This window comes from Neofelis nebulosa, chromosome 1, assembly GCF_028018385.1.
Source record: "Neofelis nebulosa isolate mNeoNeb1 chromosome 1, mNeoNeb1.pri, whole genome shotgun sequence".
Lineage (NCBI taxonomy): Eukaryota > Metazoa > Chordata > Mammalia > Carnivora > Felidae > Neofelis > Neofelis nebulosa.
In genome coordinates this window covers 225,939,934-226,052,446 of record NC_080782.1, presented here as the reverse complement: position 1 = coordinate 226,052,446, position 112,513 = coordinate 225,939,934, and the positions used below count along the sequence as shown (strand labels likewise).

The 112,513-nt window shown below is 37.7% G+C and overlaps 1 protein-coding gene across 4 annotated transcripts; it reads left to right on the top strand.

Annotated features, from left to right (window-relative positions):
* Positions 1–17,430: 17,430 nt before the first annotated feature.
* Positions 17,431–112,231, top strand: COG6 (component of oligomeric golgi complex 6). 4 transcript variants are annotated; one of them, XM_058686647.1, is made up of 19 exons: positions 17,431–17,673; positions 20,768–20,911; positions 26,028–26,099; positions 30,507–30,565; positions 37,429–37,540; positions 39,224–39,306; positions 39,677–39,747; positions 41,131–41,224; positions 44,823–44,951; positions 45,030–45,121; positions 46,641–46,705; positions 49,431–49,522; positions 55,932–56,049; positions 78,239–78,370; positions 78,695–78,862; positions 81,969–82,076; positions 83,321–83,374; positions 86,412–86,491; positions 111,798–112,231. In XM_058686647.1, exons 1-19 carry the CDS (start codon positions 17,521–17,523, stop codon positions 111,835–111,837), a joined length of 1,866 nt encoding a protein of 621 aa, XP_058542630.1. In that variant the 5' UTR covers positions 17,431–17,520; the 3' UTR covers positions 111,838–112,231. The 4 variants fall into 4 exon arrangements, with proteins under 4 accessions (XP_058542630.1, XP_058542637.1, XP_058542645.1 ...); XM_058686654.1 differs by lacking the exon at positions 111,798–112,231 and adding an exon at positions 86,588–88,186; XM_058686662.1 differs by lacking the exon at positions 111,798–112,231 and adding an exon at positions 86,583–88,186.
* The last annotated feature ends 282 nt before the right edge of the window (positions 112,232–112,513 follow it).

Here is a 112,513-nt window from a genome sequence, read left to right as displayed (position 1 = left end):
GAGAAACCCTGAACTTGGGGAACCTATTATATAGCAAACATTAAGCAAGACTGAACTTTGTCCAGAACATTACCTCATCCCTCAAGGTTGCTCACTGCCAACAGAACCTGGATACACACAAAGGGATAGAGTGTGTATCCATCAAAATGCACCAGAGTTTCTGTGGCGGTATTCCTATTACCCTGACTATCTCAAGATTGTGAGCAACTTAAGTGTCCATCAATAGTAGAGAATATAAGTGAATTACGGTGAGAATATATTCTTTTTTTTTTTTTTTTAACGTTTATTTATTTTTGAGACAGAGAGAGACAGAGCATGAACAGGGGAGGAGCAGAGAGAGAGGTAGACACAGAATCCGAAACAGGCTCCAGGCTCCGAGCTGTCAGCACAGAGCCCGACGCGGGGCTCGAAATCACGGACCGTGAGATCATGACCTGAGCTGAAGTCGGACGCTTAACCGACCGAGCCACCCAGGCGCCCCTAGAGAATATATTCTTATACACAGAATATAAGTGAATGAAAAGGAATAAACCACCATTACGTAAAGCAGCATGGATGAATCTCACAACATAAGGTTAAATGACTGCATCCAGATACAGAAAATATATAGTGTATGGTTTCATTTACACTAGATTGAAAAGCAGACAGAACCAACTTACAGAGATAGATGGCGATCGAAAGAGATAGAGGTCCTGGAGGTTGTGACTGGAAGGTTTGGGGAAGACTTCTGAGATAGCAATAATTTTTTTTCCTTCACGTGTGGCAGTTACATGCTTGTGTTCACTTTGTCATAATCCATTGAGCTGAATACTCAAGCTATGAGCTGTTTTCTGGGTTGTACTTTAACAAAAGATTTACATGTGAAAAAAATTGTTGTGTATGTATGTTGTATAAGTGAAGTAATAGAAAGATGTGTACAGGAAACGTGAATAACTTTCCCATCTTCCTAGTCTCCTGGGGTATTCTTTTTTTTTTAATTAAAAAAATTTTTAATGTTTATTTATCTTTGAAAGAGAGAGAGAGAGAGAGAGAGAGACAAAGTGCAAGCAAGGGAGGGGCAGAGAGAGAGAGAGAGAGAGAGAGACAGAATCCAAAGCAGGCTCCAGGCTCTGAGCTGTCAGCACAGAGCCCTATGTGGGGCTCAAACCCACGAACTGCGAGATCATGACCTGAGCCAAAGTCGGTTGCTCAACCAACTGAGCCACCCAGGCGCACCTATCCGTTTTTAATAGACCAGTAGGTACCCTTTTATATCTCCTCCTAAGTAAACAGGCAAATATGGTCATTTATACACAAATATCTCTGGTTTCTCTTTTTTGTTTCGTTATTTGCATTTACCCATTATGTGATACACTCTATAAACTTTAAAATCTAATTTTTATTTGGTAATTTGTCATGGGATTTTCTATAAGTTGATAGCTAGAGCTGGAACTTTTATCTCTAATTTGTCTACCCACACAGTCATAATTTTATAGAAATAAGAATACATACTGTTGTTTATTTTTAGTGAAGCCTTTTATTTTCTATGCATTTTCCCCTCCCCCCACACAATCTTTCCCACTTTTGGAACAACCTGGTATTTTTCTCCCTTATATAATCATTTATACATATATAATGTATATATACAATCACTTCTGAGGGCCCAAAGAGAGATGGGTCTGGTTTGGGGCCCCTGCCTGGGGTTGCAGGATCTGGACACTTTTTGTTCAATAATTTGTTAATTAGGCTTTGGGATCATCTCGTCTTGATTAAAGAGAAATCTGTTTTCTCTAATCTGCAATTATTAGAGCACACTGTTTTTGCTGTTTCAGAAAGAGTATATGGTTGGGCTCAATAATACATGGCCCATACTTTATCAGGCCCCTCACACCAAGATGCTGGGACTTCACAAAGGTCACCGTTCACCTATTGTCACCTTTTCAATCTCTTCTCTTCTCCAAGTACAAAACGCCAGCTGTTTTGGTGGCTCTGTGCCTTGGTCTCATGATCAAATTTCTCGTTTAGAAGGAACCACTCCATCTCCGACACCAGGCGGTTCTTTAAACAGACTGGCTGTATACTACAGACCAAATAACCCCAGGGGTCAGCTGTTCATTACGAGGGACCTAATCGTTCACAGTCATTTGCCGGTTGCTGGAGAGCACAATTCAAATTTTGCTAACTGGTCACTGTTGACAGCTTTGCTATCATATCTCCTACAATAGAATTTCACCTGACTTATGTCTTGCTGTTTCTGTGTGGTTATTGCTTTAAGCTGACAAAAAATTGCCATTGCATTAGTATTTAAAAGTAAAATCAATGATTACTCTAGCACAGTGACAGAATGCTACTGCTGAATGCTATTGAATTTCTCATTAATATTAATTTGTAGTTTGTAGAGAAATGGCTTAACAACCGAGCTACACACATATATTTCAAATATTGATTAAGTGAACCATAAATCTGTGTTCGTGAAAAAAATTGCTTTTAACCATCTGTGTTTGATTTTATGGTCTGAACATTTTCAAAATCCATATTTCAGTAATAACATGCAATGTACTTTTTCTAGTAGGCTAGTTATTAGTAAATATTTTCCAATTTTCTGACGAGCATAAATTTGTTTTAGATTGCCAAGAATGATATAAAGTTTTCTGATGAATTTTTACTTAAAGGTATGATAACCCTGACATAAATATTATTATTATCATTATCAACCATGATTTACTGAATATGTTTCAAGAACCTAGGTCTGAACGAGGAATCTGATTTTCCTTCATATAGGAAAATTATGCTATCGATTCCAAATTACTAGGAAATTTAATTTGAATTGCTTTTCTTGATTGTGGTAATTAACTTCCATTATGTTTAAGTTATAAATACACAGGGCCATGTGTGCAACATTTGATGAGCATGTGCGCACAGAACAGAAATGAAAGATTTGCCACCTTAACTGGATGCATTTGTAAATTCCAAACAGAAAACTTGCTTTTTATAAGACAATAGGTTATTTGTTCATTAACAAATATTTATGAATGTGTAAGGCATTATACTAATTCTTGCAGTGGGGTATATAGGTGAACAGTGCATGTTCTTTAACCCAAGGTACCTTACTATAAACTAGGAAAATTGATGAGGCATGTATACAATGACCATAATATAAATTCTATTTTTTATATGTTCATTTATTATTTTTACAGTCTCCCTAAGATTGTGAGAACCAGAGAGAGAGGGAGAGAGAGAGAGAGAGAGGGAACAAAATTATTGCAGTGACAAAGTTTCTTTTGGGGGCCTGTCATATGTGGATATGCCTTCACTGAAAAATATGCATGCTTTAGGCCAGAGCAGTAGAACACATGCTTTAGTGTGTGTGTCATAGAATCGCTTGGAAAACTTGTTAAAACACAAATTGCTGAACTCCCACCCCAGAGCTTCCATTACTGTGAGTCTAGGGTGGGGCCTGAGAATTTGAATTTCTAGTAAGTTTCCAGATGATGCTTATGTTCCTGGTAGAGGAATCACACTTTGAAAAACCACTGGATTAGAGATTCCCAAAACTGGTTAGTAGTAAAAATTACATGGGGAGTATTTCCTGTCCTTCCTCCTTTTAAAACCTTTTCTTTTCTTTCTTCCCTCCATTCCTCCTTTCCTTTCTTTCTTCCTTCCCTGTTCTTTTTTCCTTTTAACATGGATATTCCTCCTCCTCACTCTTAAGAGATGCAGTGGGTCTGTGCCAAAGATCAAAACTCAACACTTTCAAAAAGTAATTTGAAAGAGTGTAATTTGCTGAATCCTGGGTTAACTAATTTTCCTTTCTGCTGTACTTGGGTAAATTAAATAGGGGGAGAGGATGGAGTGAACATGGCAGGTAAATATAATATGAAGAGCTTGGGGGGCGCCTGGGTGGCTCAGTTGGTTAAGCGTCCGACTTCGGCTCCGGTCATGATCTCATGGTTCGTGGGTTCAAGCCCCCACGTCAGGCTCTGTGCTGACAGCTCAGGGCCTGGAGCCTGCTTCAGATTCTGTGTCTCCCTTTCTCTCGCTGCCCCTGCCCCACTTGTGTGCTCTCTCTCTCTCAGAAATAAACAAACATTTTTTTAAAAGGGTTTGGTTAAATGAAGTGGAGAATTGTTTGTATTCTTTAATTTGATTCTCTGATAGGTTAATTTTCTGGTGTCCAAAGGTGGCAGGATTTAGAACATTCTAAAAGGCCAGTTCTAATTGCTAATGGGCCATGCACTCTTGGGGCCGGGGCTCATTAGGAGCTAAGGGTGGTCAGGCATAGGTGTAATGGTGATGGACGACTCTGAATTAATGTGACCTGTTCTCCACCTCCTTCACATCATGGGTGTTTTTCTATTTTTAAGCAACTTGAAGGTCCTTTGTCATTTTTCACTCTTACCATTCTTAATCCAGTAACCCGCTGTTTGTGTTTCCCAAGTGGGACTATGAGAACACCACAAATAAGTATGGGGCACATTCAGGGAGTATCACCTTCAGTTAAAAATAAGTGCAGTGCCACATTATCTCCCAGAACAAGACTCTAATGACCAGTGTTTCAAGCACCATAGATGTGTGTGTGTGTGTGTGTGTGTGTGTGTGTGTGTGTGTGTGTATTTTATCCTTTTGTACTGGTAGGTTATTAACAGTCTTAGTCACAAACAACGTTTGCAAGTATTTTTTCCGATTGCTAAATAGTCAAAACTGAGTGTAGAAGACGACAAAACTAACCCTGCAAAATATGATGTAACCTCCATTACCTAAATTGCCTTCGCTGTCTGTGCCTACGGAACATGGCTGGATGAGATCACACTGAACTAACAGATGTAATAATTCTTGTTACCAATAGGACAGCCAGTCCTCCAAAATCAGCTTGTTTACAATCAATGACTGAACTGGTTAATAGGTAAAATGAGTTAGCGACCAAGCCTATCAAAACTTGAAGTCACCTCTTGTTTTTAAAACGGTATCCTATATAAGTGTTAGTCAATACATAGGAATGGAAACGGTCGCTATAATTGAGATGTGGCAGATGACTTTAAAATACAACAGCATTCGCCTTGGAAATGGCTTTTACAGGTTTGGGATTTTTTTTTTTCTCCTCCAAATCACAGAGTCAGAACTTCAGTTTGACGTTTCACCCAATGGAGACGTCTCTTCTCCACCTCTCTGAGGGATTTTCAGTTGGCTCCTGCTTCAATACTTCCAGTGAGAACGAAGGCATAACCATTCTCTGATTGGGCAGCTCTAAATGACAGAAGGTCATTTTCTTTCCAAAATCTTCACAGAAATGTTCATTCTTCTGTGAGACAGGTCTGTGTGATTCCCAACTTTACATTGTTCTATAGTATCACACTGCCTGCTAACACATGCCTGCTGTGTGCCAAGAAATTTGTAGGATAATTGTTAGGAACTGAAAACTTAGTGACACCCAGTGCCTTTTCTTAAGGTGTTTATACTCTGTTGATAGAAAACATAATACATGTACGTAACTATTTCTAATTCATAGTGCCAAAGAAAATCTTCCAGTTCTATAAACTTATGCTCAGACGAGATAAAAAGGAATTATACCCAAATGGACATTTCATGGAGGAGAAACCTGACAGGCAGACATGCCGAGACAACAACGAGGAAAACATTCAAGGCAGAAGGGAGGCCATGTGGCGAGAGGGGAGAAAGACACCGGGCATGTTTAGAAACAAGGAGCATAATGCCTGGAGTGCAGTATAAAATAAATCTGGGGCAGCAGTGTGAGTGACACAGAAGGATTTATTTCTCAGATGGCTTAGGGTCGAATTCTAGAGTACCTGGAAACCAGAGACAGCAGTCTGGATTTGATTCTCTACACTCGCATTCCCCAGAGTGGGGTGTAAACTCTGGGAGGTATGTAAGAGAACGCACTGGGGTGTGAGGAGATGTCAAAACTTCAGTCAGTTTTATTTTATTTTATTTTATTTTATTTTATTTTATTTTATTTTATTTTATTAAGTTTATTTATTTATTTTGATAGAGACAAAGATAGCACTAGCAGGGGAGGGGCAGAGAAAGAGGGAGAGAGAGAATCCCAAGCAGGCTCCACAGTGTCGGCATAGAGCCTGACGTGGGGCTCGAAGCCACGAATGGTGAGATCATGACCTGAGCTGGAACCAAGAGTGGGACGCTTAACCGACTGAGCCACCCAGGCGCCCCAAACTTCAGTTGTTTTAATTTTTAATCTTAAAAACTAAAAAAATAAATAAATAAGCATTACTAAAAATTTGCTGTACTGACTGGTTCCCTCACTGACCGTGTTTCAAGGTCACGTGTCTTAGTTAACGCACAGTGTGGGAGGCATCCCAAAGGAAGAGTGGGTGCTCCGGGATGCTGAGAGGTTGGGAGGGACCCCTCACTCTCTACTAGTTTTCAGTGAGCTGCTCACGGCAACGTGCTCCCTACCTCTCAGTGAGTTTGCAGGTTTGCGGGCCCGGTTAGGTGGGTTTATAGCCTATGCCGCTCTCATTTTAACTAAAGGCATGCCCACGAAATGGCAAATAATTTTAGTGCGTGTGCTGCCAAAGCGAGCACTGGCAAGCAGTTTTACAGGATTTCTTCGGAGAACTCACAGATGGAGATGATGCTAATCATGCCGTCGCAGGTCAATAAAAAATGGCAGAGCTGACATTCCCTTTACACTAAGTACACGGTGTCTGTCGACCACATGACAAAACGAGCACAGGGGTGATTTGATGAGACCTGAAAAGAAATACTGTTCTAAAAAATGATCTTTGAAATACGGACATAGATCCAAAGTTATTTACAATGAACCTTCTCATAAATGGCATGCTATGTGTCATGCCTTTGTGAAATCTTGGGGCTTTTTACGTCTTTTTGCCACGACAGCCCTTAGAGTAGGTATTGAAATAAACCGAACTTGGAACAGGAAGAGCACCCTCAGCTAGTGCCTCACAAAGTATGAACCCACGTTTTTAAACATAATGACCCCTGTACATATGCCATAAATACGAATAAATACACATAAAATCTATTCATACCAAATTACATGCTATGGAAATAAACATATATAACATTAGTGATAAAAAGCTAGAGAGCTAAGAAGTTCTTTGAAACATTAAAAATAAAATCATTCAAATACTTTTATTTTCTATCTCAACTTTTTTACATTTTTATGCCTGTCTAAATTTATTTTTTAATCTTTTTTTTTTTTTAATTTTTTTTCAACGTTTTTAATTTATTTTTGGGACAGAGAGAGACAGAGCATGAACGGGGGAGGGGCAGAGAGAGAGAGGGAGACACAGAATCGGAAACAGGCTCCAGGCTCCGAGCCATCAGCCCAGAGCCTGACGCGGGGCTCGAACTCATGGACCGCGAGATCGTGACCTGGCTGAAGTCGGACGCTTAACCGACTGCGCCACCCAGGCGCCCCTTAATCTTTATTTTTGAGGGACAGAGAGAGAGAGAGAGAGAGAGAGACGGAGTGCAAGTGGGGGAGGGGCAGAGACAGAGGGAGACACAGAATCCAAGGCTCCAGGCTCCCAGGCTGTCAGCACAGAGCCTGATGTGGGGCTCGAACCCACGAACCGTGAGATCATGACCTGAGCCGAAGTCGGACGCTTAGCCGACTGAGCCACCCAGGCGCCCCTTTTTATACCTGCTTAAGAACATATCTAATGTATTAGTACAGTCATAACTTCAGTATACATTTATAAATATGTGTGTGTGTGCACTGTACATTCTCAAAATGTTTTACCTGAGAGGGGGTGATAGGTTTTCAATTTTTGAGGAACTACTGCTTTACGTTTTTGAATTGGGAATCATTAAAGATTTTGATCCAGGAAGGGATACGTGGAGATATACCAAGAACTGTAGGGGAAGAAATGGCACGAGTGTGCTATAAAACCAACTATTCGATGATGAATTGTGAGGCAGAAAGAAGGGAGGTGACTCAGAAATCAAGGCTTCAAGAAAGGAGCGAGTGGTGGAAACAGGAAGGGGAAGCTAGGTAGTAGATATCGTGGGGGTAAGATCTGCAGGGTTTCAATAAATGATTCACTACTAGAGAAAGTGAAGGGAGTAACGGAGGCAAACCAAAGGTAACGAGGAGTTTCTCCCCTGGATAAATGAACCAAAGGCAAGGACATTGATAAAAATACAAATGCTGTCTTCAATTTGGTTTAGAATGGAACAGATGATGTACAATTTGAGTCATGGTTTATTTAAATAAATCAGTCTATTTATTCATATTAATTTTTAATTTACTCAACAAATGCTTAATCAACTCCTACTACATTCCAGAAACCGCGTAAAGTGCCAAGGATTCAAAGATAAATGAGCTTGTGTCTAGCCTCAGGGAGCTCACGGATTAGTGGGAATAATAAAAATGTATTGATGATGATATATAATGTGAGAAGTGCAATTACAGAACCATCTGTAGGGGGATATGCAAACACACGGAGGGACACCTGGCCCGGCTGGGAACATTTTTGGAAGATGAGGCTCTGGAGAAGAGTAAAAGAATGACAAAGTGCGAGCCAAGGCGAGAAGAAAGGGATGTGTTCCAGGCAGAGGGTACAGGACGGCCAAGGCACAGTACAGGTTCGTGGGAAGCTCAAGCAGGAGTTCAACAGAAATCAGATTCTCTGTGACAGGTGGACTGCTTACTTCTGCAAAGAGGCCAGGGGCTCATATATTCTGAAAAGAGAATCAATAGCAATCAATTAAAAGTGGAAGGCTGTCAGGTCTATGCAGAATGGCTACCGGAGGAGGGCAAATAAAAAGAGAGGAAAATTTGTGGTTTAGATCATAGAAGTTGAACAGTGAAAATATTAACTGCGGTGATTTAAATTGGAGACATTACTATCCAGTGATTAAACATGGTAAGTGTTACATGACAGAGGCTGGCTGGCAACCCTGCAGATGAGAACCACAAAAATAGACAAGAAACACAAGCAGAAGCTTGCACAACCAGATACAGGCATCCACAGAAGGAAGGAGGCCACAACCAGAGCTTCAGGAAGCACATGGATGCTTACACCTTACTATGAAAGTGCGCGCGCGTGTGTGTGTGTATGTGCACGCACGCGCCAGATGAAGCCTGCAGCTGAAAGAGGGTAGGGAATGTGAGAAACTCTACGTGCTCTGCCCAAAAATGAGAAACTGTTGCATGAGATGAGCAAAAATGAAAGATTATCGTTTGGTTCCACTGATGGTGGTGGGCAATAGCTCCGACGAATGTGGCAACGACGTGTCACTTTACGGATTATATGCTACATGTTGCACACGTTTGATTCCATCAAATCCTCGTGATTCAACAATCTGGGTGGCATTACTATGTTTTGCAGATAAGACTCAGAATGGCAGGCGAAAGGTGAATGGCCCAGTGTCATACTGTGGCAAAGCTGAGACTCAAACCACAGGACCAGAGCATCGACCACTTCACTAGGGGTTTTCAAATGGGCTCCACAGAGGCCCAAGCACCTTGCAGGGGCAAGCGTGCTGGACATTTGTAAATTCGTTCTCCTTTTCCGCGGTGACGCTACATCAATCCTTCTGGAAAATTATCTTTTGATAATGGAGGTGCTTTTTTCTTAAATGTATATGGATAGCTTTTGTATGCAGAAAGAAATCCTTACATCTGCATTTATTTTCACTGACAGTCAACATATTAAAATTTTAAATATAAGTTGTACATACAACCTATATGTCAAATAAGTCTACTTACTAATCTAGTGATTGTTAATTAATACTCAGCTAGTCTCTGAAGTTAAGATACTAAATTTCCCCAAGCATTTAAGTACAACTCTTAAATTTAACTCGTATGTTAAACATTTCACATTAAAGTCATGCAAAGTGTACGTTCTCCTAAATAATTAAAAGTCTTTGTGAATGCAATTGCTTTGATTATCTGAAACTTTTTAACTTAAAATAGATATTTAATACATCTGGTTTTCTGAAGTACTTCAAACAGATAAGCAAGTGGAATCACAAATCTTACAAAATTTTCTTTAGTACTTAAATGATAGTTATAAACCTAACGATAAAGATTTGATAATTCAGATTTAAACTTATAAATACTGTTAAAAACTTATCAAATAAGATTGCATCTATTAAGCTTAAAATCACAAAAAACACTATAAATGAAAATTATAAATTTAATATGTCATATTTAACATCAAGATTTTTTTTAATGTTTATTTATTTTGATAGAGCGAGAGAGAGAGAGAGAGAGAGAGAGAGAGCCTGCGTGCAAGCGGGGGAGGGTCAGAGAAAGAGAGAGAGGAAGAGAGAGAATCCCAAGCAGGCTCCACACTCAGTGCAGAGCCAGATACGGGGCTCAGTCTTACACCCATGAGATCATGACCTGAGCCAAAATCAAGAGTAGGGTGCTTGGGGCGCCTGGGTGGCGCAGTCGGTTAAGCGTCCGACTTCAGCCAGGTCACGATCTCGCGGTCCGTGAGTTCGAGCCCCGCGTCAGGCTCTGGGCTGATGGCTCGGAGCCTGGAGCCTGTTTCCGATTCTGCGTCTCCCTCTCTCTCTGCCCCTCCCCCGTTCATGCTCTGCCTCTCTCTGTCCCAAAAAAAAAAAAAAAAAAAAAAAAAAAGAGTAGGGTGCTTAACTGACTGAGCACCTAGGCACCCCTTAATATATTAGATTTAAGAACAAGGCAACACACATTTTTCAGATGGTTATATATTGTTCAAATTTCCCATTTTCTTTTTTATTTATTTCCTGCAGCTGTGGTCACCTAGATTTGCCCTTAATGTTCTAAATTTGGTATAGAAATATTGATTCCAAGGATTTGATTTTATCATTATTTTTCCACTGGTTATTTTTGCATTTTCCTGGAGTTGCTGTCATTTGTCCATCTCTTTACTCAAAAAATTTCAAGTGATGATCAGAGATTTTGGACAGGGATTTGGAACCTAGTGGCAATTTCCAGAATAGCAATACCTGAGCTGCCTGTTAACATACCAGACCTTTTTGGGGGCACCTGGGTGGCTCAGTTGGTTAAACATCCAACCTCCACCCAGGTCATGATCTCACAGCTCATGAGTTTGAGCCCCATGTTGGACTCTGTGCTGGCAGCTCAGCACAGAGCCTGGAGCCTGCTTCGGATTCTGTGTCTCCCTGTGTCTCTGTACCTCCTTCAGTTGTGCTCTGTTCTCTCTCTCTCTCTCTCTCTCTCTCTCTCTCTCAAAAAAAAAAGTTAAAAAAATACCAAGCCTTTTCATATAGAAAGGAGGCTTTTCAAATCCTTGCATTTTCTCACAAATGGTTTCACCCTGAGTCATTTTAGCTTTACTATAACTTCTGACACAGCTCTTACCATGCCACCTTCATAAATATAATTGCCGAATTATACCTCCTGCCCCACCTAGCTGCAGTTAACCTCTGCTATCTGCTCAAAGTTAATTGGAATCTTCAGGACAGTCTCCCACCTCTCCCCTGTGCTGGGGTTAAAACTAATCTCTTTCCTACCTAGTTGATTTTGCACCTTTCTTAATAGATTGCTTCCTTATCTGTCTCCCAGACCACAAATTTATAGCTATGAAGTTGACTACAATTACCTTTCTGGTGTTGCATGCTATCAGGTTGGGATTGTAAATCATGATGTCCTGACCAATGGATGGGCATGTGGCCAAAGTGGACTTGCTTCAGGACTTTTAATGTTGAGCAAAGGCAAAAAACCAAAAACCAAAACCAAAACAAAACAAACAAAAAAAAAACAAACAAAAATAAACCTAGCAGGAGTGCCCTAAAACCCAAATAGTGGTTCTAGCCGCTAAGATCTCCCATTGCTATCTGTTCAGTTGAGCCTTCAGTCTTCCCTTCAGCCCTTTGAGCCTTCATACCCTTCCAATAAATTACACTGTCAGTTACTTTGCAGCCTCAAAACTCCAAGTGATACAGGCAACTAGAGGAGGCTGTACGGATGAAGAAAGGGCCGTCCTTAGTGGAGAAAGGGCAAGAGGCTTCAGTCAGATCAGCCACACTGTTACCCGTCCCGCAAATTTCATTTGAAGAAGGTTGGAAATAATTTTATTGCTAAAAAATTTGAGACCATTACATCCACCACTGCTAAGGTTTCAAAGAATTTAAACTGAAGGATGAGAACTACTGCAGAAAATGTCTGAATAAAAAAGAATATGAGAAACTGGAAGGCACTTTCAAAATTCATGAAGTCACAGGGAGATCAGAGAAATCAGTATGTACTTCGATGTGAGAAGCTTCAATGCCTAAAAACTGAGGAGTGAGTGGTAAAGGCAAAAAATAGGAGGTGCGAGAAAAGGGCTAGGAAGTTGTGATTCAACATGCATAGGAAACATGGGATCACTACTCCAAGTCCCTGAGAGAAATATGCAGCAAAGACAGAACGTGCTACCAGGACCTCCACAGACAAACAGCAAGAAGACAGCACCTCATAAGTTTTATGCATGCCATTCTCCAAACCGGAGATCAGTATTTGTCCTGTTTCTCCTGCAGCCAGAATATACGATCTACAGATAAAGGGCGTGGGTGGGAATGGCATCTCCACGGTATTTATTACCCACTTGCAAACATTTTGCTCTTGGTCTCCAAAAGTCTGGCACTGCTGCTGATGTTGACTCTGGAATTCTGTGTTGGTTGCACTTCTACTGTCTTCTAAAAGTATGAGAATAGATGTGTGTTATTGCAGAGCTTAGATCTTGTCATTAAAAGTGTCAGGGCCCTAGGAAAGAGAACTAACATATTCCAGGAGTAATAAGAGTTGTCTGAGTTGAACCAGATGATGAGACTCCTTCCTAGTGGAAGTGGGTGAACAGACGAAAAAGGGGGTTATATGGTTGTGCAGAGTGATGGATCCTGACCATAAAGGGGAAGTTGGGTGTTGCTATATAGTAGACCCAGAAAGAAGTAAGGATAGCCATCTACAGAATTCCCTGAGTACTTCCTAGGACTTCCATGTCCAGGGGCCAAATTAAAAGGAAACCACAGTAACTTCATACAGCCAGACCCATCAGAGGCCCAGCTGCTTTTGGCATGGCAGTTTGGGTCACCTCAGTGGATAAAGAACTTTGGTCAACTAATGTGTTGGCCGAAGACAAAGGGGTCGTGGAAAGAACAGAAATCCTGTGTTCCAATAACAGCTCTGTGAAGTTGTAGAAATAAAAACTCTGACATTACCCCTGTTTTCTGACTTTTCTTTCTCGAATAGCACTTTTTAAAAAACTGGTACTCGGTGGTTACTTTACAGTTTAATCCATAAATTACATGATATTGGGGGGAGCAAAACTAGAGAGAATTCTGACTTTGAGCTTTTGACTTTGGAATAGAAAAACAGATTCGATTTTGGCTTGTTACCTCACAGGATAAAGTAAGTGGGGTTTTGGTTATGTGGTAAATAAATTACATTAAATGAGGCAAAAATATTTTTTAAGGATAAGTATGGGAAGAAGAGTACATGTTGATATTATCCACTTAGAGAGGCAAATTGTGAGGGGCGCCCGGGTGGCTCAGTCAGTTGAGCCTCTGACTTCGGCTCAGGTCATGATCTCATAATTTGTGGGTTCAAGCCCCGTGTCAGGCTCTGTGCTGACAGCTCGGAGCCTGAAGCTTGCTTCGGGTTCTGTGTCTACCTCTCTTTCTGCCTCTGTCCCACTCGCACTCTGTCTCTCTCAAAAATGAATAAACGTTTAAAAAAATTTTGTTCCAAAGGGGTAAATTGTGGTAGACATTTGCAATATACGTATGTGTATGCATGCGTGCATGTGTGGGAGAGGGAGTTGCATAGTATATGAATATTCTTTCTAGTTTTGAGCAATTGTCCACTTTCTCAGCTCCCTGACAATGCGCACAAATCTGTTACCTGAGCTCTGCCGATGGGAAGCACTTGTCCTAGACTTTGAAACAAGAGAAAGTGGCACAAAAAGCAGAGACAGTGGAGAACTCCTCAGGAATGGTAAAATTTTAAGCAACATAGTCTCCAAAGAGCATTGGCAATTGTGCCACGGAGGCATCCTACGTCCAGGGTCAGGAATGTGGCTACAGTGACCCGTGGATCCCAGGCTTCGGCAGTAATGACAATGGGACCAACAGCAAGCTGCTGTGTGGGGTGATTTTGGCAACTGTTCCATGTGGCCCATCTCCTTTTGTTTCTGCCTCTTTTCCGAGCACGGCTCTTCATCCTTCCTGTTGATTCTGAGATTTACCCAATATCCTCTTGTTAAATAAATTTCTCCTTAAGCCATCCACAGTCAGCTCCTATTCATTGCAATTAAGAACTCTAACTTAGGGGCACCCGACTCTTGGTTTTGGCTCAGGTTGTGATCTCACAGTTGGTGGGTTGGAGCCCCACTCGGGCTCTGCGTTGGCAGCATGGAGACTGCTTGGGATTCTCTCTCTCCCTCTCGCTCTGCCCCTCCCCTGCTTGTGCTCTGTCTCTCCATCTCAAAGACACATTAAAAACAATTTTTTTTTTTAAAGAAAAATAATGCTGGTGTCAATGTGAAGGCAGTAAGAATGGTGTCAAGTCAATGCCAGCATAAAATGCATTTGAACGTTTAGTTACAAAATTTTAACTACGTTCCAAGTAAGAAGTGTACACAACTCAAAACCAAAACAAGGAAGCAGTAATAGAATTTGGCAACTAATTACCAACTTAGCTAGAAGTAGCTATGCGATCTAAAGTTAGCCATATAGCCTTGGAAAGATTGTTAGTCTTGGATTACTCATCAGAGTACTATTTACGTGATAACATGGTAATGATCCTTATGCTGCAGGGTAGTTATCAAGATAAGGATAGTATATTAAAAATATCTAGCACTGAGTCAGATTATCAGTACATTTGAACGCTAAGCGATAGGAGCTATTGCTATTAATACAGTGAAAAATACAGAGGGCTGAAAATTCTATGACTCACCAGATATGGCTTTAATAAATGTCATATCATATTTTAATGAAGCCACGCCAGTATAATATGATTCCCACTTATTTCAGAAGCCAAGTGATTTCAACCATCACTTGGAAGGTAAGAATCTCTGCATTTTACTCTACAGCACATTTCCCCTGTAGTTATGTAAGAATGCTTTACTTTTTTTGTTTTAAATTTATTTATTTATTTTTGAGAGGGAGTGAGAGAGAGGGAGGAGGGAGGGAGAGGGAGGAGGGTGAGAGAGAGAGAGAGAGAGAGATAGAGCCAGTGGGGAAGGGACAGAGAACTAGGGAGACAGAGAATCCCAAGCAGGGCTAGGACAAGGGGCTTGGACCCACCAACTGTGAGATCATGACGTGAGCTAAAACCAAGAGTCTGACGCTTAACCGACTGAGCCACCCAGGCACTCCAAGAATGCTTTACCCTTTTATGTGCATGTTTTTATTCTCCCATTAAACGGAAATATTTAAGCCAGAGCCTGTGTTTTAATTCTTTTAGTGCTCTAGTATACTAAAGAGCTCAGTATACAAAATTACCTTTCACATTTTCACGAAAAGAAAACCTTTATGTTCAATTATATACATACACATATATAAATACATGTCTGACAAGGCTCACCAGAACATTTATTTTAACATTTGAAAAATATTGATGTTAAGCATTTAACTTATAATTTATAGTTAGCCTTATAGGACATATGATAATTAAAAAATATACAAATGGCTTTAAGTATGTTTAAATTGTGCAATAATTTGTTTTTATACAACCACATAATATTCTAATTTTCAAATGATTTTGCTTCCTTTTTTTACAACTGCAAATTCAGAGAAGTACAAGTGAGCAAAGAAAAATAGACCATAATTACCCTACCTTAATAATCTCTGTTAATAATTCAGTGGCACATGGGTTAAGATAGGAATTTTCAGTCCATTTAGAAACGTACAAAATGAAAAGTAAAAGCCTCCCTTCCACAGGAATGCCATCCTGAAAAAAAAGAAAAAGCTACAGTTTAAGTGTATCTGTCTCTTTCTTACACACAGGGATCACACTATATGCACTATAATGCATGTTGCTTTTTCCATATATTGTATTTTGGAATTCTTTCTACATGAGCATTTAAATTTCCTTTGTGGTAGATAACAGTTGCATAGTATTGTTTGTTGTTGTTGTTGTTGTTGTTTTAAGTTTCTTTATTTTGAGAGAGAGAGCGAGCAGGGGCAGAGAGAGAAAGAATCCCAAGCAGTCTCCACACTGTCAGTGCGGAGCTCGTCATGGGCTCGAACTCACAAACTGTGAGATCAGGCCTTAGGTGAAATCAGAAGTCAATCGATTGACTTAGCCACCCAGGCACCCGCATTGCATAGTATTGTACTGAGTGAACGAACCATAATATATTTGTTCAGTACTTTATCAGTGGACACTTTGGTTGTTTCTAGTTTCTCTTTCTCTTGCTTCCTCCCTCCTCTTTATTTTCCCCTCAATAACACTTGCAAGTTTTCTTCATCTAAGTCCTATGTATTTCTTATTGGAGTCATAGGGACTTTACAGTCGTTTCTTTTTGCCAGTTGAGCCATTTCTTCACTTGCCGGAACCGGGGTGAGTGTCTTGGTCAGGTATACATATATGTCTATGTCTATGTCTATACATACACACACGACAACGCAAATTAGGACAAAAGCTAAACGGTTAGTGTTTCAGAAAAATACTAAACAAGAAGTTCAGAGATTTTGTTCTGATCCAATTTTTTTTTTAAGTGAGAAAAGAAATGTAAAAAACAACAATACTTGTTATCTAGACCCTCTGGGGAATTTATTTTTCATCGTATTACTCCCTCATCTGTTACTCTGCAGCCGCACCGGCTTTGGCCAATTCATGGACCCCCCCCCCCCCCATGTTTCTTCTTATCTTTGGACCTTTGCATTTATACACTCTGGGGGGGGGGGGAACGATTTCACCCCATGTTTCAGACTGTCCTTCAAATCTCAGTTTAAATGGGAACTCCTTACCAGACCTTCCTGGGTGAAGTAGGACCCTCCCTTCACTATTCTCTTTCAACTCTGCACTTCAACACCTTCAGAACACTCATCACAATCTTAACATTTAACTCCTCTGTCTCAGACATCCCCTAATGCCTACTCGAGTACCTAGCATGTAATACACCTTTAATAAATACTTTACAAAAAAAAAATTCAGGTAGAATTAAATGAATTAGGTAAAAATTAAATGAAAAAAGGTAAATTAAATGAATTTAATTACTGTAGAATTTATACGCCAGGCACGGGTGTCAAGTGTATGTTACTCAAGCTTAGCTTAGATTTTCATTGATTCAGGATTCTGAAATCCTTTTAACCGTAATCCCCAAACTTTAAACACGATTCGATTTTCAGACCGTATACGAAACCTCCCCTCGGTCTCCCCTTCCCTAAGGGGACCCTCAGGATCTGCCCACCTACCCCTCGCTCTAACCCCGCCTCTCCAGCAGCGTGGCTCAGCTGAGCAGGGCTGGCGGAGCCTTCCGGGACCCGGGGCGCATGCGCGGCAGTCCGCGCACATGCGCAGTACTCGCGCGGCCGGCGCGGGTCCTTGCCGAAAGCCTAGGGGGTCCCCTCGGAGCTGGGGGCGGGGTCTGCAACACTATGGCCGAGAGCGGTGGGGAAGTGGTAGCTGTACCCGCGTCCGCGGCTGCCAACGGCCTCAGCAATGGGGCAGGCGGGGGCCCGGCGCAGACCAACAACCCGCTGTCGCGGAAGCTGCATAAGATCCTGGAGACACGGCTGGACAACGACAAGGTAACCGGGGCTGCCGGGGCCCGGGGTCCAGAGTCGTCCGCGGTGTTGACCCTGGCCGGGGGGAGGCGTTTGTCGACACCCACTGCCTCGTGCCTCCAAGCCTCCGGATCGGGCGTGGGGCGGGTAGGAAGAGGGAGGCCAAGGGCCCCTGGAAAAGCGAAAAGGTGTCTTGGGTGTCACCCCTTATTTGAAAAACCTGTCCTGGAAGACTCTGGATCCGGGTAGCCAACCGTGGAATCTCCGTACCCCGGAGGTGTTCGGGGGTCTGAGCAGGGGGAGAGCAGAGCCCCGGGCAGGCTTAGACGCCCCCCCGTGTCGGAGTAACTTACAACGCAAAGGGGGTAGGAGGGACTGGGGAACCCGGATAGGCATAATTGAGCGTTTCCACTTGACGAGTGAGAAAGACTGGAGTGATTTGCAGCGCGAGAGAACTACTGCTTGCTCAGAGCTCAAACGAAATAATTTGTATCAGTTTTTGTTGTTAGCTAAGCACTGTCTGTGATATCTGGGCTCATGCTGTTTTTCTTTGCAAGATAAACTGTCCACATCCTCTTCCGAGTAGCACCTGAAACTCCTCCGTTCAGCCCCTGTCCTAGATGATGATCTCTTCTGTATCTTTGAATCTTTAGGTAAATTCGTCATGCCAGTAGACATAAAGAAAAAGTATATGTAGCAGTGAGAGAGACCTTTATAGATAAATTTGTAGGTAACTGAAAATAAGCCGTCAATAAGAATGTGTATAAAAAATAACATTATAATATAGTAAGAAAGACGGGCTCTGGGGCCACCGCTTATTGGATACAGCCATCAAACCGAAGCACTATGATTTGAGTAAGTGCTTTAATTTCTCTAAGCTTGTTTCTCATCATTTCTAAATTGGGACTTCTGGTAACTTTCTCAGGGTTGTTGTGGAGATTCACCAAGAGAGTCTGTCTGGAGTTCTCAGCACAGTGCCTGGCCCTTACTGTTTCTTATTAAATGTTCATGTTATCATACAGTTTATTAAGTGTTTAATGTGTCTGATACTGGCATGTATGATCTCATTTAATACAGCTACTATGATGTAGATAACATTATCTCTCTTTTTACCCAGGAGAAAAATAAGGTATGGAAAAAGTATAACTAGGTTAAATCATATGATCAAATAACTGAGGAAACAGTAATTTGCACCTGTGTGTGTGGTCTTGTCCATTCATGATTTACTAACCACTTCTTTTTTTTTTTTTAATTTTTTTTCAACGTTTTTTATTTATTTTTGGGACAGAGAGAGACAGAGCATGAACGGGGGAGGGTCAGAGAGAGAGGGAGACACAGAATCGGAAACAGGCTCCAGGCTCCGAGCCATCAGCCCAGAGCCTGACGCGGGGCTCGAACTCACGGACCGCGAGATCGTGACCTGGCTGAAGTCGGACGCTTAACCGACTGCGCCACCCAGGCACCCCATACTAACCACTTCTGAGCCAGGCCTAGGAAATTTCAAGGTTGTAGTCAAAAGAAATGGCTTCATTCTATGGTTTTCCTTTTCTTTCTTTCTTTCTTTCTTTCTTTCTTTCTTTCTTTCTTTCTTTCTTTCTTTCTTTCTTTCTTTCTTTTCTTTCTTTCTATATGAAATGTATTGTCAAATTGGTTTCCATACAACACCCAGTGCTCATCCCAACAGGTGTCCTCCTCCGTGTCTATGGTTTTTCTTCATCTTTTTCTTTTTTGTACAGTAAATCTTTGTAATGGTCTTTTAAATATAGAACTGAATTTAAATAGCTTTACTGTTTTTGTCAATCCAGCCAATATCGCACAATACCATTTTAACAGAAACACAGAAACCTGTTAGGATATATGCTAGTTCAGCTGTAGGAATTTATATCTGGAGTTAGGGTACTATTGGATATCCTGGGCTTGGTCTTCTTTCTCCCTTCTGTCCTCTATGCAGACTGTCTCTGTAGGAGGTCTCTTTCTTTCATGGTTTTAAATAGCGAAAAGGGTGGTGATTCTCAAATTTCGAACCCTGTTCTTGACATCTCTGCTGAACTCCAAATTTGTAACAGTCGGTTGTTCATATGACAGCTCCAATTAGATACCTGATCGACATCATAAAAACTTAACACAGCCAGACCCTTAGTTTTTCCCCAAACTGGTTCTACTTTCCACTGTTAGTAAAGAACATCAGGTACCCACAGAAACAAAAAGTGTATAAATAGTTTTGATTCCTGTCATTGTTTTCACATCGTGCATTCAGTCCATTAACAAATCCTATAGGCGCTACCTTGAAAAAAAATTGTTTTGAATCATCTCCCCTTCGTCTGCAATGCTACTGTCTTCTTCTAAGTCACTGTCAAATCTTGTTGGGATTATTTTAGTTTCTTCTTCTTGCCTGCTTCCTTTCTTGCCACCCCCCCTCCCGCCCCCCATCTGCTCTCCTCACAAAGTTGGAATAAACTTTTGAACATATAAAGCACATTATATTACTCCTTTGCCTAAAACCTCTAGTGGACTGGCTTGGTTCCCATGGATGCCTTTCCTGTCACTCAGGCCTCTGTTCCGAAGTCACCTCAAAGAGGCCTTCCTCTCTGCTGCCAGTTACTGAGTTCTCTGCCTGGAGGCTACAGGTGGTGCTTACTTCTTACATACTATATCCTTCCAGAGGTAGTTTATTCACTGGCAAATATGCATGCACCATAGTCCTTTCTCTTTTGTAACAGTTGGTATTATAACTGTTTCTATACCTTGTTGTCTCACTTACCCGTATCTTGAAGTTTATATTAAGTACATAAAGAATTTTCATCTTTCCTAAAATGGATGTATCATAACTTCTGTAACCAATCCTCTTTAGATGGGCACTGAGGGTATTTCCAGTCTTGACAATCCCAAACTATCCTGCTGTGAATAATCTTGGATATATGCTACAATACACAAGTAAGTAGAGCCTTACTGTGTTCTGGAAGTAAGTTTACTATTCAGTACTGTGAAGGCCATCCAGTATTTTTTGATTGTTTAATGCAAACATAATTTGAAAATGATTTCATTAAAATTTGGCTTGAGATTAGGAAAACATTTGAAAATCAGTCCCAGTGATTGTCTTCTGTTATCACTTGTGTAGGAAATGTTGGAAGCTCTCAAGGCACTTTCAAACTTTTTCGTTGAAAACAGTTTGCGGACTCGAAGGAATTTACGTGGAGATATTGAACGCAGAAGTTTAGCCATCAATGAAGAGTTTGTCAACATTTTCAAGGAGGTGAAGGAAGTATGTAAATTCTTTTTGTTTTACATTTATTGAGAACTTAACTGTATGCCTGACTCTGTGCTAAATATTTTTATGAATTGGGTTGATACGTTTACTATTCATGTACCGTGTTCAAATAGAAGATTTAACTACTTACTCTCGCAGCATCTAGGTCCTTCACTTAGTGTGATTTCTGAATCTGTGACCTCCACTAATGCTGCTTCTTAAGAAGTTGTAACATTTGTTCTAGGATATTCTCTTAGAAATTTTTTTAAATGTTTATTTTTGAGAGAGAGAGAGAGAGAGAGAGAGAGACAGAATGAATGTGAGTAGGAGAGGGGCAAAGAGAGGGGGAGACATAGGATCCGAAGCAGTCTCCAGGCTCTGAGCTGTCAGCACAGAGCCCGATGCGGTGCTCAAACTCACGATCCCTGAATTCATGACCTGATCCAAAGTCGGATGCTTACCTGACTGAGCCACCCAAGTGCCCCGAAATTTTTGCTTTTTTAGCAACAAGAAGAAGAAACATTTCTTTAAATGACTTTCCAGTGAAATTTTTCCTTACTGAATAAACCTCCTTGCATAACCACTTCTCCATTGGAGATTAATTAGGAGTGAGTTATTTTAGTGCATCATAAATTATGAAATTTTCAGATTAAGATCAGTTACTTCAGTGCATAAATAATTTATCGTATTTGAGTGAGCAGTCTACTCACCATGGGGTAAAAATGGATTTTACTTATTATGTTATTATATTTATTATGCAATACTTTGTTAATTTTGTTAGTATCATGTAATTATTCTGTGTGAGGTGTATGTTATATATAATGTTAATGACTAATAAACAGATTATATTTAACAGTTTAGAAAGATTTCACTAAGGCTAAAATCTGGAAGGTTGAAAGGAATGTTTGATTAAGTGTTCATAAAAATAGAGTAGGGATGCTTGGGTGGCTCAGTCGGTTGAGCTTTTGACACTCAATTTCGGCTCAGGTCATGATCTCATGGTTTGTGAGTTCGAGCCCCGCATTGGGCTCCATGCTGACAGTGTGGAGCCTGCTTGGGATTCTCTCTCTCACCCTCTTTCTCTGCCCCTCCCCTGTTCACTTGTTGTCTCTCTCAAAGTAAATAAACATTAAGCAAAAATAGAAAGAGTACTCATGAGCATATCCAGATTGTGGTCTCTAAACACTGTTTCCCACTGCAAGAGACAATGTTGCACATATCAGAAAGCAGGGAAGCTAAGACTATGGGGAAAGTGGCAGAAGAACTTTGGAGCTAAGTTAAATGAGGCTTCCACTGGCCAGAGGTAGGACAGTTAGAGCACCAATAAGAATAACCGAGTGGGCTGAAACCTATCAGACATGTTTAAACCCATGGATTCATACTGATACTAAAACCCAAAAAGAGCCCTCGTTGGTTATATCTGGTGGATATAAGGGAACCAACTTACTTTGAAACCTACTAAATAAAAGGAAAGGGTCCAACATTTATCCTGTCTTTTGTTCCAACTACATAGAGTTGTTGAGGGGAAGCTGCTCTTTATAACTTTATTCTGTTGAAGAAATGAAGAGGGATTGATAGAAGATTTTGGCACTGCTGTTGAATTTATGGATCTAGTTCAAGGTTTCTCAACTTGGCACTGTTTACCTTTTGGGTCACGCAGTTGGGGTCGCACTATTTAGGGTGTTGAACAGCATCCCTGGGCTCTAACCACTCAATTCCAGTTGTACCACTTTTTCCTTAGTTGTTCCACCCAAATATTTCTCCAGACACTGCCATATGCCACGGTGGGGGACCCAGTTGCCCCAGTTGAGCACCATCGATCTAGCCATTGGTCATCACTGGCAGCTAACCTCACAAAGAGAGAAACATCCATATATCTATCACTTCTAGTAAAGGTATACAACACCATCTATGAAAAATTCTTGCCAGAAAAATGAACCAGAATACGATCAAGCTTCTAGACCTAACTGCCCGTTTATAGAAAATACTGAGGTCAGAGGAATATGTTAACACCACAAATATGCAGTCAGAAAATGCAGACTGTTGGGAACTATACAAATGAATTTCTTCAACAAATAAATTGTAAGACAAAGAGAAATAGGGAGCAGTGAGACTCTGTAGATTAAAAAAAGAAATGAGAAGTAGCAACCAGTAGCAATTTGTGAGTCTTTGTTAGTTCCTGACTTGAAATAATTATTTAAAATTGAGACGGTTGCAGAGACTGGAATGCTGACAAGACATTTGATATTAAGAGATTATTGTTAAATATTTGGATGTGAAAGTGGCATTTTTTAAAAAGTTTATTTATTTTGAGAGAAAGAGTGTGAGTGGGAGAAGGGCAGAGAGAGGAAGACAGAGAGAATCCCAAGCAGGCTCTGCACCTGCCAGCACAGAGCCAATGCGGGGTTCAAACTCATGAACCATGAGATCATTACCTGAGCCAAAATCAAGCCCTGGACGTTCATCCGATGAAGCCACCTACGCCTCCCAAAATGGCATTTTTTAAAAAAGTCTTCTTAGAGGGGTGCCGGGGTGGCTCAGTTGGTTAAGCCTCTGACTGCGGCTCAGGTCATGATCTCAGCATTCATGGGTTCACCTCCACATCAGGCTCTGTGCTGACCGCTCAGAGCCTGGAGCCTGCTTTAGATTCTCTATTTCCCTTTCTCTCTCTGCCCCTCCCTGCCTCGCACTCTGTCTCTCTCTGTCTTCTCTCAAAAATAAATCAACATTAAAAAATTTTTTTTTAAATCTTGGAAGTAGATATTGATATATTTATGAATGAAATGATATGACATTATGCATTCAAAATAATTCTGTTTGTGGGGGAGGGAGAAAGGGATGAAAGAAAGATAGAAAGTGGGTAGAGAGGGGGCGCCTGGGTGGCTCAGTCGGTTAAGCACCTGACTGTTGATTTCAGCTCAGGTCTTGATCTCACGGTCTGTGGGTTCTGTGTCAGGCTCTGTACTAAGGCTGTGGAGCCTGCTTGGGATTCTCTCTCTCTCTCTCTCTCTCTCTCTCTCTCTCTCGCCTCTTGTGCATACTCACACACTCTCTGTCTCTCTCTCTCAAAATAAATAAACTTAAAAAAAGAAAAGGAAAAAGAGAAAGTGTGTAGAGAGATAGATGAAACGAGTGGTTATGGGTTGGTAATTGTTGAAGGTAGGTGGTATGACATTGACATTCATATTATCTCAACTTTGAGCTATTTTTGAAAATTTTCCATAATAAAAAGTTTTTTAAAAGCTTATCATACACCAATTATATTTCACAGCCTGTAACTTTATTTAATTGGGGGAGAAAAAGTCGACTCTAAGTTCAAATACTTTATAAGTAATGTAAAGGTCATTCAATTACAGTAATCAAAACTCTGCATTTAGGTCACATATTCAGAGATGTGATTTATATTATTTGACAAATCAGATCCATTTGGTACATTATGGTGGCTAAAGTAAATATTACACGTGGTTGTTCTTGACCTAGCTGGCTGATAATGGCAGTGTTGTTCATATGAGATTACACAGATTTAAGGGAATGGTGAGATGAGTTTACTTAGGTCTCTGCTGTTGCTGATATTAATTGATATTTTGAAATCATGCTTTTTTTTATTTTTTTATTTTTATTTTTTATTTGATTTTTTTATTATTCACTTCAAAGTAGCTTAGGACTTCATTTAATAATTTGATTTATATCCTATTTATAGTGAAATGTAGGAACATTTAAAAACATTGGGTAGTCTGATAGTTATATTTCATTCAAAGCACTTTATGGAGAGAAGGGAGAAAAATCTTACTTCTAGAACTTAGATTTATGCTCATATTCTGATAAGTGATTTTCTAACTGGTTCATCCTCACACTTTGTTGATAGCCTCACCTGGCTGCTTTCTTATTACTTGCCCTCTGACTGGCTTGTCCCTTCATAAAAACTGTCACGTTTCTATTTGAAGGTCTGGGCATGGTGCTGAAAGGGATTGTCTGTGGTCTGCCACTGAAACTTCCTTGTATATCTTCCTGTTAAGTGACACCCAATTGTGAAAAAGAAGATAGGAGTGCAGTATGAAGCTAAATGTGGTTTTGTGATACCATTTTTTCAAATCATATTTTTCATTGACTCAATAAAGACTAGAGAATGGTTTGGTAAAAAGTATAGAGCCTGGGAGACCTGTTGAAAAAAAACGATCAGTTCACCCAAGTGGTACCAATAGACCTGAACCAAAGTAGTAGCTCTTAGAGTAGTAAAAAAGAAACAGAGAAAACATATATATTAAGGATATAAATGACAGGACTTAGTGGCCAGTTAAATTCACATGTATCTGGAGGGGGCTAGAGATGGAAGTACAGAGGGAAAGAATGTTACTGAGAAAATTACCAGGTTTGTGGCATGATCCAATACGTGATGATGAGAGAGAGGAGGCACTATTTTTAGTTTATTGGGTTTTCATATTTGCTTGTTGTTATTAATTAAAAGTTACAAATAATCCATTATAGAAAAGTTAGATAAGGTCAGAAATAGAACAGTTGTTTATGACCCTATCACCCAGAAATAACCTTGGTCATTATTTTATTGCCTGGTTTTCCTATGTTTTTCTATATACATATATGTACTTTTCTTAAAAAATGGGGGATATTATATGCATTGTTTCATAGTACTTTTATTTTTTTTACCTTATATAGACATCCCTCCATGCCAACGAAAACACACACACACACACACACACACATAAACGCACAGATTGTGCATTGTTAATAAATGCACAGATTTCCATTGTGTGTTTGGAAATGTTTCACATTTTCCATTTGTTTTAGGCAATTCTGTTGATCATCTTACATATATTGTTGCACACTTACCTGATTAATTCCTTAGGATAAATCTTAATTTTAAAATTCTGAATGACGAGGTAGTCATATTTTATTTGCTGTTTCCTATTGTCACATCTTTTAAAAAGCTTATACTAATTTCTTTTTATCTTTTCTAACATTAGATGTTATTATTTTAATTATTTCCAGTCTTAAATATGGGATCTTTTGTCATGCTCTGCCAAAAAAAAATTCGTGAGATGAAAATAAGGATTTGGCTAAGAGAATTTCTTTAATAATATATGTAGTGCTTATTGTTACTTTTTTTTCTTTTCAGGAACTTGAAAGCATAAATGAAGATGTTCAAGCAATGAGCAGTTGCTGTCAAGACATGACAAGTCGCCTACAGGTACTGTATAATGGCTGTATTTTAGCATAGTTCCTGGCTCAAAGTAAGCTTTCAGAAATTGTTAGCTAAGTCTGTCAAATATATGGATGTCTAATATATCATGCCCAATAGGAAGTTTGAATATAAATGTTATGCTTATTTTTTTTAACTATAAATGGGTTTCTTTGCATGATAATTTACTGATACTGTTCAGTTAACTCCTGAAGCCTTTATATTTTGATCTAGCCAGCGTAGAGCTAACATAAACCTTTCAATCCTATAATATCCCGTAAGTCCAGCAGAAATGAGTTCATTAGTAGAAAGTCTTAGGAGTAAGTTGACAGTAAAGCTGTGCTCAGCAAAGACCCAGCTTAATTATGATTTATGTTCAGCACCCCCCCCCCCCCCCCAAACACACACACACACACAGAAAACCTCAGGAAAATATCTGTGGCTCTATGTCTGTTTATTAAAGCAGTTTCAGGGGCACCTGGGTGGCTCAGTTGGTTGGGCGTCTGACTTCAGCTCAGGTCATGATCTCACAGTCTGTGAGTTTGAGCCCCGCGTCGGGCTCTGAGCCTGCTTTGGATTCTGTGTCTCCCTCTCTCTCTGCCCCTCCCCTGCTCATGCTCTGTATCTGTCTCAAAAAAAAGAAAAAAAAAAAAAGTTTGAAATGTCTAGTTTGGTTGCATTACCCTCATTTATGTAATTTTGGAATACTGAATAGACTAGGATTTCCCCATGAGAGTCAGTCATGATTGTATTTACCACCTTCACATTTATATTTCAAACTTATACCTTTAAGATTCTCCTAGAACTGTTGAGAGCGACACTGATTCTAGGAAGAATCATTAATCTATGCATATTCCCCAAATTAATCATAAGCTACTTACATGATCTTTCTCTAGAACTAGCCAGTTTCCTGTTTCTCTAAAATTTTAGCTTTCCTAGCCTTATCTAAATTTCAGTACTCTTACTAATATATCAAATATTATTGGCATATCTATTCAATCTTTAGATCTTTATTAATTATATAGCCCTTAAATAGTCATAAAATCTTTGCTAATTGTCATTTCACATTTTTTGCAGTATTCTGTCACTTAGTATTACTTTTGTTGTTTGACGATTCTGTTTCTGTCACTTTCTCTTTATTTCCTTTTCTCATCTTCTAGCTTCCTTGATTTAATGCCTTTTCTCAAATTACACTCTATAAGGTTTTCTATACTATACTCTTGGATTTGCTTTGTAATACTAATTTTATATTTTGTGTTCTACAGGATTACCCAAGTTCCTCTTTTTAGTGGTTGTATCTCATTGCCTAATTCTTATCCTCAATTATATTTTTATTCTTTTTATTATACCTATTTGTAGATGGAAAAGATCAGAGTATTTTTATTCTTCGTGCTGTTTTCAAAACAGATTATAAGTATTTTAAATCACAGAGTATCCTCTTCATTTTGTCCTCGATATTTTCTTTACATCCACCAACCCTATTTTTTTGCCCTATAATGGCATGGGCCCTTCTTCCTTTCTTTCCTTTTTTATATCAGTTTTACTGAGGAAAAATTTATGTGCAGTAATAAACTGCATTCGTCTGATGTGTACAAATCGATGTGTTTGACAATTATATACCTATGAAACAGCTACCATAATCACGGTGCAACATTTTTGTCACTTGCAAAAGATTCTCCTCTAGGCTTTTAAATTGCATTTTTAAAAATATTTTGTACTACTTGTTGTTTACATTCGATTTTGACTCTTGTATTAGCAGGGATTAGATCGGTGACTTTGGAAGTTTTCATCCATTGGCACTGATTTATTTGCATATAATGTTTTTGAAATCTTAATGGTACCCGCTCAGACTGTCAACTCTAGAATAAGGTTTTCAGTTTATCCATAGAGGAAAGTATTACTTTTTCATTTTAGGATGTTATACACAGGACTAATTAAATTAGCTCATATTTTAAAAAGTATTTTGGATTGGGGACATTTTAGAAATTATTATTACAAGATACTGAAAAAATATAACCAGTAATTTTTTATATACTGTGGCTTTTCCCTTTGTGGATTTGCTTGGATAAATTACATTTAGAGGCATATGTTTATTATTTAATGAGAAATAATCATCCTCAACGTTTAAGATAAATTGGAAATTGTTTTAGGATAATGATCTTCACTGGTATTATTGAACATTAGTTTGGGATTGTTACCACAATTTATAAATGAAGAGTCAAGAAATATGCATAATTCTTACTGCATCACATTGTAATCAAGTATCTTACGTCAGTGATTAACAGGTGGTGTTTTTTGTAAGATATGCCTTCAATTTAATAATGACTACAGCGAAAAAAAGAAGCTAGGAAGCACTTTTTGATATTGATTTTGTGTGGCATTCCTTTTTCACAAATATTAAAATGTAAATATATTTTAGAGTTTTTAAAATATTTTAAATATTCTTAAAAATTGTATTAGGCAGGAGTAAGGTGGCAGTGGATCCTGAAGGTAAAATGGGATTAGGAAAGATGAGGAAGAATTGGAAGAAATCAGTAGATTTAAAGAGTAATAATTTTAGAGTAGTACCATGGAAGTCATTGTGTTCGACTCCATTCCTCAAAAGTTATTGATGTGCCGAATTATCTAGGTTCAAATCTATTTTCTGAACAAATACCTACTGTTTGCTAGGCATGCAATCTGGTTGCAAGGAGCACGGACTCAGATGGAGGTGGGGCTGGGGCTCTTATTGATGGGATACCTGTATGAAGCAATAAGGCAGAAACGTTGCTGACAGTCTGAAAGATTGTAGAAGGCTTAGGCCTCTAAGAACCCAGAGCTTGCAGGGGGCTGGGGTTTCCTGTGTAGATCTAATGCAGCTCTAGAAACTTAGCAGCAGAAGCTTGCTCTTTATGATCGTGTTCCAGCATGGAAATGACCCCATATTTGCTCTGGTATCCTATCTTTAAGAGACTGACCTTCTATAATATGTGTTTGTCTGCTTTATACAGTTAACCTTTGAACAATGAGGAGGTTAGGGGAGTTGACCCCCGTGCGCACAGAAATCCATGCCTAATTTTTGACTCCCCAAAACTTAACCATTAATAGCCTACTCTTGACCAGAAGCTGTTAACATACACAGTCAAAACACATTTTGTATGTTATATATAATATATTATATACTGTATTCTTACAATAAAGTAATCTAGAGAAGAAAATGTTATTAAGAAAATCATAAGGAAGAGAAAATAGATTTACAGAACTTTAATGTATTATTTAAAAATTTTTTTTTACATTTATTTATTTTTTATTATTTAAAAAAATTTTTTTTTCCTTTACTTATTTTTGAGAGACAGAGAGAGACAGCATAAGCAGGGGAGGGGCAGAGAGAGAGAGGGAGACACAGAATCAGAAGCAGGCTCCAGGCTCTGAGCTGTCAGCACAGAGCCCGACACGGGGCTCGAACCACGAACCGTGAGATCATGACCTGAGCCGGAGTCGGACGCTTAACTGGCTGAGCCACCCAGGCGCCCGTATAGTGTATTATTTTTAAAAATTCCTTGTGCAAGTGGACACACACAGTTCAAACATGTGGTGTTCAAGGTCAACTGTAATTTCCACTTACTAGTGGCTTTATTTATACATAATTCTAGCCCACTCCATGTCCCTCAAGGGCATGGACCCCCTGTCTCCAGCCGCATACACCCACTTGTTTCTCCTCTCTTTCCTAACCACCTTTATGTTTAGGTCTTTGAGAATCTGATTAGCTACATTTTCTTTTGTTTCAGTCTACTGTAAAATAATTGCCTAATCTTAGGATAGAATAGCTTTTCATCAAGTTTTCATTCCTGATCCTTTCGACTCTGGCTTGGGGAAGGAAGGATTGCTTAATACAAAACTTGTCGGTAACAGCCCTGTGTCCTTTAGATAGGGCTATCTCTGATCTTCCCCAAAACCCTATATGAGGGGTAGTTCATGTATTCCACCTCTCAAATGTTTATCTCCATCTTGGGCATTTCTGTTCAGTTCCACACCAGCGTTTCAGTGACTTAACTTACAACTCTATTTAGAGGTCTCATGGTATCTCAAGTCACATGTTCATAACGGAAGTCATGATTTTTATTCCGACCCTGCTTTTCCAGTAGTTCTGTTTCACTAAAAACATCATGAATTGTTGAATGCCTTAGCGTCCTCACACCATTTTCTTTCTTGTAAGCCTTGGCGTTGTGTCTGTTGAGAACTCTGAGCTTCTCTTAGTAAAGGTAGTATATGAGCCTGGCAACATCTAATTCAGTTATTTGGCCTTTTTAAAACTTTTGAGCTCTGGAGTGTGATCTCACATGCTGTTAAGTTTGAGCTTTAGTAAGTGGTACTATTAGTTTTCTGAAATATAGAAAAATCAAAATGTACTCATGTTGGATATGTTTATAATTTTAGGCGGCAAAAGAACAGACTCAAGATTTGATAGTAAAAACCACTAAGCTTCAAGCTGAAAGGTAAGTTTTTCTTTGTATAGTTTCTTCTTCATTAATTTGCAGATTAAGTGGAAAGAAAATTATAGGTAACTCCAAATCAAAGTTAAAATAATAAAAAATATGATTCAAAATTCATACAGCATATAAGGTTCTAAGCTATTATCCAAGAGGAAAATAAACAAAACAATATTTTAGGAGTATCAAACTTGATTGGGGTTGAAGGATTATTCACTTTTTGGAGATGACAATGTGTTGTTTATTGTTTGCTACGGATTTAAGAAAAAGATTGCTTTTTAAAATGTAGATGATTTTAGATTTTTGGTAGTCTTATTTTTATTTTTTCACATTCATTGTCTCTTATTTTTAGCTATGGTCTGTCCTCTCTAATATAATTAAGAGTTAACTGCATAAGTTCTTCTTGTGGTAGTTTACAAATAGGTATGCTAATATTTGTTGACTGAATAAATGGGTGAATGAAAGTGAGTAGAATATGGATTCATGTATTTTATTGTGTATTACAGTCTTTTGTAATCAGTTGTTGGTTTGACTGTCTCTCTTCTTACTAAACTGTGAGCTCCTTGAGAACATTGACAGTTTTTTAACTCTCTTTGTATCTCCAGTGCCTAATGCATTGTAGATTCAATAAATAATTTCTGAATAAATGAATATGGAATACAGCTAATCTGATGCCAAGAAAGGAACATAAAATAAAAACTGAAAACTAAGCATTGTATTGGAGCTTGTAACATATTTGGGACCCTGATTAATGTTTATAGGAGGCAACATTAGAACATTGTGTTTCTGGGGCGCCTGGGTGGCGCAGTCGGTTAAGCGTCCGACTTCAGCCAGGTCACGATCTCGCGGTCTGTGGGTTCGAGCCCCGCGTCAGGCTCTGGACTGATGGCTCGGAGCCTGGAGCCTGTTTCCGATTCTGTGTCTCCCTCTCTCTCTGCCCCTCCCCCGTTCATGCTCTGTCTCTCTCTGTCCCAAAAATAAATAAATTAAAAAAAAAAAAAAAAAAAAGAACATTGTGTTTCTATCTGTATATTCTCAAAACTAAGCAACGTTGTTCATGTTTATTATTTTAATAAGCCGATGAAAGTGTTTTGGCTGGGTATGCTTTTGGGAGTGAAAATTTCTGACATTCCAGTATCCCAAGAGCTAGGGATATGATGTGCCAAGTGAACATTTGTGGAAAGTATTGTAGGAAAATTACACAGCAGAAATTATAACAGATTCCTGGAAGCTGGCCGAGAGTTGTTTTTCCATTTTTAAGTATTACCTTATCTTTTTAGCAAGAAACTTTGTCAAATAAGCAATTAGCTTTAAAAATAGAAATTCTGTGGGCTTATTTGGATAACATGCCATTCTTATTAAGACAGATGTATAAATGATATGAATATTTTTCCAACTACATTAGAAGTTCAGTCATTGTGATAGCTGACGCTCTAATAGGTAAAGTTTGATGCAGAATTGTCTTCACAGGACTGCGGTTAATATTTCTTTGTAATATTTAGTTGATAGAAGATGGGTTTCATTGATAATCAGGAAGTGATATCCACATAAATATACTTCCATATTTTTTTAAAGTTTATTTATTTATTTTGAGAGAGACAGAGAGAGGGAGAGAGAGAATCCCAAGCAGGTTCTGTGCTGTCAGCATGAAGCCTGACACGGGGCTTGATCTTATGAACTGTGAGATGACCTGAGCCAAAATCCAGAGTCTGACGCTTAACTGACTGAGCCACCCAGGTGCCCCTACTTGCATATTTTTTAATGCTATTGAAGTCACTACTTTATATATATACATATGTATTTTTTAAGTTTTTAGGTTTATTTATTTATTTTGAGAGAGAGGTCAGGGAGCACGAGTGGGGGAGGGGTAGAGAGAGGGAGAAAGAGATTCCCAAGCAAGTATTGCATAGCGTGGAGCGGGACGCAGGGCTCAAACCCTGGAACCTTGAGATTATGACCTGAGCCGAAGTTGGATGCTTAACCAGCTGAGCCACCCAGGCACCCCATATATTTTTTTATCTCTTGTGAAGGCCCACCAGCCAAATTTCTTTCTAGAATTAGAGAAATAATCTCTGGTGAACGTTTATGTTTCTTTTTGAGGTATAGTATGTTAAAGTGGAAAGAATGTAGGCTTTGAAGACAAAAACCTGAATTCTAATCTAAATTTGGCGTAAGAGTTCATTAGATTTTTAATTTTGAGCAAGTTACTTCTTTTTTTTTTTTTTTTTAATTTTTTTTTTTTTTCAACATTTTTTTTTTTATTTATTTTTGGGACAGAGAGAGACAGAGCATGAACGGGGGAGGGGCAGAGAGAGAGGGAGACACAGAATCGGAAACAGGCTCCAGGCTCCGAGCCATCAGCCCAGAGCCTGACGCGGGGCTCGAACTCACGGACCGCCAGATCGTGACCTGGCTGAAGTCGGACGCTTAACCGACTGCGCCACCCAGGCGCCCCGAGCAAGTTACTTCTTAACTTCAGCCTCAGTTTTCACATCTGAAAAGGAATAGCTGATTAGGTGATTTACACAGGAGCTGAACACATTGCCTGGTAATCCGTCAAGGGACACTATCCTTCTCTCCTCCTCCAGAGCTTTCATTAGACAAAGCTATCAGCACATCTTGTGTCTACATTGGCTTTGATGGCTAGGAAGCTTAGGTTATAGTTTTCCTCAGCTATGTTATTTACTTTCTCATCCTTCCTTACTATTTCTTACTATTTTATCTTTTAATAGTTTTAATTGTATTTTAATTGTGCTATTTGTTATAAACTACTTTAATTCAGGTTTTGCAGTTTGTAACAAAAATACAATACTTTATTTTGCATAAATATACATATAAAAATACATTACAGAAACATATTTGTTTGGGCAGGAAAGCTTAGAGACCTCTTTTCTTCTTTCTTACTCTCATTTGTATGTATAAAATTCAGAGGAAAAAAACCCTAAAATCAGCTACAACTTTACTACACAGGCATAACCACTGTTAACGTTTTGGCATATTTCCTCCCAGTGTGATCATATGTGTGTAGTTCTGTTTTACTTTGTTCACTTATATTTTATGTTCACTTTTGGGGTGCCTGGGTGGCTCAGTTGGTTAAGCGTCCAACTCTTGGTTTCAGCTCAGGTCATGATCTCACTGTGAGTTCAAGCTCCCTAGTGGCCTCTGCGCTGACAGCTTGGAGCCTGCTTAGGATTCTCTCTCTCCCCCTCTGTCTGCCCCTGCTTGTGTGTGTGTGTTGTCTCTCTCCTCTCTCTCTCAAAAATAAATATATAAACTTGAAAACAAATTTATGTTCATTTTTCTGTGTCTTTTACTTAGAAAAACCATGCTTTTTAATGGTGAAATTATATTTCATCTTGTGAATGAACCAACACGTATGTTAAACATTCTTATATCACTGAATATTAGTATTGTTTCCAATACTAAAAATAATGGTTTGGCATATGTTTTTAAATCATTATGTGCAGTTCCGGGGCGCCTGGGTGGCGCAGTCGGTTAAGCGTCCGACTTCAGCCAGGTCACGATCTCGCGGTCCGTGAGTTTGAGCCCCGCGTCAGGCTCTGGGCTGATGGCTCGGAGCCTGGAGCCTGTTTCCGATTCTGTGTCTCCCTCTCTCTGCACCTCCCCTGTTCATGCTCTGTCTCTCTCTGTCCCAAAAATAAATAAAAAACGTTGAAAAAAAAAAAAAAAAAAAAAAAATCATTATGTGCAGTTCAGATTATTTCCTTAAGATGTACTAAGGAAATAATGTATATTGCCTAAATTGCTCTCCAAAAGGGTTATACCAATTTACATATTTATCAGCAATAAATGAGAATGTCTCTTTTATTAAACCTTTGCCAGTAGTAGGTATTGTCATGAAAAACTTTGGCAATTTCATAGATGAACAGTAGCATCATACTCCTAATTTATATTTTATTGAATGTTGTTGGTGGGTGAGTCAGCTTTTTTTTTTCATTTTGTCTTGCCATTGATATTTCTTAATCCTTTTTTTCTTTTGTATCTTTTGCCCATTTTTAAAATCTTTTTCTTATTATTTTGAAATTATTTGGTGAAAGTGAATCTAGAAGGTAGAGTTAAAATATGGCAGAGGCAGATTTTCAGGAAAAGAAAAAGAAGGCACCATAAGATTCATACATCATGTTCTGAGAATGCTTGAAGGAATCATTATTAGGATTAATTAGTCCGTTTATTTTAAATATTTAAGTAATTTATGAATACATTACCTGAAAATTCATTTATGGGTGTGTATATATATTTTTTAAAAACTCGATGTTGTTGCTCAACGTATTTTTTGTGGCTTGCTTTTTGTACCTGAGAAATGCTTTATAGATCATTTTGTATTAATAGGTCCAGATCTATCTCATATTTTTTATCTGCTGCACATTATTTCACAGTATGTATTTGCTGTGTTTATTTATGTATTATATAACATATAATACATCTCCAAGTGATTACAGTGATTACATGAACACATCCCAAAGAGGCTGTAATTTATAATAGCCATTTATATGTTTTGTATTAACATTTATTTCATATGATTTTATTTAGATATTAAAAACTCTCCAGAACATACCATATTTCAGTTGTGATGTAAGATGAAGGCAAGGTCTGATATGTATCTTTTGTCACACCAGACCCTGGCTTAGGGCTTTTATATATTTTAGGTCCCTGCTAGTGTTCTTAGATTGCACAGATATTCCCAAACCAAGTGATTGGACTATATGAGAGTAACTTTCTATCAGAAAGGTTGTGCAGTTTTACCTGGGAAGAATATATAGGGTGAAAGCAAAGAGTAATATGATTTTAAAAATATATTACAGTGTATTTCATCATTACTTTAAAAGTTGTCATCTTGAGATACCAAACCCTTGTTTTAGCAATGTGACCATTAAACATATTTTTGGACCAAATCTTTTGTAGAGATAGAGCCTCTGGCTTAAAGTCTTTTTATTTCATGGCTTTTATGTCTGTGTGTGTGTGTGTGTGTGTGTGTGTGTGTGTGTGTGTATACATACATACTAGTCAAAACTACTATCTGGAATGAAATTTAATGATTAAGAAGTGTGATCAAGGGGCACCTGGGTGGCTCAGTCGGTTGGGCGGCCGACTTCGGCTCAGGTCATGATCTCACGGTCCGTGAGTTCGAGCCCCGCGTCGGGCTCTGTGCTGACAGCTCAGAGCCTGGAGCCTGTTTCAGATTCTGTGTCTCCCTCTCTCTCTGACCCTCCCCCGATCATGCTTTGTCTTTCTCTGTCTCAAAAATAAATAAACGTTAAAAAAAAATTAAAAAAAAAAAAAAAGAAGTATGATCAAGATAGGTAATACTAGATTTGGTTAAAGCAAAAGTAAGTTATAAACTAAAGAAATTTGTTTCCTTTGTGCCCAGTAAATTGACTCTAGAGATAGATCTGAAAGAAGCTCTGGAAAGGTTTCAGTAAAAATGATTAATCTAAATAATCTCGAGGAATTTTATGAATTCTTATAATCATTTCAAATCCTGTGTGGTAACGATTGGAGCTTTAACACTATAAAACAAAACCCGATAAAGTAACTTTTTGATATCCATAAGATGATTAAGGGCGTATGCCATTCATCTGTGTAGATTTAATTACACTATTTACATTATCATTTGAGATCATCAGAATGTTACTGCCACCTAGAGGACTTTTCCTTTCTAACTTGCTATATTATTTCAGAGCATTTGACTTTGACTTTAGAACCTCACAGCCCAAGCGTACCAACAAAACAAATACGGCAGATGCATTGTACTGTCTGCACATAGAATGTTGATGTTTATTTTGTCCGCTCTCATTTGAGTATTATTAAGTTGTGGAATATTGCTGCCTTGTGAATACTGCTGGTGAAACCCAATTTTATGTGTATATCTTTAAATCTAAGATGGAAAAGCCAGGAATGGTGAATTTCTGCTCAGGACTTAGCCTTTAGACGGGGATGCGGCCTGGGCCTTCAGGTCACATTCCAAATAAGACTGTGCCTTTCCTTAATTGTCAACCTGGTCTACATAGGTTGCATTCACATAATGTAACTGAAGACTCTTGTATTACCATAGTGTGCAGAAAAAGTGTGAAGGCAAACGTGGAGTGCTCTATGGATTTATGAGGAATTGGTAAATGAGTTCTTCTGTTTCTAATCGAAAGTTAAAAAATAAAAAAACCTGACTTTTGGTTGCTGTGCACTTCATGTGAAAACTTCAGAGGCTTAGGATTTTTTAGTGATTGAAAAGAAATTAGTTGAAAACGGGCATATTTCTCTCCTGTAAGACAACGTTGTTACTACCAGATGAACAATTCAAGTACATGTAAGTGGCTGAGAATTTGTTACGCAGGGACCATTGGTAAACTTATTTCTTCTTTTGCATGATGGTTAACTCGTTTTACTGTGTGTAGGTATCTGAGGTAAAACAATATCAGGTAATTTTGTCACCTACCTGCCGGACGAGCATCTGATGTTTGAGGCAGAAATGAGGCTTTCAAAGATACTGAGACTCTTTCACATGGGTTTTAAGAAGTTATTATGTCAGAGATGTAGCTTGTTTTAATTTTTTTTTTTTTCAACATTTTTTAATTTATTTTTGGGACAGAGAGAGACAGAGCATGAACGGGGGAGGGGCAGAGAGAGAGGGAGACACAGAATCGGAAACAGGCTCCAGGCTCCGAGCCATCAGCCCAGAGCCTGACGCGGGGCTCGAACTCACGGACCGCGAGATCGTGATCTGGCTGAAGTCGGACGCTTAACCGACTGCGCCACCCAGGCGCCCCGAGATGTAGCTTGTTTTAAAGCTACGCAAATTCATAGCATGCTTGATTTTTTTTTTATTGCTTGGTTGTTTTTTATTATTATTATAGTCAAAGACTAGAAATAAGAGCACAAGTCGCAGATGCCTTCTTATCCAAGTTCCAGCTGACTTCTGATGAGATGGGTCTCCTCCGAGGTACCAGAGAAGGACCTATAACTGAGGTATGTTGCTCTCTTATAATCATTTAAAGCATAGCAGATAATGATTTATAGATAAGTCACTCGTTTTAAAGGCTTTATTTTCCCATCACAAAAGTTTTATTTAAAATATTTTTTTAAGTTTAGAAACTAAGATACATATTTTAAATTATCTTAATTTGGTTTTGTGTGTGTGTGTATTTTTTCAAAGCAATATGTATAATTTTTTATTTGAGAAATCGAAGAGTGTCAATTTTTTAAAAAATCTTCATCACCTTTTCCACTCCTTCCCATCAGCCATTGTCCATTGTCAACCATTTTCAACCTTATTAATTGCTTCTTTTCTAAATTCTGTATCCTGGATCCGTAGATTAAAAAAAAAAAAAAAAAAAGGTTTGGTTATCTATGTTTCCTATTTTCTGTTGGTTTCCAGTCATGAAATATGAGATTTTAGCCTCTTAACCGTGCCTTCTCCTGCACACATACATGTTCTCTTTCCTTCCTACCTCACAGTACAGTTTTATGACATTTTCTCTTTTCATTACAGTAGCATTAAAGTGATTACACATTTCTTCCTTTATAACTTTTTGTCTTTCCTGGAATTTGCAATTCCTTATCTTTTCACCAAATTAGCTTCTGAATCGACGCCCTTCTTTCCAAAGTGACACACAACTCTAAAACCTCTCAAAGTGCTAATTAACTGGGTAGACTTTTGTTTCTTTGTTTTTTCCTGAAGACATTCACTGTCTCCAGAAAGGAATCTTTCAGTTTCCTAACTGGGAAACTACTATTTGGCACTTGTCATCCCTTTAGGGTCTGAGGGCAGGAAGAGTTCTCAAAGGGTGGGTGCGACGTACTGGGCTGCTCTCCAGAGATGTCACCGCTTCTTACTGCCAGGCTAGAGTGGACCCAGTCATCTAGGAGTAAGGAGTTAAGTAGGTCGAGAATGGGTTTGTACTTTCCTTGTTGGTGTTTATTGCCCTTGTAGATGGTGGAACTTTGCACATATGAAATATTTGGCATCTTACCTTTTCTCCACTTAGCAGAAATTGTCAACAGTATTGGAGGAGATTTTTTTTTAAATTTCATTCATCAAAGAAAAATAACTCATTCATTATTTTCATGATTGGAACACCATGACTGTATGGAAACGAAGGCTTCAATGCCTCTTTCTAAAAGGCAAAAAAATCTTGGAGTTCAGCATCAGTCAGCTCCTCTATTATCTATGAGCAGCTTTTACGTATCCAGCTTTACATTCTGCTCTTGGATCAGGGGGCAAGAACAGGTATATAAAAGCTAATGTAAAACATCATCTTCAGTGATAACAAAGCTATGCTTACTTATTAAGTCATAAGGTATGTCATATGTAGCATGTTTTCCTTTATGTAGTAATCTTCAGGGGTGCCTTCTCTATTACTAGACTATGCATTTCTTGAGGGACAGCAGTTGTTGTCTTTATAAATTTTGTGTTCCTGGCAACTAACATACTATTTGGCACATAGTCGACGTTGAATTAACATATGTTTTAAATGTAAGTATCTGTTGCACTTCCGATAAAAATTTAGAGAAAATTGTGGTCAGTATAGGAGCACTTCATTAGAGTAAGTGAAAGAATTTGTTTTTCCCTTGTAGTGACATTTCAATTTAGAGTAATGTAATTTCACCAGAAAACCTGGACATTTTAAAGTTGCGTTTTTAATTTTAAAGGATTTTTTCAAGGCACTGGGAAGAGTAAAACAGATTCATAATGATGTTAAAGTTCTCTTACGTACAAACCAACAAACAGCAGGGTGAGTTAACTTTTCACTTCATAATTGCATTCCCTCTTACATTTTGCAAATTTTAAAGACATTCTAGGTTCTTTCTGAAATTATATGACATATTATGAGATAGGAATTTAATTTCTATGTATCTTTGGATAAGGAGGGAGTTATACCCTGATATATTTAGAATAAAACAGTACTTGGATACCTAAGTGATGCTATTAAAATTTGACAACATTTATTTAATTATAAAAAAGTTATCAAAAAATCCTTCCATAAAATGATAAAAAGTTCTATGCTTTAACCAAAATGTGCTGTAATTAAGCAAAATAATTAAGTTTTTAGATGTAACTATTGTTTAAAACTTTAAATTAAAATAAATCTTTAATTTTCTTAGTTTAGAAATTATGGAACAGATGGCCTTGCTTCAAGAAACAGCTTATGAAAGACTTTATCGATGGGCTCAAAGTAAGTGATTTCTTTCATGTGGTCTAGATTTATAAATATTAGTTTTCAATTTAGTTATTTCATCTGACCTTTGAGATCATATTTGGGTCTTAGTAATCAGAAAGTATTTTTAAAAAGAAAAACGTGGGGGTGCCTGTGTGGCTCAGTGGTTAAGTGTCTGACTCTTGATTTCAGCTCAGGTCATGATCTCACAGTTCAGAGTTTGAGCTTCATATCACGCTGCACTCAAAGCCTGCTTGGGATTCTCTTTCTTTCTCTCTGTCTCTTTCAAAAATAAAGAAACTTAAAAAAAAGAGAAAGAAAAATGAGTTTTACTTTTGAACATATTGTGTTTGTGTTTGTATCACGAGTATTGCCATCATTCAAGCTCTATGTATGATTAAGGATGGTAATAAAAAAAAAAAAGGTCATCACTTCTAAAGTCATTAAGTAATTGTTTTATACGTGGTGAATTGCTATTCTATTGTTGCTATAACAAATCATCACAAACTTAATGGCTTAAAACAACACAAATCATTACCCTATAGTTCTGCAGGTCAGAAATCAGACATGTTTCTCACCGCACTAAAAGTGCTTAGCACAGCTGCAGTCATTTCTGGGGCTCTGGGAAGGTTCAGTGTCTGTGCTTATTCAGTTTGTGGGCATAATTTAGTAACTTGAGTCTGTAGGACCAACTGAGGTATGTTTCCTTGCTGGCTGTGACTGAGGCCTTTTCCCAGTTCTAGAGGCTGCCTACAGTCTTTGGTTTGTGGCCTCTTCCTCTGTCTGTATTTTTTGTTTATTTATTTATTATTATGTTTTTAATGTTTATTTTTGAGAGAGAGGAAGACAGATGTGAGTGGGGGCGGGGCAGAGAGAGAGAGTGACACAATCCGAAGCAGGCTCCAGGCTCTGAGCTGTCAGCACAGAGCCCCATGCAGGGCTAGAACTCACGAACCGCAAGATCATGACCTGAGCCAAAGTTGGACGCTTAACCGACTGAGCCACCCAGGTGCCCCTATTTACTTACTTTTCTAGAGTTTATTTATTTTGAGAGAGAAAAAGAGAGCGTAAGTGAGTGAGGGAGGAGCAGAGAGAGGGAGAAGGAAAAAGAGAATCCTAAGCAGGCTCCACTCTGTCAGAGCAGAGCCAGACGCAGGACTCGATCTCACAAACCATGAGATCATGACCTGAGCTGAAACGAAGAGTCAGATGTGTAACCACTGAGCTGCTCTAGTGTCCCATCATAAAATAGTTTTTGATTGGCATATTCTCTAAGTTTTTCCAAGCATTTTTTTAATGTAATATCTGCTGCAGAATTTAGACTGCGGGTACACAATGGATATAATAAAGACCAAATTTTAATTTAACAGGTGCTGTAATTACACGGTAACTCTTTTCCAGGTGAATGCAGAACATTGACGCAGGAATCCTGTGACATATCTCCAGTATTAACTCAGGCAATGGAAGCCCTGCAGGATAGACCTGTCTTATATAAGTTGGTGACTTTTTCCTAATTAAAAAAAATAAATCTACTTTTTCTTGGACGATTTATGCTAGCTTTCAGTATTATCAAATTGATACACGATAGTTTAGTTTCAGTAATAAAATAATTTATTTGAAGTGATGCTTTTACCTGATATGTGTGTTGTTGGGGCATCAGCTCATTTGTGTATTGTGTATTATAGAATGCAGTTTGGAGGGGAAAAGTAAGGTGTCCCTACATCTAGACTGCCCCTTATGTATGTAGAGGTAAGGGCTTTCCCCATCCTGTCATTTCACTGACTACCTTAGAATTATATGAAGCTAAAACTCCTCTGTCAACCTGGCCCTGGAGAGAAGGAGGTCAGAAATATAACTTCCCCCAAATGAAAAAAGAACATTTAAAATCAAGATTCCATTAATAGGGTTCAAGAAAAGAAAGAGTTCACGTCTTTCATTCTGTAAGTTATGCCAGTTAAGAGATCTATGATGATGCTTTGGGTAAGAACCCTAGGCATTATTAATTATTGACATATTTTTTATTACTCTGTATTTTAGTTTTACTCTTTTATCTTTCATATAAAACAGAAGTAAATGTTTTTTTTATTTTTAATTTCTGCAATAATATGAAAATAGGGACACCAAGTGGGGAGTTATGCAGGAAACAAAACCAGGGAACGTGTACAGAGGCATTCAGTCTTGCTCTGAGTCATGCCTTTCAGAGGCTTTTAATAGTTTTAGAGGATTTCCCCATTACTGTGCTTTCTGATTGGAACGTTGCTTAGCCTATAATAAGTTTCCAGAACACAAGTGCTGGGACAGCTGCATGAAATAACATTCCAGTACTACTTACTGAGTACTTACTATATGTTAAGCGCAGTTCTAAGTACTAGAGACACAGCATCAATAAACCTCTACCCTCAAATTGCTTTATTTTATGGGACTAGATATAAACACACCATTTTAATGACTAGATTAATTGCTACTTTAGAGTTCGTGTGTCCGTGTTCTGTGGTAGGGGAAAGGGATGAACGTTAGGGAAAGTTTCTTCTGGGAAATAGGTTTAAAGTGAGTTCTGAAGGTTAAATAGGCATTTTCCAGGAAGAAGAGGGAATTGAAAACATCCTAGGTTGAGGGAGCAGCAGATGCGAAGATGTAGATTGAGAAAGAACATGGAGTTTTGGGAAATTGATTGCAAAATCTTGCACTGGTTGCTGGGTTGGTAGCAAGAGCTGTACTGTAATAGCCCTGAATGTTGTGCATGGACATATGATTAATGTTCACTACTGATCATCAGCTTAGCAGGTTATAGATGTACCTTGAAATTTCTTTCCCAGCCTTGGCACTTTACGATATTGGTGTTTGATTAGGAGAGTCTTTTAGTACTGAAAATATTTGGTATTTGATTTTAATAAAATGTTACATTGTCCACAGATTCATATTTGTTCACAAGGTTAATCTCTGTTTAAAAAAATTCCTTTGTGTGTTTTGGTCAGCCGACTTCTATCACGTAAATATATATTTAGTAAGTTTTGATTCTTTTATTTGTTTCAATATTTATTTTTATTTTGAGAGAGAGAGAGAGCGAGTAGGGAAGGGGCAGAGAAAGAGGGAGAGAGAATCCTAAGCAGGCTCCATGCTGACAGTGTGGAGCCTGATGTGGGGCTTGATCTTCCAACCATGAGATCACGACCTGAGCTGAAATCAAGAGTCGGACATTGAACCGACTGAGCCACCAAGGCGTCCCTAAATTTTGATTCTTGATAAACACTTGGAAACAAGCAGTATTGTATAATAGTTTAGAAGGCAAGCTCCGAGTTAGATTTTTTGACAAGCCCCTGTACCTTTATAAACCTCAATTTCCTTAAATAAAGATAAAAATAGTGCCTATCTTACAGGGTTTTTGTGAAGATTTAAGTTAGATTGTTCACATAAGGTGCTTAGAATAATGCTTTGTTCATCACAGAATTTTAGCTATTATTTTTATTTTGAAAGGAGATAAACTGGAAAGCTGTCAAATACAGAAGGGTATATTTAGAATCCATTGTTCCAGCCAGGAAAAATCTTGAAAGGCAAAGAACAGAACTATAATAGACACGATTTATCTTGAAGAGGCACAAGCCAGGGAATAGGGGGGGCAATAGTGCAGTTTGGAACATGGTGAGAGGCATTTGGAAGTTAACTTAGGAAGAAGGAAGTTTTAAAGACCAGTTGATTCCCGTAAGATGAATGCTAAAAGAGAAAGTTGGCCTTTCATTAAGTTATCATTTATTTTCAAAGTGGTGGTTTCTTTAAATTTAGGAAAAAATTAACAATGTCTCATGTTAACCACCAGGTGGCACTGCGTATGCACTTTATTTAAGTAATGAGTAAAAGCTTTGGTGTCTTGAGCGTGTCTCAAATGTGTAGGTATCATGTGCCAGAAAAATGGTAATTATTGAAGCCCTTGGGAAGCGTTGCCATACCCAGCTTTTATTAGGTACTTGTAACTGGAATGCTAATGCATTATTAGCTTTTAATCAAGTATAGCCATTTTTTCATAAAGAAATTTACTATAAGTAGAAATGAATAAATTGATGTCTTCCTTCCTTTGGTAAACCTTCAGAATATAAGGTGTTAAGGAATGTAGTAATTTGCTGACTTTTATTCATTCTTTATGTATTTTCTCCATTTATTAGAGGCTTTTACACTATTCTTTAAATTTGTTTTGGACCCAGATCTTTCATCTTTTAATTACTTTTTGACCGGAATTTTTCTTTTTTGTTGCTATAGCCCTAGCTAAAAAAATGGGGATTTTAACTTTTAATTTTAACCAGAGGCATTTTAGGATATTTAAATAATTCTAACATTCACCTTATAAAGTTTCATTTTGAATACTTTTTTTTTCCATTTTGAATTTTTGACCTTTGTTGGGAAATAATCTCTTTTAAGTCAAAGAAATGTTCCTGTCTCTCGGGGAAAAGGTGTTTCACGTATATAGATGTCATTTAAGGTTCATTGTAACTCATGCTGGTTTTGCTTCAAGTTATGTCTGTTATTAAAGGGAGATTAACATTAATATTAATGTGTATGTATATTTCATATAATTTATACGGATCAGAGTCTAGTGTTTGTCAGGCTTGATAAGTCCCCTCACCCCTATTTAAATTGCCAGTGAATTCACTGGTTTCTAATATAACTTGTGGTCAGAGTGAATAGCCCTAGAAACAGAAGTTACATTGCTTCTGTTTATTGGGACAGATTGGGTCCTGAGGATGAGGATTAGTTTTATGTATTTGAGAAGTTAAAAGTTTGTGAATTTTGTGCTGTAAGTAGTCATTTAATCAGAAGTCATTTCGTAGAATTCGTGACCATTTAAAGGAATGCATTCTTTACACTAAACATATTTATAATCTAAGAGCATGAGGGGAGAAAAATCAAAGCATTTTGATTCTAATTTGTTTTAAAAAAAATAGAAAGTGATCGCAAGGTAATTGTGCACAACAGTATTTATTGGTTGAGAGCGTTGTGTAAAGAAGCTGAGACAAGTTGCTTATATCAGAAACTGCGTGGATAGTTTGATGTAACCATCAGAAAGAAACACCTCTGGTTCTCCAATAACTTGTTTCTCCCAGGTATACCTTGGATGAATTTGGAACAGCCAGGAGAAGTACCGTTGTTCGTGGATTTATTGATGCTCTTACGAGAGGGGGCCCGGGAGGCACGCCAAGACCCATTGAAATGCACTCCCATGACCCCTTGAGGTATCGTAATCAGACAGTGTTGGGATTTTTGAGGCTTTTCTGAAGGAAATCTTTACTAACATTTAGTTTCGGCATTAGATACGTGGGAGATATGTTGGCTTGGCTCCATCAGGCGACCGCTTCTGAAAAAGAACACCTTGAAGCTCTCTTAAAGCATGTAACTCTACAAGGTGGGTCCTCCAGTTGTTAATTGCTGACATCTAAATAGAGACAATAACACAAGACTTCTCGAAATCTGTCATCTTCACGGAGATAAGCTCTTCACCCCTCAGTGGCACAGTAAACGCCCTGATTAGTTTTCCTCTGGTTTCTCCCCTCTCCTGCTAATAGACTTCTGTCCTCCATCACCTTCCTGTCACACAGCTGTGCACACTTGTGCTCCGGTCCCTGTGACCTTCCCTATCAGGCCTAGACTCCTCTGCCTGACTTTTAAGACCCTTCTGGTGCGTGTAGCACACATGGTCTCAGATGTCCACACCACACTTTAAAGTGGGAGGTGAGAGGAAGTGAGAGGAAGTGAGAGAAAGTGAGAGGTGGTATATCCTCCTTTTATATGTGTGACCAAGTGTCTGGTTTAAGGTCATTAAGCCACTAAGTCTCTCATTTCTTTCTACCACCCAACCCCTTTATTCATTCTCATGTGACTGTTGTAGTTTTTTGAATAATTACCCATGTAGTACTTTATGTACTTAAAATTTTGGTCTTGATTTCAAGGAAGAAACTGCTGATGTGTGGTTGTTACAGGATTTCACGTCTTCTTAATGGCGATTACCTTAAGATGCCTGTTGTTAGAGTTTGAGGGATAAATGGAAAATTCAGGTACTCTGTTTTTGATAAGAAGTGAGGAGGAATATTGTGACTTTGTCGCACTGGTCAGCCCGCGCCGCTCTGGCTCAGATCCTGATCTGCAGGAGAGGCTAGTGTGCAAATCGGGAGGGTACTTACCGGCTTGTTTTTCTCGCTCTTTGAAATTCAAATTAGACTCAGTGGGTATGCTGGATTGGCACAAAGTCTGCACTTTTTAAAGTGGGTTTCTGTTATCCTAATTACCTAGTTTAAAATAATGTATTTCTTAAAAGATGTTTAAAGTGTATCTGAGAGGCAGTGTGAAGAGGTTGGAAGAAAATAGATCGGAGTTGGATGAAACAGGTTATTCTTTGAGAATGACTTAATTCTTCTAAGCCTCAGTTTCTCCATCTGAAAAAAAAAAGTCAGTCACAAGCAGTAAATGTCAAGTACCCAGGAGCTTGGCAAATAGTCACTATTTAGTAAATGTCAGTTTTTCCCTTAGGTTACAAGGTGTGCTTTGCATTTTTACCTCTCAGCTTCTGTGCTCAGCACCCCTGCCCAGAATAAGGTGTTTGTAGAGCAGACACTAATACATCTTCATATCACTTCCTTCAATTAATATGTTTCCCAGTCATTTTTTTCCTGTGACTCATACATTTACTCTTTTTCACAAAGAAGTTGTTCATTTTATTAATCAGCAGTGAAATAAATTAACCAGGTTCTAGACCCAAATATTAACATAATTAATAATGTCCTAAAAGGCATTCAACTTAATAAAATATTGTTACGTTATTTTAAATGTTTGTTATTAGTGTCATTAATCATATACATTATTGTTCGTGTTTTGAACTTATGCGTAATATGGAAAAAACATTTTAGTAATGCTATAATTAATTGTAGGTGTTGAAGAAAATATTCAGGAAGTTGTTGGGCATATTACTGAGGGTGTGTGCAGGCCTCTGAAGGTAAATGTTTTGCTTTTATATATGTTACATGGTATCTGGATAAATTATTGCCTTATTCCTATGAGTTTAAAAAAAACTTCACAGCTGGAAATCAAGCTATAATTTTCTCAAATTAACACATTAGTGTAGGATTGTAAAATACATTTAAAAATAATCATTATCAAGGCACCTGGGTGGCTCAGTCGGTTAAGCGTCCAACTTCAGCTTGATCGTGATCATGGTCATGATCTCATGGTTCACAGGTTCAAGCCCCATGTCGGGCTCTGTGCTGACAGCTCAGAGCCTGGAGCCTGCTTCGGATTCTGTGTCTCCGCCTCTCTCCGCACTTCCCCTGCTTGTGCTCTGTCTCTGTCTCTCTCAAAAATAAACAAAAATTAAAAAAAAAAAAAAAGAATTAATGGATTGAGTCTTTGTTTTCCAAGTCTATGGGTGGTAAGATAATGCTTCTTTTTATATGACTGTTCTGGGTTGCAAAGCGATTACTAGCTAACATTTGAATTTTACCTTTCTTAATAAAAACTTACGATATGCTCAGACCTTCATACATTCTGGTGGGTTCTATGAAAATAAGTTTATATACAAAGATAAATGGCATGGAAAATAGAGCTGAATGCTGTATTGCATGGTACAGAAATAGTGCCCTCAGATTGCTGATGTGTACTGGGGAACAAACGTCTACTCTAAGCAGCCATCTACGATGTTAAGACAAAGGTTTGTTATTATCCCTTTCAGTCCTGCGTCCTCCTTTTGTCCCCTCCCCATAAACACAGATTCTCTCCATCTTTCTCTTGCTTTCTGACTCTTGTTTGCTCCAGCTCTCTCTTTGGCACTGGAATGGAGAGCTGCCATTGGGTCTTTTATCTCCTCCCAAGATTGTTGTCCAACCGCCTGTGGCCCCTTTGGCTACTTTTAATTTCTGCCTTTATCATCTCTGCCACTTCCGATACAGTTACAGTTTCTTGAGTGTTTATTATGTGCCAGGGACAGTTGGAAGCATGTTATGTCTGAGCCATTCTTCCCGTCACTGCTGTTAAGCTTTGCTAATAATGCTTGTTTTTCTCCAGCGCCTTCTACTTTCTAGTTGGTTCCTGCTGCCACCACCTCTGTAGTCTCTTTCAGCCTTTGTACATTTGTGTTTTTCTCTCATCGCCTGTTGTTTTTCCTGGGACTGTTGGCCTTTGCTGAAAATGGTGGTCCTCTTATGTCACCCTCAGAAAACAGTGTGGCAAACAACCTTCGTGTATTGGACATAAATCCCCTGATTTTTCAGCCTTTCTCTGTTCTTTTCATCGTAGCTGAAAGGATGCTGCTTTCCCGCAGAACCTCTGTGTGTGTGTGTGAAAAGAGGCGGAACTGGGTTTGTTTCCTCTTCCTTCCTCTGTGTCTTTCCTCTTTTCCTTCCCTCTTCCCCCTCCCTCTTCCTCCTTTCTCACTTGCTTGACAGAGTTGTCGTAAAGAGTATTTTTTTGATGCCTGAACATTTTTGGAGAGACTTTGCCAGATAGCTAAGATGCTGTTACAAATCTACTAGAGAAGAGCTGTCTATCTACAATTAGCATCTATTATATTTTGTCCTGATAATTACATTAACATTCAGAAAATATCACTTATTGATATATCATTTAAATCACTATTGAGGCAGGCCTTGGACCTAGAAAGAAATTGTAATGTGTAAATCGTGGTTTTTAAATTCACATGCTGTTCACAATTTATAATATTGTGTTAGTTAGCTCATCTACTAATGTCTAATGCCAAAAGATGTATAAATTTCATAAACATATTAATGTAAAGGTCATTTAATTTCTGTAATCTGAGAGGTATTTGTATGCTCACATACATACATTTATAAATCTATTTTAGCAAATCACATATGTTGGCATTATGACATATTCCAAAATCTAAGTACAGAGAAACTTCAGTTTTCAAAAGCATGTATTAAGCATCTGTTGTGTATGTACTGTTCTCCCAGATGCTGTGGAGATGTAAAAGCAGCAGAAAACAAATACAAGGTCTGTGTTTAGAATCTAGTTAGGAAACAGGAAGACACAATGTAAGCAGTGGCTTAAGAACAGATACAATATGTAAGGAAGTACATACCGGTGTAATTTAGCTTGCATTCATTAATTAGGGAATATAAAGTAAGGGATGGAATTTAATTAAAGATTCCTAGTAGTTAACCTTAAGAGAGATCGAGTTAACTTTGAACTAGATCTGATATTGCCCTGGTAGTCGTAATTAGACATATGTGTTGGTGCTAATTTAAAAAAGGAAATTCGGCATAACAGTTTGAAGATGAGAATTCTTTAATTTTTTTTTTTTCTGAATAGTTGATGATAGAGCAGTATTTGCATTGATAATCTGCTCTTAGGGAGGTAACAGCTGATTTGCAAATAGTGCTGAACTGAATTCCATTATATACTGGTAAAGAACCTCACAATGACCTCCTCATGTATTGGTTATTTTTGGTAGCGACTGCCTTCAAGCCAAATTCTGTAGGTAAAGGATTTTTTTTTTTTTTTTTTTTTGGTAGAGTATATCTGTGTTAAAATATTTCTGTTATTCTACTATCCCTTATAATTTAATATTCAGAGATTACTTAGAAGGAATTTTGTGATTTCTACAGAATTAAATTTTGTCTTTTTAAAATGCTGTTTAGACCACATGTGATTGTAGAATGAAAATTACGCCTTTAAGAAATGTTTAATTTTTTTTCACGTTTTCACAGGTTCGAATTGAGCAAGTAATAGTTGCTGAACCTGGGGCAGTTTTGTTATATAAAATTTCTAACCTCCTCAAATTTTACCATCATACAATCAGGTAAGTGGGATGGTTAAATGTGCTTGTTAGACCCTCTGTGATACGTTATTTCAGGTAGAAACACAGTATAAGGTTTTGGTTTTGTTTGCTTTCACCATTTGTTCGACTAAATATAAACCAGCAGAACCTCCACATCTTATGAATCATTATGTATGTGTTGTTTGTGCTGTATTTTAAGGTCCGCTGTTTCTTTTCCCTTTCTTCCCCAAACATAACTGTACGCACACACACACAGCCTATATAACAGTATAAGTTTGTAGTGTGAGTGTTTTTTTAGTTCTTCTGCATTAGTAAAAGAGATCCACGGTACCTACAGTAATTAGACATTACACTCAAAGTAGAGCACAATAAGTGAAGTGTCCTATTCTGGGTATAAATAATGTAAGTTTTTTTTTAACATTTAGTTTTCTATTAATGATAAAACAGAACTATAGCTTTGTCTGCTTTCAATAAAAGCTACTTTATCTGATTAGGAACCACTTATTTTCTCTATAATTTGATCTTTGACTCCAAAAGATTCATTTATCTTCACTTTGCAGTGATGGTATACACTTGAGCTTTATTATAAATGTCACTATAAGACCATATTCTGTGTCTTGTGTTCCATGTAGTTGTGTTAAAACAATGACCTTTCACACTATATTTTGGATAGTTTCCATTATTAGTCCATTAAAAATGATTTAACAATTATTCTTCATCCAGTATGTTAGTATCAGGAACAGAAGTCCAATTGTTAAAATCCAGGGGTTATTATAACTAATAGGAGAGGTGCAGGGATCTCTAGTTAAGGAAGCACCAAAAGACTATGGTGGTGACGTTCCCTACCTTCTAGTAGCTGAGGCTAGGCACCCAGAACTTCACAGTTAAGAGATGAAATTCACATGCTATTAGTAAATTAAAAAAAAAAAATTTTTTTAACACTTATTCATTTTTTGAGAGACAGAGAGAGAGAGCGCAAGTGGGGGAGGGGCAAAGAGAGGGAGACACAGAATCCGAAGCAGGCTCCAGGCTCTGAGTTGTCAGCACAGAGCCCGATGTGGGGCTCGAACTCACGGACCACAAGATCATGACTTGAGCCAAAGTCGGACGCTTAACTGACAGCCACAGAGGCACCCCGGTAAATTTTTAAACAAAACCAACAAGCCACAGGCTATATATAACTAATCAGTGATAGGATTTGGGTTAGTCCTCTAACATTTTAGATATAAATTTATTACCATCATTTGCCATGACTCAGAAGCAATAAATTAGTTTCAATTGTGATGTTGTAAGCTTCCTAAAATAAGAGAATGATACGTACTTAGAAAACACAACAGCAGCTGAAAGCAGCTAACACATAACTAATGCCGTATTAGGCAAAGGTAGTGGTAAATAATTTTTAAATTATTTATGTAGTAATACCCATGATGGTACTGAACAAAATTTATCATTTGAAGGTAAAGATAACTCAGTTTCTAATACAAAGAATGCTAAGAAAAATCATTTGGATTCTGAAGGTAATATATTTATTAGACTCTGAGAATTATAATTTTTCTATCTTTGAAAGTGATGATTTTGAGGATGACAGTTGGATCTTTTGATCATTTTTTTCCATGTACTTTTTTTACTTGTTCACATATTTCCTCATTTAGTCAATTAAAAAATTGATTGCAGACGTCAGTCTACTAGATGCTAAAGATATGGCAGTGAACAAAACCGCTTAAACTTACATTCTAATGGGGAGAAAGACAAACAAGTATAAAATAATAATTTAAAAATTTTTTTTTTCAACGTTTTTTATTTATTTTTGGGACAGAGAGAGACAGAGCATGAACGGGGGAGGGGCAGAGAGAGAGGGAGACACAGAATCGGAAACAGGCTCCAGGCTCTGAGCCATCAGCCCAGAGCCCGACGCGGGGCTCGAACTCACGGACCACGAGATCGTGACCTGGCTGAAGTAGGACGCTTAACCGACTGTGCCACCCAGGCACCCCTAAAATAATAATTTAGATAGTGCTAAGGGCAACGAGGAGAAATAAAGCAGGAGAAAGGAAACGAAGTATAGGGAGTGACCACATATGAGCAAGTGTATGTGCATGGGGCTATTTTAAAGGCCTTTTGGTGGAGGTGATATTTGAACACAGACCTGCACAGCGTGAAGGAGTCGGGCATGTGAAGATCTTGGTAAAGAGCATCCTAGACAGGGTATTCTGGTCCTGAAGCTGGAAAAAGCTTGCATTTTACAGGACCAGAAGGAAGGCCAGTGGTTGGAATAGATTGAATGGAAGGAGTAGGGAGGAATGAAATCAGAGAGGTAAGCAAAGGCCAGATCATGTAGGACTTTGTAGGCTATGGTGAAGATTTTGATTTTATACTGAGAGGGTTGGAGAAGATGTATGTGTGTGGGGGTGGGTGGGGATGTTTCAGTGACTTGAGCTGATTTATGATATATAAGGTGACTCTGGACACTGTGGATAATGTAGTGTACTGGGGTAAAGGGGAACAAGGTATTTAGGAAGCAGTCTGTGTTCTGAGCAGAGATGGTGATGTGTCAGAGTGATAGTCTTGGAGGTCCAGAGACAATAGGAAATATATATGGACTAGGTAGGGTGAAATGTGGGGAGTCTGGGACGAATTCTTGGCTTTTGGTTTGAACAGTTAGATGGGTGGTATTGTCGTTTGCTGAGAGGGAGGATGCTGGAGAGGAACAGGTTTATGGGAGTGGGTGGGTGCTGAAGAGTTCAGCCCAGTTTTGGCCATGTGGGATTCAGCATCCCTGTGAACGTGTGGTGGGATGTGTTGAGTGAGCAGACAACAGAGAAGTCAGGGCTGAACCTATACATCTGGTAGTTTGCAGCATATAGATGGTATTTGAAGCAACAGGACTAGGTAAGATCACTTAGCAAGTAAGTACAGATGAAGAAGAGGCCTAAGACTGAGACCTGGGGAGCTCTCATATTTAGAGGTTAGAAAGAAAAGAAACCCACAAAGAAAATTGGGGAAAAATAGGAGACGCGCAAATTTTCAAAAAAAAAAAAAAAAATGCCCCCTATACATTCAAACTCCCAGAGGATAGATTCCATCAAAAGGCAATAGTAAACGAGGCAAAGGAAGATGCAGAATCCATGAAAACAGGGAATCCAGCATACTTTGATTACATTTCCTTACTTGTAAACCTTTTTCTCTCTGTACTTAGTAATTGCTTTGTTTTTGTATTTGCTTACTTTCCTATGTCCTGATCGCTGTTTTAGACCCAAATTTTTTTTTTTCTTTTACTATATAATTTATCATCAAGTTAACATGCAGTGTATACAGTGTGCTCTTGGCTTTGGGAGTAGATTCCTGTGATACATCACTTACATACAACACCCAGTGCTTATCCCAGCAGGTGCCCTCATCGATGCCCATCATCTATTTTCCCCACCCCCCTCCCCTCCACCCCCATCAAACCTCAGTTTGTTCTCTGTATTTAAGAGTCTCCTATGGCTTGTCTTCCTCTCTGTCTGTAACTATTTTTTTTTTCCTTCCCTTCCTCCATGGTCTTAAGTTTCTTAAATTCCACATATGAGTGAAAACAAGATTTCTGTCTTTCTCGGACTTACTTCACTTAGCATAATACCCTCTAGTTCCATCCACATCGTTGCAAATGGCAAGATTTCATTCTTTTTCATTGCTAAGTAGTATTCCATTGTATAAATATACTACAGCTTCATCTATTCATCAGTTGATGGGCATTGGGCTCTTTCCATATTGTTGAAAGCACTGCTATAAACATTGGGGTACATGTACCCCTGTCCTGTATCCTTTGGATAAATTCCTGGTAGTGCTTTGCTGCAGACCCAAACCCTTAAGTGGACTCCACATTTTCTCACCGTGTAGTCAAGCACATCTACCAATTCTTCCCAACTTCTCTCCCCTCTTCCCTTCCTGCATTCCTCTTGGAACCCTCATTCTCTTCCTCCAGTCTGGACTGGTTACTTTCTGGCCTCCTGCAAGGCTGTGACACTGGGGTTTGTCTTCTTCATCAGCCTGCTCATTCCCTTATGTTGAATTCCCTGATGCCTCAGTTAGCTCTGAATAGTATTTACATGCCTGTAATATTGTAAACGTTGAGTGTTTATTCACCAGAACCCTGTGATATAACTGTGTTAAAGAGCCTGGGAAAGCTGAAGTTTGGGTATATTGTGGTGGGGGATGAGCATTATGTTAAGAGAATTTGACTCTCATCTTCCATAGCAGGGTTTTTGTAAATAATACCTAAAATTGAAAAATCAAGTAATGGCAGGATAAGCATGTTGGGTATAAATATGGAGTGAAATGCAATAACCATCTGTAAGTACTTGGCCCAGTTACTGGTACCTGTTGAGTACTTTGCAACCATTAGTAAATTCTAGATCTGAGTAAGTGCAAAATATGGCCGATAACTCCAATTTTTTTTTTTAAATGAATGTAAACGTATGTTGTTATCTCTCCAAAGTTTTCATTAAAATGTCAGTTTCTGGGCGCCTGGGCGGCTCAGTCCGTTAAGTGTCCAACTCTTGATTTCAGCTCAGGTCATAATTGATCTCATGGTTCGTGAGTTCAAGTTCCGCATCAGGCTCTCTGCTGACAGCACAGAGCCTGCTTGGGATTCTCTCTCCCTCTCTCTCTGCCCCACCCCAACTCACTCTCTCTCTCTCTCAAAATAAATAAATAAACATTAAAGAAATTTTTAAATATCAGTTTCTGTTTGTATCCATTCAGTTTTTTCCCCTGTTGCTTGGTGTATTTTACTATTCAGAAGCATACTTATTTTTATTGTATGTATAGGCATGTGTGGGAATTTCTTTCAGTTTATTTTGGTGTTTAGCTTATACTATTTTTAATTGAAATACTTTCTTTTTTGTAAATATAGGTATCATGGCTACCTGTTTAGGAATTTGCTTTTATTTTGCTGTTTACTTTATATATATGTTTGTTAATTTGGTTTGCCTGCATTAACTATATAAGAATTCATTCCAATTTGTTTTAGTTTCAGAATGTATTGAAGTAAATGGCATCAGTATTTGCTTTTATAACATGTCATGTGTAATATATCAGTTTTCTGTAAATTGGCTTTTTTTGTTTGTTTGTTTACTATCTAATGGTATTTAGTAATGCCATTATATTTATTTTCAGCAATCTAAATTTCTTTTAGGTATAGTAAGATGGTATTGTGCCATTAGAAATTAGGATTTCCTACTGGATTATGGTATATTTTCACATCAACAAAAACCTTTTCTCCTAATATCAAATTTTTAAATGACTTTCAGTACATGAATTAGAATAAAATTGGGAATTGTTTCATATACAGGCTTGTTTTACATTCTAGCAAAAATGAGAAAATTCCTTAGATAGGCCTAAGAAATATCCTTGTAATAGCAAATTGAGGAGTATAGAGTGTGCTAATAATTAGATTTTTTTTTTTTAATTTTTTTTTTTTCAACGTTTTTTATTTATTTTTGGGACAGAGAGAGACAGAGCATGAATGGGGGAGGGGCAGAGAGAGAGAGGGAGACACAGAATCGGAAGCAGGCTCCAGGCTCCGAGCCATCAGCTCAGAGCCTGACCCGGGGCTCGAACTCACGGACCGCGAGATCGTGACCTGGCTGAAGTCGGACGCTTAACCGACTGCGCCACCCAGGCGCCCCTAGATATTTTAAAATATTACAAGATTTTTCATATTCAGTCTAAATTTGCTGCTACTTAGGCAGTTGTATAAAAATTGAGAAACTTTATAATTTATATATGATGTCAGAGTTTTTTGTTTTGTTTTACTCACCTTTTTTTAATGTTTACTTATTTTTGGGGGCGAGAGAGAGAGAGAGAGAGAGAGAGAGAGAGAGAGAACAAGTGGGGGAGGGGCAGAAAGAGAGAAGGACAGAAGATCCAAAGCAGGCTCTGCATTGTCAGCATACAGCCCGATGCGGGGCTCCAACTCACGAACCACAAGATCATGACCCAAGCCGAAGTCAGACACTTAACTGATTAAGCCACCCAGGCGCCCCGGTGTAAGAGTTTTAATGGAAAGAATAAATCAGTGTTAATGAAATTTAAATATTTTATGAATGGAGTTATTATTGATGGAATGGCTTCCTTAAAGTTAAAATTAGGTCTTGGATAATCAAGACATGCGTTTACCGTAATAGAGAAAAATAGATGGATTTGCATCTTATAAGTGTTTTTCTAAAAGAGATTGTGAAACACTGGAAACATTTGTTTGTTACCTAACTCTTAAGTAAAATATCTCTGTCATTTTTATGTGAAACTAAAGTAGTTGTTTTTAATTCACAGCTTATATTCCCCATACATACTTTTATTTTAAATCTAGATCTTTTAAGCGAATTATATTCAGTTAAAGAACTCATTGTGTCAGGCTTGTTTTGCAACCTGAAATATTCTTTGCTTTTAGTGGCATTGTTGGAAATAGTGCAACTACATTATTGACTACCATTGAAGAAATGCATTTGCTAAGCAAAAAAATATTCTTCAATAGCTTGAGTCTTCATGCAAGTAAATTAATGGACAAGGTATGTTTGGAAAATGCAGCTCTTAAACTATGTGAGTGTGAGTTTTGCACATTTAAAAATGTTTTGCTGTTTTTACATTGGTAATTTGTTCCCATTCCATACAGTGTTGTTTTGAGTTCTTCCTGTGAACAATTAAATTTACTTTGAGATGACTTTACTGGATCTGGGCTTATAGGCTGGGTTCCTGGAACAGTATAACACTGAGTCATAATTAGAGGTAGAATCTCAAGCCTTAGTTTCACTACCAGTTTTCTATAACCAAAAAGTTGTAATTAAAGCAAACTTACTATATTTAGGTCAGGGCTAAGATGACATACAGATTGGAAAACTGAAACTCTTACTGAATGTTTTTTTCTAAACAGTTTGCTTATAGTTTTACTCTCTGATGGTCCAGCTTTGTCCTTAAGAAATTTATGCTCCTTTGAGTTATATACTGCAATTAATTATGAAAATAAACAAGATAATAAAAAACTCCCACCGGAAACAAGTAAAGCACCACAACAAAAATCTGGTAACAAAAATCTGAGAGTCTCAAGAGCTAATATTTTCAACTGAGCAGTGTGTTGTGATAAGACCTTAAGGAATGGATTTACAATAAGCAAACCCTTTTTTATTTTTATTTCATTATTAAGGACTCAGGTCTTTTAAGGATGCATCACAATCAACATACTAGCTTTTTTTTTTTTTTTCTTTTAATCATACCACTCTAATAGTCTGGCTATGTTAGACCCAGAATTGTAATATAGAATAGTTGGTAGCATTCCAATCCTGAGTTATCTGGTCAAATTTTACATCCCTAAGTTCAGAGAAGCTTAGGAGTCTGACCTCCTATAGGACTCAAATTCTTTTGGAAAAGCAACATGAATTTATGGACCTGGACCCACTTATGTTTTTTTCTGTTGTATGTATTTTTGTTTATGTAAGTTTACTAGTAGTCTGTTTTTTTTTTTCTTAAGATTTTATTTATTTATTTATTTAGTTTTCTAAACTTTTTTATCGTCAAGTCAGTTAACATACAGTGTAGTCTTGGCTTCAGGAGTAGATTCCCATGATTCATCACTTCCATACAACACCCAGTGCTCATCCCAACAAGTGCCCTCCTCAGTGCCCATCACCCATTTTCCCTACCCCTATCAACCCTGTTCTCTGTTTAAGAGACTCTTATGGTTTGCTTCTCTGTTTGTATCTTACTTTTCCTTCCCTTTCCCTATGGTCATATGTTAAGTTTCTCAGATTCCAACATATGAATGAACTCATATGATATCTGCCTTTCTCTGACTAACAGTTCTGGTTATGTATATGTTTACATGAGTTCTTACTTAAACAAAAATTTTTTAAAATAGTTCATGTGTACTTTGAATATGAACAAACATTTGCTAGCTGATGAGAGTACAGTGGCAAACAAGATTGGTTGGCCTCGGGTTGCTTCTCCTTTGGTGGAAAATAGTCCACTGATTAAATTAATCAGCGGTTGCCATAGAACCACATGTTTTATGAAAGACATGTGCCCAAGGTGCAATGCTAGCACAAAAGGAGAAGGAGCTTTCCAGAGAGGGAGATAGAAGGCTTAAACTTGGAAGGACGTAGAATTTAAATAGGTAGATAAGGGGGTAGACAGAGGCTATCCTAAGTAGGGGAAATAAAAAGAATGTGTAAGAGCACAAGCTGTGAGTCACCAGTAAACAAATATTTCATTTATTAAAAAGTCACCTGGGGGCGCCTGCGTGGTTCAGTTGGTTAAGTGTCCAACTTCGGCTCAGGTCATGATCTCGTAGTTCGTGAGTTCCAACCCTGCATTGGGCTTTCTGCTGTCAGCACAGAGCCCGCTTCAGATCCTCTGTCCCCCTCTCTCTTTGCCTCTTCCCTGCTCCTTCTCTTTCTCTCAAAATAAATAAATTTAAATTAAAAAAAAAAAAATCATTTGGAAAGTGGTGTAGCATGTAGATAGGAGAGAGACCAGGTTGCAGACAGGAAGATTATGGGAGTATCAAGGTAGTTTTTTATGAAAATCATGATCTAAGGTAGAGATTCTAGGAACAGCCATGAAGGAACACATTCTTAAAGGGGTAAAGGTAAACCTTCAGAATTTGGTGACTGATTGAATATGGGTACATGAGAGGGAGGAACCTAAAATAATTCCTGTGTTACCAACCTGGGAATATTGATAGTAATCACAAGTGTCTGTAACCTGGAAAGATGGTAAAATTTACAGGATAAAGATGATATTGCTGACATTAGTTAGACAGGATACCTTGAGATACCCTATTTTGTCTTATCTAGTTGGGAGCTGTACAATGGGTTTAGATAGTTTTACATATAGAAGATAGTTGGATCCATGGATTTGGATGAGGTCACTAGGAATCATGTTTAATAAGAGCAGAGTTCTCAGACACACAGTCTTGGGAAACCCTGACATTAAAGAGAAGAAAAGAAGCCCACCGTGGTGGGATGCTGAGGGAGGATGATGGGAGACTCAGGAGAAAAGCGAGGAAAGGGTTTTCTCAGAAAAGCCAAGAGAATAGAGTTTCAGGAAGCAGGACATGGTTAATGACAGATACCGTATAAAGAGTTCTAGTAAAAAAAGGACAGTAGATTTGTTATCTTGGGCAACATATAGGGATCCGTGACGTACTGAGAACAATTGTAGCTGTGTGCTGAGGACAGGAGCCAGACTGTAGAATGTGGAAAAGCGCACGGATGTGCTTATTACCCAAAGTTTTACCGGTTGGAAAACATGTGGGCTGCAGACTGAAAACATAGTAGGCATTCATATTTTTGAAATTTGAAAGAGAACAACAAAACAAAATGGTAAAAGGAAAGATGGAATTAAATTTCTGTGATAAATTAGGAAACAGGAAAAATAGATTTTTTGAGAAGATCAACAAAATTGACAACCTTCTGGCAATTCTTTAACCAAAAAAAAAGAATTAAAAATTAGAATATCAGAAATTTGAGATATTAACCAGAGATACGAACTAAAATTTATTAGAAAATATCATATTAAAATGTAACAGTCTTATGCTAAAATAATCTGAAAATCTGAATAAAAAGAGTGATTTTAGGACAATATAAGTGGACAAAAGGGTAAAAAAAGAAGTGGAAAACTTGAATACCCCTGGCGAGGGAAGAAAAATTATTGGAGAACATGCTGCTAGGCTTAGTTGAGGCTATACAGATAGTTTCATCCACACCTATGAACAGATAATTATCCAGAACACAGGAAAATATAGAAGAATTCCCAGTTCAATTTAGGTGTTGTAACACTGACATAAAAGCCTTTAGAAGACAGTACAAAAGTGAAAATCACAAATCAGTCACTTTAAATTAAAAAAAAAAAGTTAAAAATACCATTAAGCCAAATCCAGCATTATGTTCAAAACAAGCATGGGTTATTTGCAGAAATACAAGAATGTTTAAGTGTTAGAAAATACATTAAATATCTCAGTGTTAAATAAGAAAATTTTATATTATCATGATAGTTGATCAGGTTGTTGGAGGAAAAATCTTACTAAATAAGAAAGCAAAAATTCTTCTTTAACCATGTAAAGATAAGTAAAACTAACAGCCCACATTATAATGAACACAGAAGCACTACCAATATACTCTATGTAAGTCAAGAAAGAATAAGACAAGAATGCTTGCCAATAACATTTTTAAATAATAGAAAGACCAGATTAAAAAGTGAGAGGTATAAGTATTTCAAAGGAGGAGACATTAGATTATTTATAGATGCTATGATTGTCTACTTCAAAAACCCAAGAAAATTAACTGAAAAGTTTTAGAACTAGTAAATGTATTTAGGAAGTTATTTGGTGACCAGATCAATACACAAAAATAGTTTTCAGGGAACGTGGTGAAGTTGGAGGCACCTGTAATCTGTCCCTGCACCGAGACAAAAATTGCACTGACAGAATCCATCTCCCTCTCAAAATAAATAAATAAAACTTAAAGTGCTCAAAGAAGAAAAAAAATCAAGATGGTCTTTCAAAAGTGAGGGCATTCTTTCACAAAAATGAGACCTTCCCAAATAAAATAAAGCTGAGGGAGCTCATTACTACTAGCCCTGCCCTGTAAGAAATGCTTAAGGGAGCCCTGCAGGGTGAGATGTAAGGACAGTAGACAGTAACTCCAAGCTTTATGAAGAAATAAAGATCTCGGTAAAGGTAAATACACAAGCAACTAAAAGTCAGTATTGTAACAAATGTTTGAACTCCACTTTTTGTTACATAATTTAAGAGCCTAATATCTTCTAAAAATAATATTTGCTGTACAAGCTAGCATTGTTGTGACTTTGGTTTGTAATTCCATTTTTTGTCTACATGATGCATTTAAGAGGCTAATGCATTTAAAATAATTATTGGTTTGTATTTCGTGACATCAGCTACTGACAGGGTGGGGGTGGAGCTGTAAAGGAGCAGAGGTTTTTTGTAGGTTATTGACGTTAGCTGGTATAAAGTCAAATTAGAGTGTTACATAATTTTCAGACCTTAAACGTAATCCCCATGGGAAACACAAAGAAAATAGCTAAATATACACAAAAAGAAATGAGAATTGAAATGTTGCATTCACTATAAAAACCAACTTAAAAAAAGACAATAATGCAGGAAATGAGAGACAAAAAAAGACTATAAGGTATATAGAAAATAATAGCAAAATGGTAGAAGTTTCTTCTTACCAGTATTTACCTTGAATATAAACAGGTTAAATTCTCCAGTAAAAAGATAAGAGATTGGCAGAATGGATAAAACTACAAGATGCAACTATATGCTGTCTACAGGAGACTTATTTTACATCTAAAGACACATAATGAAAGTGAAAGGGAGGAGAAAGATAATCCATGTAAATACTAACCAGAAGAGAGCAAACGTGGTGATAACATCAGACAAAATAAACGTTATTATTTTTTTTAATATATGAAATTTATTGTCAAATTGGTTTCCATACAACACCCAGTGCTCATCCCAAAAGATGCCCTCTTCAATGCCCATCGCCTACCCTACCCTCCCTCCCACCCCCCATCAACCCTCAGTCTGTTCTCAGTTTTTAAGAGTCTTTTATGCTTTGGCTCTCTCCCACTCTAACCTCTTTTTTTTTTTTTTTTTTTTCTTTCCTTCCCCTCCCCCATGGGTTTCTGTTAAGTTTCTCAGGATCCACATAAGAGTGAAAACATATGGTATCTGTCTTTCTCTGTATGGATTATTTCACTTGGCATCACACTCTCCAGTTCCATCCACGTTGCTACAAAGGGCCATATTTCATTCTTTCTTATTGCCACGTAGTACTCCATTGTGTGTATAAACCACAATTTCTTTATCCATTCATCAGTTGATGGACATTTAGGCTTTTTCCACAATTTGGCTATTGTTGAGAGTGCTGCTATAAACACTGGGGTACAAGTGCCCCTATGCATCAGTACTCCTGTATCCCTTGGGTAAATTCCTAGCAGTGCTACTGCTGGGTCATAGGGTAGGTCTATTTTTAATTTTTGAAGAACCTCCGCAGTGTTTCCCAGAGTGGCTGTACCAGTTTGCATTCCCACCAACAGTGCAAGAAGGTTCCCATTTCTCCACATCCTCTCCAGCATCTATAGTCTTCTGATTTGTTCATTTTGGCCACTCTGACTGGCGTGAGGTGATATCTGAGTGTGGTTTTGATCTGTATTTCCCTGATGAGGAGCGACGTTGAGCATCTTTTCATGTGCCTGTTGGCCATCTGGATGTCTTCTTTAGAGAAGTGTCTATTCATGTTTTCTGCCCATTTCTTCACTGGATTATTTGTTTTTCGGGTGCGGAGTTTGGTGAGCTCTTTATAGATTTTGGATACTAGCCCTTTGTCCGATATGTCATTTGCAAATATCTTTTCCCATTCCGTTGGTCGCCTTTTAGTTTTGTTGATTGTTTCCTTTGCTGTGCAGAAGCTTTTTATCTTCATGAGGTCCCAATAGTTCATTTTTGCTTTTAATTCCCTTGCCTTTGGGGATGTGTCAAGTAAGAAATTGCTGCAGCTGAGGTCAGAGAGGTCTTTTCCTGCTTTCTCCTCTAGGGTTTTGATGGTTTCCTGTCTCACATTCAGGTCCTTTATCCATTTTAAGACAAAATAAACTTTAAGTCAAAAATTATTATAGGAGATAAATAAGGGCAATTGGATATTAATCAAAGGTTCAGTACAGCAAGAACATAAAACAATTATTAAACTTTACTTAACTGATGACAAACAGCAAAATATATGAAGCCAAAACTAACAGAATTGAAGGGAGAAATAGATCTGTATTTATAGTTGGAGACTTCAGTAACCTATTTGTATTAATAGAATAATCAGACAGAAGTTGACACAGTCAACTGGTAAGATCTAATGAACGTATACAAAGCACTCTACCCAACAAAAACAACAGTGTACACGTTCTTCTGAAGTACACATTGCTCATTTTCCATGGTAGTTGTATGTTAGGCCACAAATTGATCTTAGTATATTTTAAAAGATAGATATGATACAAATTGTCCTCTCTGACCACAACAGGATAAAGTTACAAATCAGTAACAAAAAGAAAACTGAATTTACTCACAAATCTATAGAAATTTAATCATAAACTACTTAGAGACAAATGAAAATGAAAACACAACATGTCAAAACTTACAGGATGCAGTGAAAGTGGTATCAAGGGGAAACTATAGCTATAAATACTTACATTTAAAAATAAAGAAAGGCCCCTGGGTGGCTCAGTGGGTTGGGCATCCAACTTTTGATTTCAGCTCAGGTCATGATCCCTGGGTTCTGGAGCTCTGTGCTGAGTGTGGAGCCTGCTTAAGATTCTCTCTCTTTCCTTCTACCCCTCTCCCCTGCTTGCAATCTCTCTCTCTCAAAAAACAACATAAAATAAGAAAGATGTCAAATCATCAACTAAATTTACAGCTTCAGGGATGAGAAAAGAATACACTGAACTCAAATCTAACAGAAAGGAAATAATAAAGACTAGAGCAGTCTTTATTCTAATCTAAATGGAGATTAGAAAAACAAAGAGAAAATCAGTCAAACCAAAATATGGTTCTTTGAATATGTCAACGAAATTGACAAACCGTTACCTAGTCTAGACTAAGAAAAAAGAGAAGATTCATATTACTAAAATTAGAAATGAAAGTGAGACATTACTACCAATTATATGGAAATAAAAAGGACTTTAAGAGAGTATTAATGAACAACGATATGCCAACAAATTGGATAATCAGATAAAATGGACAAATTCCTAGAAATACAAAAGCTACCAGGACTCATGAAGAATTAGATTGAATAGACCTATAACTAGTAGAGAGATCGAATCAGTAATCAAAAATCAATTGCACACCCACTCTGCAAACAAAAGCCCTAGATCTCTTGGCTTCACTGGTGAGTTCTACTAAACATTTAAAGAACTAGTATCAGTCCTTCTCAAACTTTTTTTAAAAATTGAAGAGGAGGGGCGCCTGGGTGGCGCAGTCGGTTAAGCGTCCGACTTCAGCCAGGTCACGATCTCGCGGTCCGTGAGTTCGAGCCCCGCGTCAGGCTCTGGGCTGATGGCTCGGAGCCTGGAGCCTGTTTCCGATTCTGTGTCCCCCTCTCTCTCTGCCCCTCCCCCGTTCATGCTCTGTCTCTCTCTGTCCCAAAAATAAATTTAAAAATGTTAAAAAAAAAAAAAAAAAAAAAAATTGAAGAGGAGGGAACACTTCTTAAATCATTCCATGAGGCCAGTCTTACCCTGAAACCAAAGCCAGAAAAAGACACTACAAGAAAAGGAACTAGAGGGGCGCCTGGGTGGCTCAGTCGGTTGAGTGTCCGACTTCGGCTCAGGTCATGATGTCGCTGCTCGCGAGCTCCATGTTGGGCTCTGTGTTGACAACTCAGAGCCTGGAGCCCACTTTGGATTCTGTGTCTCCCTCCCTTTCTGCCCCTCCCCTGCTCATGCTCTGCCTCTCTCTCTCAAAAATAAATAAACATTAAAACAAACAAACAAAATAGTCTTGCAAGTTCTAGCCATAGCGTTAAGAAAGAGAAACAAAAGTTACCCAAATTGGAAAGGCAAAAGTAAAATTGTCTTTGTAGATGATGTGATCTTATATGTAGAAAACCCTAAAGATTCTAGCAAAAAAATGAACAAACAAAAAAAACTAGTGAGTGACTTCAGCAAAGTAGCAGGGTGTAAAATCAATACCAAAAAATCCGTTACATTTCTATACACTAACAATGGAAAGGAAATTATGAAAAAATTCTATTTATAATAGCATTAAAAAGAATAAAATGCTTAGGAATTAACCAAGGAGATGATAGACTTGTACAATGAAAACTATAAATGTTGCTGAAAGAAATTGAGGAGGACATAAATCAATGGAAAGACATCCCATGTTCATAGATTAGAAGACTTTCTATTATTAAGATATCAATTCAAAACAATTATAGATTCAGTATAATTCTTACCAAAATCTCAAGGACATTTTTTTCAAAAATAGAAAAACCCATTCTATAATTCATGTGGAATCTCACAGGATCCTGCATAGCCAAAACAATCTTGAAGAAAGCTAGAGGATTCACATTTCCTAATTTCAGAACTTAATACAAAGCAACAGTAATGAAAACAATGTAGTATTAACATAAAGGCAGATACATAGCGCAATGAAATAGAATAGAGAACCCAGGAATAAACCCTTGCTTTTATGGTCAAAAGATTTTGGCAAGGATGCCAAAACCATCCTATGGGGAAAGGAACATCGTGTTGGGAAAACTGGATAATCACATGCAAAAAATGAAGTTAGACCCTTATCTAACACCATATACAAAAATTAAATAAGATCAAAGACTTAAAGGTAGACCTAAAATTATAAAATTCTTAAAATAGGACAAAAGCCTCACAACATTGTATTTGGAACACATAGAATATATGAGGACTTTCAAAACTCAACAACAACAAAATAGTCTGACACAAAAATAGGCAAAAGATAAATAGCACACATGGAACATTTTCTAGGATAGAAATAAGGTAGGCTACAAAAGAAATCTTAGCAAATTCAGAGACTTAAACTATATCAGCTATCTTCCCTGACCACAATGATATGAAACTGAAATCAGTAACAAGAGGAAAACTGGAAAATTTAACATGGAAATTGAACAACACACTCCTGATCAACCAAGGGATCAAAGAAGAAATTAAAAGGGAAATAAAAAAGTTTCTTGAGACAAATGAAAATGGAAATTCTACATACCAGAAGTAATGGGATACAGCAAAACCAGTTCTAAGAGGGAAGTTCATAGCAATAAACACTTAGGTTAAGAAGCAAGCGAAAGCCCAAGTAACCTTCCTGTACACCTTAGGGAACGATAGAAAGAACAAACTGAGCCCAAAGTTAACAGAAGGAAAGAGATAATAAAGGTTAGAGCAGAAGTAGATGAAATACAGAACAGGAAAACAATAGAAAGGATTAACTAAACTAAGAGTTGGTTCTTTGTAAAGATGAACAAAATTGACAAACTATTAGCTAGACTAACCAAGCAAAATAGAAGACCCAAATCAAAACTATAAACAAAAAAGGAGACATTTCAACTGATTTTTTGGAAGAGTTTGAGAAAGACTGATGTGAATTCTTTAAATGCTTGGTGAAATATAACAGTGAAGCCATCTAGTCCTGGGCTTTCTTTAAAATTTTTTAAACTGATTTCATCTCCTTACTAGCAGTTGGTCTATTCAGATTTTCTGTTTCACCCTAATTCAGTTTTGGCAGGTTGCATTCCTTCTAGGTTGTCCACAGTTTGTTGGTATATAGTTGTACATAGTACCTCTTATGATCCTTTGTTTATTTGTCATATCAGTTGTAGTGAGCACTTAGTGTTGGCCACACACACACATACACTAATGGTTAAAATGGTTACATAATCAGGAAGAAAGGAAAGAGTAATATCCCTATATGCCAGATCTCATGGGACTTATTAGTTCGGTGAATAACTAGTTCCCTTCATTTTGTGCTTATTATCTTTTGCACCCTTTTCATCGTGCCATGCTTACTTTGCAAGAACACCTTGAATTAAGCTTGTCAATTTCTCTTTTGTATACTGACTGCTGAGTACTCCTGAAGAAAATCATGTAGACATGCAGACTGGATTTACCAAAACTCACCATCTCCAACCTCAGCGAAGCCCGCCATAATGGCAGTCGTACAAATGCTTAAGCAGCCATTCCTGTTTACCTGTCACCCATTTTCTCAAATCTATGCTTGCTCCTACTTAGATTGCCAGCCTTTGCTAACATTGGATAATAGGCATTGTAAAATACCTTTGCCATTACACTATATGAGCAAAAAGTGACATCTTTTTGGGGGGGGGGTGTTCAACAATTCTAGTGAGAATGAACATTGAAAATATGTTTATTGGCTGTTTGTGAGTTGCTTGTTCATGCCCTTTGCCATTTTCCTACTGGGTTTTGTCTTATTATTTTCTGATACTCTTTATACATTAGGAATATTAGCTGTCACTTTTATTAGAAATATTTTCTCCAGGTCATTGTTGGCCTTTTCCATTTGCCTATAGTATTTTCTGACACATTACTTCTGGTTTTTACATAGTAAAATCTGAAGTTTTTGTTGTTGTTGGTAGTGGTGGTTTTTTTCTTTGCGGGGTCGGGGTGGGGGTTCCCTTTGGGAGTATGTGATGCTTGAAAACTTCCCCACAACCAGAAAATATAGTTAGAATTTAATATATGATAGCATCTGTCAGTGGGACAATATTAGATTATTTAATAAAGTTATTTAGATGCATGTTCTTAGGTGTTTTTGTGGTTTCATTTTTACATCAATTTTTAATCTACCTGAAGTTTATTTTTGTCCATGCTGAGAAGGAAGGGTTTCCTTATTTTTCCCAAATGGTTATCCATTTATTCTATTTTTACTCAGACTGCTAGGTTCTTATATATTTTATGTCTCTAGTAAAGTTAAAATAGAAGTTGCAAGAAAATAAGAAAATAAAATGGATAAAGAGGATGGCATCTTTCAATTAAAACCTAGAACAATATAGGGTATAAATGGGGGGGGGATTAATTGTAATTTGAATATTTTAAGTGCAAGTTATGTGAGTTTATAGCAGTGGATGGGTTTTGACTATTATTGGTTACTGTTGTCATTATCAGTAATTATGCCCTGAAATGTTTTTCTCAGATACGAATTGGGCTATATTTAGGGATATTTTAACATTAATCAAGATGGGAATATGATGCTGTTTATAGCTTGCATGTTGCTTACATCTGCAACCATGTCAGGGTTCTTTCAAGAATTATCCTCCTTTCATTAAATTTTACTGTTCCATGTTTTATATTAATTATATTTTTTTCTTATTCTGCATCTTGTAAATCATTCACGTCTTTTAAAAAGATTCTACCCTTATAAGGAAAACAACACTTACTCAGAATGGTCTTCATTAGCAAAGCACCCAAGTGGAAATTTTTGTTCATAAAATTTTAAGTAAGTAAAATAAATAAATAAATAAAATAAAATTTTAAGTATATGGTAAAATTATTAGGAAGAGTAGCCTTTAAAATAAAGGTATTGCCAGAAATGAACTCTCTTTATATGATTCCTTCTGTGCTTTTAAAAAGACATTATTTGGAAACTAATTCTTTATTTGCTATAAAAAATACATTCAAGGACATCATTTTATTGACAGTCGTATCTTTTCCCTAACAAAGCAGTTTGCAGCACTTGAGAGTATCCAAGTGTGTGCGCTTCCTCCTTATCACCTCTCTTGAAACGTTCATAACTGCAGAGCCAGCAATGTCTAAAGGGAATTCAGTCTTCCTCGACTTACGACGGGGTTGTGTCCCGAAAATATCCTAAGTTGAGAATGCATTTAATACACCTAACCTACATCATAGCTTAGCCTAACCTAATCTTAAACGTGCTCAGAACACTTACATTAGCCTGCAGTTGGGCACCATCATCTAATACAAAAGCTATTTCATAATTAAAGCATTGAGTATGTCATGTAATCTCTTGAATATCGTACCGAAGGTGAGACAGAAACTGGTTGTGTGCTCACAGAGTGGTCATCAGTTGTTTACTCTTGTGACCCCCTGGCTGACTGGGAGCCGCTGCTTGCTGCTTCTGGCCCGCGTCACAGGAGAGAAGTGCACTGCCTGGTGATAGCCTGGGGAAAAAATCAAAATTCAGAATTTAAAATACAGTTTCTACTGAATGCGTATTGCTTTCACACGGTCGTGAAGTCAAAAAATTCTAAGTTGAACCATCATAAGTCAGGAACCGTTTATATGTATCTATGCTGCAAAATACACGGTGCCCTATCAATTTAAGCTAGACAGGCGTTGGCTAAAATTCTTTTCACTATAGTGGTGTTATAATTCTAATTTAACGTGTCATAAATGAAACCCAAATAAAATTAATAGTAGTCAGGGTTAATTTACTCAGGCCTCTGGAAAAACAAAACAAAACTAACCTAAACTAAATGGTCCTTTAAATAAATTGTGACTTCAATTCTAGTATTTAGTTTGTGTTTGGAATCTTCTTTTACTGTTCGAAATGTAGTAAATGGACCAGAAGCTTAGCCATCACTTCTGAGCTTCTTAGACGTTTAAAAATCTTAGGCTCGCCTAGACCTACTGAATCCGAATATGCATTTGAAGGTTCCCTGATCATCCGTACGCATGTTAAAGTTTGAGAAATGCTGTCCTACATGAAGAGTTTGAGTTTCACATTATTCCTTACAGATTGTTCTGCCAGGAAAAACAGAAACAGTATTCTCAGCTAAAATGCTTTTTAAATTTTAAATAAAATTATGTTAAATAAAAAGTTGTAATTATTTGAAGTTATCTCAAACAAATGTTAGTTTGCATTTTAAGATTTATCTTGGGTATTTTTATCGACTTAAGAACTTTAATTCCATAAGTAAATACGTAGGACAAGAGGGAATTTTTGGAGGTGATGGATATGTTTTATGGCATCGAATTTGGTGATGGTTTCATGGGTGTATGTGTATCTCCAAACTCACCAAATTATATACGTTAAGTAAGTACACCTGTTTGTTATGTCAATCATACCTCTCAATAAAGTGGTTTTAAAAAACACCTTAGTTCTATGTATTGTCAGTTGCTAGAACATATATGCATGCAGATAGAGCAAAAGGAGTCTATATATAAAATGAAGAAGTCAGTTTAAAAATAGGAGGGTTGTTTTTTTTTTTGGTTGGTTTTTTTATTTTTGAAAGTAGATGGGTGAGTTGTCTTCTAAGAAGCTACAGAACAGAAAATTAGAGGACTTTAAATGGAAGATATTTGAAAAAGTAAAACTAAAGTTGACAGTGGAATAAAGGCTTAACAGTTTTTGTAATTTGTATGGTGCAGCCTTTTCATTTTCTTTGAAAAAAATCAGAGGGGCGCCTGGGTGTCTCAGTCGGTTAAATATCTGACTCTTGGTTTTCAGCTCAGGCCATGATTTCACAATTTGTGAGATCAAGCCGGGCGTCATTGGGCTCCACCCTGACAGCATGGGGCCTGCTTGCCATTCTCTCTCTCACTCTCCCTCTGCCCTTCCCCTGCTTGCGCGCGCTCTGTCTCCAAATAAATAAACTTAAAAAAAAAAAAAAAAGGTGCATCTACCTATAAAAGGGATGAAAAATGTCATAGTAAACAGTCACAGGAAGTACAACTCTGTTTAGTTTCTAGCTGTATACATTTTTTTAAAAGAGAGGTTCTAGAAGGGAGGGAGACAAACCATAAGAGGCTCTTAAATATAGAGAACAAACCGAGGGTTGCTGGAGGGGTTGTGGGTGGGGGGATGGCTAAATGGACAAGGGGCATTAAGGAAGACACTTGGGATGAGCACTGGGTGTTATATGTAGGGGATGAATCATTGGATTCCACTACTGAAATCATTATTGCACTATATGCTGAGTAACGGATGTAAATTAAAAAAAAAAAAAGCCAATAAAAAAAGTTAAAAAAAGAGACGTTCTAATATGTGGAATATGAAATTTTCAGTAGACTAAACGTTTTTATTTTATTTTTTATTTATTTATTTATTTATTTAAAATGTTTTATTTATTTTTGAGACAGAAAGAGACAGAGCATGAGCAGGGGAGGGGCAGAGAGAGAGGGAGACACAGAATCCAAAGCAGGCTCCAGGCTCTGAGCTGTCAGCACAGAGCCCGATGCGGGGCTTGAACTCATGGACTGTGAGATCAGGACCTGAGCTGAAGTCGGATGCCTAACCAACTGAGCCACCCAGGGGCCCCTAGACTAAACGTTTTTAAATGTGAGGTTTTTATAGTTCAGCTTTATCAATTGGAAAATGTACATAAAACTTACGTGTCTTTCATAAAGCTCTTTTGTACATTAATTATTAATGGCCATGTTGTTTATGAATTTTGGATACTTTTATAATCCATTGTTGATTCTCAGTGCTTACAAAATATAAACAAAAAGATCAAAAGAACTTTCTTTTTAAGTGGCGATGTAACTGACAGTACACAAATCTTAAGTATATAGTTAGTTGAATTTTTGTATTTCTGTATGCTCATTAATCTCCACCCAGATCAAGACATCAAACATTTCCAGCATCTCAGAAGGCTTCTTTATGCCTTTACTCAGTCCCCCCAAGGCAAACCATTATCTGACTTTTATTTCCTATTTTTGTGTGCTATTCAAATTCACATAAATAGATACATGCTTTTTCCAACTTTTTTGGATCTGACTCCTTTCAATTTAACATGTCTGTAAGATTCACCCATGTTGTCTGCAGTTGTTATTTTTCAGTTATTGTGTAATAATTCAGTTGTAGAAATGCACCACAGTGTATTGATGGACACTGGATTGTTTCCAGTTCTTAGGTACTGTAAATAAGGATCCAGTGAATATTCTTGTACATGTCTTTTGATGGATGTAAGTTTTCATTTCTCTCGTGTGTATACACAAGAATGGAATGTCTGGGTGATGGGACTGATAATGTTAGTAGATACCACCAGGCATCTTTTAAAGCGTGTGTACCAGTTTAGTCCACCAGAAACGTGTGAGAATTTCGTTTGTTCCACATCCTCTCCAGTACTTGATAGTGCTGATCTTTTCAGTTTCAGCCATTGTGGAAATTATGTGGTGGTATTTCATTTGTGATTTGCACTTTCTTGAAGACTATAAAGATGTTGAACAGTTTTTCATATGTTTATTGGTTGCTGGATATACTCTCTGTGAAGTGTCTTTTGAAGTCTGTTACCCAGTTTTCTATTGGGTTATCTGTATTTTTCTTACTGATTTGTAAGATTTTTTTTTTAAATGTGTTCTGGATAAAAGGAAGCATTACAAATATTTTCTCCCAATTTAACGTGTCTTTTCACTCTCTTAGTGGAGTATTTTGATGAACAGAATTTCTTCACTTTAATTTTGTTCTGTATCCTGACTTTTATTTATCTAATCTCTTCCTGTCCTTAGGTTATGAAGTTATTCTTACATGTTTTTTTCTAAGAAGCTTGGTTTCTTTAGCTTCCACATTTAGGTCTTTGATCCATCTCAGATTAATTTTTAACTATGCGATGAGGTAGTGGTCAAGGTTAATTTTTTTCCCATATGAATATCTAGTACATCAGGCACCATTTATTATAAAGGTAATCCTTTCCCACTGAATTGCAGTGGAAACTGTCAGAAATCGCAAGACCATATATGCATGGATTTGTTTTGTGAATGTTTATTCTACTCCCATTGGTTTATTTGTCTGTCCTTGTACCACTGCCACACTGTCCCGTATAACACTTAACCACTAGAAATCCATTTCACTTGGATGAAATTAAGTTGAAGTGATAGGAGGATGTTAATTAGATACTTTTCTACTTTAGAGTTTCTTTCCATTATTTTTACTACATTATTATTAAATTATAGATTTTATTTATCTGACAACCGCCACAGTTTTCATTTGCTTTTGAAGCATAATTCTGACCCAGGGCTAATCTGGTATGTGTAAAAGCACTTCATAGAAGGTCGGTTTGTTAAATGAAGTGAGTTCAAGTAGTACTTGTATCATTTGTCTTTGGCTCTAACTAAGGCATGAGTTTGGTTTGAATTGTGCAGCTTTTACAGACCTTAATTCAAGGGGATCAAAAAAGATTCTCTTCAGCTATCTCCTATTGGTGCGTGAGATTTCTGTCACTAGCCTTCTGTTTGGCGATTGAAAAATGAAATTTTTATTTCCCTGATGAGGAGTGACGTTGAGCATCTTTTCATGTGCTTGTTGGCCATCTGGATGTCTTCTTTAGAGAAGTGTCTATTCATGTTTTCTGCCCATTTCTTCACTGGATTATTTGTTTTTTGGGTGTGGAGCTTGGTGAGTTCTTTATAGATTTTGCATACTAGCCCTTTGTCCGATATGTCATTTGCAAATATCTTTTCCCATTCCGTCGGTTGCCTTTTAGTTTTGTTGATTGTTTCTTTTGAAGTGCAGAAGCTTTTTATCTTCATGAGGTCCCAATAGTTCTTTTTTGCTTTTAATTCCCTTTCCTTTGGAGATGCGCCAAGTAAGAAATTGCTGCGGCTGAGGTCAGAGAGGTTTTTCCCTGCTTTCCTCTCTAGGGTTTTGATGGTTTCCTGTCTCACGTTCAGGTCCTTCATCCATTTTGAGTTTATTTTTGTGAATGGTGTAAGAAAGTGGTCTAGTTTCATTCTTCTGCATGTTGCTTTCCAGTTCTCCCAGCACCATTTGTTAAAGAGACTGTCTTTTTTCCATTGGATATTCTTTGCTGCTTTGTCAAAGATTAGTTGGCCATACTTCTGTGGGTCCAATCCTGGAGTCTCTATTCCATTGGTCTAAGTGTCTGTTTTTGTGCCAATATCATGCTGTCTTGATTATTACAGCTTTGTAGTAGCGGCTAAAGTCTGGGATTGTGAAGCCTCCTGCTTTGGTCTTCTTCAAAATTACTTTGGCTATTCGGGGTCTTTTGTGGTTCCATACAAATTTTAGGATTGCTTGTTCTAGCTTCGAGAAGAATGATGGTGCAACTTTGATTGGGATTGCATTGAATGTGTAGATAGCTTTGGGTAGTATTGACATTTTAACAATATTTATTCTTCCAATCCATGTGCACGGAATGTTTTTCCATTTCTCTATATCTTCTTCAATTTTCTTCATAAGCTTTCTATAGTTTTCAGCATACAGATCTTTTGCATCTTTGGTTAGGTTTATTGCTAGGTATTTTATGATTCTTGGTGCAATTGTGAATGGGATCAATTTCTTTATTTGTCTTTCTGTTGCTTCATTATTAGTGTACAAATCAAAACCACACAGAGATATCACCTCACACCAGTCAGAGTGGCTAAAATGAACAAATCAGGAGACTATAGATGCTGGAGAGGATGCAGAGAAACAGGAACCCTCTTGCACTGTTGGTGGGAATGCAAACTGGTGCAGCTGCTCTGGAAAACAGTGTGGAGGTTCCTCAAAACATTCAAAATAGATCTACTCTATGACCCAGCAATAACACTGCTAGGAATTTACCCAAGGGATACAGGAGTGCTGATGCATAGGGGCACTTGTACCCCAGTGTTTATAGCAGCACTTTCAATAATGGCCAAATTATGGAAAGAGCCTAAATGTCCATCAACTGATGAATGGATAAAGAAATTGTGGTTTATATGCACAATGGAATACTACTTGGCAATGAGAAAGAATGAAATACGGCCTTTTGTAGCAACGTGGATGGAACTGGAGAGTGTTATGTTAAGTGAAATAAATCATACAGAGAAAGGCAGATACCATGTTTTCACTCTTATGTGGATCCTGAGAAACTTAACGGAAGACACTGGGAGAGGGGAAGGAGGAAAAAAAAAGTTAGAGAGGGAGGGAGCCAAACCATAAGAGACTCTTAAAAACTGAAAACAGGGGCGCCTGGGTGGCTCAGTCAGTTGAGCGTCCGTCATGATCTCACGGTTCGTGAGTTTGAGCCCTGTGTCGGGCTCTGTGCTGACAGCTCGGAGCCTGGAGCCTGCTTTGGATTCTGTGTCTCCCTCTCTCTCTGCCCCTCCCCTGATCATGCTGTCTCTCCATCTCTCTCAAAGATAAACATTAAAAAAAATTTTTTTAGAAGAGAGAAATATGGGGAATCCTTCAGACTAAAATACAGAGACACTAGACAGTAACTCGAATTCACATGAAGAAATAACACCACTAAATGTTCTGATATAGGCAAAGAAAGTATTAATGTATTTTCCATTTGTAATTCCCTTTTTCCCCCTGATTCAAAAGACAACGGCATGAAGCAATAATTATAATTCTGTGTTAACGAGTCCACAACATAGATACAATTTGTAACTATAGTAGTGTAAAGGAAGAGGAGACCTGGTCTACATAAGAGTAAAGCTTTTGTGTGCTATTGAAAGTAAGTTGGCATTAACCTGAAGTATACTGTTATAAATTAAGATGTTATAATTATAATTCCCAGGACACCACTAAGAAACTAACAAACACCACACACACACTCACACACACATATATGTAAATAAACAGTAAGGGAATTAAAGGAGCATACTGGAAAATACTAACACAAAAGAAGGCAGTAACAGAGGGACAGAGGAACAAAAACAGTTAAGACATAAGAATAACAAAACAGCAGACACAAATTCTATTTTATCATCAATTAAATGTGAAAGGATTAAACATGCCGTCCAAAAAGCAGAGACTTGGGGCGCCTGGGTGGCTCAGTCGGTTAAGCGTCCGACTTCAGCTCAGGTCACAATCTCGCGGTCCGTGAGTTCAAGTCCCGCGTCGGGCTCTGGGCTGATGGCTCAGAGCCTGGAGCCTGCTTCCGATTCTGTGTCTCCCTCTCTCTCTGTCCCTCCCCCGTTCATACTCTGTCTCTGTCTCAAAAATAAATAAACGTTAAAAAAAATTAAAAACAAAAAAAAAAAAACCCCAAAAAACAAAAAGCAGAGACTGGCAGATGGACCTTTAAAAAAAAAAATGATCCAACTACCCATATGCTACCTTCAAGAAGCAAAAGGTTTAGGGGCACCTGGGTGGCTCAGTCAGTTGAGCATCTGATTCTTGATTTCATCTCAGGTCATGATCTCATGGTCTGTGAATTCCAGCCCCACACTGGGCTCTGCTCTGACAGTGTGGAACCTGTTTGGGATTCTCTCCCCCGCCCCTCCCCCCTGCCCCTCCTCTACTCATGCTGCAGGCGCTTGCTCTCTCTCTCAAAATACATGCACAAACATTAAAAAAACAAAAACAGAAAGGTTTAAATACACAAAGAGGTTGAAAGTGAAAGGATGGGAAATGACAGACTTTGCAAGCAAAAACCAAGAGCTAGAGTAGTTATGCTAATTTCAGATAAAATAAACTTTAGAGACAAACACCACTAGAAACAAACACATTTTATAATCTTTATTATCAAGAAGACCTGACAATTATAAACGTGTGCATCTAACAGTAGAACCCCAAAATACATGAAACCAAGATTGACAAAATTAAATAAAAAGTATCTCTCATGGAAAATATTTATTTCAAGTTTCATACCTCCTTCAGTTTTGCTTCCTTTTTTTCTGTTAAATTCAAACTGAATTAAGAAAAACTCCAGAATATGAAGCCATCTTTATAAAAGTATTTTCTATTCATTCACCCAATTTAAAAAGATATCCAGAATGTTTTTAAACTGATGGTAATGATGGCTAATTAATGTTATTTCTAAATAAAGGAATTTTTATACTTTATTTATACCCCCCCCCCCCCCCCGACGCGGGGCTTCAACTCACAAACCGCAAGATCATGACCTGAGCCGAAGTCGGACACTCGACTGACTGAGCCACACAGGCACCCCGGGATTCCCCACATTTCTTGTGGAACAGGTTTACTGGTGAAGAATCTTTGTTTTCCTTCATTCTTAAGAGTAGTTCTACTGAGTACAGAATTCTGTCTTGACGGTCTTTCTTGCAGCCCTTGAATATGCTATCCAGCGCCTTACGGCCTCCATGTTTTCTGATGAGAAATCAGCTGTTAATCTTATGAGAATCCTTTGTCATAATCACTTACTTCTCTTACTGCTTCCAGATTGTCTCTTTGTCTTTTGACAGTTTGTGTGATGTGTCTTAGTGTGAAACTGTGTAAGTTTATTCCTTGTGGAGTTTGTGAGCTTCTTAGATGCTTAGATTAATGTTTTGTTTTAATCGCATTTGTGAAATCTTTGTCATTAGCTCTTCAAATATTTTTTCTGCACTCCTCTCTCCTTCTAAGAGAACCACATTGTACTTAATGTTGATGGTGTTCCATAGGTCTCTGAGGCTTTGTGAATTTTCTTTCATTTGTTTTTCTTTCTGTCCCTCAAACTGGATAATTTTAATTGACCTATCTTCAAGTTCACTGATTACTTATTCTGCCTACTCAGATGTGCTATCGAATCCCTAGAGTGAATTTTTCATTTTAGTTACTTTCAACTACAAAATTTCTATTCAATTATTTCTTTTTATCATTTTTATTTCTTTGTAAATATTCTCTATTTGATGAGACATTGTTCTCATACTTCCCTTTAGTTCATTAACCTGGTTCCCTTTCTTAAAATCGCCAATTTTGAGGTGCTGAGTGGCTCAGTTGGCTGGGCATCTGACTCTTGATCTCAGCTCGGGTCATGATCTCACGGTTTGTAGGTTTGAGCCCCACAAGCTTGGGATTCTGTCTCTCCTTCTCTCTGCCCCTTACCTGCTGTGCTCTCTGTCTGTCTCTCTCTCTCTCAAAATAAATAAATAAAGTTTAAGATAAAATACAATAGTCAATTCAGAATTTTTGTGTAGTAACTCCAGTGTCCAGGATTCCTCAGGGGAAGTTCCCATTGACTATTTTTTCTGTGCATGGACCATATATTTTTGTTTCTTTGCATGTCTTATAATTTTTTGGTTTTGTTGTTTTATGAAAGAGGGAAGATTTTCAGAGGTCCGTACTTTGATATTCCTGCTGCTGTCACTTGTGTATTAACTTTTCTATATAAAACATTCTTCATATAAATCCAGATACTTAAAAATTCTTATACTTTTCTGTCTGACACAAGGCTATAGTCTCTTACATAGACTTCTATCATATTTTTTAGATAAGATCTGACTATATTATTATAAGTACTCAACAAAAATTCACCAGCATGTCTTCTTGGATATCATGATGCCAGCAAGAAGAGAGAATGAACTTGGCATACCTTCCAGTTTATAGTACCCAATAGTTTATTTTTTTTATTTTTATTTTCTTTTGTTTAAAAATTTTTTTTTAACGTTTATTTTTGAGACAGAGAGAGATAGAGCATGAACGGGGGAGGGTCAGAGAGAGGGAGACACAGCATCCGAAACAAGCTCCAGGCTCTGAGCTGTCATCACAGAGCCCGACGCGGGGCTTGAACTCACGGACCGCGAGATCATGACCTGAGCCGAAGTCAGCCGCCTTACCGACTGAGCCACCCAGGCGCCCCTAGTACCCAATGGTTTATATGCAACAATCCCACTAATCCTTAAAGAATCCCTCTGAAATTCTGAGAAGTTAAAGAACTTACCCAGGACCACACAACTGGTGATTGGTAATCTAAAGTGTGAAACTAATCTTTAACTTCAGTGCTAAAGATTTCAGTGGCGGTGTTACACCGTGTAGAATAGTGGGCACTGTGTTTCTGTGAAGTGTGTAGCCCATAGACTGATCTGGATATCACCTGTGGTGCTTATTGAAAGATGGATTCCTAGTCCCCAAACCTATGCATATTGAGCCACATTTCTGAGATTTGGGCCTGAGGGTGGATGATGATTCTCAACTATATTATCGTTGGGGGAGTGTTGGTTTCTAGATTGCCTTTTTCTAATGACTTGGGCTAAAAAAAAAAAACAAAAAACAAAAACCCAAAACAGTAGGCCATTTCAAATCTGCATAAAAATATAATTCTACATCAAAGACTACTGAGTTTTCTTGTAACTTTCGAATTTTAGAAGTATAAATCCTTTACTTCTAATTGTGAGAAGAATATATTAATTCTGTGATAATAAAACAAAACCGTTTGGTGTCGCTTTATGCTTATTAGTATAAGCTATGGATCAATTCTAGATTTTGTAATGCTGGCCAAATCTTTACATCTTTTACATATATTGTTTTACTGTGAATTGTATTTATTTATACATTAAAATTTAGTGGAAAATGTAAGCAGTGAATGAAGCCACCCTTTATTTTAGGTTGAACTCCCACCACCTGATCTTGGACCAAGTTCTGCATTAAATCAGACACTCGCATTGTTGCGTGAAGTTTTGGCATCTCACGATTCTTCAGTTGTACCGTTAGATGCCCGTCAAGCTGACTTTGTGCAAGTATGTTGTAAATCATTTTTAATGATTATTTATTGCTCCTCTGTTATACATTCTGTTGAAATTCTGGCCTTTTACAACCCATGCATTGTAACAGTCCCTCTCATTGATTTTTTCTTTCACGTATTAGATCAGCTCTCTTTAATTTAAAAAGTACTTTATTCAGTGATGCCCATTGTAAAAAACATTATGATTACCATACCATTTAATCTTATAAGTTGCTCCCCTTCCAATTAGTTTGTCATTCTTTCTGAAGTACTATTAACCCAGGCCTGTGTCACTGATTGGGGAATAAAAAATAGATTTTATTTTATTTTTCACTTACAGGTTTTATCGTGTGTCTTAGATCCTCTCCTCCAGATGTGTACCGTATCTGCCAGCAATTTAGGCACAGCTGACATGGCCACTTTCATGGTCAATTCACTCTATATGATGAAGACGACACTAGCTCTGTTTGAGTTCACTGACAGACGACTAGAAATGCTACAGTTTCAGGTAAATTTTGTCATAAGATGCCCGCTCACTGTGATGGAGCCTTTTTTCATCTGATCTCAGTTACTGGCTTTAGTCCAATTTCGGCGACCTAATTTCAATAAAGTCTAGGGTATGGTCTGATGGAAATACACACACACACACACACACACACTCACTCACACAACGCACACACATACTTGGTGTTTCAGTTTTGTTTTGGGAAGCCAGAATATGTAATGAGTATGATATTTTATTCAAACCATAGTATGTGATGATAGAATGAAGCTTTTCTTATCGATTGGAACAGCAATTCTGCATGCAGATTTCAGCTGCTGAACTGTGAATAATATGCTATATTTTCCAAGCTTGCTAGCTAGTGCAGAAGGTGTTACAGAGGACAGATATATTTTTATCTATGTGTAAACCAGTGTTAGGCAAAACATTACAATTTGTTATACCAATGACTCTAGTCCTTTAAGCCAAATAGTATCATTTAAGAGTTTGTAAAGTGGCTAAGCCGTTTATAAAATTTACCAGATACTTGGCTTCTGATTTTGAAATAGTGACTTTTGGTATATATAATGTTTTGAAGAAAAAATGCTGACTGTTCTGTGTTATTACAAGTATATAAGTAATATGGCAGTGTCTATAGTAAAAATTTATTTGTGAACTTTGGGGGTTTTCTAAAGCATGAGTTTTGATAAATCTAAACTTGTGATATTTTCTAATTTCTAATTCCTTCTTTTAAAAGAAATATAATGAGGTATGATTAATTTTCCTTTCTTAAATAATTACTGTTTTTTGTGGAATTAATAAAATTCTTTTTTTAAGGAGCACCTGGGTGGCTCAGTCAGTTGAACATTTGACTCTTGATTTTGGCTCAGGTCATGATCCCAGGGTCGTGGGATCGAGCCCCGTGTCGGGCTCCATGCTGAGCATGGAGCCTGCTTAAGATATTCTCTCTCTCTCTCTCTGTGTCTCTCTCTCTCTCTGTGTCTCTCTCTCTCTGTCTCTCTTCCTCTCTCCCTTTGCCCTTCTCACTCTCACTTTCTCAAATAAAAATTTTTAAAAATCTTTTTTAAAAAAAATTCATTGGTTTTTACTGTATTTATCACTGATTCAACCCCTAAACCCTGCCATTTGTCTACATCTTTTCTCAAGTTGTTCAGGTATATCAGGTGTTCGTCGGTCTGTTTTATCACCAGTTACCTGTGTTCCTTAAATATTCCCTGGTCATGTTTTGCTTTCCAAGGGGACAAGCCCCAGTGTGTAAGTGCCTATGAAGCCTGCACTTAACTTCATGCTTGGTGATAGGCTGTTGGCCAGTGCTAGCTGCATGGGCCAGCCCAGAGCTCTGAGAGAGGATTGTACAATGATGCGGGTACTGGAAGGCATGGTTTATTTAGGCCCTCCAAAGAAATTTTATCTTGTTGCATAAACAATTTTTGGTTTTTCATACCTTTTCTATCAATGGTCTATTAATTTTCTTCTACTCTGACTTACCTTCTTCCAGTGTTTCAAGTAAGGAGTCCAGGCTAGTCTGATTCTCTTTTCTTTGTGGTAACTTACTCTGTCCATCTGGAAGCTCGTAAGGATTTTCCTTTGAGTTCAGATAGTTAGTTCCTCAGGGTATTGTTTGGTATGTCTCTTTCCCCATTTGGATTTTGCAGAGCCATTTCAGTCTGAAGATTCAACCCTTTATTTTGCTCAATATAGTTTTCTATTATCTAATTAATTATCACTTTTCTTTGTATATTCTGAATTTTCTATTTTCTATTTTATCTATTTTCTATTTTATAATTATATAATTATAAAAATGTTATATTTTATATTCTGAAGTTTCTGCCTTTATTGGTTTTATCTCCAGAATCTCTCTTTTAATATCTTTTCATATCTCTTTATTTAATCTTTCTTTGATGTTACTATGTTACTTTTCTTCCATTCTTCTTCAGATGCTAATTTGATTCTTAGCTCTTTCATTAAATGTTTATATTTGCACATCTTTGTTTTTTTTTTGTTTTTTTTGTTTTTTTTTATTTCCAGTAAGTCTAGTGTCTAAGGCCTCTAATTGTACTTTCTTGGACATTTACTTTAGAGAAAAAAATAAAGTACTCTGCGTCTTTTAATAGGGTTGCCTCCGGAAAAGTGACTCCTTCTAATCATTCCGATGGGCTTTCTCTTAGAACATACTCCCCTTTTTTAAGTTAGTTGGAAGTTTTTTAGGGGGAGGGCCTCAGCAGCAAACTGGAGTTACTCGGACAACAGAAGCATTCAGATGGTAACAGCACAATGGGTAGCGTTACTGTGCCCCGGCAAACAGACTGGCAAAGCCGAGGGAACTTGCTGGTCAGGAGAAGAAGGAAGATCTCCAAAGTCTCAGGCCTGTACTGGTAAAAGTAAGGGGGCAGAAGACTTCTTCCCACTAAGGGATACTTCAGCCCATCAGGGTAGTCCACTTCTGTGGATTCTGCCCCCATTAGCATTAGATGGCTTCCCCGAGGATAATACAAAGCAGGTGAGCACATACAACTCACATCTGCTAGTCAAGTCTTCGTGGACAGTTCCTAAACCTGAAATCTTTGGCCAACCTTCTGCTGGGTTCTCAACTCCCCCCTGGTAGAAACCTGCTTTCTCCCCGGGAGAAACCTGTTGCCTCCAGGCATCTCCATCGGGCACATTTGATTGGTTGAGTCAGTCCAGTAAGTTGGGAAGGTAGGGGTATGTGGAGGTCAGGAACATCAGGCCTTCATCTTCCCAGAAGTCTTCCTAAGTATTTTATATTGTTGTTATCTTTTAATGTTTCCTGTTTGTTTGTGTTTTGTTTATTGCCATCTTTTAAAAGAGCTAACAAGAGACTCAATTTGTTTGACTAGTGGCTAGTACTGAAATCCTTTCAGTTCTCATTTTTAAAATGAGACTTTCTCTCCCTTTTGTAGGAGGACTTCCTCTTTGGGGGAACGAAAAGATTTTGTCACAGAAGTGGCCCATGTGCCTCATGGTCTGGAACTCATGGCCGCTGCAAGGAGCAAGTCTGTGATGAAGAGCTGACTCCAGAGTGGTCTACTTGTACTCTCCGCAGTCTTATTCCTCTTTTAAAATATTTTCTTTCTGCTGGGTTTTCTTTTAGATTGAAGCACATTTGGACACACTTATCAATGAGCAGGCTTCTTATGTTTTAACTAGAGCCGGCTTGAGTTATATCTATAACACCGTGCAGCAACATAAACCTGAGCAGGTAAGCACATGGGTGTTCCAGGTTAGAGAAATACGCATTAAGAGTATGGGGTCTAGAGCTAGCCTCTAACTGAACCTTGGCTCTGCCGCTTACTAGCTATTCTCACTGGGAAAGTGACTTATCTCTCTGTATCTGTTTCCTCAGCTGTGGAATTGGGGTAATGATAATATCTGTATTGTAGGTTGTTCTGAAGATTAAGTGAGGTAACATATGTACAGTTCTTAGATGACTACCCGAGACTGTAGTAGAGTGCCCCTAAGTATTAACTATACTTCTTACTATGGATAATTTTGGTTAAAAGTAATGAAAATGTACAAAAATCAGCATTATAAATTGTATAAAGGATATTCATACTGGTAAATTTTTCAGAGTCCTGTATCACTATGGGTTAATTGAATGCATAGATTGCTGTGTAAATGCAGTCATCCCCTTTTTAACTTAGCAAATCTTGGTCTGTTACTTTGGAAAGGTAAATACTTCTGAGACCAACATAAGATCTTGTTAAGTTATAGAACTCCAGTGGAAATAGAGAAGGGAGTGGGGGAACCTGAGAAATTCATGTAAGCATCTTTATTTAGAAAGCTAAGAACTCATTTTTTTAAAGATTTTGTTTTATCTTATTAAGTAGGCTGCATGCCCACCACGGGGCTCAAACCCATGACCCTGAGATCAGGAGTCACACACTGTACCAACGTGCACCAGCCAGGCGCACCCCGCAAACAACTCGTTTAAGTAGCATTAACATGAAACATATTTTAGAGTCCAGGAACTCTTAAATGAAGCTTTCAAAAATCACCAGCTCCAAATTTGTTATTTTGATAAAGCAGCAAGCAGATTTCTACCAGAGAAGAATCAATTCTGCTGCCGTTTGATACTATCTCAAATTGTCAGGGTGAGACTTCAAGCCTCCATATCTTGCTGCCATTTCCTAAATGCTTCCTCGCCTATTTGCTTGCTTATAAGTCAATCTGAAATATCCTGGTGTTCCTGTTGTTGATAAGCTTGTGCTAGTCACTCCCTCCGACAAATATGATTACGTGCCTTCGTGCTAGTTACACAAAAATGAACAAGCCATAGTCCCTGCTCTCACTGAGGTTGAAGAGATGACACTTGAGTTCTTTGGAAATGAGCCGAATTTCCAAATTTGGGGAATCTATGAATAGACTGTATTTCATAAGTGAACCGAAACTATAGCACCTTTTTTACATCTTGTTTTTGCTGTTTTTGTTTTTGTTTTTTTCTAGGGCTCTTTAGCTAATTTGCCCAACCTAGATTCCGTGGCACTGAAGGCTGCAATGGTAAGTGAATAAGAATAAAATCAAGCATTTCAGCATAGGTTTCCTTATGGAACACTATTAACTTTTTCCTGTGTGATAGTTTTGTCCTGGGTGGTAATTTTGTCTCTTGATATATACTTTATCCAGAGGGGGTTTAAGGATAATGATTGTACATACGTTTCCTTTAACTAAGGTCCAAACACGACATCCATTTGTGCTAATATTCCACTACACCCTCATAACCTCATCATCCCTGTTCAGGTTTTCTTCATTTTCAGAGTTTTACTCCTAATGTCATAGAGAAGTGGGAATGACAGACACGAAGAAGTTGGGCTGTATATCATTCAAGACTTCCTGCTATTAGTCTTTATAGTTCTTGATTTCTCTCTGAGATCACTGAAATCAGAGTCCAGTCTTAAAATAACGTATTACTCTGGAGCGTGAGACTCCTCGAACCTCCACTTTATTACCTTCTTTTCAAGTGAAGAGCTTGCTTGCACATCCCTCTCTGCCCGTGTGCCGCTTCCCGGAGTGTGTTTCCGTGTCTTAAGTATAGACTTTGTGTGTATGTATGTCCACCAATCACGTGACACTCATGTAGCCCTTGTCGGATGATGTTCTTTGGAAGCTATATACTAATAACGCTAGCAGTAGTAATAACAGTGATGAATAACACCAGCCAGTAACATTCGTTGCGCGTGCCAAGTGTTTTTCGTGTATTAACTCTAAACCTCCGAACACCCCATTCAACCTAGTACTTACACTCTCAACTACTAAATAAGAAACGTTACATCATGACAAAAGACTAGAGAAAGAGAAGTAACAGTCATAACTTCTATTCATCAAACATCACAGCAAAACCTTTCAAAACAGATCTCATTCTAAAAAGTTTAAGCAAAGATAAATGGAAATGAATACATTTTAGATTATTTCAAAAAGGTGACTTTCTGGGTGCCTGAGTGGTCAGTCGGTTAAGCATCTGACTCTTGATCTCGGCTCAGGTCGTGGTCTCACGGTTTGTGGGATTGAGCCCCAGCATCAGGCTCTGCACTGGCAGCCCGGACCCTGCTTGGGATTCCCTCTCTCCCTCTCTCCCGCTCTGCTGCTCCTCCACTTGCACACGTGCGCGTGTGCACTCTCTCTCTCCAAATAAATAAACTTAAAAAAAGATAAGCTTCTTAGGAAGTTAAATATACACTCACCATACTACCTAGTGGTCTCACTCCAAGGTATTTGCCCCCCAAAATGAGGACATAGCTCTACCCACAGATCAGTCATCTTCGCACTCACTCAATGTGTTTCCTCCCTGTCTTTCTCTCCCCACTGACACATATCCAGTCCATAATATAAACCCACAAAATACATTTAAACCCCGTTGCAAGTTCTTTTGTGCGTGGTCTTAAACTTGAATAACAATTGAGTTGAAGATTTTATGTCTCTCTAACGAAACAGAATCTTGTTTTGTGTGTGGTAACTGCCTGCTGCCTTCACTGGAATGCTTCAGGGCACTTCAGTTCGGCATACCCCAGGCTCGAACTCTGTCACGTCTTCCTGCCCCCCACCCCCAGGTCCTCCTCCAAGTGTTCTTAACTCAGAAAGCAGTAAGAGCTTCTGTCCGTTATTATTTCAACATTGTCCTCTGTTTTCTAGGCATTATGCTAAGAACTGGGATGAAAATAGACATGATCTAGTAAGGGGTATAGCTGTTACACAACTAAATAAGTGTGAAAAGAATACAGTTAGGAATTGTAATAATGCTGTGAATTAAATGGCACAGATCCAGATCTGAGAGTCGTGCCCTTCCGTCCTGTCACTAACCAGATGCTGCTGATCTTGCTGTCCAGTTCTCTCAAATATCTCCTCTTCTGTCTGCCACGTTATTTTCCTTGTAGTCTAAGGTGCCGCGGTAGCTGCCTATTTAGTGTCCTTGCATCTGCCTTCCATTTCCTTCTTGCTGCAGCCAGACTTAGTTTCTTAAAACTTGAATCAGATTATTCCCCTCCTTCAATGGCTTCCTCATGCCTTCCCAGTGAGAATTAAAATCCTGTAAGAAAGCATACGAGACCTATACGAACTGATTTCTGTTCGCCATTCTCTTTCTCACTTCAAGTCTTTGTGCTGTCCCATCCATGCAACCCCCGAACCCTCACTGCACACACTTACTTAATCTCTTTTCATCTCTGAGATCTCACTTCAGATTTCCTTTCCTCAGATTCTTTAGGCAAACACAGAAGCTAGGTCCATCCTCCTGATTTACACTTTTGTACTACTTTGTTTTTTTCCTTCATAGCATCCAACACAGTTTGTAATTATATATTTATTTACCTCATTACTTACTTACCATCTTTCTCAGTAGGCCGTAGCTCTCTGAAGCTAGGGACTGTCCTCTTTGGCTCACCACTATATATACTTTACCTCATATACTACCTTCCTAATAGTAGGTACTCGATAAATATCAGTTGAAGGAATAAGTAAATGAATAATTAACATACAGTGGATTTAAGGAAGTAAGGTAGACTTGAAATCTGATCACTTTACTTCTTGTTAGTATTTTTTATTCAAAAGTTCGTTGAGGGAGATTAAGATGAACCACTTGGATTTAGAATTTTCAAAGCAGCTATGCTGATATTAACTACTTTAAGAAGTCGACACTTGTGGAGCGCCTGGGTGGCTCAGTCAGTTGAACGTCTGACTTTGGCTCAGGTCAGGATCTCGTGGTTTGTGAGTTTGAGCCCCGCATTGGGCTCACTGCTGTTAGCATGGAGCCAACTTCATATCCTCTGTCCTTCTGTCTCTCTGCACCTCCCCCACTCGCTCACTTGCTCTCTCTCTCTCTCTCTGTGTCTCAAAAATAAATATTTTTAAAAAATGAAGTTTACACTTTTAGGGAATTTTAGTTAGAATGTTGAAGAAATAACTCATTTGATCACAAAGAAGTCGTTATTTGTACTATGGTGTATTTCCTAAGATTTAACCCTTTAAATGAGTTGGTTATATTTGAGATGTCCGTTAGCAGATGTACGCACTTTATGTTTTGCTCTTTCTCTGTTTCATTTAGGTGCAGTTTGATCGTTACCTGTCAGCCCCAGACAGCCTGTTAATGCCACAGCTGAACTTTCTCCTAAGTGCCACAGTGAAGTAAGTGTGTTTCTGTCTCAACTAGTTGGTTAAGGTTCACATATGTTTCAAAACAGCAAGCGCGTTTCTTAGAAAAAAATTTCTTTTCAAGAATAGGAGATTGACGTTCTCCTAGATTGAAGACTATAGATTGAAGATTTATGGTTACCAGCCTTTTTTCACGCCTCGGCCACCCTAAGAGATCTCACCCGACCCTGCTCATACTTACTGCTTACATGTAGGCGGCTCCAAAATCTCTACTTAGTGAATGATTCTTAAAACTGATGTGACTATAGTGGAAGTATATAGCCATAATACCAAACTAATAAACATGTCAGAATGACATTGAAAATGTCGTGGAAGCTCAATAGTATATTAATTGTGCCGTGCAGATGAGCTGCTGTATAGACTGTTTGGATCTGTTAGGTATATTTTGTAATTTTTCAGTATCACCTATTTACCAGGAATGTGTTCAAGACAAAGAACTATACAGTAATATCTCAGAATGTTACGGTTAGAAGAAACAGAGGGATCATATTGTCTGACCTTCCTGATTATAAGGAAAATATTGACAGATTTAAGTTGCGTGGAAGTAGGAAATTAGACAATTTTAAACATTTTTTTTTTTCCTTTCCATTCGCCCTGCTGTGTATTAAATGCTTTCTGTGTAACAGGCACTAAGGATTAAGATTTGAAGGACATTTGCACTGTCTTCAGGGAGATCATAGTCTGTTGGGTCAGTTAGACATGTGAACAAATATTTATTTTATTTTAATATTTTTTAAATGTTTATTTATTATTTTTGAGAGAGAGAGAGAAGAGAGAGCATGAGCGGGGGAGGGGCAGAGAGAGAAGGGGACACAGACTCCGAAGCAGGCTCCAGGCTCTGAGCTGTCAGCACAGAGCCTGATGGCAGGGCACGAGCTCACGAACTGTGAGATCGTGACCTGAGCTGGTCCGGCCCTTAACTGACTGAGCCACCCAGGTGCCCCACAAATATTTATATGAAAAAGTACGGTAAGGAAAGAACTATTGAACTTGAAGAAAATACTCCAGTTACCAGAAGGGGAGCCGTGGGGCAGAGACGGCACACTTGTTTCCTGTTGTCCTGGAGGGCACGTCCGCAGCAGTGAATAGAGCAAAGAGGCGGCTTCTGACTCAACACGCAGGAAAATTTGAATTAGACTGGCCAACTAGAATTGACTGGCAAGGGGATGGATCAGTTTTTCTCAGACATAAAGTTGGGAAATTTGATCATTTTAGGTGTAGTTAATGATTTTAATTTTTTTTTTTTACTTTTATATTTTATCATCCTAAAAGATCTCATACTGTCTACTTACCTGGAACTCTAAAGACCCGAGAGATTATAAAAGAAAATCCATTATGCCGTGTCTCAGATTTGTGTGTGTTTCTTAAATTATTTTTCTTAACCGAATACCTGTAGTTCTTTAGATTTAACCACGTTTCAATCTTAGTATTTGAATGTTGCGCCGTTTGGGACGTCACTAAATATAAAACGTACCGTTATTCTTTTCATAATATGCTGAATGGCGGGAAGTTTTAATGTGTTTTATAAAGGATGGCAGGTAGAGCAGATGCCATAAAGGAGAAATTGGAACAGATTTGGCTACATGACACTTTGAAGTTTTTGTCTCGTTTTTGTTTTTACAGAAAACAACAATATAAACCAACTTAAAATAAAAACCGTAATGTGGAGCAGTATTTTCAATTTGTGTAACAAAGTATCCTTAATATAGTATCCTTAATAGCCAACAAAATACCACAAATCAGGACAAAACAGTAGAAAAATAGGCACTGTGTGTTTGGACAGTTCACAGAAGAAATGCAAATGGCAAATAACTAGAACATAATAATTATCAAAAAATGCAAATTAAAACAGCAGTGAGAATATCTGTCCATCAGATTCCTGACAATAAGGCGTTTGTTATATGCTAATTGAAAGGGTCTGGGAAAATGGGTATTTTCATATGCTGCTGGTGAGAGTATAAATTAGTACAATCTTTTTAGAGGGCAATTTGACAACTTCCATCAAAACTTTAAAAGTTTATGTCCCTAGACTCAGGGATACCTCCTAACAGACTCCCCCCCCCCCCCCCCCCCATTCCTAAGCTTTAATAGGAGTTAGAAGTAAAGTTACAGAGGGGCGTCTGGGTGGCTCAGTTCGTTAAGTGTCCAGCTTCAGGTCAGGTCATGATCTCACCATTCGTGAGTTCAAGCCCTGCGTTGGGCTTGGTGCTGACAGCTCAGAGCCTGGAGGCTACTTCAGATTCCGTGTCTCCCTCCCTCTCTGCCCTCCCCCACTCCCTCTCTCTCTCTCTCTCTCTCTCTCTCTCTCTCTCTCTCACTGTCTGTCTGTCTCTCTCGAATAAATTTAACCAGGAAACAAAGTTGTATAGAAAGTGGAGAAAAGAGAACGAAAATAATTTTAAGGAATTCTTCCTTCTTTTCTTCCTTGGGATGAATTAGAGATGTTCTTTTTTCAGTGTCAAACTCCAATTTCACCTTTCAGTGATACAAATATTAGACATTGGAATACAGAAGCTACAGTTAAACATATATATATATATATACATATACGTATATATACACGTGTATATACATATATATACGTGTATATATACGTATATGCATATATACGTATATATATATGTATATACACATATATATATATACACGTGTATATATATATATATATATATATATACACACATATGTAAAATATTCTCACTGTCTTTTCTTGATGATTCAGAATTATTTATGAATGTTATTATATCAGATGTGATTTGAGAACTCTTATTCAGGAATCTTCCTTGATTTTACATACTAAAAAAATAATGTAATAATGTAAAAAATAATGCCTTTATAGGAAATATTTCCTCTTTACTTAAAGAGGTATACAGAATAATTTTTTTCTTCTTTACCTCCTTTTAAGCCACCTGTATTAACTATCAGGAATACCTGTTCTCAATAAAAATAAAGTAAGTTTGGGGGGAAAATAGTTCCACCAGGAAAAGAACAGCTACTGGAAACCTGTAAGCTGAAAAAGAACTGGAGCTTGCACAATGCTTTAGAGACTCGAGAAAGCCCAAGCCTTCAAAGAAAGGTTAATCTAGTCCTACATAAAGCCTACCTTATACTCAAAAAGGCTTAAAAACAAAGTATAAAGTATCATGCTGATTTTTAACTAAACCAACTGCCTTCCTGAACAAAGCTTAGCACTCCTAAGGATGACAATAAATACAGACAGTCAACCGTGTAGCATTTGTAATGCAATATTACTTAGAAGAAGTAGTGGGAAAATAGGAACCAAAACTAGGAAAAAATCTGTCAATAGAAACAGACAAATGACAATTTATAAAACTAGCAGGTAAGTTCCTTATAAGCAGCTAGTTACAGTGTGTTCAAGGACTTAAAGGAAAACATTATTACACTGAGAGAAGAAATAGGGAATTTTAGAGTTGAGAATTCTAGACCTGAAAAGTGTAATCTCTAAAGTGAAAAATTGACTGACTGGGTTTAACTCTCAGTTGGACACCCCAGAGAGAAAGATCAGTCAACTTGAAAAGAGTACAGTAGAAACCATCCAAACTGATGCACTGATAGAAAACATTAAAAGGCTAGAAAAAGATGTAGAGAGCCTTAGTGAATTGTGGCACAATATTAAGCAAACTAAAGTAGGTATAATAACTGGAGTGTCATAATGAGAATGAGTCAGAAAAAATTTGAAGAAATGAAACAAGTTTTTCCAAATGTGATGGAAAACATGAACCCACAACCCAAGAAGCTAAATAACTCAGCAGAGAAAACCATACCAGCGTATACCATAATCTTATCATTGAAAACCAGGGATAAAGAGAAAAATCTTGAAAGCAGCCAGAGGGAAAAAGACATATTGTTTATAGGATTCGAATGATGGTGAAGTATACTACTGACTTCTTGTTAGAAACAGTGCCAACCAGAAGGCAATAGAATATCATCTTTAAATGTCTACTTGGTGTGTTCATCACATGTATCTTTCAAACTCAACGCACAAAAAATACATTTTGTGATAAACAAAAGTAGAGAGGACTTATTACTAGTATACTGCACTGTAGGGAATGATAAAGGAAGTCTGTCAGGCTCAAGGAAAAGAATACCAGAAGAAAACTCAGATCAACACAGGAATAATGAGTACAGAAAATGCTAAATATAAAAAGTAGTGGACCGTTTAAAACAAAAATACTAACAGTGAATTGTGGAATTGTTAACACATAGAAATGAAATTTATAAGAAATGCACAAAAGATGGAGTGGGAAGGAAGTAGAAATACATATTTATGATGTTACCAGGTTATTATATAATATAATAATATTTTTTGAAGGTAGATTGTGAACCTTGCAGCCAGCTCTCAAATGAACAAAATTATCTAACATTCTAATAGTCAAGATAAAATAGAATGCTAAAAAAGCAATTATATCAAAACAAGGCAGAAAAAGAAGGGAAAAGAATAGAAGGGGAAAATCTAAAAAAAAAAAAAAGCAGGATGATAGACTTAAATTCAGCCTTATAAATAATTATATTAAATGTAAAAGAACTGCATACTTCAGTTAAAAGGCAGATTCGATTCTTAGATGAAAAAGCATGGCCCACTGTCTGCTGTCTATAAGAAATACACTTAACAGTAAGGATACAGATAGTTTAAAAGTAAAATCATAACAAAGCGAAAGTAGTTGTATTGGTATCGGAAAAATTAGACTGCAAGACAGATACCAAAGATAAGGAGGTACGTTTTACAATAATAATAGAATCAATTCATGAAGAAGATATAATTGTCAATATGTGCATCTAATAGCAGAGCTTCAAAAAATAAGCAGTATAAGTTCATAGAATTGAGGAAGAATAGATACACTGACAATTGTAGGTAGGTATTTCAACACCCCTCTCAGTAATTGTTAGAAAAAGTAACCAAAAATCTGACATGGTGTAAAGGAACTGAACAATGCCAGCAATCAAACCTACTACATATAGAATACCACACACATTTATAGAAGGTAACATTCTTTTCAAGTGCATATAAAACATTCACCAAGCTAATGTAAGAATGAGCAAAAAAGAAATGGGTATAATCCACTAGTGAATATTTTTATCTATGAACATGGTATGCCTGTTTATTCAGATATTTTAGAATTTTCAATAAAGTTTTATAATTTCCTCATATAGTCTTCTGTCTATATTATCGGGTTTCTTCCTAGGAAATAATTCTGTGACTATTACGATAAGATTTTTTATTTTCTATTACCTGTTCTAATTAGATATTGCTGGTGTATATCAAATGTACTAAATTTCATATGATCATTTTGAATCTGGCCAACTAACTAAACTATTTTAGTTCTATTAACTTATCAGTTGTTTAGTTTTTGGTGAAGACAGCTAAGGATAATGAGTTTTATTAATTTTTTTTCAGTATTTATGACTAAAATCATTGTATCGGTTAAGAACTCCAAGGTAAATAGTAGATGTAATAGTGAGTGTGCATATTTTACTTTGGACTTTAATGAAAATGTTTCGGATGTTTCATCATGAAGTGTGAGTTTTGCTGTGGATTTTCAGCGTTCCAACAGTCACATGGTATTCTTTTCCAACTGGTTATGTGATACAGTTAATCTAATAAATTCAGTATAACTTCAGTCATAATTCTCAAAGAACCACTTTATTAAATGTTTACCTAGAAAAAAGTATGTGAGAGGAGACTCTAGTTACTTCTGAACATCTTCACAGTTCACCAGTCTGGTCCAAGGTAGTCACTGGTGCCTGTATTACCACGTTAGCTTCTGAACTATTCTGTTTTCACCCTTGCCCCACCCCAACTCCTACAGTGTAATCGATCTGAACACCTCAACCAGATTGATTCTTTAACTTCACTTAATCCTCCCGTGAATTAGGATTTCCTCTTTCCAGTGGAGACATCGCTTAGAAAGTTTAAATAATTGAACCAAGGGCAAACAGAAGCAAGCAGAGCCAAGATTTGAATCCACTATTTCTGATTCCAATGCCTATTCTCTTTAACACTAGCCTGTACTGTATTTTTATTAGTCCTTTCTATGTTGAGATTATATTGTTATTTTTTAAGCGTATTTATTTTTGACAGAGACAGAGTGCGAGCATGAGCTGGGGAGGGGCAGGGAGAGAGAGGGAGACACAGAATCCGAAGCAGGCTCTAGGCTCCAAGCTGTCAGCACAGAGCCCGATGTGGGGCTCGAACCCACGAACTGTGAGATCGTGACCCTGGCTGAAGTCAGACGCTTAACCGACTGAGCCACACAGGGGCCCTGAGATTATATGATTACTTTTAAAGGAAGCTCAAAAATATTTGCATATGTGATAGGTTAACACTTACATGAGATATCTGGGTTTGGTCTTATGTAAAATGTACTTTAATTTTACAGTCAGTGACAGAAAGCTGACCTGGGATAAAATCAACTTGATCCATTGTGACATCATTGGTTTTGGTATTATGATAAAAGAGAAATCAAAATTCTTTCATCTGTGATTCCTAAATACATTATCATCTTTTCTTTTTCGTTTTCCAAGACTTAAGCTGTTAATACCTTCTCTCCTGTGATGCATTTGATTGCACTCTTAAATGTGGTTCTGTAATAAAGCTCAATTTTAGTGATCACAGAGCCTGACTGTTGAAATAGCTATTTTTAGAAATGCTGGGTTTATGGTAATGATGAAAGTTGTGTCATGTTGTTATGGCAACCAAAAATCCTAAAGTACTGATTAATGACAAGCTCACTGATTCTGGAAGTATGCAGTTCATTTCTTATCACGGCTAAAGGCTTTAAATAATTATTTTAAATGTTTTGTGAATCTGTTTTAAAATGGGTGGCATCTCCATTTAATTATACATTAGTCTTTATTAGTACTTCTGACATTTATAATAAATTGTTTGGCATTGTAACATTTATAACTGGACACATTGAATTTCTTAGTGCATGGTATTCTGATGCCTAAGAAAAATACTGCTTTTCCCTCCAGTTTTACAATATCCTCATCGCCTTCCATTTTTTTTCCCAGTAGTTAACTGCATGGTTATTATCTTTGATGTACACACTGGTATAGCAAACTACTTTCTAAATGTAAGAAAGATTTTTCAAAACTTGGAAATAGGGCAGGGCAGGTCTGGGAGAGCAACGTGTCCTTTCAGGGTCACACTGAAGCATTGTTACCGGGCCCTTCGAGAATTACTTAATTATTTAGGGGCATGTATCATAGTTTGATGCTCGGCTTACTGTTGATGATTCAAGGCCCCGTGCTACTTCGTGTCCTATGTCTTTTTTTGCTCTGGGAGACACGAAGCCATGTTTTGTTCTAACCTTCCTTTTCAAATGCCTATAACGACCAGCTCCTCAGAATGTTCTGTGAACCAGCTTTACCATCTTAGTAGTTCCTCATTAAGGAGTCATCAAGTCATTGGCATTCCTTCATTGTTTATCTGTGTGAGTCATGTTTTTAATTATTTGAAAGTTATAATTGCACTGTGAGGATTATTAAACTGTCCACAGGCCAGTAGGGCACCACCTGATAAGTGACCACCTGTGAGATTTTCACGGTGGCAAAGAGACCAAGGCAGTTCACAGTCTAACTTTATAGATGGTCATAGCCTGCACCCAAGTATTTCTTTTTTCCCCTTTCAACTGGCCCTTTTGCATATGTGAAAAGCAGGACTCGTCTTCAGATTTTTAACCTGTAGAAATAATTCTAAAGGTACTCTCCATTCACCACCTATGGTCTTGGCTGTGACTGATCAGAATTCAGCGTGGCGGGCGATCTGAGGTGAATGCCCGTGCTCGTGCCAGTGCTCAGCATACGCTACTGAAAACACGTACTGCTTTTCTCCCTTTTGTACATGAGGTGATCAACAGATGAGCACGTTCCGAGTTTTCAGAAGCGTATGACTGAGATGATTTGTCAGTGATTTTGTATTTAGAGAATACCTGAAACTTCCATTTTAAACATTGTCAGTATAATGATTCATCATTATTTGAGACTCTGTATTTTATAAATGATATTAGTGAATAATTTGGACCAAGACACCAGGCAGGCAAACAGATAGATACATACACAGATATACATATATACTTTTTAAGATAAAAGATACATAAGAATTGCATAGTAATTAGCACTATAAATAAAGAGGAGGGGATAGTAAAATGGCAAGAAAGTAAACCCATGTTAGCACCTCAGATACCTCCCATTTTGTGTACAGATAACTGATATGCTTATTATACATCAGTATTTAAGAAACCCAATTCCCCAAAATAACGTGGGGGGAGGAATGTATGTATGTATGTATGTGTATAAATTAGATAGGCACATAGAGTTTTTTATTTTTTATTATTTTTTTATACATATCTATTGAGAGAGAGAGAGAACAAACACGAGTGGGGAAGGGGCAAAGAGAGAGGAGAGAATCCAAAGCAGGCTCCACACTCAGTGCAGAGCCCGATGCGGGGCTCGATTTCACAAGCGTGAAATCATGACCTGAGCCAAAACGAAGAGCCAGACACTCAACCAGCTAGGCCACCCAGGCACCCGAGTTTTTATTTTTTCACCAGCAGATCATTAAAATGCTCTTAATCCTCAATGGAATAATTTAAAAACTGAAAGTATCTTGTAAGTATCAAGTTCAATATTTTGCCTTACAGTGGTGAAATTAGTCCTAGAAAGGCTAAATTTCTTGTTCAAAGCAACAGTAAGAAGTGGCAGAGCTTCGACTAGATTCAAGGTCTTCTGACAATAATGTCCATCACTGTACTGTTTCCTCTCTACTGTGTATGATTCACTGGAAACAAAGCATTGAGTGTGAGTGTATGACTCTATACCCGGCTTTGGTAGTGATAGTGAACTCTTAAATTTGTCCAGGAATGGGGAGTCGTTATCAATCACAGTTCCCCGCTCTTTACAGTTTGGATTTGACTCAGATTCACTGTGGAGAATCTCTCTTTCCATTGCATTTCTCTCCTATTGGCTAACAGTTCTTTCCCCTTCCCTTTATTCACCCCACTGCATGAAAGATTTCCTTTCTCCATGAGCTTTGGTATCTCTTATCTTGTTTAGTACAGCCGTATTCATTTTTTTAATCCCTTCCCTATCTTGGTAGCTTCCTAAACTGAGGAGCGGAATGAGAAACTATGTTATACTATCAAACACCAACATTGAAAATAAATGATAAACTCTTACTTGGTCTTATTGTCTTGATTTTATTTATTTGTGTCTTAGCAGTATTGCTTTATTTCTGGTTTTCTCCATTGCAGATTTGTAATGATTTTTCTGCTGCATTGTGAGTTGTAGACATTTGTAAGCTAGTTTAGCTTATAAATAGAAGCATGCCCTGGGTTACAACTAAACTTCAATAAATTTAAATTTTTTCATCATTTGGACTTGGGATTAAAATTTAAAATTTATTACTTTATATTTTTCAACAACTCATTCTACATTTACCAGTTACTCTGGATTTTAAAAAATTATATTTAATATTCATTGTGCTGTATTCTGATTTTAAATTTCTTACGAGAGGGAATAGCCTTGTTTCTTTGTATTCTTTATGTTGTACAAATAACACACTATGTACAGACTGAGTATAGATTTTAGAGTATGAGGTATAAGTAATGGAGACTGAGTATAGATTTTAGAATATGAGGTGTACGTAATGGATGCTTTGTACACCCCCCAAAAACCTGTCTTGCTGCTTTGAGTAAAGAACAAAAAACACGATATCAGAAATCTAGTTTTGACATGTTGCAAAATGGGCATCAAATGTGTATCATATTTAACAAATTTTTTAAATGCCAGTTGATAGGTACGTCTGGGTGGCTCAGTCAGTTAAGCGTCTGACTTCACTCAGGTCATGATCTCACAGTTAGTGAGTTCAAGCCTTGCGTCGGGCCCTGTGCTGACAGCTCGGAGCCTGGAGCCTGCTTTGGATTTTGTGTCTCCCTCTCTCTCTGCCCCTCCCCAACTCGTGCTCTGTGTCTCTCTCTCAAAAATAAATAAACGTTAAAAAATAAAATAAAATAAAATGCCAGGTTATAGTATTTTTAATCGATTTCATTTACGGAAAATAGTTTTGCATCATATCTATGCAATTGTTGTTAAGTTCAGTTATTTATAGGAATGATCACTAAGAGATCAAAAATATCTGGAAGGCTCATCTGGTCAAGTAGATTTCCAAACCAGTTTTTACCATCCTCCCTTCCAATGAAAAGGTAGCATAGCCAGAAGCATTACTCCACTCTGCTCAGAGAATTTACTCAGCGTAACTTTCTTCTACCCACTCTTATTATGTAAGCTTTAGCAATTTTAGGGAAATGACAAGTTGTTTCACCCCACCAAGAGTCTGAGACCCCATCGGAACAGGGCGCTGATGATCCAGACCTCGGGATTAGAGTTGTGCTACGGAAGGTATTCTAAAGGGTTTTAAATGGCTGAGTGAGGGATTTTGACTTCTCTGGCACCAAAAGAAGCCATTGACGCTCCTCGAAGGAAGGCCCTGGGTGGGGGAGGGACAGGATAGAAGGTACGCTTGGGAAAGATTAATCTAGCAGTAGTGCTTACCGTAGATTGAATGTGGAAGAGACTCAAGAAGGGAAGACCAGATAGGAGTTTTTTCTGTACTCCGTACATGAGTTCGTTAGGGTCTGAATGGAGGTGACGAAATGTGGCCGTGCCACTGACAGAAGAAACAACTAGAAAAGGAGGTTTGGGAGTAAAGCTTGAAAGGCATCTTTAAATTGAGTTGTGAAAATCAGAAAAAAAAATCCTGTTTTTATCAATAGATACAGTGATACAGGAATAGAAGTAGCTTAGGCTGGTATGAAGTAAATGTCGTGAAAACGCAGAGAGAGCTGATGCAGATTTAATGAACCCAGTGCTGTTTTTTTCTGGCCAGATTTTTAAAAAATTTCCTTCAGTTCATTTACAACCTTTTATTCTCTGAGGCACCTGGGTGGCTCAGTGAGTTGAGTGTCTAACTTCGGCTCGGGTCATGGACTTGCGGTTGGTGAGTTCAAGCCCTGTGTCGGGCTCTGTGCTGACAGCTCAGAGCCTGGAGCCTGCTTCGGATTCCATGTCTCCCTCTCTCTCTGCCCTTCCCCTGCTTGCACTCTGTCTCTCTCTCTCTCTCTCTCTCTCTCAAAAATAGTAAACATTAAAAAAATAAAAAAATGCTTTCTAATCACTTGCAGTTAGTATATATTTACTGAAAGAGATTTTTTAAAAAATTTATTTGGACATTTAAAGATCTATACGTTATTTTTATTAAAACACATGTAAATAAAAGGGGTGTCTGGGTGGTTCAGTCAGTTAAGCATCCGACTTTGGCTCAGGCCATGATCTCACAGTCCGTGAGTTTGAGCCCCGTGTCGGGCCATGTGCTGACAGCTCAGAGCCTGGAGCCTGCTTCTGATTCTGTGTCTCCCTCTCTCTCTGTTCCTCCCATGCTTGCACTCTGTCTCTCTCAAAACAAATAAGGATTAAAACAAATTTTTTTAAAGGTTTTATTCTTTTATATGCTTATGTAGAGATGATCTTTGTGGAAAATGCTGTTACCTATTGTAGGCAAGTGTCACATTATTTTAGCCGGCAATATAAGTGAAATCTAAAATGTGGTTACTAGTGTAGGAGCTAAACAGTATATTTATAACAGTATAGATAACAGTATATGTGTGTGTGTGTGTGTGTGTGTGTGTGTGTGTGTGTGTGTGAAAGAACAGTATATTGTAAGTTATTCTGAGGTTTGAAGTATTGGCAAGTATGAATAATTATAAGCCTCTTTCTTCAAGGTTAATGTGTTATCAGTCACGTTTGCAAAATCAGCACATTGATGATAGGTCACAGTTTCCATTTCTTGTTTAGTAATCATAAAGATACAGCTGTGAACATAGTCCCTGCCCGTCTGCAACAATGAATAAATAACGAATATAAAATGTGTGTTTTATTCCCAAACCAAAGTAAGTAACTTGTGTGGTTGTACAATAATTTCTTTGTAGTATGTGATAATTATGAAAGTGAAATGCCTTGGTTCAAATATGAAGCTTCTTACTATCCTTAGTATTTTACTTTCCGGTGTGTGTTCACATATTGTTTGCTTATCACTAGAGAGCAGATCATAAAACAATCTACAGAATTAGTCTGCAGAGCCTATGGGGAAGTGTATGCCGCTGTGATGAATCCAGTCAACGAATACAAAGATCCGGAGAGCATTCTACACCGATCGCCACAGCAAGTGCAGACACTTCTCTCCTGATCCTCTTATTTGAATGTGTCAGCGAAATATCGCCTCCCCCTAAAACTCGGAAGGTGTTCTTGTTCTTCAGTTGGTGCTCTTTGCTCTGAAATTTGACGGTTATGATTCTCTTTGTATCATTTCATTGTAGGTCTCGATAATTTCTTTGGTCACAATAACAGGAAGTAATTTCATGCTGACCTGGGTTGTGTTGCTCTGTATCTGCCCCTTACGTAGAGATGCTCTGGTCTCTGCAAGCCACCTCCCCGGTTCGGCAGTTTTCGGGAATATAAATGTATGGAGAAAAGAACTTTGAGAGGTTTGAGGGAGTTTTCTTTACGACATCAGTTCCAAATTAATCATACATAAGAAACTTGTTGAAACTGAAGAATTAGTTATGAAGATGTGACATAATGTCTCTTTACCTAAAGATTAATTTGGTTTCTTATTAGTTACTAATGTGAGTGGATATATTTAAACTGAGGAGCAGGAATATACACGTAGCAAAAAGTGGGAAAAGAGAGAGAAGTAATTTAAACAGGGTGGATTTCTCTCTGTGTGCGCCCTGGACTGAGCTCACGGTGAAGTTCAGCACTTCGAAAGGACGTTAGGAATACAGGCATCCTATATGCCTATAAGTCTAGTGTTTAACGATAGATACTTCTTACATAATATGGGCTCTAAACCCAGCCAACTACAAATTTTATCTCATGTTCAAACCAAAGAAATAATGACCTGCTCTAACGCAGGCGGGAAAATTCTGAGTAGTAATTGTTCATTGACGGTGTATCTGTCCCCCTGGTGACGGCTCACAGAGAATGATGGGGCTCTGAATTTAGAACTTTACTTATGAGTAAGATTCAGAATCACCTGTTTTTCAAAAAAATAAATCTCAGTACTTCGTTGATAAGATTTCAAAGACAATTCTTCCTAGCAAAATATCTTAATTTCTGGCAAATCTATAAAAAGAGGTCAGTCCCTAAATTACAAACAAGAAAACTGAAGCATAAGGAAAAAATGGACAAAGTTAAAATATTTTGCAAAGTAGTAAGATAAAACTAATATTTATATGATATGCAATGTATAATGTGTTAGTATTTATAGAACGTGGCCTATTCACCTGTCTGAAATTTATAATTGTTTATATTAATATGGTTATTTTGGAGGCAGAGCAATTACTTACCTCTTTTGGTATGAATCTGAGCTTTCACAGTCTTTTTCCTTCAATGAGTATGTGTGATATAGAAAAGATAAAAAAATAAAGTATGATATAAATCAAGAGCTTAAATTTTATATAATTTATTTCCACTGTGAAGAAAAGATTGCTACCTTGCCATCAGTGAATTCCTTTGTTTTCTGGGAAAAAGGTGTATTTGTCTTTTTACATGGTTTTCTCAACATATTAAAACTATTTCTAGGACAGTGATAATTGCAGTATTTTTATATATCTCATCATTGTGTTTCCAGAAAACGGACAAATAGAAAGGGAGGTACAGGGTAGGGCGAACTTGAGATAAGCAGTGGAAGATGGGTGAGCAGAATGTACTATCAATATAACCTTGAGCATGAAGTTAAAACAAAAGACTGTACGTGCTAATCCATGAACATAACGCTTGTATTTGCCATAGACTTCTTAGTTTGCAATTTAAACTGTTTTGATGTGGCTTAAGTATAACCTTAGTCAATACGTGTCAGCCTTTTCTTCAGAGAAAAGTATTTGCCTGGCAAAAACCTTCTCTTATTGAAGGTTTCTCTTCGGTTTCTTTCTCTGCACCTGAACTTGAACAAGTGAACGTTACCTGAGAAAAATTACATAAATGGACTGATTGACTTTTTAAATTCACGTTCACAGTCTTCAAATGGCACTCAGTATTGCCTTGTAGTTCTACCTCCCGTCTCTTGGCTAAACTCATCTCTCTGCTTTTCAAGATGACTTTCCACCCCACTCTTAGGTAAAGACCTTCGTAGTTCATAGAGAAAATAGAAGCTGTTAGATTAAGCTCCCCTATTTTCCTACCTTCGAATCTGGCACTCGCCTTCTCTGTCTTTCCTCCTTCTGCCTTGGAGACACTGCCTCTCGTCCTGTCATAGGCTCTTCCCTTCCTTTGCACTCTGGATTCTTTCTTTTCACCTTTTCAGAGACTTTTGTCTCTGAGTTATCCCTTCATTTTGCTCCCGCAGCTCCGTGGCCTGTCCCGAGGATTATCCTCAGTAGCATATACAGTGCTCTAGTGCTGATAATATTTTTAAAGCAAACAAACAACTCTGCACCTTGCAGATCCCCACACCGTCATCTCTCAGCTTCTTTTTGTGGTTGTTGACACCTGCTGTCTTCTACTTCCCCTGCCGTTGTGTCTTTAAAGTATCCCAGTGAGGCTTCAGCCTCTCACCGCACAGCACAACTAAACCTCATGACATCCTCCTACTGTTATATAGCGTCAAATCCAATGGATTCTTCACTATCCTTATTTGAAATACTGTTGTTGTTGTTGTTGTTGTTGTTTTCCAGGCTTTTGTGGTACCACTTTCTACTAGTTTTCCTTCTATTTCTCAGGCCAAACCCTTTTTTGACTTCCTTCCCTGGTTCTTTTGCCTCTATACAACTTTTAAAAGTTGACATACTTTAGGGCTTGATCCTGGAATGTCTTTTTTCCTCCCCTTAGGAGTTATTACCTCAGCATAGCCTAGCCTTTCCTGACTGCTGTTAGCTCAGGTGTCCTTAGATATATCCATATAATGGAATATTCTACAGTATTGAAAAATGAATGATTTTCAAATAATATTTAAGAAAAAACTATAGAAGAGTATGAGTCCATTTATAGAATTTTTTTTGTAAAAGGTAAAACAAAATTGTACGTTAATGTACACCAGTCGTATATCATGGGTGCACATGTGATAGAGCTATGAGGAGAATATAGGAAATGATTAGCATGGAATTCAAGATGATCTCTGAGGAGGGAGGCACCAGATCTGTCAAAGTTATTAATGCTCTCTTACACTGGGTATTTGGTACCTGAGTGTTCATTTAAATCTCTAAAATTTACGTATATGTTACCTTAATTTTTCTTTCTTTTTTTTTTTTTTTTTTAAAGAGAAAGAGTGCATGCAAGCAGGGGCAGGGGCAGAGGCAGAGGGAGAGAATGAGAGACTCTTAAGCAGACTCCATACTCAGTGTGGAGCCTGGTGCAGGGCTCGATCCCATGACCCTGGGATCATGACCTGAGTCCAAATCAAGAGTCAGACGCTCAACCAACTGAGCCACCCAGCCGCCCCACATGAGCTCTTATCTGTATATTTTACAATTTAAAAATATTTCTAAAAATTTGCTGAGCTCATGATCTGGGGTAAAAGTTAGAGTTCAATATATGTTAACTATTTTGTTTTGTTTTGTTTTTTACTTATTCTTGTTATTAAGCAAGTTTATTAATTAGCTACCAACACCAGGCTCTGTAATAAACAGGATTTGAAAAGCTTGCTAACATGTGCATCCATCATTGCATCCCTGTCTTGCACAAAAATGGTCACATGTATTCTAAGTAAACATAATGCAGTTTCATTGAGGGTTTTTGAATGTAGGTGAGAGGCAAAAAACGAAACTAACACCATCCTCTGTAACAGCCAGATGTATGTACTTGATATTTAAGAGGCTGATAGCACAGAAAAGAAGGTTTTAAAGCACAGCTGTACATTTCTCATTCTGAGATGAACATACTGACTAGGTTTCATTAATTAGCTAGTTAAGATGTAAAACTGTATTAAGGAATCCCAAAATTCTGACTCTCCGTAAAAGCAACAATAAAACTGGCCCCCAAGAACCACCGAAAACAACTTTTTTTAGAACTCTAGAAACTAGCTCACAGCAAGTCAGGTTATACTTAAAAAACAAAAACAAAAAAAGATGAGTCTTGATAACAGCATGCTTTGTGGAATTTTAAGCTAGCCCTGTGCCTTGTTCCCAAGCTTAGCAGCAGCCTTTTGCAAAGAATGTTTTTATTTTATCTGTCTCATGCCTACCCAGAAGATTCCTGTTCTAAAAGCTTATATTTATCTCATCTAACTTGGAACATTTCCAATGCTAAAGTCACCACCCCAGGATAGGGGGAGAGTTAGGGGGCGTACATTTCTCTTCTGCCTGAAGCAATAGATAAGCATAGGGATGAACAATAGACTAAGCAAAAAGCTTAGGAAGGAAGGTTAGCAGTGAGTTCTCCGTAAAGGCATGGAAAAACCCAGACATATCCTTGGAAATCTAGAAAGCTATGTATGTGTTGTTTAGGACTGCATGCCCAGAAAAGACCAGAGAGACCCTAAGCTGTCACCTCTGGTTGCATCTTGAAGGCATGCCCCAACACTCAGCACACCCCAGTCAAGACTGGGAGGTTGTTTTGGTTCCAGACACTTAAGGAAATCTCTGTCCAATTGTTAGCAGACTGCTAAACTAATGGACCACTTTAAGTGGTCACACACAACAGAGCAATTGTCAGTTTTACAGGATTCATTTAGCAAAATCACACACAACAACAGCTACAAAAAGCACCGACCACAGCAAACTCTGAGGTGCAGGGTAGGAGAATCTGATTTCAGCAGAATGTGTGCATTATAATGTTCCAAATGCCCACTTTTCAAGAAAAATTGTTTACAAGATACCTAAAGGACAGCCAAAACACGGGGAGGGTGGGGGGGGGGAGCACTCAGTAGAAACTGTCTCTGAAGAAGCCCAGATGTTGGACTTAGTAGACAAAGACTTTAAATCGGCAATTTTAGATGTGTTCAGGGACTGAAGGAAGGTATGAGGACAATGCCTCCTCAAACAGAGAATATCAATAAAGATGTAGAAATTGGAAAAGATGTTTTCATAAAGTTATAAACTTATCAAAATTATAATTTAAAGTCATAATTTTATAAAAAGTATAAATATCTTGTCTGGGGTTGAAAATTATAATTGAAATTTAAAAATCCACTATAGGAGTTGGACAGCTGTGAACAGTCAGTAAAAAGAATCAGCAAAGTTGAAGTTAGATAATAGAGATTATGCAATCTGAGGAACAGAAAGAAAAAAGAAGAAAGTGAACAGGGCCTCATCAGAGACCCGTGAGATGTTATCAACAATATTCACACAATGGGTGTCTTGGAAGGAAAAGAAAGGGGAAAGGGGACAAAAAAATATTTGAAGAAATATTTTTTTCAGAAACTGTATAAGTTTGTTAAAAATTTAATAACATACATTTAAGTTTACCAAGCCCAGATAAAGATACACACTAAGACACATCACGATTAAATTATCAAAAGCCAAAAACTCAGAGGGGACTTTGAAAGCAAAAAGAAAGATAACTCATCATATACATGTGATTTACAATAAGATTATCACGATGCTTTGAGGCACCTGGGTGGCTCAGTCAGTTGACCATCCATCCGACTCTTGATTTTGGCTCAGGTCATGATGCCACCAGGGTCATGGGATCCAGCCCCATGTCGGGCTCTGTGCTGAGTGTGGAGCCTGCTTGGGGTCTCTTCTCTCTCTCTCTCTCTCTCTCTCTCTCTCTCTCTCTCTCTTCCTCTGCCTGTCCTATATATATGTATATATATAGGATATATATGTGTGTATATATATATATATATATATACACATATATATATAATTATTACAATTCTCATCAGAAACGTATAGAGGCCAAAAAGCATTTCTATTGCCAGTAAAACTGCATGTGAAAATACAGGCAAAATTAAGACATTTCAGGATAAACAAAAACTATCACACCTGCCCTAAAGAATCTTAAAGGTAGTCCTTGCAGCTGAAATGATACTAGACAGCCACTTGAATTAACAAAGAAGGAATGGCAAGGAAGCAGAAGACTCGGGCAACACTTGTAAAGCAGCTAGACTTAACAGACATCAATGGAGCACCCCACCTGATAGCACAGTACACATTTCTCTCAAGTCCACATGCTCTCTGCTTTCTCCAAAGCAGACCGTGTGTTAGGCCCCATCTCAAGTCTCAGTAAATTTTAAAAGATTGAAATCCTGCAAAGTATCTTCTCCGACTACAATGACACAAAATTAGAAACCATTAACAAAAGGAAAATAAATAGGGAAACTAAACAACATAATCTTTTTAAATGTTTCTTATTTATTTTTGAGAGAGAGAGAGCATGAGCAGGGGAGGGGCAGAAAGAGAGGGACACACACAATCCGAAGCAGGCCCCAGGCTCCGAGCTGTCAGCACAGAGCCCGACGGGGGGAGCTCAAACTCACAAAACATGAGATCGTGACCTGAGCTGAATGAAGTAGGACGCTTAACCGACTGAGCCACCCGGGCGCCCCTAAACAACATACTCTTAAATAACCGGTGGGTTAGAAAGAAAATAACAAAGTAATTAGAGAAAACTGTGAGATGTATGAAAGTTTGGTATAAAACCCCATACCGATACTTAGGGTATGTAGCAAAAACAGTGCTCAGAAGAAAATGGATAGCTTACATTAAAGAAGAAATAAATTAACCCAACTTTACACCTTAAAAAAAAGAACTAGAAAAAAGACTAAACTACACTGAAAAGAAGAAGAAGGGAATAATAAAGATATGACAGACATAGAGAAAATATAGAATAGAAAAATAGTGTTTCAGCGGATGGATGGGCTGGCCATTATGTAATGCATGTAGAGATGTGTTTGAATACACTTGTGAAAAAGACGCTATACACTAGTAATGAACAATCTGAAAATTAAAGTAAGAAAACAATTCCACTTACAGTAGCACCACAAAGTGTAAAATACTTAGGAATAGATTTAACCAAGGAAGTGAAATACTTATGCACTACAAGCTACCCAACACTGTTGAAAAAAAATTAAAGATGGCCCAAACAGATGGGAAGGCATTTTATGTTCATGGATGAAGACTCCGTATTAAGATGACAATCTTCCCCAAACGAATCTATAGATTCAATGCAGTTCCTATCAAAATGTCATTTGCCTTTTTTTTTGGTCCAGAAATAGACAAGCTGATCCCAAAATGTATATGGACATACAGGGGACCATGAATAACCAAAACAATCTTGAATCTTCCCAATTTTAAAACTTACTACAATTCCACAGTTATCAAAACAGTGTGATATTGACATAAGGGCAGACATAAATGGGATAGAATTTGGAGTTCAGAAGTAAAATCATACATCCATCGTCAACTGATTTTTTTACAAGGCTGCCAAAACCCATCAATGGGGAAAGGATACTATTTTTAGCAAATGGCACCAGAAAAGCTGGGAATCCACACGCAAAAAGATCGAACCTGGGGCACCTGGCTGGCTCTGTCAGTGGGGCACACAACTCTTGATCTCGGGGTTGTGGGGTTGAGTCCTATTTTGTAGAGATTACTTAAAATCTTTAAAAAGAAAAATTGAAGTTGGACCCGTATCTCATGCCGTATACAAAAATTAGCTCAAATGGGTCAAAGATCTCAATGTAAAAATTAAGAACTAAAACGCTCAAAAGGAAACATAGGTGTAAATCTTTGTGACTTTATATTAAATAGGCAACAAATTTTCACCTTCTGTACAATACAGATTTTAAAATAGATAGTAAAATGCAGAGTCACATAATAATGTTGAATACTTGGAGCAGGTCAGTTTCTTTCTCTTATTTAGTTAAATATACTGCTTAAATAATATAAATACACAGATCTATGTATGGTTACTTTGGGGCTATAATTATATTTCAACTATCTTGAAAATATGGATTTATCTCCCCTTAGAATGTGCTTCTGCAGATAGATGATATAATTATGTGTTTTCAGATCCACATATGAAGTTACTATAAATTGGCTAAGAAATAAATATAATAATCATTTAAGTCTATCAAATTCAACTAACATTGATGTCAAAAATAAAAACTTTACTAGCACTTAAAAAAAAACCTTCCTAGAAGTGATAATTTAGTACGTAAAAATAAATGGTATTAAATTTATGAAGATAAGGTGAATTGGGAAAATTTTTGATGGGTCTGAAAATATCCATATGAAATATTTGCATGCTTTGAGAGGATATATCATCTTTTGACAAAGTGTTTTTTCATAGTATGTGTTAAACAGTTAAAGTCCCAGCCAATCCAGGATTTTGAAAGTTTATAGCTTTGCCAGCAGGAAATTAATTTACTTGAATATTCTCTTTATTTCCATCAATGTAAAGATCTTGAATTCCACCGGAGCAAACATTAGTTTTTTGCCTACTAAAAGCAGAATGATGAGAAACGAGCGATTTTTCTTATGCAAGCCAGCTTTAAAGTTAGGTCTCATGTGTTGAGATGCCATGAGCCTGTCTAGGGATATCATATGTATGATCCTAGTTTGGGGAATTCAGACAAGAGCTGGCTTCTATTTGCAAGCTAGGCCTCAGATGGAATATAAAAGGGTAATGAGGAATACACTGAGGTAGAAAAATGGATTTGCCTAGGAAGCCAAGTCTTAAAAAAGGAAACCAAAGATTTGGTTAGTATTTGACAGACTTGCAATCTGTATTTGATAGAAGACCAGGAAAGGAATTTTTGTCGCTTCAAAACTGTATTTCAGAGCTCCTTTTCATAAACAACGATGTAAGCAAGCAAGCATTCCAAAGCCAGAAGGCTGCCATTAAACACAACAGAAGCAAAACACCAGGTCCAGTTACCCTGCCTTCATTCTCAATCCTACAAAGAAATCACTCACCCACTGAGTGTTAACAGGTTGATGCAATGAATCATACAATAATAAATCCTAACGGAATTTGCAGAAACCGTGCAAATACACTCCTGTGACTTACCTGTGATTTCTCCTTGCAAGTGGTAACTCGTTAGCCATGGTGTTGCTCTTGGTAACCACAGGTATCAGGAGATGATGCAGAATTAGTATTGCCTCCTACTTTGTGTGTGATACAGTGGGTGAGGCTACTGCCGTCTCTGTCGTGAATCAAATTTTTGTGTATGTGGATACACTGTTGGATCTCTCTCGCATTCTTTCCGTAGGTTTACTTATTCCTGCACCAATAACAAATATTTTAATATTATAACTTCACAATCTTGATATTTGGTAGGATGTTCCATTTTGTCTTTTTCATTTAGAATGCCTCAGGTGTTCTTGGCTCTTTGCGGTTCCACTTGGGTTTTAAAATCAACTTCTTCACAAACAGCCATTGGGAATATGGTTGGGATTACTTGGACTCTATACATCAGTTGGGGTACAATGAATATCTTTATGAAGTTAAATAATCCAAATCATGAACACGTTAAAATTTTCCCTACATTACAGTAGTTTTAGTGTCCTTCAAAAAAAATGGATGTTTCTTCAAATAAATCTCAGAAAACTGTTATATTCATTCCTAAGGAACGTACAGTTCTTGTTCATAGTGTAAATGGTATCTATTTTTTAATTACATTTTAAAATTATCTGATGCTGTGTATAGAAGCAGAATTGATTTTTCTATATTGATTACCTTAGATCTAAGCATTTAGCTCACTTATATCTAATGATTGGGGGGGTTGGTTTCTATATAGACATTTATATTATTTGAGACTAGATGACAGTTTCGTTTCCTTCTCGACAATCTTTATGCCCTTCGTTTCTTGTCTTGCTATGCTGACTAGGACTTCCAGCCCAATGTTAACCCAGAGCAATGATAATGGACACTTTGTGTAATTCAGATTTTAAAGATGTTCCCAGTATCTCACCATTAGGAATTACGTTTGTTGTAGGTTTTCAGTAGATTAATCAGAGAGCATCAAATGATCATATGGCTCTTCTCTTTTTTAATGTTAATGTGGTAAATGACATGTGTACTTTTTCTGATCATAGATCACTCTTGCATTCCTGGGATGATCCCAGACCGATTGTATTCTTTTCTCTTTTTGTACAAACCACTGGATTTAGTTTTGTTTTATATATTGACTAGTGATCTTGCTAAATTTACTAGTAAATTCCAACTGGTATTTGTAGATGCTTGTGTAAACTTTATAAATTCAGTCACACAGTCTATGATGAATGATGGTTTTACTCTTTCTTGTTAGTCTTTCTGGCTCTATGACACTGTGCAGTGTCCAACCAGTACAACACGTACAGTGTTGAATAGAAGTGGTGATAGCGATCACCCTTGTCTTTTTCCAAAATGTGAGGAAGGAGGGAAAGCTTTTCCTAGGCTGATATTTTGTAAATAAGCTTTACCAAATTAAGAAAGTCCCCTTCTGTCCCTGGTTTGTTATGATTACTTTAAATCATAACGAGTATTGAATTTTATCAAATGTAGGTTTTGTTTTTGTTTTTAGGTAACTATAGTCTTTATCCCCCTTTGCTTAATGTGGAGAATTTCAAATGTCAAAACAACTTTGCATTCCCGGAATAAACCCAATGGTTATAAAGAACAATCTTTTTTATATACCTCTTGGTTTGATTTATTTATATGTTATTTATAGTTTTTCCTTTATGCCCATGGCAGATTGCCCTGTAATTTTCCTTTCTTTTAATATCTTTGTCAGGTTTTGGTAGCAAGATTGTAATGACCTATTAGCACATAATCTCTTTTTCTCCTATCTGGAATAGTTTGTGTAAGATTGTTGTTACTTCTTCCTTAAGTACTTGGAAGAATTCCAAGAGCAGCCAACTTGTCTAGAGATGTCTTTGTGAGAAGTTTTAAATTTTGGATTCAATTTTTAAAATATATTTAAGACTATTCATATGGTCCATTTTGTCTTGTGTCAGTTTTGATGAATTCTGTTTTTCAAGATATATGTCCATTTCATCTAAATTTGTCATAATGTTCTCCTTAATGTTCTTATCTTTTAAAAAAAGTTTATTTTGAGAGAGAGAGAGAGAGAGAGAGAGAGAGAGAGAGAGAGAGAGAGAATCCTAAGCAGGCTCCATGCCGTCAGCACAAGAGCCTGAGCCCAATGCAGAGTTCAATTTCAGGGAACCATGAGATCATGACCTGAGCCAACATCAAGAGTAGGAGGCTTAACCGACTAAGTCACCCAGGCACCCCTCCTTATCTTTTTTAATGTCTGTGGACATGGTATTAATAATTTATTCTGTCTTTCTTGATTAGTCTTGCTAAGAGTTATGAACTTTGTTAGTGTTTTCAAGGAGTCTGGTTTTGACATGGTTGACTATCTTTATTTATATTTCATTGATTTTTTTGCTCTATTTTTATTATTTCCTTCCTTTTACTTTGTTATTTGCTCTTCATTTTCAACCTTCTTTTTTTTTTTAAATTATTTTTTAATGTTTATTCATTTTTGAGAGACAGAGCGTGAGTGGGGGAGGGGCAGAGAGAGAGGGAGACAGAATCTGAAGCAGTTTCCAGGCTCTGACATGTCAGCACAGAACCTGCCGTGGGGCTCGAACTCACGAACCGTGAGATCATGACCTGAGCCAAAGTCGGACACTTAACCAACTGAGCCACGAATGCTCCCCATTCATTTTCTACCTTCTTGAAGTAGATGCTTATACAGATGGTCCCTGACTTACTATAGTGCAACTTACAATTTTTTGACTTTGCAGTGTTGCAAAAGCAATATGCATTCAGTTGGAACTGTACTTCAGATTTTGAATTTTGATCTTTCCCTGGGCTAGTAATATGCAGTAGGATCTTCTCCTGTGATACTGGACAGCAGCAGGGAGCCACAGCTCCCAATCAGCCTCGCAATCGCAGGGGTAAACAACTGATACCCTTACCACCATTGTGTTTTTTACTTTCAGTGCTGTGTTTTAGAAATTAAATGGGATATTCAACACTTTATTCTAAAATAGGCTTTGTATTAGATGATTTGCCCACTCTAAGTGTTCTGAGCACACTTAAGGTAGGCTAGCAAGGCTAAGCTATATGTTCAGTAGATTAGGTATATTAAATGCATTTTCAACTGATTTCAACTTACAGTGGATTTAATGAGACAAGCCTATTGTAGGTCAAGGAAAATTAGTATCAATTTTCAAACTCTTTTTGGTAATATATTCATTGAAATATCTGTATTGCTGTGTAAACATAAACTTAGCTATATCCATGTTTTTATATGGCATACCTTCATTATTTTTCACTTCAAAATATTTTCTAACTTTCATTGTGATTTCTTCTTTGACTCATGGACTACTTCAAAATGTATTTCCAAACATGAAGATTTCCTAGTCATCTATTGATTATTGATAGCAAGTTTAACTCCAGTGTAGCCAGCCAGTATATTGTATATCAATTTTTATATATTTGTTCATAGTTGTTTTATGGTCCAGCATACTATTTTATTTATTTTTAAGTTTCTTTCTTTATTTTGAGAGGGAGAGAGGGAGAGAAAGAGAATCCCAAACCCATCAATGCACCATGAGTGCAGAGCCCGATGTGGGGCTCGAACTCACAAACCATGAGATCTAACCTGACCCAGAGTCCAGCGCTTCACCGACTGAACCACCCAGGCGCCCCCAGAATACTATTTTAGCGAAGGATGTCTCCTTTATATTTGGAAAGGATGTGTTCTTAGTTATTGGGTGCAGAGTTCTATACATGTTGAGGGGATAAATGTTGTTAATCTTGTTCAAATCATCTATTGGATTTAGGTATTTTATCTGCATGTTACATCAGCTGCTGAGAGATACTTGTTAAAAATGTTAACTGAGATTGTGTGGTTTTTTTTAGTTTTTTTTTTTTTTTCTTCAGTTTTTGCCTTACGTGTTTTGAGGCTATTTCTAGACATTTCAACTTTATCTATTCTGATTTTTTTCTTTGCACCCTTAGTTTCTCAGAAGTATGTGATTTGTATTTTTACTATTAACATTTGTAACAAGGGAGTGAGGCAATAAAATTTGTTTCATAAAAAGAACGATTGACGATGACAATAGATTTCCTTCTGCCATGCCCCCTGTGTCCTACTTCACAGTTAGAAAAATAAACTGTAGCCTTATCAGTTAAGCCAGTCATTGATCTATGAACTCCTGGCAACACCCGTCACTTTGGTCCCAGGGCAAATGAAGCTAAATTCGCAGAGCGCATTGAGTTACCATTCATATTGTTCACTTTTATTCTTCTCCCAAACCCTCAGGTGGGTGACTTGGATTCTGTTGGCTCTGACTGTGTTTTGAATACCAGCATCTGACTTGAATCTCTACGAGATCAACCTGTTAAGACAATCTGATTTCATTAACCAAAATGACCTTATCTCACAATGAGTTGTGGTGCATAATTGCGTTAACAAGCATAAGCAAGAATGCCAGCTTCCAGTGTTCTGAGACGGTGTATGATGTGAATCCTTTTCATCACTGAGTGTAGCCACATTCTTTGTAGATGGTTTCTTGAACGAAATGAGGCAACTTTCTGCCTTGGTGGACGTTCTGAGGTTTATACAAACTGTCCGTAATCCGAAGCATCAACTTAATGTGAAACTCAGTGTGGTTTATATCTAATAGCTTCTGAGACTTTTTCATAGAAGTTTGGTGGTCGGCAAAGGAATTATTGGAATAAAAATATCACAGCTTCTGTGCTGTGTGCAGATACTCACTGAACGTGATGAAGGAATTACTGTCTAACCGTGCACATATTCTGAGTAATTAGGCCGCGTGCCAAAACCATTAAGGCTCAAATGCCAAGTGCCTGTAGGGAGGGTTCTGTTACAGGATTTAGCAACCAACCCCTGGCTCAGTTACCAGGGGGTGGCACTCCAAGCTTCCTGATGGCAGTGCCAGCCTGGCTGAGATTCCACAGCTGCCTCCCGGCCACTGCTGGCTTCCAGGGACCCTCCCCGATGCTGCCCCCGTGCCC

Excerpts from the sequence above, each read along its gene's own strand:
- COG6 (XM_058686636.1), top strand. The coding sequence starts at position 17,521 with ATGGCCGAGAGCGGTGGGGAAGTGGTAGCTGTACCCGCGTCCGCGGCT. Across the intron at positions 41,225-44,822 it reads GATAGACCTGTCTTATATAA|GTATACCTTGGATGAATTTG; the intron begins GTTGGTGACTTT and ends TGTTTCTCCCAG. Across the intron at positions 49,523-55,931 it reads TTTTACCATCATACAATCAG|TGGCATTGTTGGAAATAGTG; the intron begins GTAAGTGGGATG and ends CTTTGCTTTTAG.